Here is a 144,179-nt window from a genome sequence, read left to right on the forward strand (position 1 = left end):
GTGATCAATGCGAACGCTTCTAATAATTTCTCAGTTTTATCATATCATGTGTTCAAGTAGACGTCAGAACACTGTGCAGTATGGCACGCAGAGCACATAGTGCTGCAACTATCAATTACCACAATGATCAACGCGGACGCTTCTATTAATTTGCCAGTTTTATCGGAACATGTGTTCAAGTAGACGTCAGAACACTGTGCAGTACGGCACGCAAAGCGCTTCAACTTCAATTTAGTGCTTCAATCCAGTACTTCAAATTCAATCTAGTGCTTCAACTGTCAATTCGTTTATTACAGCGAAAGCTGCTTATGACTAACATACCATAGTTTTTCGGCGTCCGGCAACAGAAAATATCGTCATGTGGGACGATCCTGGTGATAGTGCAGAAAGGGTCCAAGCTCAATGACACAAACGCTTGTGGGCTCCCGAAGCTGTAACACGCCCTTGAACTATTCTTGCCACACGTGTGACCCAAAGAGGTCCCCGGCACACGGGCAAGAACAGAAGTTTTTGAAAAAGCACTGCTCCAGAAACCGCCTACGTTTGCAGTTGCGGCGTTGAAAGATCTCAATCACGATATAAACCTCAACGAGATACCAGTCCTGTGTCTTTCGGAAACGTTGTGAGACTCGTTCGTTCAGCTAAACGGCTGCACTGTAGTCTTGTGGAATTGCCGGACGGAGTCGCGCGCGGCTGGTGTAGCTGCATACGTAAAAAATGGCATTCAAGTGTAACCGTTCGGTCTTGGGATGAACAGGATTGTCGCCGACTGTGCGGATGTTTGTCCTATGCAAATGGAAGAAAGAATCGTGATCTCGACTGTGCACATCTCGCCCGCTACTTGCACGTCCGAAATCAAGGAGTTTGTGGCCACATATTTCCAGTGGTTTGAAAAGGATGATACCACACCTATGATTATCAACGGAGACTTCAACGAGGACATTTCTAAGCCAGAGAAGAAAGGATTCATGGAATACATGTTGGGAAAGTATGACCTGCAATGTTACTCTAACCCCATGGTACCACCAGATCAGCATGGATTTGATTCTATCCAAAAACCTAGCTAGGGTGGCAGTCGCAGTGATCATAAAGCAATCGTGACTACCCTGACAAAATAGAAATGCTCTATCGAACATCAACCATTGTCTTCACTAAATGATCCATTCAAACACATAAACTTACATCATCAGAAACTTCAAATGACAACCATTCCGCGCTGTAAAGATGGAATGACAGCAAAAGCTGGCGACAGTTAACGCTGTCAAAAAAAAAAAAATATGGGGTTTTACGTGCCAAAACCACTTTCTGATTATGAGGCACGCCGTAGTGGAGGACTCCGGAAATTTCGAGCACCTGGGGTTCTTTAACGTGCACCTAAATCTAAGTACACGGGTTTTTTCGCATTTCGCCCCCATCAAAACGCGGCCACCATGGCCAGGATTCGATCCCGCGACCTTGTGCTCAGCAGCCCAACACCATAGCCACTGAGCAACCACGGCGGGTATCGCTCTCAAACGAAAAGCAAAGTGCTTTTGCTGCCATTTCATCTTCAGAGAGTGGAATGGTTGTCATTTTTTATTGATCTATTTGTTATTTCGATTTTTTTAAAAATGTTTAGTTCCAAGTTCAGTGCCATGATTTGTGGTCGTTCTTCTCTGTGTGCGTGTGTTGTTTGCACTGCCATTCATATATGCATATTAACCAACTTGTCCAAGTGTCAGTCTTAGGACAGTAAAGCGGCGTAAAAATGCCGGGCGGATTCTTATGTTGTAAAATATGTGAAGAGGATGGGAACAATGAAACAGAGTAAAAGTGTGTATGACGACTGGCGGATACTTCTGCTGTGTAAAACATAAACATCGCAGTTCCAATTCCATATTTACTGCGGAACGCTACGAGCATCACGGCTTGGGTGTGATGTTTATTACGTCCTTCATTACAAGTCATACGACATCTAGTGGCAAATGGTCGTTGCACAATGTTGCACAAATGATCACTGCTTTCTCCAGACGCACCGAATTAAATGATGTCTTAATAATAGGAGGAAAAGCTTCAGGAAATATCACTTGAAGTTGTGTTTGCCCCGGTCTAATGCTAGTGTGAGGTTTTCAGTAAGCATTTCGAGCCAAAGATAAGGCAGCTGGGCCTGTCGTGTGCTCTCGCTTTTCTTCAGTAATCTGTTCTCCCTGTCGCCTGCTACCTCCTTTGCACCAGGGTCATGGGCAAAAAAAAGTTTGTAGCCGTCTGAGGAGCATGGCGAAGACATAATTCGAAATGCACCGTTAACTCTGTGGACGGCGCATTGTTCAACCACTGTTTCCAGATATATGCGTCACCATATATATTATAAGACCGAGACCGACCAAGCTATCAAGCGCTTTTTATTTTAAAAAAGGGAAAGACCCAGCTCATGCGCGAAGAAGTAGAAGAACAGGAAAGATGATTATGGCCATGTACAAATGAAAACCACGTAGTTCGTTAATAGTGCTTACAGTGTATATGAATGAGCCGAATGGGACCCAAGTGAACCTTTTTGTTAGTCACTTTCATATGACTCCAAAAGCTAAGGAAGGCAAGGAATTCCTATCAGAGATTTGTTGTAGCTTTATTTGAAGCGTGAAAATGATACATCAAACGGGTATACACGTGAACCAATATTTCGCGTTGGTCGGAGCCAAATGGAGGATGTTCGTTCTGCTGCCTCCAGTGGCGGGCTGTGTGTGCGTGCATTTGTGGGTGTGCCTATGTGTGCCCTACTCGTAAATTTACCGTTCTCTCCGGACCGATCATTAATTGAACCGACGCAACCTAAGCGTCACAAAAGGTACGTACGTAACTTATCTATACATTATTATTTACCGTAAGCGAGCATTTTCATTGCATTACTAAAGAAATACCGGTTTCGAAAAGGGGAATAATAAAGGTCCTCGCACAGACGCCAAACTGCCGTGTTATTAGGTAATATACTATTTGGTGTAGTTACGTTTACACTTAACAGTGCGCTAGCAGTTTGAAGCAATGAAAGGCTGGAGTCATATCACGTTCTATATATTTGATCACAGGGTGCTTTTTCCCGTCAGCCTGCTGATCTAATACACGGCGCTTCATGGAGATTTGCATGTTTGGATTTCATTTAAATAGATTGACGCAGAACAAACGGACAGGTTATGCTTCTCAAAAGTCGTTATCCACACAGCAGATTATTCGCACTCTCTCCTGTAACTAGAGTGGGCTGAAGAGAACAAATGCGGCGACGAATCTTTCTGTCCTTGATGTGTATTTTATTTCGCAGCATTGCACTTGATCGAGCAGCCACGTAAATTGCGGTACGTGATTTGGTTTACTATCTACGATTAAAATCTGTGCCCCTTAGTGTGCGGCCAACCGAGGGGACAATTCTAAAGCATTAGAAGGCACCGGCGCCCCACGCTTCTCGTCTCGGAGGCCACGCAAGGAGTTCTCGGCAGTCACTAGACGGCGCAGCGAGTTCACAAAGAAATGCGATGCAGGAGTCCGGTTGCCATACGAGGCTTTTGCAGTGTTCGCCTGCACCGGCACCCAATGAGTTCGGTAGCCACACGCAGGCTTCGTGGTGGTGGTGGTAGATGGCGCCGATTGTTCTTAGAGACGCGCAAAATAGGAGTGCCGCTGCAGTACACGCCTCGCAAACAACTCGCTTCGAGCGTCTAAATGTGTTGTTTTGCTATATTGATTCAAAGTTAACGTATCATCATCAATAATCATCGTGAGATGGGTTATGCTGATTCTTTACGTCGGTGCAGAGCAGCTTATTTCCAGTGGCACATATATGGTTGGCGAAGTTGGTGACAAAGACTTTCATTGAAGAGCAGCACACACCTTCTCGCATATGCCTAGTAATCCAAGGTGGGATGAAATAGGTTTATTCAAGACATGCGCAGGCCGAGTGGTACTTACGCAGGGCTCCAAGTCGGCGACAAAGGGTTTCTTCGAGCAGTTGTAGCTACCGAGTCCCGCATCCAAGTTACTTATGTAGGCGTGAAACAGGTTCGTTGAGGAGCAGCACGTATATACACACATCGACACATACTCAGTGACCCAAGTTGGTCCGGCGGTTGGTTTCGAAGCTTCTTTCTTCAGCGCAGTAGCCCGATGCGATAGCCATTCACCTATGGGCCTTCCAGTGATCCAGGTACGTGGGAACAATGTAAAATACAAACATACGTACAAGCACACGTGGACACAATATGCATAGCTAGCCAGCGAAAAATGCGTGGAGTACACAAAGTAGGGTAACGCATTAAAGCTTATTTGTATTAAGCTAATTAGAGTCAGTCTACTAAGTGTCGAAATATATGACCTCGCCCTACAATGTAATGGTAAGCTAAAGTAGTAGAGCAGGTGGCAGAAGAAGATGCTGTTCCTGTGCTTTATCCCTGAACGAGGAGAATATTTATGATTCAACTTCCAAGATTGTTTTATGAGATGCGCGTATTGCTTTCCTTTGTAACGTTCTTTAACAGGAGAAAGAATAATGCTTTATTTCTTCCAAAACGTCTTTCTCCTTCGTCAGCTGTATTTCCCCAGGTTTCAATTGTCACAATAGTCACCTTTTAGTAAGGTTTCTTTTTTTCTTTAGTTTACTTCATGGACATGTCATCTAGGCCGGTGCCATTCATCGATATATCAGCGCATGTATTTTTGACACTTCCATGCTTCGAAAGGCCTTTTATAATATCGCAAGCTGTAGGACATGCCTTTTTGCTATTTCATGTTAAGATCAAGTTTAAACCCTAGAATCCCGGTGGTATTTTCCTTCTTTTCACAAGGAGACTTCATATGTACTCATGCTACACTCAAGATGTCCTATAAAACACACGTCAATATTCCGCAGCATGCATTTGCCTGCCTAAAGTCATCATGATAGAAAGTGCACTCTGTGGCCTTGTCGTCATCTTTGCGGTTGTTCACGCAAAAACAGGTAACCAGCACGTTAAAACTGCATCCACTTTTTATTTGTAGACATATTTCCATTTCTTTCTAGGCTACATCAGCTGTGTTTTTTTGCAATATTTGGCAATGAAACAATTAGATAATCAGTGCAAAGTAGTTAATGTTTGTGTCAAATTTCAGATGTTTAGGTCCTGCCTTGTGACTCTATGAAGCAGTGAAACGCTTGGCTTTGGTTAAGCGCTTCTGAAACTAATGAGTACCAGTGAAAACGGGGCTTCACGGACGGTTGCGATGTGTTACGTGCGTCATTGAACTTCAGCGGTCTATTGCGCTAGCGTCACATAAGCGGGGAATTATTGTGCGCTGGCACCTACGTATGAATGAGCAGTGATACGAAACACGTGATCATGGCTCACCTCCATGACCGCCTAGTTGTTTTCGGCGCTAGCTACATGTGCGTCCAATTATGTCTAACTTTGTTTTTGCCGCTATTATTCGTGCTACAGCATGAGGTTGTTTTGCTCTTTGCAGAAAATATTTTGTTCAAAGTACACAGATATTGACGGAGCACCTAGACGTACGAACGGCAATGGCGCCGTATGAGAGCTTTGTTAAGGGGCACAGCGCTTTCACACCCTGTCGATTGCTTGGCCGGATGGGTTTTTCACTATGACACAGTACCGCTGAGATACTTGCGAAATTAATATAGGTTAAGGTGAAGGTTTTTTGCGGTGATATACAACAACAAACGCTATCGCGTCAGCAGTTTCAGATCAAGCAGTTGCAACTGTGATTTCTCACGTTCCCCAGCTTATATTTCCTCCATATCTTAAGCGTAAACCTCATTGAAGCAATGTGCACGTGACGGCGACAAGCGACGCGATAGGAGTTCATGTCGCGCAACTCTGACGCTCGTCCGTGAAACCACATATGAGAGACAGCTGCTGGAGACGCGGCTGGGTGGCAGCGTGAAACACTTCATCGTCTACGTCGGCCAGTGAGAGCCGTAGTTATGGCTGACTCGCATTTTTCACTGCGATTTCCACGTGAGCGTGTTAACTACTGCTGACACTTGTGCCCCAGTGGACATAGCGCTACTTTGGGGATTGGGGGGGGCCGCGTACATGTTGCCAGAACACCACGCCTTGCGCAACTAAGCACACGGATTCTTGACATATTCCCGCTTCCGGGGGATACTGAATTCCGAACATCTTGGGGAGTTACATAGTGCAACCAACACAATCAAAGATCGTGTCTTTTTTTTGCGTGTAATCTCGTAATATGAAAGTTAAAAATTGTCATCCACCCAAAATATAATCCACCCTACGGCCCCAAAAGGCCTTGGCCCTGTATTGGATTACCCTACCAAAAATCAAATTTTCCTCAGTTGGTAAGGTCCCTTTTAAAAATAATAAATAAATAAACCGTTCGGGTTTCTTTCGTACCTTCGTACTGCAAATATGTGCATGGCAACTTTTCTTTATTATAAATATTTCGCAACCTTGCGGGATTTGGTAGAACAGATTTGCCAAATACAGAGTCCAAGTGCTTTGAGTTCCGATTATTTCGCTCTCGATATGCAATGTGCTAACATCCTGGATAGCACAGTGGGAGAGAAACGCCACAGCAATGCGTTGGGAAGAGTTTGATCTATGGACAAAATGAAACAAGCTGAAAAGGAACTGTCAAATTTTTCTTCAACTGCGATGCCTTCTTTTTGAGAAACAGACATGCGTTCCCTATATGCAACTTTCTACAACGCGTGGTCGGATGACATTTTTTTCTTTCTATAACTCTTCTGGAACCTTGCACTATTCCGCACACTGACGTTACATATTTGCCTCGATATACAATGGCATTGGGCATGCAAAATAACACAAGCGGCGCCTGCTGAGGAAGTGGTGCTGGAGAGCGTGATATGCTGAGTAGTGCGCTTTGGTGCTGTTGTGAAGACTTTCTTGGTAAGTTAGCCCGGCTTTTCCGTGTTGGGTGGTGCTAGCTGAACAAGTAAATTTGCGCAGTATGTTGCTAGCCTCTTTCGTAGGCTGATCCCACAGACCGTGTAGTCCGAAAATCTGCACCAATGTCAATAGATCTGGTACTGGTAGTATCGGTGCTCCCAGTGCTATCAGTACTGGTGGTATCGGTGGTATTGTTGGTTAGGCGACCACTGGCACATTTTTCTCTCGCACCAGCGACCGTATTAAGACACTGTCGTTGGTACGCTGCGCCTGTGGACAAAGACGCTGACGCTATCGCTTGAGACGCTGCGGGTCTCCAAGTATTAACTGTACAGTTCATGCGCCTATTCTGACGGTGAACTCACTCTAGAAGATGTTCGCTTTCATCGCTTTCAAATGGATATTGAACTGCCTTCAACCTTTTTATGTCCTAACAGCGAGCACGTATTTCACACAATTTGCCTATGAGTGAGGAAACTATTACCCACTGTTGTACTACGATTCGTTTTGCGTCCACTGCTCAAACGGCATGATTTGGGGAAGGATCGACATATGGGCGAGTTGGTACTGGTTGAACATCTTGAAGGGGCAGCGCAATAAGACAAAGACAGAAGGCAGGAACACACAGGACAGCTGTCCTGTATGTTCCTGCCTTCTGTCTTCGTCTTATTGCGCTGCCCCTTCAATATGATTTGGGGAATCAAGCGCCCCTGCATTGCATCTAAAATATCCCACCTTGCACAGCCACATGCGATCCTGTGAAATTGGCACTTCCATGCTGCGCTGCATGGGAAAATTACTGGCAGAATTTCAAACCGTGCATATAACCCATGATTCCAGTGACATTACATTTTCCTATTTTGTTGCAAAACAGTAGCGGAAATGGGCATGCAAGACCATGACCACATGATAAAAAGCTACACCCTCATGGCAAGACACACTAAGCTAGGCCCGACGAAGGAGAATAACAGAGAAACCATATTAACGTCACGCAGAGAGAGCGCATAGTTGGCCAGACGCTGTCTCATTGGCTGTTCGCTGAAGCGCTTCCATGCGACAAGAAAATAGTTCTATTAACTGGCTCGTGTATTCACCCTCCTGTGAATAATTCTAGATTTCCAGAATAGAACGAATGAGCAATAGGAATTATCGTGATGATGTCATCAAGCAACACCTGTGAACCTGTATCTTCTGCCGGTTGTCAGAGTCAAAACAATATCTCACAAATAAAACCCAACCCTAATACCGTATCTTGTTTACGAGTTCAAAGGCGAGGAGCGCAACTGACCACGGGATCACCTGTTTTAACGCCAATGTCTTATCATGAATGTCAGCATATTCTCGCCTTGTTTTTAATGGAATGTTCTTGTAAGGATGTGGCCTGTTTTGACGCCATTGCCGTATCATGAATGTCAGCATATTCTCGCCTTTTTTAAATGTAAAACGCTGGAAAGGAGGGAGGGCACACTGCTCCCGTAAATACTACTCGCTTGATTCTTTGACACTTTCTTTTCAACAATTACTAGCAAAGGCATTTAGATTGAAGAACTGTTGCATGCGAACACCACTTCAGCGCATTAAATGCGCATCCAACTGTTTAATAAATCATAAGGAAATTTTCTCCCACAATTAGCGAAAGTAAGCAAAGCATTGCTTTCGTGCTCAATGCGGCAAAACTTCACGGCACCACCGACGGTGGTGGCTGAAATGCACGTGGAGTGTGCTTTTAAATGCTGTCGCAATAAAACAAGATTGGCCATGGACAACTCTTGGCCGCTATATTATGCGGCTCCAACTTGCCATTACCTTAAAACATCCCTAGTGAATCTGAATGCAATATATTTGATGATTGGGGAGCCACTTCTGGCAGTGCCCCATAACTGTTTCCAATATATGGCGCCTTATGAAGGCATCCGTTGAGTTGATAAGTTGATCAAGTTGATAAGTTGATCAACTGAGGAAGCAAGTCGGACGAGTCCCTCGTTCGGAACTATGTATTTTCTTCGGCAGCTTTACAGCTGCAGCGACCGCCACGCGTTCCGATATAATGTTGAATCAATATTACGGCTATGTGTACTGTTTCGTACCATGGCAATGATAAGGTGTGCTGTAGGCATTTTTCACTGACGCTACAATAGTTAACTTAATGTAGCGTGAGCAGTCAATTAGGAATATCATGAACAATTAGGCTAGCTGAGATAGCGGGCATGTGAATGGTATTATATCAGCGCTGCAGAAGCCACTGAAAGAGCTCGACAACATAATAATTATCGCGATACATGAGGCACGCTTATCAATGCTCTGACCCAATGGTAAGCTGGTATATGGAACATTTAGCATAATCCACATCATAGTCTAGTCGTAGTTCTATAATTTTCGGTAGTGATGTATCTGTTGGTATGGGAGGGTTGTAATTGCAAATTATTTAAGCTTTATTTCAAAGGGAAATTCTTTATCGTCGATGTGGAGGCCTAGGTTTGTCATCAAAAGCAGATTCATTCATTCATTCACAAAACTTTATTAGTGTCCTGAAGCCCGGTCTTTTCAGACCGAGGCGGGCCGCGTCCACGTCGGCACCACCAGGCCGAGCCTTATGGCGTCATCATGGACCCTCTGGACAGCCCGTAGCTGATCTTTATATGAAGAGCTTGTTAACAACTTCTGCCAGTAAAGCCATTTTTCTTCGGGGTCGGCGAGAGTCGCGGGACAGCCCGCCAGCATGTGTCTGATGTCAATGATGCCATCGCAAACGTTACATTCTTTCCTAATTTCTCTTTCGGGGTGAATTTTATTTATGAAATACGGAGTGGGGTACGTCCCGGTTTGCAGTAAACGTAGCGTGACTGCCTGAGCCCTGTTCAATTTTACGTGTGGCAGAGGGAATTGCCTACGGCCCAAGTAGTAATATTTAGTAATGTCGTTGTAAGTTAGTAAGTGATCTTTATGCTCCCCGGAATGGTAGTGGGCGTCGGTTCGGCTCTGACCGGCACGGCAAGCAAGTCCTCGTGCCAGGTCGTTCGTCACCTCGTTGAGGTTGGGCCGAGTCTCGTCCACTTGTCCCATATGTGCAGGAAACCATCGGATTTCAGTTTTGATAATTTCGACCTTGTCGATAATTTTAGCCGCAGTCCCAGCTGCATATCCTTTGTCAAAGCTCTTAATTGCTGCTTTGGAATCGCTATAGATGAAAGACCATTTGCGGTTCCTGATGGCTAGAGCAATTGCGGCTTGCTCCGCCACCGTGGAATCCTTAGTGAAGATGGTGACGGCGTCCCGTACCTCGCCCCGGCTGTCGACCACCACAGCGGTGTAGGCCTCTTTGCCTTTGACCCAAGCAGCGTCTACAAGGGCCGCCTGTTGTCCTAGCTGTTCAATTTCTTTCAACAAAGCTTTCGCTCTCGCTTTTCTCCTGCTAACATTGTGTTCCGGGTGCATATTTCTCGGAAGAGGGGTGGTTCTGATCGCGTCTCTAAGTTTCGCGCTCAATTCTACCTCGGATTCCTTCGGGTTCATCGAGCTATTTGGGTCTGTCCCTATCGCTTTGAGTATAAGCCTGCCCGCTCGCGTTTTCGTCAGTCTTTCCTGCTGCGCCATCTGTTGCGCTTCCGCCATCTCTTCTATCGTATTGTGCACGCCTAGGTTCATGAGCTTCACGTTCGAGGTGCTGATGGGTATACCTAGGGTAGCCTTCACTAACTTTCTGATCATAGTGTTTAGCTTGTTCAGCTCGGCCTGCGACCATTTAAATAGACCTGCCACGTAGGTGAAGTGACAGAGAGCGAAGGCGTGCACTAGCCTTAGAGCGCTGTCCTCACCCAGGCCTCTGTGTCTGTTGCTGATTCTCCTTAGTAACCTGATGACTTGGTCCGTTTTGTTTGAAATGTGTTGAATCAAAAGCAGATGTGTCATTATAAATTGACTTTAGTTATAGAATAAGGCCCATACTGATCTCACAATGTGCTTTCAAGAGCTCGTTGTCTTTATCGTGTTCTCTCAATTAACTTGCACTACCATTACATTACCCCGTAGCGGACGAACCCAGTAGGAAGGGCCAATATAAATTAAAAGGGAAGAGGCGTTTCAAGCAGGCAACATTGAAATCACCCAAGTAATACTGAACCGCCGACCATTCACACAATTCCGCGAGCTCATTAAAATAGTGGAGGTCGTTGAATGGGCCTGTATATTATGACATGAAGTTTTGGTAAAATGTGCTCTAGTGCTGTGGGGTCCAAAGAACCACCAAGTCGCCTTTGACGAACGAGAGAAGTTCGACACGTTGGTCTTATTGCTCTTTCTAACAACGTTGCGAGACCAGATTACGAAGACGGGCAACTGAGCTGGATTCTTGAACTAGACACGGAGACTTAGAGAATCGTCATTGTACAGGGGTGATGGAAAGAATGTTTTCAGAGAATTTTACCTTGATCTGGCGCACAGAAGGTAGAAGTGGCTATAATCTGTCACTTCATGTTTCGGTGTGTTGTACGCGCTGTGTGAGAAGGTCATTCCACACGTCCTCCCAGTGCGTGTGATTAGAGCTAACATACGTGGCAAGCATCTTGGTCGGGGTTCGGCTTGTCCTTTCAACGAGGCCTTCCGTATGTGGATGATACGCTTTTGAGTAACGTTTTGGGATAACGTTGAATGACGCAGTGTCGATGTTCTCTGCATCATGATTTCTAGTCGTACGAGAAACTTTAGAAGAAAGTATATGACACCTTAACGACGGCCACTCATTTATTACGTCGCAAAGTTGCATTCTTGAAGGCGCAGCGTCGTGCGTCCGATGTACAAGGAAAGCAGAAGGATCCCGCCGATTAACCAGACACCATGAAGAATTGTGGCCGGTTACCGTTGTGGAGGCCTTTCCGGGAAGGTAACAGAAAAATTTCTGAACGGCGAAAGCAGCTCCTATGCGTTCCTGCTTAGTTAGAATATAATTGCCCTAAGACTTGCTCAGACAGCGACGCGCTTATGTTACGACATGTTCTGCGTTAAAGTAACGTTGTAGTTGTAGAAGCACCAGTCCCATCCAGATTCTGATATCAGTTTTAATATCAGTTGCGCAAGATGAATATCGCAAGAGGAGTTCTGATGCCAGGCAAAACTTCAGTTGAGAGAACGATGCGTCGCACGACGTCGACCGTTTGAAGGCATGATCTTTTCGCCGAATTTATGTCAATGTGGAAATGATGTGACAAATCTGAGGCACAACTATCGTAAAAGTGATCGCAAATGACACAGAAAAAGTTCAGTGGTCTGATGGATCTCACGGTCATGCCTAAGGCCACCCTGGTCTTCTAAGTGGCCTAAAAAAATGTTAACGAATGGTAAACAGTTTTTTTAACTTGAATTCAGGCTATAGCCTACTTTTCGAAGCAGTCGAGAGCAAGGTTGAGTCAGCTTTTATTTTCTTCAAAAGTGTGACCAAATGCGCCAGCAACACAAGGATAACACATACATATCTCCTACTTCAAGACACATTATGTTGGGCCTATATACCCTTCAAAGGTAGCAGGACCATTGTAAAGGCTGTAGGGCATCACATTTAGTTCAAATAGGCCACTAGTCGTCAGAAATATGGATTGTCTTCAGGTTGTTTATGTATTTAACATTAGCCTGATCGTATTTTTTTCATTCTACTACCGTTTCATTCGAGACCTTGCATTGTGCGTAAAGAAATTGCTTATGTAAGTAGTGAATAAAACTTAACACATATGAAACTGTATGCGTGTGCAAGCAAACAAAAGCATGTTAAATATTGTGTAGGTCATAAAAACAATAGTACACGTAAAAAAGCGCATATTCAAGCGTACACTTGTCCGAGTGAACTCGCTCTGACGAAGCAAACTGGCCCCTGTTCAAAACGGTTATACTCCAGCTGTCAGACAAATATATTCCTAAGCTCGTCGTCACCTCTAACCCTCAAGCACTCTGGTAAAACTCATACCATCAGGCGACAATCTAACAAAAAGAAACGTTTATACCGTGTTGCCAACCCTTCACCTTCTATTGAGCAATGGTCGACATACAAGACTGCTTCCGATACATACGTGAAGACCTTGAAGCTTACTAGAACAACTGTTTGTCTTCTACTTTATCATATATTTTGAAAACAAACGTTAAAAACTTCTGGCGCGTTATACACCACGCACGCGACCCTTTAATTACATTGCAAGATACCTCCAGCAACATAAACCCAAATAATATTTGTGCTTCCGTACTGAATAGAACATTCACTGAATGCTTTTCCTCGAGCACGACTGTTCATCTTCCCAATATGCCGCACCACGAATTTTCCATTAGGTCACCAATAACTATTGATGCTGCTGGCGTTGCTAAATTACCCGAGTCTTTAAAACACGATCCATGCACTGGGTATAAGGCAATTAGTTCTAGATTCTTTAAAGTACTTGCGCTTATAGCTCAATTACACTAGGAAAAATTTTCAGCAGTCGCTCGATTCATCAAGCTTCCCTAACGACTGGAAAGTTGCGAAGGTGATCCCACTTTACAAATCCGGTAATAATCATTCCCCTCAAACTTATCGCCCCATTTCACTGACCAGCATATGCAGCAAATTACTAGAACATAACTTTTAAAAACATCACCACCTTTCTTAATGACAACTATTTTTTCCTTCTGCACAACATGGTTTTCGTCCCCCACATTCCTGCGAAACACAGTTACTGTCATTCACCAATAAATTACATTGCGCTCTTGACAAGTAATCTTGCACCGATTATATCTTTTTAGACTTCTCGAAAGCATTTGATAAATTGTGCCATCAATTGTTGCTTTATAAATTAAGTCATCTTAATCTTGATGCACATGTCTTTAGATGGAGTCAATCTTTCCTTCTTAACCGCTGGAAGTTTGTTTTTACTAGCGGCACAACCTCACTGCTTACTAACGTGCTATCTGGTGTACCACAAGGATCCGTCCTATTACCAGACCTATTTTAATTTGTATTATTGATCTGTCGTCCACCGTATATTCTGCCATCCACCTTTTCGCTGATGACTGTGAAATTTTTCGAGAAATGAGCAACCTTCACGAGATTGTTACTCTACCGACCGATCTAAATGGCACTGGGCACGTTTAATGGAGCAGTTGAGATAAATATCTTGTGGCATCAGTTCAAACGTATTTTCAATTAATCTATACATAACTATGTTCCAATAAAGATAACAAACGAGAAATAGCGAAATCCTTGGGTGAACCGAGAAATCATTCACTTAAAGTGGAAATAAAAATGTAGAAGGAAAATTAGGAACAAAGATCATCATGAGATTCAAGATCTTTTCATAATACTAAAGGAAAAATCATCTACTGCGAAAGAATATTAGAATTCCCACACTTTATCGCGGTTTATGAAAGATTCGCCACAGTGCTTGTGGCGTCACCTTGCTCCATCTCGTAAAAATGTGAAGTATGCTACCTGCACTGAATGTATAATTACAAGCTTTGCACAAATTGCTGATAGATACAACGAATTTTTCCCTACCGTGTTTTTTCATCCACTTTATTTTCTATTATTTGTCGTTTCCTTATTTCATTTATTAAGCACAAGTAATTTCCCCTATGTTGTCCTTGGTGTCAGTGTTTGTTGGCTTCTTATGATATGACTTATAAAGATTGGGCCCCTCGGTTAACCCCCTTTCTTCTCGTTTATTACATAACGAGGGTCTCGAATCCGGCTACATTGATGCCTTCAGGTAGCATATGTGGGTTTATTGACGAGTTGCCTTCACCCATAAAGATCACGTTCTCGTGACGCCTGCGGCAAAAAGGACGTTCCACGTCCGCCGCCAAGGTCTGTGAGTGGTGGCGCTGGCTAACACTCCCAGGGTTCTACTAGGACACATAAATACCCAAGAAGTGGGTGGGAAAACAGCGCCACGGTAGCTCAATTGGTAGAGCATCGCACGCGAAATGCGAATGTTGTGGGTTCGCTTACCACCTGCGGCTAGTTGTTTTTTCATCCACTTTAATTTCGAGTAATTTATCATTTCTTTATTTCATTTATTATGCACAAGTAAGTTCCCCTATGTTGTCCTTGATGTCACTGTTTGTTGGCTTCTTATGATAAACCGTACCGCAAGTATCACAGCAATGAAAACTAACCTTTCCCTCCCACCTTTAAAATCTCGCCGCAAAATCAGTCGCCTAACTCTATTCCACAAAGTATATCACCACGTCACGCTACACGACGATTTTGTTTCACCACCGGAACACATCTCCCGTCGCATTGATCATCGGCACAAGGTTGGCATCAAAAAACGCAATAATAAAGCTTTTTTTCAGTCTTACCTTCACCGGACATCTGTTGAAGGCAGCCGCCTTCCTCCCAATACCGCTGCCATTGAAGATAATCAATCATTTTGCGATGCACTAACAACCTTTGTTTATATTGGAGAATGTTGAATTTGTGTTTTAACAAAATTCATTGTATTATATTTATTGCCTTTGTATCCACTACCCTCTGTAATGCCTTTCACCATGAGGGTATAAGAAATAAATAAATAATTAAATAAATAAATTAATAAATAAATAACTAAAGTATGGATTAACCAAGGAGGTCTTAGAAGTAATGACATATAAAACGAGGAATTTTTTTTTTTCGCATAGTGAGCTGGGGGTATTGTCAAAATTAGCCCTCAAGGCTATTCGAGAGTTCGACTGCTGATAGAAAGAAATTAAAATATACACCTGCGCAACCGTGGTTGGAGTGCGGCAAGTTTATGTTGGTTAGTGCTTGAAGTTGCACAGACAGGGCACTTCACAGATGAAAGCGTCGGCGCAATAACCGATGGCCCGTGCGTTGCCTTATGCAAGGTAACAAGGCGTTCGCACGTGCATCTGTGTGCAACTGTGTCAAATGAGAACCCATGGGCATGAAATGAAGGTGAAAAGTGATGGTAATAGCTGTTACGAATACTACCGCTTCCACTTCCAGAGATTCCAATTCGGCATCACAAGAAGGATATGGAAATCAGAAAACTGGCGCATATTTCAAAACTTGCCTGATTGATGTTTTGTGTGCAGTTAGTTTGCAATGTTTAGTAGTGTCCTTTAACCTTTATCTCAGATGTGACAGTTCAAGAAATTTCCTCCCGTAGCTGCGGTCTATGTGTTTCAGCCACTTCATGTCACGGGGAAATGTTACCGACAGGTACTTCAGCTTATCTACATGTGCGACGTTACTCGGCCTACAACCTAATCGAAAAATTCGAACGTGTTGATCATGAAAGTCATCGACAGTGCCTTCGTTCAGTTAGCAGTTAGTTGCCAGGAAACACTCAACAAGAACACTCAGCAGACATGATCAGCAATCCAAATGATTCATCATCATCATAATCATTATCATCATCTTTTATGCCCGCTGCAGGACGAAGGCCTCTCCCTGCTATCTCCAATTACCCCTGTACTGTGCCAACCGATTCTAACTATCATACACAAATTTGCAAATTTCTTTGCAACACCTAATCCTCTGCCATCCTCTACTGCGATTTTTAAGAACGTCGAGAAACTTAACAAGTTTTCTATGACAGACCAAGTCGAACGCTATGGCCTAGTCTATAAATATGGCGTACAGTCGGCCAATACTATTTAGCAGCGTAGAAATATCATGTGAAAGCTTAGTGACTTGTGGGACTGTCGGGAAACAGGGCCGTAAACCATGCTAGTATGATGAGGTAACGTCATTGCTTGTTAAGTTATTAGCAATATGTGTGTGATAAAATGTGCTCATGTAACTCGCAAGTAGTAAACAACAAATAATCGGCCTGTAATTAGAAATAATTGTTCTTTTTACCAGATTTCAGGCGTGGGAAGACGTTTGCACTCTACTAAGCGCACGGAACGGTAGATACAGAAAGTGACTTTCTGAATGTAATTGTTAGGTAACAAGTGTTCCACTGAAGGTATCGCTTTAGGAAAATGTTAGGAATATTGTCTGGACCACGGGGTTCGGTTGTTATTGTTGAGTTAAGGATTATGGACATCTTCTTAGTAAGGGTAATGTCGGGAAGCACTGGAAGAGCGACACTGTTAGGATGTGTATTAAAGGTCGCGTTGCCGTAGAACATTATTTATTGATACAGTGATTTCGTGAATATGATTGTTATTTTATTTTTTCGTTGAAGTTTTACTAGTATCCCTAAAATTCCGCATTTTCCTGTCACCAAAATTATTAGCCCTATTTTTACTGCTCACTTACAACAGACAAACAGGCGTTGGTTTTCGAAATTTAAGTGCACTGGAATGCCAATTATATTTTTTTTATTTCAGCAACTACAATTGTTTACCCGAGAATGTTGGAAAGCCGATCTGAAGATGATGTTAAAATTGTTAGAATATCCGATGATATAACGCTTACACTGCGGAAGAGTTCTGTCTTTGCAGAAGAACTTCTGATTCACAGTACTCGGGACGGGGTACCCATTGCATACCACGTGAGCATGCTTCGACTCAATTTTGTTAAATTTTTGTTTTGTTTTGTTTTATTGTTCTGCCTTATCGCCTGCCACCTTAGACCGACACTTGCACTCCCTTTCATAGGGTGTTCCCAGGCACTAGACTGAGGCCATGTGGAGTGAAATATGTTTTTCCAAGCATTAGAGAAAACCACTAAAGCGTGCTAAGAGCTCTGAGTGGCCTGTCGCGTGGCACGTTTTAGCGTATTCGCGGGCTTGTCTATATATAGCACGTATTGAGCAAGAAGAAGCTGTGTCGGGAGTTTTTCATGTTGCTCTGAAAGTTTCTTATTGACACTTTCTATGTTTATATATTATTTGAGAAGTTCAATAATTAATTAAAACTAATTAGGTAATTAGGCGGAATACAAGAAATATTCAGAATATCTCCAAGTGAAGGCAAACAACAATACATCGGTTCTCTCCACCTACGTTGCATTTACATGTCCTAAATGTTTTGCTCAATCTACGTGGGACACCCGGTAAATTCGTGCAATCTCAGCACGAGCCCATCGCGTCTGCACCGCTAGATGTCGCAGCATGACCAGAAAAAACTAAAAAAATGGTGCCTAGCTGCTGCAGACGCGTCATACTTTATTTGTTTCGGCAATGCCCATTCGCTGTGTCGCTAGCTTGCCTCACTTCTTCTCGCATTACCGTCGACAGAAATATTCAGCTCCTTTCAAACTATTTTTTGAGACTAGGTGATTCTATCTCCTTGAAAATGTAACGATCTCTTTCCTGTAACTGGGTTATATAAGCTTTTTGTACGCTTTTCACTAAACATTTTGATAAGTAAAAATATGAAGACGCCTCTCCATTGAAACAACTGCGAAAAAATTCACCGGCAAATAAGATACTCCCTAATGCGAAATTGCAGCGCAGCCCGATACGTGTTTTAGTTTCGCGGTATAATGGCTGGCGCGGACAATCTGTCTCGTGCGGCATGATTAAAACGCGACGAAGTGTGGAGTGACTGCCTCGCTAATCGGGAGATCGCGCAAGGCAGCGCGTGGTTGACGCGTGGCCGCGGTTCACGTCAGCCGTCGCGGACAGACCTCCAGCAATGCTGCGCTTTGCTTCCATATATCGCATCGGTGGACGCGCTCGTGCCATCTCGTATCGATGGCGTAGTCGGTTAACAGACGACGCGCGCTACTCTTGCACCATATTGTTGCGATCGTCACCGTAGAACACTTCTTCCACGACACTACGTTTTGCTTGTGAAGCTTTCGCAACACCCTTTTACGCTTTCAGTCTCAAGGTTCCACTGCACCCTGCTCCACTTTCCTCCTCATGCTCTCATCCCTATCGGCCTTTGTCATCTCTCGCTGCGCTTCCCGTTCGCCCTTTCATCCTTAATTCGTGGTGCTCATTCTCTCATTTACGCTGAGGGACGCCGAGGTACGCCGACGGACACCGAACTTCAAAGCACGAATGGAGGCCTAACCCACTATTCAGGAATGCATCTTAAGTTGAAGCCCACACTTGACTTGTATTACATGACGCCTGTCGTGAACGCACCAAAGGAAACAAAACAAGCGTCTTGAGCGCGTGCGCGCCAGGCATTATTTATATTAAGTCAAGCATGGGCTTCAAGTAAGATGCATTTCCGAATACGGGAGTCAGAGGAGGTGCGCTCTGAAATAGGTTCTAATGAAAGGCATGACATCTGTAGGGCCCTCATATTTCGATTAATGGTCGATTAATGAAGCTAACAACCCCAACTTATACCTAGCTGGTGAGCCTTTCCGGTACAAGAACAACAGTGTACAATACCAGCCCCGATAAAGCTGGCACCTGCTCAATCTCTAAAGTGCATGTATTCTCAGCCAAATATATGAACTGTTCTGGAGGTGGTTACACCTATAGCAAAAGTCTGGTTCAACAAACCTTGCAAAATAAAGCTTTGGGCAGGCTGTGGGTATGCTTCTTCGCGACGTGCAAAAGGCTTCAGCTTAGGTCTGATTAAATTTTCAGCACTTTTGGTGATTTTTTTTATAAGTAGCTAGATTCCGAGATTCTGAATAATGGTAGAAAGAGCATTTTTGATAATAATAGTGAAATCCAATGTTGTAGAGAATATTTTGCAACGAGTCGTTTTTAGCACCAAGTTAACTTTTTTGATACTGCTCTCCTATCTCTGGTATGAAGACCGCACACTGCACGAGACAATAATTTTTAACTGTTAGGGCTCACCAAATCATAAGCACAAAGATAGCGAAAAATTGAAGACGTGCTGAAATTGAAGATAGAACACTATAAACAACATTGCCGTTCACTGCTGCGTAGAGCGCACGAGCGGCCGGATGGATAGATGGATGGATGGATGGATGGATGGATGGATGAATGGAAGGATGTTATGAGCGTCCCCTTTGGAAAGGGGCGGTGGGTTGCGCCACCGAGCTCTTGCTATTATACTGCCTTATGTCCTACCTAGTTTAAAAAAGAAACAAAAACATGTCCAGAAGTCCCATGATACGGCGGTAAGGTTAAACCTTACTGTCCCGACGTGGGAGCCGCCTGCGTCAACCTAAGGGTTGATCTTCAGGACATTAAATAAAGTTCATCATACCATACCATACCATACGATCAATTCCCATGACAAAATTTCCTGACCCCTTTCTTTTTGTGCGTTTCTGTTGTCTGTCGTTTCCCAACTTCTCTTTCACGAATCTTCGAATTGCCTCTTACTATTCTCTATTGTGGACATGTTTACTTTCCTCCTGCTCTCGCTTAACCCAAGGGCTTGAAGGAGGCCATTGGCGCCTAAATCAACCGCTGGGCAGGTATCTTCACGTTATAATAAAACATGCCCCACCCTTTTCCTAGCTTTACTGCCAGAATCACATGCTTCTTCTTCCTCATATCTCGCTTTATAGGCGCATGTTCTAAGGCATGCTGATCTCGCATCGAAAAGTAATCAGCTTCCCTTTGAGTAAACGTAAATTGTTTCTTTCCTGATTTCGTTTTTTCCTCTTAAGCAGTTACTCATGGCAGGCTTCTTTTCCATTGCCGCCACCCATGAGATTATTTCAGTCTCTCTGACTTTCCGCTTGGCGTTCTTTGTTCCTGTGTTGCTCACCCTACAAGCCGCATACATGCTGGTAAGCTTCCTAGTTCTTTTACTCCAATGTAAATCAATGTTTTTCCTGTAAAAGTACCTCGACACTTTCCCAGCCAATTTACTTTCTTCGATATTCCTCAGTCGTTCTTCATAATCAATTTTACTGTGAGCTTCCTGCAATTCAAGACTTGTCCAGCTGATAACACCCTGCACAGCTTCATTTGTAGTCTTCCCGTGAGCGCCCAATGCGAGGCGTCCCAGTTACTTCTGGTTGCCATCGAGTCCTGATTATACCCCTGATTTCAAGCAAACAATCGCATTTCTAAATGTAAGTGCTGGGGCATTTACAGATTTCCACATACCCCGGAGCACCTCGAACCTATTGTATCCCCCCTGCTTCATTATGGCTGCATTTCTCTTCCCGTTTGCTGTTATAGTGTTTTCCTGTATTTCCATATATCTATTGCCTTGTTTATCCATATACCAAGGTATTTATATTCATTTACCCGATGTATTTCTGGGCCCTTTATTGCCCCTGTTTGTTCACTGTTTTCATTGAATACCATAACACCTGATTTTCTAACGCTCAATTTCAAACGTAAATTACCGCCGTCCTGTCCACAGACATTAGCCAGACGTTCCAAATCGATTTGCTTGTTAGCAACACAATGTGTTCCGCATAAAATAAACCTGAAAGCTGCTGCTCTACAACTGCACCCGCCTGTCTGTATGGGCGACTACACCCGATAATACTTCCTTCAAGCGCCCTCCCAATCCTCACCATGTACATCATAAACAGCAGTGGGGATAAGGGGCACCCCAGCCTCAGTCCCTTCTTCATATAAACTTTCTCCCCGCTCCTCATCTCTTCCCATTAAGCGCATACGGTATTTTCTAGGTACATCCCTCACAAAAGCTGTAGGCAATCATCGCCTAAGTCTTGCGCATCCAGAAGATCCCACAATATTTTACGGTCTACGTTGTCATACGCTCCTGCGATATCTAAAAAGGCCACACATAACGGCCTGCTTTCTACTCTTGATATTTCAATAAACTGAGTAAGAACAAATAAGTTGTCATCGAAACGCCTACCTATTCTGAAACCATTCTGAAGTTCTCCCAAAGTGTCTTTATTCGATGCCCATGCTTGCAGCTTTAATTTGACTCGCTGAATTGCTAGCCTGTATATTACCGATGTAAAGTCAACGGTCTATACGAGCGAATTATATCTTTCTCCCCTTACCTTTATAACTAAAGTTCATTCTACTTTGTCGCCAACTTTGTGGTATTCGTAAGCCTTAAATTTTTTTTTTACACTGCTTTCACCAGCGCTTCCTTATTTTTAGTCCTGGTTCATTAGTCAGCCCAACGGGAACCTCTTCTAGCCATGTGGCTGTGCGCTTAGGAATTTTCTGTTCGGTTTTCTCCCAGTTGAAATTAGTCAGCACCAGCTCCCTTTCCATCTGGTTCTCTTTCATGCAGTTTTTTTTTTGGTGTTGTTCAAATACAGCCTCGTCATTGCCTTGGATAGATTCGGTGTTATTTTTCGGATGTAGTTTAATGCTGATTCCCCTTCCAACTTGTTTGCATCTTCGTCTAAGATAGGTTGTTGTATTGTTGTTGACTTTACGCCTAATAATTTTCCACAATCCAGAATATTCTAGGAGCGGCCTTTCTTTTTCTCACGGATTTCTGACAACTAACGTTCACTTTCACCTTTGCTTGCACAAGAATTTGAACCATAGACTTTTTCTCACCGTGTATTTCCGATATACTGGCTACTCTATCCTGCAGCAACAGCTCCTTGTTTGCCTGCCTGCGCTCTCAGGATGCTTTCTGTCATGCAGTGATCGCTTCTCGTATCCCCCTGTTCCACCAGCTTTTCGGTTTCTTCTATTTTTTTTTACTTTCCAACGAATATGTTGTTTCTCTTTTGGTACTTCTGTCGTTACTACACTGTTAAGCTGCCTATATTCCCACTCTTTGCTGGGCCATATGCCATGTTGTTCCTCGACTGTTATAACTATATCTGTTATTTCTTCAGCATTCATATTATGACCGGCCATTTTGCACTTCTTGCTCTGTTTCCGAGCTACATATCCTATTTGCAAAATGATGCGCTTATAGTCACTCCCTATGCTACTATACCTTCTCTCGCCAATGATCATTTCTCTCAACTTATCGTGAATTCCTTCTGTCATCAGATAGTAGTCAATGGTCGATTGCCGGTTTCCCACTTCCCACGTGATTTGCCCTTCACACTTAGGCACCTGTACTCATAATAACGAGGTTACGTTGCGCACAAAGATCTAGCATTGACTTCCGGTTGTTGTCGGTATCACCATCAAGATCCCGTATGTGGGCATTCATGTCACCTAAGAGGATAATTTTGCAATCATGACCGAAAGCCTTTATATCAGCCCTTACGCAATCCACAAACTCTTGATTATTCTCTCTGCAATTACTTTCGGTTCAAAAATATTTTACACTCAACAAAGTTTTTTTTCCACACATTGTACCTGGTAACCAAAGACGTTCTTGAGATATTGAATTTACTCTTTTCCACTTGGCTCCCTGATAGATGAGCATTCCGGCGCCCCCTCCTTTTCTTTCCGACTAAGTTCTGTTGCACCCTTCCAAAACATAATTCTCAATCACTGGCGGCTCTTCCGAGTCTCTAAGGTGCGTCTCTGTAAGCGTATGCACCCCTGTTTGTTCGCTAGTTCACTACTTCTCACTCCATGCCAACTTTTGCTTTCTTCTGTCGCACTGCATGCTGATGTAGGCTAGTGCGTGGGGAGCTCTCTTTCTTGTTTTCCTTCTTTTTGTGTTATAGATGGCGATGCTATTCTAAGGTTCCGCTAGGCGACCTTCTTCATTACTACCTACTATGGCCTCTTGAGCACCCGTGGGCCCCCTATAAAAGCAACAGCGCGAGAAGCAAGTCGCCAGCCAAGTTCACGTACGAGCGTGTAATTGAAGTGAATCCCGCCTCGTTAAAACCACCACACCTTCTCACTTCCCTGTTTACTTCGACAACCTCGAAACCATTCCATTAGCCTCATTAGCTGCTACTACGGCTCTTTGTACGTGACTGTCACGTACAGGCACCTCTGGCTCCGTGCACACCACGATCTGCGCCAGAGGGGACAGCTCGCGTAAGTCGTTTACCCCCTTCGCCAAGCGCTGGGCTAGTCTTGGCCCTTTCCTTTTTAGGACTACATTTAGCCCACCTGCTACTATGACAAGGTTGCGCACGTGGGCATTCTTCCGCGAGCTTTGCTTTTGCGCGCTCCATGACAGAAGCCAGTGTCCGCCCTGGAAATGTGCCTACCGCCACTCTTTCATCGCCTTTCACCCTCTCAACAATTGGTTCCGAGCACCTAGACAGGTTGAGTCACCGGCGATGATCACCATTTCACTCTCTGCTACCTCTCTCTGCTTCCATGTGTCCTTTTTCGCGTGATTCGGAATTGACAAGGGGTATTGACCCCTGCGCTACTTTCTTTTTGTGTTTGGCGGCCTCAACGTAGGTGCCGTTCTTTTCAGCTATCCCCTCCTCATGTTGCATGCATTCCACGTGCTTTGCTGACACTCCCTCTCCTGTAACGTCGGGGGACTGCGTGCTATTGTCACCACGATTCTCGATCGCAACGGTGGTCCTGTTCAACTTTCCCTCGGCTGCTTGAAGTCTTTTTTCCCTACTTTCCATGCCTCACGCTCTAAATTTAGATATTCTTTAGCTCTTCGACCTGTTTGACAAGCTCATCCTGGAAAGCCTTCATTTTTTTCAGACTAGCATCGACATCAGAGAGTGTGCCAAGTGAGTCGATTCTCTCTCCATTCTCATCCGTCGCGCGTCTGCCTTGATGGAGTCCCCGTAGACAGCACACTTTCTCGGCTTTCTTGCCATGTATTGCACGGCTTTTCCTAATGCAAATACTAAATACTATAATGCTAATATAATGCCGAGCCCATGTCTTCTAGCAAACGCCGATACGCACAGAATCTAAATCCTTAAAATGCCTCGAAGTAATCCTCATCAATGTTTTAAAAGCAGTCAATGCCGCACGGACCTAAGGTATCACACGTTTTCGCACGTGCTCAAACACGCGGCCATGATCTCACTTTCCTAGCAAGGCAATATTCCCGATACTAAAGCACACCCAGTAAAACCACTAATAGCTCATAGTCCTGCCCCTTCCAAGCTACTATTTAAAAGCGATAAAGACTTAACGTCCCATCCGGTTGCACTTCTTGAAGCACGTGGCGTGAAAGGATGCTCTGACTACCTTTCAAAACCAAATATGCACGAAACACACTCGCGCACACGACCGACAAAGAGAGAAAGAGGAAAAAGAAAGCTAACCAATTATTGTGTAAAGGCTAAAAGATTAGCAAACCAAAACAGAGGCAAGCTCAAAGCCTGCACAAAAACATCATTTCGTCACCGCCACGGAGCCCTGAAAAAAAAAAAAAAAATCCCGCAAGCGGTTATCTCCGAGTGCCGGCATTGCTTTGGAGGGCGACACTTGGCGACAGTTGCTGCGCCCGAGATAGTGTGCCCAGGACCATGCACAGCTTAACAGACATGCAGAACTTCATTTGACGAGCGGCGACGTTGAAAAGCGCCTTTGCTTACCCTATTCTGTACTTCGTCCGAGGACGCTTGCAGCACGCGAGATGTCATACAATTAAGCAAACGGGCTGATAAAGCGCCGGTTCTTTCGAAAACAAATGAAGCGTGCTTCCGGACGGCTCGAGTTAACAAATGCACTTAGGAACATCATAATCATCACCATCAGCCTATTTTTGTCCACTGCCGGACGAAGGCATCTCCCTGGGATCTCCAATTACGCATTTCCTGCGCCAACTCATTCCAACTTGTGGCTGCGAATTTCCTAAGTTCTTTACCTCACCTACTTTTGTGCTGCCCTCGACTGCGCTTGCCTTCTCATGGTACCCACTCTGCAACTCTAGTGGTGCAGCGGCTATCCATCGTTCGCAATACATGGACCGCCAAGCTCCATTTTTATCTCCTAATGTAAATTAGAATCTCGGCTGTCCCCATTTGCTCACTAATTGGAACCGTTCTCTTCCTGTCTCTTAGCGTTATGCTTAGCATTGTTCATTCCATCGCTCTTGGCGCAGTCTTTACTTGTTCCCAAGCTTGTTTATCATTATTCAAGTTTCTGCCCCATAAGTCAGCGCCGGTAAAAGGCATTGATTGCACACCTTACTTTAATTATAATGGTAAGCTTCCACTCAGAAGCTGCAAATGTCAGCCGCATGCGCTCCAACCCATTTTTATTCATCTTTATATTTCTGTCTTATGATCATGGCTCCCTAAGAGTAATTGACCTACGTAAACGTACTTCGTGACATACTCTAGAGGCTGACTGGCGATCCTAAACTCTTGTTTACTTGCCCGGCTGTTCATTATTATCTTTGTCTTCTGCATAATAATATTATGCCCCACTCTTACACTCTCTCTGTTTAGGTCCTCAATCACTTCTTGTAACTCGTGTCCAGTTTTGCTGAACAGGACAATGTCATCTGCAAACAGAAGGTTGCTGAGATATTCGACCTTGATCCTTACTCCAAGGCATCCGCACCTTAATAGCTTGATTACTTCTTCCAAACATGCAGTGAATAGCTTTGGAGAGATTGCGTCTCCTTGCCTGAGGCCTTTCTTTGTAGGTATCTTTCTATTTTTCTTGCGGAGAGCCAAGGCAGCTGTGGCGATATTGCAAAGATTTCGCAAGATATTTACGTATGCCGCCTGTATTCTTTGATTGTACTCTGCAGATTTCTCGATGACCTGATTGATGACGTGGATGTGTTCCGTTGTAGAGAATCCCTTCCTGAAGCCAGCCTGTTCTCGTTGTTGACTGAAGTCCAGAGTTCTGTTAATTTACTGGAAATTGTCTTGGTGAATACAGTACACAATACCGAAAGTAAGCTAATCGGCCTATAATTTTTCAGCTCTTTAACGTCTCCCTTTTTCTAGATTAGTTATATTATAATAGAATAACATTGTTAGTATAAATAAGTCATGAGACAGCTTTATATAGAGGGCCGTCAGCTTCTCAAGCACGATGTCTCCTCCATTTTTGATTAAATCGACTGTTATTTCATCTTCACCTGCCGCTTTTCACCGGGTCCTGTCCTGCAAAGCCTAAGTTCGTCGTTTGCTTTAGAAGGACCCGCTGCATCCTGTCCATTACTACTTCGAATAGATGTAGTGTGGCTGCTCTGGGGACAGTACACGTCAGCATAGAATGATTTCGCTGCTTTTACTAAATCTTCGAAATTGCGTTTGATATTACCCTGCTTATCTTTCACTGCATACATATCGGCTTGTCCTATACCAAGATATTTTCTCACTGATTTCATGCTGCGTACATTTTTTCACTGCTTCCCTAGCCTTCCTGACGTTATAATTTCGAATATCCCTTTCTTTCACCTTGTTGATCAATTTTGTCAGTGCCGCAAATTGTATCTGTTCTCATAAGTTGGACACATTCATGCTTTGTCATTTTCTTATTAGGTCCGTAGTTTTTCTGGAGAGTTTACCTGCGAGTTGCCTTAGTGCATTACCTCCCACTGCTATTGCTACTTCCAAAACCAGCCTCGTTACGGTTTCATTCATTACCTCTATGTAAGCTTCATCTCTCTGTTCTCAAGCTGCATATTTGTTTGCGAGCACCAGCCTGAACTTGTCGGCTTTTACCCTTACTCCATGTGGGTTGGCCTGTTTTTTCTTGAATAATTTTCCTCTTTCCCTTTTCATGTTGTGGGAAATCCTAGCCCTGACTAACCTATGATCACTGCGCATTATCATAGCTAAAACTTTTACATCCTGCGCTAAGCTGGGATAGGCAGAGAGTATGACATCTACTTGTGTTCTTGTTTCTCCATTGGAGCTTTTCCAGGTCCACATCCTGTTGCAACGCATCTTGAAGAAGGTATTCATTACTCGGAGCTTATTTTTTTCCGCAACTTCCACAAACATCACTCCTCTAGTGTTCCTAGAGTCACTGCCGTAGTTGCCGATTCCTTATTCGCCAGCCTGCTTTTTCCCCACTTTATCGTTGAAGCGCGCCATGACTATTCATCGCTAATTCAAGATCTTCATAAAAGTGTTCTTTTCATTATCGTGACTAGAGGTCGTAGAGTATGCTTGTGCTACCTTTATTCTATACCTCCTATTCAACTTTATTACGACTACTGCAACCCTCTCACTAATGGTGTAGAACTCGTCAATGTGTCAAGCTATGTCCTCATAGATTGGCAATTTTACCCCGCATTGTTTCTTATCTGGAAGCTCTCTGTAGCGAAGGACGCGGCAGTTGGTAAGCACTGCGTAAGCCTTGCCAGTTCTTCCAACTTTACTAAGGCTAGTAATACCCCACGCAATGCCTGACAGTTATTTAAATAGTACTGTTTATCTAGCTTCACTCGAGAGGGTTCGTGTGTTGAACGTTGCCAGGTTCAGATTCCAGTGGCGGCCTGTCCGTGTCCTGAGATTCTTAAGAAACCGTCTGCCACGTCACAGATTTGACCGCCACCTGGGTCAAGTGCTACGCAGCTGCAGGGAACTGAGGGCCATGGGGTAATTCTATGAGTCATGACGAGATGTAGTGGGCAAATATTGCCCCAGGGAGGCCAATTCATTTTCTAGTGAGGGTGTACCTTTTGTAGAACCTCAGGGGGCCTTCCTAATTTGGTAGCACCTGGACTCGTACAGCGCCACAGGCACTCGGCATTTTGTTTTCGTTTTTGCTGGTGTCAGCGCCACTGTAGGATCACATCTGGGTAAATACAAAATGGTCAAGATTGCACGTTCATTAGACCGCACATGCTCCTGGGCATGCTATCTCGGACCCAGCAACCGTCTCCAGCTGTCTTCCCGCAGAACGAAGATGGCCGTTCGCGTGCCCTACACAGCAGTAGACGGCACTGTACGCACATTTCATTCGGTCAGCATTATAATTGCCGAAAACTAATCTGACACACAGCTCTCCTAAAAGTCCTCTCGCGAAGGCACATGACATATTTTGGTTATATGCTGAAAGTTGTTTCTTGCCCTCTAAGGATTGTTCTACCACAACATCTTTTTTTCAAGATAGTTAATTAATATCACAAATACAAATATCTCAAGTGCCACAAACCCATGTTTGCAGGAGGCGAGCGTCGCCGCCAACACAAATACTCTCTCCTCCTGCCCTTGTAATCTCGGCAAGCGCAATTCCTTCCCTACGTTCTCCCATACCAGAGCCGGAGGATCACGTGAGGAATACGTCATGGGCCTCGCCATCTCTTTAAGGCAAAGGCCTTAAGTGACTCGTTGCAATGGCTCCTACATAAAAAATGCGGCGTCTAGTCCAGTGTTGCCAAATTATGATACAAAAAATCTCTTCGTCCGGAATGCCTCATACCCCCTTAAGCAAGCCATGACGTAATTGCTGAATGTGAATGAACAAACTAAAGAAAGAAGCAACAAAAGAAGAAAAAAAGAACAAACAAAGAATCAACAAAAGGGAAAACGAAAAACACTTTAGGTGCTCGCATGTGCCGTTAAAAAAATCGACCTACAACGCGATACGTTTACTTCTCTCTGCAGCTCGTAATGTCTTGCAAGAAATCTGACCTGTCCGATCGTATACCTTAATGCATTACCACGTGTACGTGCAACAGGCTTTCACCTTCATGTGTTACAGGAGAGTAACATGCTGCCGAATTTCCTATTTTCTCGCGCTCTCTCCCTCCCGGTTTCGCTCAATGGCGCACAACCGTTGACGGTCTCGCGAATGAGCAGTTGCGGTTGTTTCGTTTCTAGCAGCGGACCATTTTGCGCGCTCTGTACAAGAACAGCTGATTAGCGGTACAAGTCAGAGTCACAACCACGAGCACTGAAGCATGCGCGAGAGGATGAAAGAACACGATGGCGGCGCTGGAACGCTGCAGAAAATGACGTAGTCTCGTTCTCTGCGCGCGCTACTGCACGACGTGTGAACAAGCTGATGAAATGGAAGAGCAACTTTCTTGGTATGGTACGAAGTAAAACAAAAACACGCAGACACACGGTGTGTATGTTTTGTTGATTCTCGAAACTTTATTTGTATATTGGAGCCAGATGTAAGCAAATGACTAGTGTGGACTTCAATAATTATCGAAGTCACGTGTCACTATGAGTCGTGCCACAAAACTAGGATGTACGTTGGCGCACTTGTGCGATTGACGTTGACACTCCAGCCCGCGAGGAAAAGGAGAAACGGCGTTTGGTTTGAAATTTAAGCTTTTAGCGCAGCGATTCGGGATGTAATACGAAGCATACGCAATCGTTAGCGCGCATTGTATGCACCGCGCATGTCAACTCAAAATGACCAAACGCGGTTATCGGCCTTGGAAAGCATATTTTACGAACTACACAGGAAGTTTGCCGAATGTTTTAAGAAAACTCAAAATTTGAAGGAAACTCATGTTTTGAAGGGACAGCAGCATTACGCGTGGCGAAAACTCAAATGTGTCAGCCCATGAGAGGTTTTGCAAAAATCTTTATTCAGGTGTTCGAAAACGTTATGTGGACATCAGCAGCGATGTGGCAGAGAGCACTGTGCTTTACAGCAATATTACAATTCATCACGATGGGGAACGTATTAGATGTAATGTGGCGAAAAACTTTAATGTTTTCGTCTTAATTTTGTGCATTGCAAATAATTGCACAACATAAGTTTTCCGTCTATTTTCGTATCTCCTTCAAGGCATCTAGCTTCAAGTTTCGCCAACGTGTTCATTCATGTGCTTCGTGTTTGCGAGAATGAAAGAACATATGGGCAATGTGGAGGCGAAATTGAAAGTGTGTGGATCACAAGCGGTCTTAGCAAAAATTACATAAGTGAACACTTAGCAGCGGTACTAATGTCTTATTACCGGTGCAACATAAGGCCTTCCATCCAGGTAGAAATGAATCTGTATACAAGGTAAAGTTTGTATAACTTAAAAGGGACCATTATAAGGAATGCACAAGGGAAGATCAATGGGTGTTTGTAAATAAAAGACTTTAAAAAATAACGAAGAATTGGATGTGTTGTGCACGAATACCTCGGATGGTGTTCTAGCTATATGAGGGTTCGACATTATGTGACGCAGTACGCAAGGCAATTGGGTAGAAGCAGCTGGGTAGAAGGAGCAGCACCGTGGCAGATACCGGCAATAATGCAATGCTGGATTCATAACGAGCGTATTAGTTGGAGCAGAAGGGTCGCACCTTGTTGGTGCGCAAAATGAGACAGGTATGAAACGTCGGGTTCACTGGCAACGGTACTTTCGTCATAAACAAACCCTAAATATCCTGAGGACAGCGAAAGGCTTGGCATAGCATTTATTAGATAAGCGTCTTTGACGTGCATAATTTTGGGAGTACTCTGTTTCTGTCATGTCATTTGTGAGCCCACGTTGTGCTCACTAATATTTATTTCTGCCTAGTCGTGTCATGGCTGTGCCAATTCTTGAGGCAGAGTTTACAAAGCTTTTAAAGAGCAGGAAAATGAAAGTTTATATTTTCCCGCCCATGGCCTATTTCAACAAGTATCACTGCTAACAACTCGATATAAGATGCGTTTGCTATATCAGAAGCGCAATGTACGCTGTCTTTACTTCAGTTTGGAGGTACGTTTGTCAATTTCCGATTATAAATGTACAGAACACTTTTATACTTAATGAGCAATATACAATAACTCATTAAATAAGAGTATTCACATTGGAGTGTCATGAACTCTACTCGGAGACCTTCGCTTGTGTGTGCGTTATTTATTTGACCTCTTGCTCTTGGAAGAATGGATGTCTGCATAAAGAAGCTGTATTTGTTGTTTATCTTTATACGATGGTTTTACTATGGTCTATGCTTCTTCACTATTACTCATACTTGACTATATTATACGTCTAGAATTATAGAAAGAGTTGAAACTAAAAAAAATATGTCATTTACTGTTCATAAGTCAATGCGTTCTAATGCAATGCACTACATGGTGGCCTGTCCGCAGCTCCAAATAATTGCACCTTTTTTCTATTACTTGTGACGCCATTTTGGTGCACATCTTTCTTGGTGTATTTATTATTTATTGAATGATCACTTTTTTTGACGATATGCGAATTCATAGACTCATTAGTTCATTGCCATTCTGATGACTCACATGTGTCCCATTGAAACAGTTTTTTTTTGTAACTTTCTCTTACAGATGAGGGGGGCTGAATTGGAGAAATATCTTTACCATGATGCCGACCAGATGGCGTCTGTAGATTTGTCTGAAGAGGCTGGATTAAGTATTGTATGTATATTATGGACGTTATTCTAGATTTGCTATAGAGTACACACAAAACCTGCAGACTGGCACTGACCCGATATGGTTTGACAGCAGTTATACTACTGCCTCGTTAACCACGTCTCGTGCTTTTACAATGAAGCTGTGCATGGCTAGCCAATTCGTCCATCCGCCCGTCTTTAACCTCTACACCGAAAACTTGTCCGGCACCCCCGCAATGCGCTAAATAAAAGAGAGAAAGAGAGATGCGCGATTGGCTGCGCCAGTTGTGGCGCCGTTGCTCTCCGTTGCTGCAGAGCTCGCGCGCAGCAATTTGCTATCCGGCTCTTAAATGGGTAGGCCACGCGTCACACTTACTCCTGAGGAGCAGACAGCGTTCGATCACCAAAGCCGCGAGCAGAACCAGGAACAAGCTGGTCTACGCCACTCTGAAGTTGCAGCCCGGGCACAAGAACAGGCTCGTGCAGCCGAGCACAAGCAGCAATGGCGTACCAACGATTTGACAGCCTACCAAGTGGTCATTTACTGAACCGTTGGCATTAACCCAAGGATAAGCACTGTGACTGTGAGTTTCCGCTTCGCTGGTTAATCATCGGTACGGACTGCTTGGGCGGTGATTTTTTGGAAGTATCCTGTAATATTGTAAGAACAGTGCCAATTGTATCTAATTACGAAGCCATGAGGACAACAGCGGGGGCACGATGCTAAATTTTCGTTGTTTCAAATCTGAAACAATGGTAGCGTGTCGTTGTGAGAGTACAATTGTGAGAGTACAAAGCGGCTGCTGGTGCATTAGCCACTACCTATATTACGCGAGGTTATTGCCGGGTGTCGCCAATAAAATGCATGTGGTAACGGAACCGTTCGAAGTGAACTGCATTAAAGGCAGGTAAAATATGTGAGATGTTATTTGCAAGGTTTAATTTAAATGTACAAAAATATGGTGAACGAGAATGAAAGTGGACAAAAAGATAACTTGCCGCAGGTGGGGAATTGAACCCACATCACCCTCATGGGGTGCTTCACCAATTAGGCTGCCCGAGTGCTATCATCGCAGCGGCTGTCTTGGATATTTATGTTTGTGAGCAAAATTAGCGAAGTCACTGTTAGCTAACAGCGCTCATGGCTAGAGCGGGTGGCGTGGGACAACCTCTTAGGCTGAGGTAAGCGATCATTTCATCGGCTTGATCTTCCATCAGAATAATAGTTCTACATTTCTTTCAAGCACGGAAAATAACTGCTTCTAAGCTTTATTTCCCTCACTTTTCTTTCTTATTATTGTTGAGATATATTCTGGTTAGTACATGTCATTTTTGCATTTGTTATTTTATGCTGTCACATATGGATGACGTTGCGAAAATTGTGTAATTGGTTTAAGCTTTCCGCATGTCTTGTACTGCAGCTTTAAGTGCCTGATTGTTGAGGGTGGTAGGCCTTCAATTCATAAAAATAAAATATATTTCATCCAACTTTCTACCGCATTGGTATATTCTGTGGAGCAAAAAAATATTAAAATTGTTATTTACCACTCCCCTACAACACCGAATTTATAAAGTGGAGGAAGCACGGAACTATGATAATGGCTGTAGCAGAATGACAGCTTTGCGAAAGCGAATGGACATAAATGTCGAGAAAACAATGTTTCTAAATGCTAACTGTAGTCAGGAGAATCACCGTAGCTTAAAACTTAGCAGAGTACAGCTAAGCGGGATCACAGCCACATGGCTTGAAGAGGAGTGATAGAGCAAACAGTTAGCTAACCAATTTTAGCATAATCCTCAGCTTACAATACTAGTGCGCAAGAACACGAGCAGCTACAGTAAAGGCAATATTTACAATTGTACTTTCGGCAGCTTTATGAAATATTAAATGTTGCAATTTGTAGAGTTCAATTTGCGAATTCTTTTTTACGTTAATTCAGGAGGGTGTCCTCGGAAGCAAGTTAAGGATAAAACCCGTGGAAGGAATGGAGAGGTCCGACGGGGGTCAACTTGCTCACCAGCTGTACGAGGTGGCTTCCACAGATGGAACAGATTCCCCACCCATTGACTATGGTAATGACGTCATGTGTGCATAGAGATCGCCATTTCTTTATCATGCAGACGACTTACGCTTGGAATCAGAAAAGCGCGGCAAGCAATGCACGTTTAAATAAATACGCGTTATGTGCAAAACAGTAGCCAGAAGTTAGAGTTTCCCCAAGTAACTAATATTTTAGGCTCAATTGTGCATTCTTGGAAATATTTTATCACAGGAACGCCTCTATAATAAAACAAGTCGGTGCACTTCTAAACGTAGTGATTGATAAACGAATATGTTTACCTGGGAATTGTTAATGCTTGTTTGCGCTGACATGAACAGTTATTACAACTGCTATTATTGAAGAAATAGTGCTTTATAGATTCTTTCTGAGTTGAAGGTGCGTTGTAATATATCTAAAATTTACAAACAAAACTGTCCTACTTGAATGGAATGTGGACGCATTCCATCTTGCAAGTTAAGCCAGTCAACAAATACGTGGTATTAACCAGCCTATATGACACTTCTTTTTGCAATCACAGCGGTTCCCAATGTCAGCGCAAGAGCAGTGCCTGAATCAAGATTGATTTTCAATACCGGTGAGCAGTTTTGCCGCAAACTAGTTGATAAGTGCATTTGAGTTAATTGTCATATTGCATGGTCAGTTCTTCTTAAGTACATGCATTTGCAGTGAACATCTGGAATTTCCTTCAGCGAAACACTCAGAGACTTCTCTGCATACTTCTAGAACCGTGCATTCTCAGTGGTTTTTTACCGTGCTTTCTAGGAAGCGAACTTTCCTTACCTATGAAGAAATATAGCTTCTTCTTTTTACCCACTTTGCCGAATATACCTAAATACTGTCAATTCCGTTTGATTGAATTGATATCCAAAAACCTTTAAGAACCCTAAATTAAATAGTACTATTCAACGAAAAAAAGTGTGATTGGGTTCGAAAAGCAGGTCTTACAAGGCAGCGTAATTGCAGAAGCAAAAACACATATCCAGTCTACGCTCACATTTGGTTTGCTGTTTCATTAGTCGCCTTTAATTTTAAGACCATAGAATGTCTACAGCCTCTTTTCGGGGGTTATCTTTCTGATGCGGTGACGACTGATCAAGATTAAATCGCCATTTAAAAGGCTAACAGGGGCACAGATCGGACGACAAATATTTACATTCTGTGCTACGCTCAGGCTTCTTGAACATGGAAAATGGAGCAGGTAAGGCATATCATTGTTCTTTTATGGCTTTCTCCTATGGCATATTGCAAACGAATTGCATTTGATGATGTGACGGAATGTTGTGTTCATCATTCGCTTCCCTACAACAAGTGTCTGGACTAATGATATTTATCTTCTTGCAGGACTTCGTATACCTGTGCTCATACGTCCAGAAGTACATGTTGTGGTCGACTACGAAATCTGCTCGGTTTTGAAGTTTCGCGAGAGCAAAATTGCCCGGTACCTCGCCGTTATGGCTAACTCGGTACGTAAATATATAGGTACTCGATGAATTAGATTAGTAGGTTGTAATAGTATGTTGGAGATTGAAGCAAGTACTGATGCAAAGGCAATTCAGGCACGCACTCAGGGGAAGGGGGCATTGCCCACTCCCAAATTAGGCGGCATATCCCCCTCCCCGCCCACGCCACAACTTCTCACACAACTTACTAATGCGCCACCAAATTAGTCTTGAGACTTTACAGCTATTCGGCGGTCAACATTTTGTTTACTTTCTCTCCTTTTAGATGGCGTTAGTTATCGGCAGCTACTTGGGTGTGCCGGCCAGTTTTCTCATCGATTCGGTGCCCGAGCAATTAACTCAAGCTGCATTGAGTTATCACTATATCTTGCAATGGTTACGGGCGTCGCTGTTCCTTCGTTAGTGCAACCTTTTTAATTCATGCTGATCCCGGGATCAGGAAAGGGATTAAGTTCGCAGTAAGCTGGTCTGTGTGCTCGTGAAACGAGGTGCGGCCGAAGAAAATGCCCCTTGCGTTTAACTTTTCATTTTGCTTCAATATTACTTCGAGTAACGGCGCACCGCAACGCTGGCAGTTCCTCGGAACCATACAGCAGTGATATGGGTTAGATAAGATGGAAAATAAAATCATGCGCCACAGCGTCCCTCATGAAACTGTAATAACCATTAAATCCATAGCCAATATGAGTGCCACTAATTAACTGTCTGGTTATCCCCTAATTGCTTACAACTTCCCGTGAAAGCTTGGCAACTGGAATCAAGACTCACAAGGAGTTGAGAAATTGTACAATCTACTAAGGGAGACAGCCGAAGCAACTACAAACAGGAAAGAAAAGCGTAAATTAACAAATTTAACCGTTCTTTGTGAAAATATTTATGGATCAACATCTTTTCATTTTTTTTTCATCATCATCATTTTATTATATGAAAGCAATACAACAAAACATGATTGGACCCATAGCCAGCTCGGCTAGTGAAAGGTCCAAATACAAGATATTCAGTAAAGAAATGGCAGACATTCAAACGACATGTACAAAAAGATGTGAGATACTACAATAGCGGTATTGCAAATATGTAAAGCGCATACACATTCTGAAAAACAACAAAAAATAGGTTTATGAATATACAAAACCAAACACAAAGGTATTTAGTCCCACAGTTCTGGACAGACGAGAAAAATGTTTTTCAATAAGGCCGAAAAATTATGTTTGAGTTTGATGTCATCAGGAATCTCATTCCATATCTGAGCACCATTGTAATCTAATAACCTTTCACCGTAAGTGTTATGACAAGGCGGTAGGTTAAATCTATTATTAGCGGTGGCTCTTGTTTCTCTCAGCAGCGATCTAAACAGTGTAGGAGGAAATGGATCATTAGTTCTTATTACTGTATTTATTATTTGAGCTATCTTTAGTTTGTATGCAACTGATACCGGTAATATTCGCAGTTCTTGAAAGAGTGGTTGACTAGGGTCGGTTTGTCTTTGCAAAGGTTGTGGTACGAGCAGCACGTTTCTGCAAGCGTAAAACTGATTCTAAATACGTTTTATAGTTACCGCCCCATGTTTCTAGGCAGTAACATAAATGTCTATGGACAAACGCGAAGTACAATATGCGTAAAATCGGTGCATGAAAACATTCCCTCGCCCTTAATAAAATATGACAGCCATAAGCTATTTTAGGGCAAACATTTTTAATCTGTTGCTTCCAATGCATGTCCGATTCAAAGACTACACCCAAGTACTTGGTGTGAGGGGCATTAAGCAAGTACGTACCGTTTAAAGTCAAAAATAAATTATCAGAGCTAATATTCTTTCTTCTTGAGTGAAATAAAGTATACTTTGTTTTCTCAGTGTTAAGTGTGAGCCGATAGTTTACGAACCACTGCGAAATTTTACTAAGTTCCTCGTTAACTTTGCCCTCCAGATCCTCTAATGTATCTCCTGTAAAAAATAGCGCAGTGTCATCAGCGTATATAACAGCTTCAGAATAGTTCAGAAACAATGGAAAGTCATTGATGTACAGAGAAAAAAGGAGGGGCCCGAGTACAGAGCCCTGTGGCACGCCAAGTGTGATTTTGTGAGGAGCGGAGATACAGTCTCTGGTAACAATGCATTGCTCTCGACCAGAAAAGTAACTCTTAATTAAATCATAAATTTTCCCCCTTAAACCATAGGTCTCTATTTTCTGCAGTAATATCGAGTGGTCAACCGTATCAAAGGCTTTTAATATGTCTAAGTAAACAACTACGGCCAGTTTGTTGCTATGTAATGGTGTGTTTATCAGCTGTGTAAGGACCAAAACTGCCGAGGAAGTGGATCTTTGGGGTCGGAAACCGTGCTGATTTGGACAGAGGACATTGTACTTCGTTAAAAAGCTCTGTATTCGCTTGCAGAGCACCTTTTCGAATGCTGTATTAATTACACTTAATACCGAAATTGGCCTATAGTTTGATAAAATGAACCACTCACCACATTTAAAGACAGGCGTGACCTTAGAGGCTTTGAGCTCGTGAGGATACACTTCATTTCTCAGGGAATTGTTCAAAAGATAGAACAAATGGGTACCTAGAATATCAATATTGTTTTTATAAGTCTCACAGGTATTGCGTCTAGGCATGCTGCTTTGCCTATTGAGAGACTGCTGACTGCCGCTGTTATTTCCTCTTTTGATAAGTCAGGCAATGCGAAAGTATTGTCAACACGCTCAGGCATTCTTAACGAGGCTACATCAATATTAATCCGTGAAGCCAGCGAAGGTCCTATGGAGGCAAAATGTGCAATAAATAATTCAGCCGTGTCTTCGTTAGCTGATTCAGGCAAAGCATTCACTCTTGAACGAAGGTCAGTTGCAACATTAACTATGTTCCACATATTTTTTCGTATTACCCCGAGTCTCCTCTACAAGTCACGAAAAGTATTCTTTTTTCCTCTTCCTCATGAGAGACACAGATAGGTTGCGGTAACGTTTAAACTTGCTTAGATAATAGTCATTCGTTTTTAGTTGCTTCCATTTATGGTCACATTGGTCCTTTTCCTTCAGTATGTTTCAGATCTCAGTTGTCATCCAGGGACATGTTGGCTGGCTGTATTTTTTAGTGGCCACTGTAGAGCTCCGGGTAATCGCGGTTTTCAGAAGAGCTAGGAATTGTGCGTACTCAACATTAACATCCTTGTCATAGGCAGAAGTAAAAGTGGTTTGTTTAAGCATTTCGCCTAGTAAAACGTAATTGATTTTAGTACGCATTTTGCTGAGTGATGTCTGTTTTTGTTTACGTAGCTCTGTTTCGACTAAGACAATAATCGGCAGGTGGTCAGCAATCATATCAGCACAAGTACCAGCTTTCACACCTCTGTTAATGTTGCATATGGCATGATCTATTAAAGTGCATGAGGTACTCGTTATGTAGGTTGGTTCTGAGATGAGATTACGCAATGCGAATGATTCGAGGAGAAGGGTGTAGTTATTCTGTGTGCCAGATGATAGATCAATATTAACATCTTTCACAATGATTACATTGCACTTCCCGCTAAATATTCCTGCAAGGATAGTTTCAAATTTTTCAAGAAAGACCGTTATCGATTAGTTAAGTTGCCGGTATAATACCCCAACTATAAGTCCACTAGAAAGCTTTATAAAAAGTGTTTCAATACAATTATCACAAAGAGATGCCACGGTGAACACTTGGTAGACAAGGTTATCTTTCACAAAGTGTCCAACCCCGCCTCCTCTCGTATGTGATTCACGAGGTGGACACAAGAATTTATAACCCGGAAGACAGACTGATTTATCATCCTTGAGCCACGTTTCACTCAATGCAATGACATCAAAAGAGGATTCGTACCTTGACAAATGCGCAACCAAATCATTTAGGTTGTTTCTAACACTGCGTACGTTGCAATGAAAAACTGAAAATAACTTTTTATCGCACCTCAATTCTTTAACATCAGAAAATGAAAAAGCCATGGTGAAGGACATGCAAATTCCACATCACCAAAAATAGGGAAAAGCTGACTCACACAATATTCATCAGATCATCTTCACATGTGATGTGCAATGTAGTAGAAGTTTCTGTTCTGCGCATCAAAACCTTCCCCTGCGTCACCCAAACAAAATTCCATCCTTTCTCCCGCTTTGCTTGCTTCGCTTTAGTGAGGAGTACCTTAGTTGCAACGCAAAGATGCTCATTGACATACAGTGGCTGCTCCCCGTCGAAACCAAGGAGGCCCACGTTCAGTTGAGTCTTTTTAGCGGCATTCAGCACCTTGTCCCGGGCTGACCTGGTTGCAAACTTGACCACAACATTCGGCTTCCTTTTATCTTTAGAGCGAACTCTATGCACAATGTCAATATCAGATTCAGCAATCTCAACGCCTAGGGATGTAGCCACTTTCTGTACACATTTAAAAGGTTCTCACCCTGAACAACTAGGAGCCCCTTGATCTCGAGGTTTGAGTTCCGACTGAACTGTTTTAAGTCCAGGATTTCTTAGCTTCCTGCAGTTCTGTGCGGAGCAGTTCATTTGTGTTTTGACATCGAACATTTTGCGCTTTCACCTCAGCAAGCTCACGACGACAGGTTTCAACATCACCCTTGAAACACTCGAACCCTTCATTCATGAAATTAATCGACTGCCTTATGCACGTGAGTTCAGCGCAAATTTCTGTATTGGAGCTCCCCATTTTTTCTACGTTAGTCATCATACCAGAGGCAACCGCATCCAGCTTAGCTACTAGCTCATTTAGTACTTTCCCAACTTCTTTGATGCTACTCGGGAGTTTCTCTGTAAGAGCCTTAGTGACCTCATTTAGTGGTCCCGTGTTACGGTCCCCCATTTTAGCGCTTACTAACTCGGCCAGGACAATGGAACGACAGCACAATTTCAACTACAACCAGCAAACCACAACACACTCGGCAGCAACAGCGACAGCAATGCGATGACGCAGTTTACAAAAAGACAAAGAAATGACCATCAACCTGCAAAAATAAATGCGCTTGAGTATTCAGCGTCCGCACGCCATCGCCGTCACTGCCAAAGTGATGCTCGCCGCACGAGAACAACGCCCACTCGTCGCGGCAATTCCAAGTTTCTTAAATGTTGTATCAGATGGTGTCACTGACGATGCTGGAAGCGGTGCGAATGCAGTGTCGCCTCACAGGCCAGGAAATCCAGGGTGCGTCGCAGGCGTGAAAGAAGGCCTCTTCCAGCACTCCAGAAAGAAGAAGCCAGGCCGCCAACTGCAAAAATAAATGCGCTTGAGTATTCAGCGTCCGCATGCCATCGCCGTCACTGCGTCACCATCAAAGAGGAAGTAGAGAAAATACCGCCGCAAGTGGAAAACGATTCCGTGGGCTTTGAATGAAGCGTCTACAGTCATCAGTCGAGCCGCCTAACGTAGCCACTTCTCTCCTGTACTTATGTGCGCGCGGTAATTCTAGAATCACAGCGTCCTGCAGTCTATGCGGTTTTACGGGACTGGCGGCCACGTATTGTTACGTAACTTCCCAAATACGAGTCGGTTTTGGCTCTGAACTTGGTAAAGCAGTAAACGAGGGATCCAAAAGACCTGTGACTGTTCCTCAAATATATATTTCTCTATAATTATTCCAGAGCTGAAATAAAAAAACGCTACTAGAATGATCTATTTTGCACTTTCACTTGTTTACTTGTTCTGGGCAGTGTTCTTGCGCTTCTTTATTTTCCGAGTCCATTTGGTGTGGTTCCTTGTTGATCAAGTAAAGGAGAGGTCTATCTCGCAGGCATACTAGTGAGGTACACCTCCTTTCATTTCTCTTTTGCGGGTTTACGCGCCTTTATGGTGAATGGTGAGCATTATTCACATTTGTGTTAGTAAAGGTACGCCACCCCTCTTTTGTACAGAAAAGTCACTTTCGGTTAACCCCGACGCCTCCCCTCCCCCCGCCCCCAAAAGAAGCCTTGGCACATGCCTCAGACGATTATTTTCGTGCACTCGAATCTACTTTATTGTGTACTGAATACAAACGTAATAATATTTAAGTAAGTGATGGTTCCTTCACCAGAAGAATGCGGCAAAGCCAGGGCGTTTGTCTTCATCTTCTGGACTGGCTTCGCTGCGTTTATAACCAAGCGCGTGCGTGTAATATACGCGACGTAGTCCGCTATGAGATTGTTTTCGTGCTGATTCCTGTGGTAAAGTTTTTACCTCTCCACAGACTCGTACGAACTTGATTCAACTTGCGGTTATTACAATTGCAAAATTTGTTCATGCCTTTTAGACGATGGTTTCTCTCGAGCTGACAAGTGCCATGTGCACACGTATGTTTCGCGATTTACAACAGTAAGAACATTGGCTTGTTCTTGACCTTGCATATCGATAGCACCAAATAACAACCTTTGTCGCTCCACTTATGATGCCTACGAATGATGCGTGTTCTGTCTGCAATTGTCCTGCCATGTGCACATCGCGTAGTAGGCTTAACATTGGGTGCGCCATTCATTCTTGTTGAGGTCTGCCTTCGTCGCTGTGACGTCCGATACCGAATCACCGCACTAGCATTTCCCACCAACTAAAAAACTTCGTATCTCATCCTCGTCGCAAGTTGAAGCGACCGTGTTTTCGCTGGAAAATCATCTAACGACCAGTGGAGCCCCTGCCAACTTTGTAGCTCAAAAGTTTTTCACCAACATTGCCTAAGATCGTCTTGCTTTCAAATCTGTTGTGAATGGTCTCATGAGTGTTGCAACGAAGCTCTCAGCTCTGGCACTTGTTGCTAGAACATTTTGCGGTAAGAAATATTGTATGAATGTATTCCTTTGGTTGCACTAACGATTTTCCCTGAAGGTGCACTGACTACCATTGTCGTTTCCACTTGTGTTAAACAGCAGCCATTAAATGTGGTGTTTCCACTTGGTCTTTGCTTTCCGCCACACTACGCGTGTTCTATTCAATCATGGTGCATATTGCCTGTCTTTTAGTGTTTTTCTAACATGTTGCTCTAGTGAGTCACCTTTGAGAAAACAGCCAGTTCTAGATCGACAAGACAACCTAGTAGATTGCCATATGACGCAGCTGTTTACTATATAGTCACGCTAGCTGTATATTTTATGCTATAAATAAACCTATTTAGTCAGCATTTCAATTCGGCCTGATACAATTCACTTGACACGCCTCAAACTTGAAAGATACACTTTAGCAGTTATGAATTAACTCTAAATCAAGTTCGTAATGTCATCCGCATCGGTTTTATGCAAGAATAATACAGAAATTCGTGGCAAATGTTTTACAATGTCTCTAAATATGGCTCTAGTTACAAACGTTGTTGTAGACTAGCGCAGCAGTAGTGTGCGACACCAGTTTAAAAGCCAATTGCAAACGTCTGTCTGAACGTTTTTCTGAGTTATTCTTGTTTCAATATTCTCTTGATTACGTTTTTTTTTTTGTTGTTCGTAGGCAGCCGGTTTTTGGTGCTTGCGAATGGCCAAATACGTCTAAGGAAAACTGAACTGAAGCGATGAAGTTTCAGCGTATGCTGATAGCTTTCCAAATTGTTTAATAAAATGACAGTTTGCGCTTCGCCAAGTTAAACTGCCGAAACCCAAATTCACCTACACACTGGGGTAAATTTCGAAAATGGATTTGTGTAGAATGCATCCAAATTTCCAATCATTTTACAAGAAACACAAAAATCCAAAGAGAGCGACGGCTGTTTACTAACTCAACGACAACTTTTTTTACACAGTGCGACTCTTTACAAATCGTTCCGCAATAGTAAAGTAACGCTATATTTATTCCAAAATGTAGGGAAATAATATACACTCATTCATTTCGAAAGATGGCCTGAATGACCTCGGCGATATTATAGAAGACGAGTCCATACTAGACTATATTGTATCCATTCAGGCATGAGTACATTCTGGAAGCTTTTATCAACGTAGTTAATGGTGTTCATTTTATTTTATTTAAAAATAATGCTATAATACGTGACGCTACTGAATTATGCAAGACGTTTCATGAGTTTGTGTCTGTGGAAATGTATTCAGCGTTTTTCAGGACATTTGTTTTAACCAATATACAAGGTGGAATTAAAACGATGTGTCTCATATAATTCATTAACGAAACTGAGGTAGTGCTGTGGTGCAGAATAATCACGTGCGCATTGCTGAAATAATGAACTCTTTGTATTCAACACTCTTTACCCTAAATAAGGCTCGTCAAGCAAAAGACCTTCGAGACATTGTCAAGACATTGATTGAAATTTATTAACTTTATAGTGTGTGGCATATCACAAAGGGTGTTTTATTTTTATTACGCGGTAAGTGTGCACGAAGGCTTTAAATTATAGAACTTTCAGGTCTTCGAACGACATGTTTAGCTTATGACTAAATTTATGTTTGTGTATTGTATTCGAGAACGATCTTGCACCTCAATAATATCCAACCAATTCCTTTGCTGAAGAGCTCACATCGCCCATAATGTCTCTGCTTCGTCACTAGCAGGGAAGCCAGACGATGTGATAATTCCTACTTCCCCGTCCTCAGCTTTCTTTGTTTTCACTTTCGCGTTAGTGTCCCGAGCACCAAACCACTACTTTGTTATTTTCTTTTTCGGTAATGCTGCATCCAAATGCAACGATTTTCTTTATTTTCCTTACTGTTTGATTGTACGGAGACCTGGGATTTGGTTGTGATAAATTCTAATTTTTCTGACCACTAGCTTTTTACTGATTCTGCAGAATGAGTCTGCGTAGACCACAGTTCCATTAGGCGTCACACTACAGGAGCAGATTTTCTCCTAATACCAAGGTTTGTGTGATTATTTTATTTTCATGAAATAAAAATAAACTGTCTTACCAATATATTTTAAACGCATTTTTTTATACCTTTCACATTTCACTAACAATCATATGAACTGTCATAAAGCAACTAAAACTAAAACATATAAGGCTTATCAAACAACTGTTCAGCGGATGTACAGAACTTAGTGGTAGCCTAACATTCTTGCGGCCACACTTGGTATGTTAGTGCTATTAGACAGCCATCACGATTATATTATTTTCCATAATCAAATTAGCTCACAAAGGATCTGTGGAATTTATACAATACTTAAATTGAGCATTACTTGATTGTGGCTTGCGTGGGACGTCTTGCTGAAGTATTAAAAACTACGAAGTTCGGTCTTCTCCATATGCAAAACATATATCATGGTCACCTTATTTCCAGTATCCAAGATTTATTACGTATTCTTACAAGATTTACAACCATTTTGTAAATTAAGGTCACTTTGCAATAATAAATGTCAGGCTCGTCGTGTTCGCTCAAGTAAGTTTGATGAAACCCACTGCACTGCACCAAGCCACTTGCACTTTAATTACCTTCCAAACAATATACGCAATACAGCTGGTATTGCTATTTTCGGGAAATATCGCACCAGCATACTTTATTTTATCACCGTTAAAAAGAGGTTATCCTACAAATATGCTCCTCTTTCTTGCGTACGTATGACATTGTACACTTTTATATCTCATTTCACAGTAATCTTGTATCTCGCCTTTGGTTTTTTTTTAACTACCAAATGATATATATATATATATATGTGTGCATGTGATTTTTACATGGCTGAGTTTGTCTGATTACACTATCTTATATTTATACCAATGTTCTGTTTATGCTGTCTTCCTTTCTTTACGACAACATCGTAAAGTAATCTACAGAAGGACATTAGGGCTGCAGGGTGGTTGGCGATACGGAAAAGAACGAAGGGCGCACCGTAATGAAAACAAGTTGGCAGTGTGTAAAATTCAATAAAGCCTATGCCACTGATTTGGTATCGGTGATTAGGAAGACCGGAAATGGGGCACGTCTTGCAATGCTTGCAGCAGATAACTGAGGTGTACTGCACCAAGATAATTCTTGCTTACGTGGGCATAAGCAATAGCTTATGCCCACGTAAGGCAGAGGCTACAATCGCTGAGTAAAAATGAAGCGAACAGTGCATGCCTTGATTGAAATCACCCCTACAACAAACATAACTGAGGCGCTACAACGTAAAGCGATTCCAAATTTTTCTATTCCAATCACGCAATCAGCCCTCCGCGATTGGTCAAACATTTTTTTGGACCACCCCCGCTTCGCCTGTCAATCACGTGACGTCACGGAAACTGTGATAGCTCCCCATCTGATATGAGGCGTACACACTGAATATGCATCATTGGACCGAACAAAAGAAAAATAGTTAGTTCGGACTCAACGCCTTTTAGCCATTAACCCTCGGCTATTGGTCAAAAGCTTTCGGGCTGCACGCACTTCACCTACCTGTCACGCGACGTCACAAGGACGCGAAAATCCGCCGCGTCAAAGTGACACACACGCTTTAAAGATTCAGTAATATCTCAAACAAAACTTATTTCTTTTTCTGAATAGTCGCAGGCTGTCCTGTTCGCAAAGGATTAAAAGATTGCTGCCGCCGATCGCCCACGCACTGGGGCACTATAACGCAAAACTATTCCAAACTTTTCTATTCCAGTTTAGCAATCAGCCCTGCGCGATTGGTGAAAAACTTTTTGGACCACCCCCACTTCTCCTGGCTCTCACGGGACATCACGAAGACCGCGATAGCTCCCCATCTGATATGACGTTGCACACTGATTATGCGTGATTTGAGCGAACACAAGCAAAATAGCTATTTCTTATTCGACGCCTTTTCGCCATTAGCCCTTGGCTATTGGTCAAAGGCTTTCGCGCTGCACCTACTTCACCTGCCTGTCACGCGACATCACAAAACCACAACAACTCACTGCGTGAAAGTGACGCGTACGCATTAAAGATGCACTAATATGCCGAAAAAAACTGAGTTTTCTTCTGAATAGCCGCAGGCTGCCCCGTTCCGAAAGGAATAAAAGATGGCTGCCACCGATCGCTCAGACACTGGCTACTCGCACTATACAGGAAAGCTTGGGTTTATTTGCGTAAAATAAACCTTTTGGCGTGGCCGTGTAACGTTTTCGAGCACTTTCGGCATGTTTACCACCTCGTTCTGCCAACTCTTCTTTGCTGAGGATCCATTTTAGCAGCATTCTTAACCTTCCGTTGCATGCCGCCACGATTTTCGACCAGCCACCGCAAGTTAAATGAAGGAAAGCAGACCAATCGCAGACGCCGGCACCACCCTCTTCATCCGGTTATCAATTTTCAGTGCAGTGGCTCGGCCCCATCGAACCCCTCTCTACTTGAGCATGCTCCTCGCCTCTTGTGAGCCAATTAGATAAGACAAACCGCTCAGCGTAGGCAATGTTATTCGTTTTTGAAGCTAACAACAGTGATCTCCTATGAACGAGGAGAGCGTTTAATTGGTATGTTTACAACCCTGCGGGTGACCACCCGATGCTTGCGTCGGCAGTTACGCAAGTTTGACGTCAGGAGATTGGAATAAAACATTTTGGAATAGTTTTACGTTATAGGGCCCCTGGTTACTTTCCACAAGGCGGAGAGCATGGGTTTATTTGCGTACGAAAAAAAGAAATTGCCTTGCCGTGCAAAGTTTTCAAGCACTTTCGGCGCGTTTAAGGCCTTGCTCTGCCAGCTCTTCCTTGCTAAGGATCCGTTTTAGCGACATATTTAACGTTCCGTTGCACGCCTCCGCGATTTTTGACAAGCCACCTCAAGCTAAGTAAGAAAAAGGTTGCTAATAGCAGACGCCAGCACTACACTCTTCATCCTGTTATCGATTTTCAGTGCACTGGCTCGGCGCCATCGAATCCCTCTTCACTTGAGACCGAACCTCGCCTCTTGTCACCCATTTAGTTAAGACAAGCCGCTCACTGTAGGCAATGTTATTCGCTTTTAAAACAAACAAAATTGGCCTCCTATAAACGAGAAGAGCGTGTGATTGGTCTCTTCAGACAACCCTGCGGGTCACTGCCTTTCGCTCGCGTCGGTGGTTGCGCAAATTTGACGCCAGGAGGTTTGCAAAAAAAAACATATTGGAATAGTTTTACGTTTCAGGGATCTGGTTTTACGTTATAGGGCCCCTGCATACGTTTCACTTTCCTGCTCAGAGAACGCAACGTGAAGTCGAAGAGGGACGTTGTGGGCGCGCGTCTGACCCCTCTATTCGACCACGCGAAGCCGCAGCTACGCGAGAAAAACGACCCGAAGAATCCGAACTGCGAAGGCAGAAACGCGAAGATGCGAGACGGCGCTTTACCACGTGTGCACCAGATTTTCATCTTCCCGTGCTGCAGGACTATAACATGCTGCCGATTTTTCTATTAAAGCGTTTTTTTTGTAGTTGTCACCTTAACATCAATAGATTCATTTTGGTAATACTGCCCCGGTGAATTCAATAGCTGAATAAAAACTGATCTGTTCCGTGTTTACGTGAATTCGGCTACCAATGTGTGTGTATATATATATATGTATATATATATATATATATATATATATATATATATATATATATATATATATGTATATATGCATATTTGTTGTTGCATCCGACATTATTATTTTCTTATAGGCCAATCTACGCTACCGAAGTATGGTCCAGCCAAGGGTGCAACTAACCATTGTTGGTATCACTGTGACCACAAAGGTAATGTTATGTGTCGTTCTTGCACGTTCACTTCACTGATGCATTTGTTAATGGCTGCCATAGGGCTATCAAATAATATTTATTCCATAAATCCCCATCATTGACATCGTTAGCTTTCTTCGTGAGGGGTAGCACAACACAAATGCTAGATGGTTGGAGGCAATTTCGCGCTGTGCACTTCGCCTAGGTTTGCATAATGTACTTATGACTGAGAAATTTATTTAAATGTACGATTTATATTTTTAGGTGAGGTTATTATTTTTTTCAAGGTATGAGTTTAACATGCAATATATTATATCACCCACGTCGCATTAATTCACCAAAAGATTGTTCCTGCGAATAAAGCGGCGTTCAAATTTCGCCTTCGTAATTGAGCGTTCTATCTTTGCAAAGCATACGTGATTTTGTGAGGTGTTCTGTGAGGCTAGAGCAGGTTAAGCTGATATCGAAAAGATCTCTGCACAGCCGAATATGTACCGCTTATTAAGGACGTCACAAACTCGTATTCCACTGCTTCCACAAACTCTTATTCCACTGCGTATTCCACAGCGCGATTTAGGCTAGATGGCTCACACATGAAAAGGTTGCAGGACTGCTGTCGAGACACAAAGAATATTGGCACCTGTACTTGTTCATCTTTTTCGTGTTACCGTCTTTCACCGCCTAACAAATGTTAGCGCTCAGCGCGGGGCCCGGCCGCAAGTATCGGAAGTTTCTCGAATGTTATCAATGGTTCTATCTTCTGACTGCTGTCACCGAAGCTTGTGTAATCTGGAACTGAGGTTAAACAGCGCGAATAAAGCAAGGACACAAGGAAACAAATACCAGAGACAAGCGCTGTGGTGTTCGTTTGTTTTTGTCGTTGTTTTATTCGCGCTTTTTAACCTCAGTTCTAAATATTAACCAACTAGCCCTCATCAAGATCTTACTATTGTGTAATCTGATTGCATGTGCGACGCCAATTGCATAGAACTTTCTGAAAGAACCACTGACACGAGCGATTACTCTGGAACCTTCGATGACTCACGTATGAAAGCCGACGCGCTTGACAGGCAGATCAGATGTTTGATGATCGCCAACCCTGTTCGCCGCTATTGCAGTGGTTTGAGTGTAACTTGCCTTTGTGGACACAAGTTCGTTCAATAAAAAGCTAGTTTCTTCATTCAAAGATTTCCTGCTGCATCATTCACTGTCACTATTATGGGAAATGTGAATCAGCGAACAAAGCTATTACCGAAGTTACGTGTCTGTTTGTCATGTTAGTTCGCAACGTATTTGTAGCCTCAGTCGAACAAGTGAAGCTAACCCTACAAATATTTTTTTACAGACAAAACGCTGTATAAATATTTCATTTCCTCTCCCTTAAACAATCTTGGTACACGTGGGAGAGATGTAATGGCGACTGGAGAAGAGCAGAAAACGTACAGACAGAATAACAAATCGTGGTAACGTAGGACTGAAAAAACGTTTCCGATAACTAGAACATACACTCATTGCACTTTTATTTTTGCAGAGTGAAATTATTATACAACCGGAAATTTTCTTTGAAACATCCATAGGACGAACAAATATAAAAGCTTGGAAATACTTAGGGCAAAAATGTTTAGGGCATTGCCCACTATTAGGCAAATCAGTAGAACAAACACGCCCCGGCCAAAACGACTGCGTAGGTTTAAGTAGATTAATCTGGAACTTCCAGAATGAAACATCGCTTCCATACGCGTGACCATTCCATAGTTGACGGCATGCTGCGCGCTTCGGACAGCTGCCTTATTGCTTATTTGTAGAGCGCATCTGTAAGGCGCCCGTTCCTACGTTAAGCATCGGCGTCCCTCGGCGTAACCAAGCGAAACGAGCACAGCGAACGACGAAAGAGCGAAGACGAAGCAACAGCGAGGGAAGAAAGGGCGTGATTGCGAAGAGAGCACGAGGAGGAAAGCGGAGGGGTAGTGCGCAGCGCAACCATCAGGGACGAAACGGAGGAAGAGGGTATGGCGAAGTCGTTAAAAGAAAACCATAGTGCCGGGCAAGACGGTCTGTGCAGCTACAACCGCTACGACATTACGCCAGTGTAGCATGTCGTCGTCTGTTCACCGATGGCACGCGGTGACCGCGTCCACCGATGCCATATATTGAAAGACAGCGCAGATCACGCGCTGCCTATCGTGATCTCCAGATTAGCGAAGCAATCGTGATTGCAGTGTTCGCCACGATAAAGATTGTTCGCGACCGCCAATATATCGAGAAATGAAGACTAGTACAGAGCTACGGTCATATTTTGCTTTAGGGAGTATTGTAATTGTCGATGATTTTTTTTAATCACACTAGCATTCTTTTATGAAAAAATTACACTACCATTTGCTTTTAACTAGAGCGCAGGTAAGTCTTACGGTTTACGTAGCGAACAGGTATTCGTTTTGTCCATGGAAGTTGCGCGTGGCCCAACTTACATAAAATGCTGCCTGACTTGTGAAGTTGTGATTGTTAGTCCCAACATGCAATTGCACGAACAAACTAATGGTTTCCGTCTTAACTGTCGTACCTGGCTCGTTCACTGTAGTGGCTTCTCACAGCGGTTTCAATTTCGAACTTGTACGGGGCCATGGATGAAACCAGCAAAACTTACATGCTTGCTACTTCCTTCAACAAAGCGAGCAAAGAACGAGCAATAAGCAGAAGTGCTGAGCTTCTCCACCTGCTGTCTTTCAAAATTTTGAGATTTTGACTACGCTTCACACTCCGAGCCCTTCTCGATATCAGAAGAGGACACGGCTAAAATATCCTTCGTTTCTGAGCCTGGGCAGGTGTCTGTTACAATGAGATGGCAAGGTTTAGTGGTCAAGTTTATGAAGCGTCAGAGGAAAGTGCCGCACCCAATACGCTTCGTTTGTTGCGACGAAATCCGCAGCAACAACTCTTCACATCTAGGCGCACAATTCTAGGAGCGGAGCTGCGAAATCTTCACAGTCGGCCAATAACATTGGGTAAATGACTGGTTTCTAAAATAAATATTTTATAAGGTAGCGCAAAGTTTTGTCTAATAAATTGGTCCACTTGTGTTTTATTCTGTAAATGTAAATATTCTGTAAATCTTTGACAAAGCATTAGTCTGTCTCTGAGCCACAATGCGGTCTAGTCTAGCTAGTTAGGTATACTTGTTTATTTAGACGATGCCTGGTCCCATGAAAAACTACCCTTCTTAACGAATATATTGTCTTTCTAAGAGAACGAGAATAGAGAATGCCCACCTCAAAGACGTCCATAAATTGAGCCACACTACTACAATCGCAAGAACGCAAGAGCTGCCCGTATTCCCTTATTTACGGGAATATTCAGAGCATTTGTCCAATTGGCAGACTATAAATTGTATTGAATTTAATTATGAGACCAGGTACTAATCTTTTAGGCGCCAAATATGGATATTCATACGTAGTTTCTCATGTACTCCGAGTGTCAGAAAATTCCTAACCTCAGACCATTCATGGATTCTTTTATATCAGTACTCAGTAATATTTCGCACGGTCCTCGTGCATCAATATGGCGCTGAACTGGCGGTATATTGAACTCGTGTATCTTTCTTTTTTTTCAGCGTTCAGACGAGTCTTCTTACATGGTGGAAATTCCTGGTTATAAAGCAACAAAGAATATTAATTATGGACAAACGATTGAAAAATTCAAAACCTACGTTGCACAGCAAAGTTATTTTCAGAGATCTGACATTATATTTCTGCTTACAGGGTATGTATCACATGACTACATACTACGTATATTCTATTCGGAGAGTTCTCAATGGCGTTTTAAATCCTCTTTTTTACTCTAACCAAGCAGTATTCGTGCTCAAAAGACAAGGCTGACAAAATATACGTACCTGAAGCACACGTTCACGCCTGCATTCATGTTCCACTTGAGCAACTATAATGCAATATCGGTAGACATTTTATAGCGAAACGTCTGCGCACTGCGCACCAAAAGTGGCCACAGAGCCGCCGCCATTGAAGAGCTTGGTTAATCGAGATCAAACAGGCAATAAACACCTTCTGCGACTTGATTAATATTCCACAGAGAAGCTGAAAATGACTTAGCACTATATAATTTTGAAAAAGCACAGGAAAGACTTGCTATGTCTTAAAAAAAAAAACTACTGCGACAGCGCCTTCAGTGTGTATGCGGAGGCTGTGTGCCAGCTTCGTCAAATGAGTTGTGAAAGAAGTTCGAGTGTTTATAATCGCTCATCATGAAGACCTTTTCGCACATGGAGCACAACAATTTCAACCGGTAGTGCTGCATAGTTAATTGCCTGTAGTGACTGCCAGAGTTACAGTAATAGCACTGCGTTACCGCCATCGCTTGCAGAAATACGACATTTTGAACTTCGATAAGCACGCAAGTCAGCCTTATGTCATCCCAACGCGAACGTGAGAGACAGATTCGAACAACTTTGTTTTGTATAGCAGTGAAATGAAAAGTCAAACAATCGGCGGGGACCGCGAGTTTTGACGCAATAGCATTAAGGAGCCCGTGTTGCGGAAAATTTGGCGTTGGCGTCCGGAGTTGGACGTCGCTCCGGCACAAAGATTTTCGAACCACCCATAACCAATTCCTTCAAGTGACGCAAGAAATTTACTAAACCAATTGAATTTCTCAAGCTAAAATACGTGGAAAAATTGTAGACTGTGACTTACACGCAACCGAAAGACATCATAGGTCTCGGCTTGTAATTTTAATAAACGAGAAAACGTCATTCTCTTACGCGAAAACTCAAAGAAACCCCCTTTTCCAATGCTTCTACCATTCGCAGACCAGCCGCGGCGTACGCCATTTGCGTGCGCCTGCGCGCGGGTGTCTTGGGGGCCACGGAGTGGTGCGCCCGGTTCCTTGCAATACCTCAAGCTGGCGTTCGCCTGCGTCGCATCGCGGCCCACGAAGACCACAAAGCCCGCCTTCGTGCATAGTGTGCGCGTTTACCAGCGTTTCGCGTTAAACATTACGGTTACATATGCTCCAGTTGCCGGGAAGCGTGAGAAGCAGTCAGGGATCTTAGAATGCAATCGAGTTCCACTCTTAGAGGTGAAGATTAAGCGTCCGGCAAAGTTTCCTTTTTGCACTGTCAATCAAAGTGCAGGCAAGTGGCAGCTCAGTCAGGTGGAAGTTTTTGTTCACGCGCATGGAAACATATTTTAATTTGAAGCTGTAAGTAATCGCCAAACTATTCCCGAAGTGGTAATATTTGGTGGCGTGAAGAACAGCGTGCTAGGCGTCAATCAGTGGGCTCGGAGTATGGTAGCAAACAAGAATATTTCACGCGAGCATACACGCCTTTTTACAATCGAAGTTGTTGTAAATGCGGTTAATGAGGAGAAGAAGTAAGCTGCCGTAACAGCCCTACGAATATACCGTTTTAATGAATAGGATATATAAAGGGTAAAGGAAAACGTGAGGTTGCTACATTCATCGCCTTTAGCCGGTAGGACTGCCCACCTATAGAGAGGAAGCTTGGAATATGAACCTGGCAACGTTTAACGCTAGAACGTTATCTAGTGAGGCGAGTCTAGGAGTGCTATTGGAGGAATTAGAGGGCAGTAGGTGGGATATAATAGGGCTCAGTGAAGTTAGGAGGCCAAAAGAAGCATACACAGTGCTAAAAAGCGGTCACGTCTTGTGCTACCTAGGCTTAGCGGAGAGACGAGAGCTAGGAGTCGGATTCCTGATTAATAAGAATATAGCTGCTAACATACAGGAATTCTATAGCATTAACGAGAGGGTGGCAGGTCTTGTTGTGAAACTTAATAAGAGGTACAAAATGAAGGTTGTACAGGTCTACGCCCCTACATCCAGTCATGATGACCAGGAAGTCGAAAGCTTACATCAAGACGTGGAATCAGGGATGGGTAGAGTGAAACCAAAATACACTATACTGATGGGAGACTTCAATGCCAAGGTAGGCAAGGAGCAGGCTGGAGACAAGGCAGTGGGGCAATATGGCATAGCCACTAGGAATAGCAGGGGAGAGTTATTAGTAGAGCTTGCGGAACAGAATAATATGCGGATAATGAATACCTCCTTCCGCAAGCGGGAGAGACGAAAGTGGACGTGGAGGAGCCCGAACGGTGAGACTAGAAATGAAATAGACTTCATACTCTGCGCTAACCCTGGCATCATACAAGATGTGGACGTGCTGAGCAATGTGCGCTGCAGTCACCATAGGATGGTAAGAACTCGAATCAGCCTAGACCTGAGGTGGGAATGGAAGAAACTGGTACATAAGAAGCCGATCAATGAGTTAGCGGTAAGAGGGAAACATAGTGGAATTCCAGATCACGCTACAGAACAGGTATTCGGCTTTAACTCAGGAAGAGTACCTTAGTGTTGAAGCAATGAACGACAATCTTGTCGGCATCATTAAGGAGTGTACAGTAGAAGTCGGTGGTAACTCCGTTAGACAGGATACCAGCAAGCTATCGCAGAAGACGAAAGATCTCATCAAGAGACGCCAATGTATGAAAGCCTCTATCCCTACAGCTAGAAAAGAACTGGCAGAACTTTCGAAGTAAATCATCAAGCGTAAGACAGCTGACATAAGGAAGTGTAATATGGATAGAATTGAACATGCTCTCAGGAACGGAGGAAGCGTAAAAGCAGTGAAGAAGAAACTAGGAATTGGCAAGAATCAGTTGTATGCCTTAAGAGACAAAGCCGGCAATTTCATTACTAATATGGATGAGATAGTTCAAGTGGCTGAGGAGTTCTATAGAGATTTAAACAGTACCAGTGGCACCCACGACGATCATGGAAGAGAGAATAGTCTAGAGGAATTCGAAATCTCACAGGTAACGCAGGAAGAAGCAAAGAAAGCCTTGGGAGCTGTGCAAAGGGGGAAGGCAGCTGGGGAGGATCAGGTAACAGCAGATTTGTTGAAGGATGGTGGGCAGATTGTTCTAGAGAAACTGGCCACCCTGTATACGCAATGCCTCATGACCTCGAGCGTACCGGAATCTTGGAAGAACGCTAACATAATCCTAATCCATAAGAAAGGGGACGCCAAAGACTTGAAAAATTATAGACCGATCAGCTTACTGTCAGTTGCCTACAAATTATTTACTAAGGTAATCCAAATAAAATTAGGAACACCTTAGACTTCTGTCAAGCAAAGGACCAGGCAGGATTCCCTAAAGGCTACTCAACAATAGACCATATTCACACTATCAATCAGGTGATAGAGAAATGTGCGGGATATAACCAACCCTTATATATAGCTTTCATTGATTACGAGAAAGCATTTGATTCTGTCGAAACATCAGCAGTCATGGAGGCATTACGGAATCACGGTGTAGACGAGCCGTATGTAAAAATATTGAAATATATCTATAGCGGCTCCACAGTCACCGTAGTCCTCCATAGAGACAGCAACAAAATCCCTATAAAGAAAGGCGTCAGGCAGGGAGATACGATCTCCCCAATGCTATTCACAGCGTGTTTACAGGAGGTATTCAGAGACCTGGATTGGGAAGAATTGGGGATAAAATTTAATGGAGAATACCTTAGTAACCTGCGATTCGCTGATGAGCAGCTCAGGTGTTCCTATCTAAATACATGTGAAAGGAGAAATCGTTTTTCTCGGAAGCCGCTGCACCACATATTGCGAGGTTTGTTGAATAAAAAAAAAAAAAAAAAACTTAGAATCTAGTGACTGCTGGTTTCAAATTGATTATTTGTGTCACCAATTTTTTATCAAAATTTTTAATCACAACTTTCCAGAAAACGCAACTGTCATGTTTAAAACTCGGTAACTCGGCAACGAAAAATGATGCCACAATTCTGTGAATTGTATCTAATAGTACATCTGAAGCGGACAAAATAGATAAGTTACACATGAATCTCAAAATATTGGATAATGTGGAAACATTGCTTTTGCAGAATGCTTGTAAACAACGTAATGATTTCACGAAGATATAAAAGGACAAATCGAATTTGTACGCTGTCAATGATCTAGTGTGTGCCGCCTACAGAACAACGATATCTGTTTGTGATGCAAAGCTATTAATTTGTAAACTCCGTGCTTCTATTTTGCTCAAACTGCCGAATTCTTGAATATCTCTTTCAGAAAATTCAGGCCCTAAATTGAAATTCCGCTTCCTACAGTAAATAGACCTTAACTTTTTCTTTCAAATACAACAAATTTCATTATTATTGGTCCAGGGGTTATCTCAGAAAAATGATTTTGCGTGTTACATGTATTTGAATAGGCTACGTCTGAGTGGGACCCGAGCTAAAGCTACCTCTTAAGAGGAAGCTACTGCGGCTACATTACACTAGCACATCTTCCGCGTGTTGTACCTGAAACGCCTCCCATTCAGCATTTTCCGTGTGCTCGTGTGCACTGATAGGCTGTCACTAGATGACTTCTGCGAACTCCTTCATGAAAGCTGCCATGGTTCGCCTTCTAAACACATTCCCGCTGCAAAAATGGCTGCTGATCGTTACGCTAGCAGTCTATATGAGTATGTGTGGGTTATCGCAATAGCTCATTTGAGCTGGTGATACCAAGCGCACTACACAGCCGCATGTTGCGTGCTTCTACATACGAGTACCTTATAAGAGGTTAGCGTAAACTAAGTAATGGTCATTGTGAGCCCTAATTCATTATCCCCTAGCTAATGAATAAAACTACTTTTATGGCTTCTGGCGAGTTCTCATTACGTCATTATTTCACCTGTTATGTTTCAGAATGAACATGTCCTACTGGGAAAAAAATACGTTGAAGCACAGTATTGGAGGCAAGTTGTTGCATTTTCATCAAACAATATTTGTTGTAGTTATTTTTCCCAGCGAAACAGAGTCTTCGCTCCTATTTTTTATTAGCCAAAATAAGGCACCTACAGGTAATTACATATATACCTACTTTTCTACCTACTTTACATTATTTTCCATATAGTCCCCACAACGGTTAAGAGATTCGTCCCATTGGACCACTAAATTTGATATGCCTCTGTGCCATGTTGTCGTCAGTGAGCGACGCACATGGCATCCCCAAGCGTTCATTGTCATGCAAATATTCACGGCCTTTTGAGAATTCACAACACTCACACCTCACACTTCGCAGAGCGAGACACCTTTTCCCATACGAGGGCTACATTTCCTCGAGAATTTTGATCGGCATTCGACCCGTACTTCATAGAAAACGAATCACACTTGGTTACTCGTACGCCGTAGACGTGTGAAGCACAACCGTCATCTTCAACAACTGACCGCAGCGCCGTGCCGCCTAGCTACTGGCAGATAAGGCTGAGCCAGTCCAAGAAAAGTCCAAAGTTTGGCTGAAAACAAACGAAGGAAAGACGTTCTGATTCACCCGACATAACTCTTACCATGGAGAGAGGCTCTTAAAAACGAGTGTAACGTTTTTGAAACGCAAAAAGTAAGGCGAAAGCCTTAATTGACTCATGCGTCGAGTAGTACGTTGTTCGGTGTTATGAAAAAATTGACTGTCTGGTGTTAGGGCGTCAAAATTCATCGGGCCACCAACGGCCATTGGTGGAGTCTAACCTACGATGTTTGGTCGATGAGCAAAACGTGAACAAGGTGAATGCAGGAGCCAACGTTTCGACAAGTGGACTTGTCTTCTTCAAGACGACGTACGCTTTCCTCTCCACAGTGTTTGGTGTTAGTTAAGGCGAAGTTAATTCAGGCACACTTAAGTAAGATAATTTAAGTCACTCGAACCAACCACCTTTGGCGGGAGAAAACAACTAATAGAAAGTAACAACGCAGTTCAACGAGAATGTCAAGTAATTTAATGAATGTCGCGTGAGCACGCGTGCTTTAGCATTCATCCTCTTTAGCATATGCGACAGTGATGGTCAGCATTTTAATTACTGGCATTATGCATCCTATGGGTCTAGGGCCAAGAAATAATGAACGTATCTTTTCCGATATGCGTCCGGCATGCCAAACTAGTAAGAGCTTGATATACATGTATTACAGCAAACATGTCAGTAATATCAGGACAGTTATATATATATATATATATATATATATATATAGTGAAGCGGTCCGCGCTGTGCGCATGAAAGAAGGCGAAGAAATGGGCTAGGGGAGAAGTGAGGAGGCAGAAGTTGGAATAAAATGGCGGACTACACCCGTCTCACTTAGATTATGTAATTTCTGCTGCCGTTATATATATATATATATATATATATATGCATGTTTGTGTGTGTGTGTCTTCGCTAAATTATTGGGTAAAAGGAGGCCGAGAGACGTTGTAGCATAAAAGAGTCATTTTACTAAGATGATTTATCGCCTTTTTTTCTTAGGAGCATGTGGGGTTTCCGTGTCATTCTGGGCATACTCCTAAACTTTCACAGCCCTCCTGCACTGTAAACAGGTTTGACCCTTTTAGGGAGTTTTGGCCTCGTTGCATAACTCAAGCCCTTAAGGGAGGACAATATCCTCCATTCGAACGGAGTTTTTTTTCACACCCTTGTGTTTGGTGGTTTTATGGGGAATTATGGGAGTTTTTTAATTCTCCTTTGAACACCAACCCCTGAGCGGTTGCAGGGGTCTTTATGGGGAACGTTGGGAGTTTTTTATTCCTCTTTTGAACACCAACACTATGGAAGTTTTTATGAGGAGCTTTGGGAGTTTTTACAAGTTGACATGGGTATTTTAATTTGCTGCTTATGGGAATTTATAGGAGAAGCGATGGGAGTTCTTAGGTACATTTTCGGAAAAGTTTGGCTTCTTAAGGGAGTGTTGAAGGAGACCTTTGGGAAATTATTTTGCCTCCTTATAGGAGTGCTTAGGTGTAAACATGGGAGCAACTGTTCCCATATTTTGGGAGCTTTGCGTAAGGGAGCAATTATGGTTAATTTTGAGAGTTGAATTTTTGCTTTTTATGGGAATGTATAAGAGAATGTTTGGGAGTTAATTTTTACAGCTTTAGGGAGGCGTTTTATTAAGGGAGTTTTAAACAGATGTTTTGGGAGTGCATTTTAGCTCTTTATTGGAGCTTTTACAGGTAGGTCTGGGAGTTTATTATGCGCCTTTTGGGAATTTTACGAGGTTGAAGGGAGTTTTTTTTGTGTGTGTGTTTAGTAGATTGTGTCTAACGAGGTGCAAAAATTATGACAAAGCAATAAAATGTCTGAAAATTTATTGCAGTTCCAGAATCAAAAGTGCCAGCATGACAGTACAATCAATGACTATTAGCATAATGAAGGTGGAATAATTCAAGTTGGATAGAAACAAGCAAACCAGTTTGACAGGAAATTCAAGCATTTTGCAAGCTTCAGTACAGTTGAAAATCCACAAGTGCAGCCAAGACTGAAATTGAGTGGCTCAAAACATCATGAGCTATTGGGCAGTCCTTGCATGCATTAGAACAGGCCACATTTCTTTTAGCACGTAAACGAGCATGCTACAAGGAATGATGCAAGGCCGGACAGCACCAATAACCTAGAACATTATAAAAGTACCTTTGAATACCTATGCTATTTCTAATCGGCATCTACGTACAACTTATTTTCTCATGCAACATGCAGCTACAAAGAAAAAGCCGGGTAGTACCACCCACTCTGAATCAATTTCCTTAGCACTGTGCAGTACCTGAAATTCAAGCTTGCCAGCTAGGGAACATGACAAGTTCACAGCAAAATGGGCATAATGTGATAACAGTAGTCAAACAGGTGATATCTCAGGCTGAAGTAAATTCAACAAGGGGACTTGTCGTCATCAGGGAAAGAAAATCCAAGCAGACAATTTCAGCTCACACTTACATGCATACACAGATGTCACTACGTAGGTTCTTGTTGTGATGCCCCATGACTTAAGTCAGCATCGAAGAGGTTCATTAAAGAGTGGCACATATGCAGTGGAACACACCCAGTGTACATACACAAGTTTGTGTCAAAAAAGTTCATTGAAGAGCTGCATCTACCCAGTGTCCCCAAGTGCTTATAACCAATGGCCACAGTGACACATAACTATGGTAGCCCCAGGGGCACGTACTGAATTTCCACAACTATAAGGAGTTTTTTAAAAATTTCTGGCCTCAGAAGACGCCTCGCATTATATAAGCGACATAGACACAAAAAACAAGATCACTAATAGAAATCGGTGTCAGCAACCTGCCAAACTCCCCTACTTCTACACACCTTGCTATCCCAACTAAATCCCCATGTTGAGCATTTAAACTTGCCTAACCCTCCCTATGCACTCAGTCATTTTGCTGGATATCCATGAAGTGGAGAAAAGTGAACTATATAAATACTGCCAAGAAAACAGTTGTTACCCTAACGAAGAAATCCCCTTCTCAAAAAAATTTCTCCACCTGATATAATACTTGTTCGACCTCTGCTGATTACCTTCAGCTGAATATTGCATATCACACAAAGTAGCAATTCAACTATAATTTTTAGTTTTATAATGAAACAAAAATTTCTAATACAGGAATCCTTAACAGGAACCTGTAAGTAATAACAATAATACAGGAACCCTTAACAGCATCCATAAGTGTGAAATTTTACACAGGCAAAGAGGCCAACATTTAGCCACCAGGGCACACACAAGGCATTATTACAAACATTTTCTCTGCAAAAAGCCCTAACACCTCGACGGCAGGTGGTTTTTTGCGTGGAGCTATGCACGCATTTCAAAAAATAGGCATTTTGTATTTTCTTCCGCAAGATCAAGGCAGGCAGGCTGTGATGCTGTGCAAGCAGTGGTGGCCTTCAAACGGGAAGGAATCCACACAAAAAGCCATGGTACTGTTGAGATGGCAGTGCATGATAGGGAGCATCCTGAAAAACCAAACGTAAATAGATTATGTACTATTGTATTGCAAACTGACACCACATGAATATTTAAACATAGCATCACAAATTATTCAATAGTGCTGGGCCATTCAATGCTACCATGCCAAGTGTATCTTGGCCACCTCAGATTTCAGGAAAAATTACAACCCGTTGTACATTATAACGACAGAAAGCTGAGCTAGTTGCTAAGGATTCATTATGCAAAAAAGGTGAAGCGTGCAGACAGGACACAAGAGTAGAGAAGTGGACAACACGAATGCACTGTACAGTTGCAGACTGGATGAAGTCGAGAGTATGGCAAAAGCCCATCTGGTCGGGATGATGCATACTAAAAGGAAGAGGCCCAGACACTGACCAAAATGGCCTAAAATAGTTATTTACGTTTTGGCTCCCCCACGGGAGCCTTGTGAACAAGACTGCCAGGGGGAGCCAAAATGCAAATAACTATTTTAAACCATTTTGGCCAGTGTTTGCACCTCTTCCTTTTAAGTTGCAGAACGCACACACAGAATACTTCGTTAAAATTTCACATCATGTGAGCATCGTTATCTTGTAGGCTAAGGCTGAAACATCACGGCACTGACAAAGCTACAAACAAGTGTTTCTATGAATGACCACAAGGCTTTCCAGAATGTTTTATTAATTAAAATGGACCATTAATGTTTTGTATCCGCAAAGAGTATCTTCTTATTCTGACTTGATTAAATATAATAGACCTTCGAGCAATTTCTGAAAAGTACTTTCATCCAGCTAGGGTGGTTTATAGGTATGAATAACCAATTTAGGAAGCCCTATTTTGTGTTGAAGAAAGAACCTATCATTAAAAGAACCTATAGCTGCATGATTAAAAGTTTCTGAAATTTTGAATCAACTCTATATCTGCAGAAGCTCTTTAATTAAGTATTAGGATGCCTAGCAGCACTGACAATGAGAGGAAATCATGACAACACATTACAAAAACTAATAGAATGAATGTGTTCTTGATAATATAATCCATTGTTTTATTATATACAGATTATAAAAAACACCAGCAGTAATGCGCATATCTTCAGAGTGCACACACAGTTCACCAATGTAATAATAAATACAGGTCAACATCATAAAGCAACACAGGCACTGGGGTTTTTCTTTCACATTGGCCTAAAAAACCAATCACATAAGTATTCAGCCATCTTATAAACAGCACATGCTTGCATGAATTCAAGGAACTTTCAGATGTGCAAAATTGTTTAGGAGCTTTTAAGCAATGGGCATGACACTACTATTATGGTTAATTTGTAATAATAATAATAATAATATATGGGGTTTTACGTGCCAAAACCACTTTCTGATTATGAGGCACGCCGTAGTGGGGGACTCCGGAAATTTTGACCACCTGGGGTTCTTTAACGTGCACCTAAATCTAAGTACACGGGTGTTTTCGCATTTCGCCCCCATCGAAATGCGGCCGCCGTGGTGGTTAATTTGTTGCCTGTAAAAGGGGTAAATCAGGTGAACTGCTAGTTGTCCTTCTGGTGAAGGATATTGCAGAAAATGTGAGGACAAAAACATTACAGGAGCAATTTGGAACCTATGAATGTTAAGAAAGAAGAAAATATGCAATGTTACCATGCTGACAGTCAGATAAAAGATACAAAGAAAAAGTTATATTTAGATTACACAGATGCAAGCATTCTGCTTCTTTATTGCTGCAAAACTCTGCAGTTACAGAAGTGCTTCATCCCCTGAAAAATATTTTTAGCAATACGTTCACTATGGAGTTCTATTGAGGATGCATCAGATTTGCATGCTTCAAGTGGTTTGGGGTGCTCAGAGACAGACATCTGGCTTGTAAACGCAAGAGCATGACGAAATACTGCAAGTGCTCGAGAAAAATGCTTACATGGTAAGGGAAATGACAAAAACAGGAATGTGGATGAAAAACCTAACTGCTCCAAAGTCTAATTTTAGCAATGTAAGGTGTTATGAAACATAATTACAGTTCTAAGACAAAACAAAATACCAACATGATATGCAGAGAATGGGTGCTGGAAATGAAATGACCTCACTAAACAATGACTACATATATAAAAATGACACATTCGCAGGAAATTTCACAATACACGACATATAAACTATGTGATTCATGATGCACCCATGTCATACATCATATTGTTCAAGTAACAAACTTCTTTATTCAAGACCGCTGTAGAAGGTTTGTTAATGCAGTTATTGGTTTCTTGGATGGAAAAGGCCTAGTAAGCAAATCTGCACTTCCCTGCCTTATATTTGCAAAGTGCATGTGTACAGTCAAATTTTGGCATAGGTTGGCATCTTTTACAATGTTTTGTGAGATATCCAGATGCTGTTACCACCTACATCTGTGCACGATGCTCCTGCAGCCTGCCATTACCACAAATCCTGGTCTATCCTACGTAACACTTGCTGCTTAAGGCATTAAAGGCACTCAAAGGTGCCTAAAAGACAGGCTGAGCATTCTGCGCAGGTTAGCGTGTTAGCAAGGCCTGAAAAACTTGCAAGACATTGTAAAAGATGTCAATACATGGCAAAATAAAACAGCACAAAATACTCAGAAAATGTAAAGCTAAAAGTGCACACTAATATATAAGGACCTTCCCAGACAAACCGATAAATGCAATAGCACACCTTCTATAGAAATCTCGAATAGAAAAATTGGTTACTTGAAAAAGATGTATGGTACACTCAAAATAGAATGAGTGATGTATCTTATACGTCACGTATAGTCAAATTTTGCTGCAAATGTGAGCCTTTCATGCATGCATATAATCGCACTCATGTGCTAAAACAAGTTCATGTGCAGTGCTCATCCTGTGCATTTCATGTGTTTCATCTTATAGTGTAGTAACTGTTTCCTAATGCCAGTAACCAACTCTCCCAGCTTTCAGCAATAGTATGCAAGATTATTTATTCTTAGAAGTATGATAGCATGAAAAAACAAGGATAAAGACCTATCAACAGGACTAGCATCAACTACAAGCTGATTTTGCTCCTCGATGGAAACTAGTATTAGTAATTGTAATCATTATCAATGTTTCAATGAGGGAGTGAGTGAACCCAGAACTTGCATGAAGAATAACTACAGTAGCCATCTGGCTGCACATATGAGCCATGGGTGTTTCCCTATCTTTCAGCACGAGGTTAGTTGCAAAGAGCCCTGACAGAGCTGAGAAGGACGTGATTGAGGTTTTCCACATTAGCAGACAAAGATCGACATGTGTCAAAAAATAATCACCATCTCTCGTCAAAAATGTAATTTTTATAGAGCATTTATTCTCGATTCATTACACACACATTGCGTTAGGTGACTACCATATTTCCTCAAATTGAGGCCGACCCCAATTCTAGCCGACCCCCTAAAGTCTGAAGCCAACAAAAAAAAGATATATTACGTCGAATGTAGGCCGAACAAAAAAAGCGAGGACAGCATTCACAAAACGCAAACAGAATTTATTGAATCTGAACGTGCAGAGCTCATTCAATGTCGTCGTCACTGCTAGACTCATTGCTGTGTTCCTTGTCCCTGTCACCTTCAAACAGTGCACTATCTTCAGTACCGTCAAGCGCATTAGATATGCTGCACTTTTTAAAGGCGTGCACGATCAATGTACCTGGGATGTCGTCCCAGGCTGAGCTACCCAGCCCGCCAGCTGCGATAGCGATGCACGTTTGATGCGGCCGTTGCCATTAGCATGTGGTCTTTGTCAGTCAACCAGTCCGCGTAATATTTCCGCAGACCATCCTTGAAAGGTTTGTTGATGCAGACATCAAGTGGCTGCAACTAGCCCGTCATGCCGCCCAGTATGACAGCGATGTCCGTGTTCGCTTGTGCGAGTGCAGCCTTCACGTTGTCGGTCAAGTGCCCACGGTAAGAGTCGACAAGGAGCGAGTTCTTTGTCAAAAGGGCTCCTGGACACCATCGCCACACAATCTTAACCCACTCTTCCACAATCGCACCCATCATCCATCCGTTCTCATTTACCTGCACAATGACATTTCTTGGGAAAGTTTCTCGAGCAGGCACGGTCTTCCTTTTAAATATCATATAAGGAGGGAGTATATGTCCATCAGCTGTGCAGCACAGCATCACAGTTGCGCATTGCTTGTTGTAGCCCGCAGAGTGCACCTTCACCTCATTGGCAACCTTTTCATTCATGGTGTACGCCACTGGCATATCAAAATACACAGCCGTCTGTTCAACGTTGCCGATTTACCCAAGGTTGTAGCCTGCCGCTACTCTCTTTCGCAGCACATAGTGCTGAAAATCAGCTTTTCTTCGAAATCGCTTGGCAGCTTCTGGGTGATTGAAGTGCGACGTCGGAGGCTGAAGCCAAAGTGCTTCATGAATTTCTGAAGCCAGTTCCAGCTGGCTTTGAAATCCTTTGGCATTAGGCCTCACTCCCTCGAAAGCTCCCTAGCTTTCGCATGGAGCACTTCTGTTGTCCCTGGAAGGGCAGCTGCTCTCTGTGTCCCAACAAAGTTGGCCAAAACTGTCTCCATTTCATGGTAATGGCCTTTCTTTGGTCCACTAAATGCCATCCTCGTTGCGGCGCACACAAAGAGCTGCTGTCGTTGTCCCCTCCAACGACGGACGTTTTACTCGTCGACGCCGAAGTCCCACCTGGCTTGAAGGTTCGACGATGCCTCTGCGGCTATCACAACTTCTCGCTTGAAAGCAGCACTGTAGTGCCATAGCAATAACACCACGCCACACACCGAATACGGCCAACACAACACAGGTCAAAATGGCGACCTCGCTTGTGTACGGTTGGCTACTGGCATGGCAAGTAGCGGCTACGATACTGACTTTTCTAGATGGCGCTAGCTATGTACCATTTTAGCAGTTTCAATGAAAAACTGGCGCGTTTGTTTTTTTACATCTTCGAATCTAAGCCGACCCTAGAGTTAGGAATATGATTATTTGAAAAAAAAAAAAAAGATATCAGCCTAGATTCGAATAAATACGGTAATTTGTTTCGCTACTTTTCTTAGTGCCCCATACAAGATTAACCTTTTCCATGCCAATTTTATTTTCAGAAAACCACCGAAATTTCCAAACAATATTTATGAGCTATTCTTTGTGAAGAGTTTTCATTACTGCAATATCCGCAGTTCGTTTACTACTTTCTGCTGTCTTTTACTAGCTGATTTTCATGTTTTTAGGTTGCAAACAGACAAGGACGCAGAAACAGTCTACATGAAGTTGTTTTTTCATCCACTTTCATTTCCATTAATTTATCCTTTCCTTGTTTCCTTTATTAAGCTCAATTTCTCCTGTGTTGTCCTTGGTGTCAGTGTTTGTTGGCTTCTTATGATATGACTAATAAAAATTGGGCCCCTCGGTTAACCCTCTTTCTTCTAATTTATTACATAATGAGGGTCTCAAATCCAGCAACATTGATGCCATCAGGTAGCATGTGTGGGTTTCTTGACCGGCTGCCTTCACCCAAGAAAGATCATGTTCTCGTGACGCCTGCGGCTGAAAGGCTGTTTCACGTCCGCCGCCAAGGTCTGTGAGTGGTGGCGCTGGATAACACTCCCAGGGTTCTACAAGGAAACATAACTACCCAAAGAAAGTGGACGGGAAACGGCGCCGCAGTAGCTATATTGGTAGAGAATCGCATGCGAAATGCGAAGGTTGTTGGATCGTTCCCCACCTGCAGCAAGTTGGTTTTTCATCCACTTTCATTTCCATTAATTTATCGTTTTGTTATTTCATTTAACCTGAAGTAAGTTCCCCTATGTTGTTCTTGGTGCAAGTGTTCGTTGGCTTCTTATATGTTATTGCAGGTGCAGCACGATAAGTAAACTGCAGAGTAGTAAGCAAAAAAAGTGTTTTTTTCTAAACAGGTCGCCAGGGGTCCAAATATTCCTCTTAATCATTAGTATTAAGTTGAAGCTCCAAACATGAGTTGTTAGCTTTCCAGCTTCAATTCTTTACTTCAGATGAACAAATACATGACATATTTTGATATGATATGGGATTCTTGCACTGGACAGGCAACCTTTGTCACTGCAGCCACCTCACTTCGCATGGTCATTTTTAAAACCCAGGGAAACTAACTTCTGCACAATTTCTGCTCACTGCACCCTCAGATATCATTTTGCTCAGAAACTGACATCACTCACACCAAACTGATGAAAACATTGCCGCTTGTATATGGCACTGAGTAGGTAAAGTGAAATCACTGGACCAGTCAGGCTCATCACTATCCCAAAAAGAGTGAATGTGGTTATAATTGCACTCCCTCCAAGAATAAAATCGGGTGGTACTTGGTGCGAGCACTTTCAATGTGTTTCTTTGTGCCCACTTCTTCGTGCTATATGTTTACTAGTATGTCTGACTTAATAGCTGGCAAGTGGAGAACTGGCAAGTGACCAGCCATAACATACCCGCTGTGGGGACATAGTGGCTATGGTGCGGCGCTACTAAGCCCAAGGGCTTGAATCCCAGCCACAGCCGCCACATTTTAATGGGGGTGAAATGCAAAAATACCTGTGTACTGTGCATTGGGTACATGTTAAGGAACCCCAGATGGTCAAAATTAATCTGAAGTCCCTCACTACAGCATGTCTTAAGATCAAATTGTAGTTATGGCATACAAAACCCTTGAATTTAATTTTTATTTCTAAGCCATGACGTGAGTAGCTAGAGATTTGCATTCTTTGTTTTGTGAGGTTGACTCCGGGAGTTCTCAATCAGAGCTTCTACAAGATGATGACATTGTTTTGAAAAGTTGGCTGCCAGTACAGAAACATACTGCCCTGTGGTATCATCTATCATGCATTAAAAAGAAGTGTGTAGTGGAGCCAAACCTATGGACAGCGAAGCAGAACTTTGTGGTTTTACTTCTGATGGACCCAGTGCAGCCTCAGTTGTACAGGCACAAATTTCTGTGACAAGCCTTGCTCATCCTCAGTAGGGAAATGGTTAAGTGCATTTCGCTTCCTAGTTTCAAGTTCTGCAACTACAATGTACAATTATGTTCACTTTCCTTTTTTGGGGCGGGGGCAAAAACTGAGCACAATTAACTAATCACTTACTATCATGCAAGTGATGTTTGCCTTTCTCAGTAGTCAATCTAAAGACAGAAAACTAGGCTCAGGTGTTTTTATCTCTAAAAGAAAGGACAAGCTTTTATATGGCAACCTATCAACTTGAAGCCCACAGTAGTAGTTCAGCTTCTATGCCATCTAGCTGTTGAGCACGAGTCAAATAAAAATTAATGCAAAAGTATTAGTGTTCCATGCTTTTAATGCACGGTAAAGGGACACTAAAGGAAAATAATGAGTTAAGTTAGATTGAAGGTTAGCCTTTCGTAATAACAAATTCATCATTTGTAGCAAGAACAGAGCTTTTCTAAGCAAGAAAATTAGAGAACTGGAAAATCAAAGAGCACCAACTAAGAAATTGAACCAAATTCTGTAGTTTTATGTGCCGAAACCACAACATGATTATGAGGCATGAAGTACGAGGGAATCTGGATTAATTTTGACCCCCTTGGTTACTCTACTGTGCATACAATGCACAGCACACATGCATTTTTGCATTTAACACCTATCAAAATGCAGCTGCCACACCTACAATTTGATCATCCACCTTTGGACTTGGCAGCGCAACATCAAACAGCCCAACTCAGAGCCCATGCTTGTCAGCAACCTTCTGCAGTGAGTGCGTCACTTGGTGCTCATGAGGCAGTACTTCCAGCTGCTTCAGCTGCTTGTAAGTGTGTGCACTGCTGCCTTTTGCTGTCTTACAGCCCTTAAAGCCCAACTACAACAAAAGTTAGGGCTGCGTAAAAAAATGATTCAAACAGCGTAAATACAGAACAGCCTTCTAGCATTCTTGATACCGAAACTGAAATGAATGCCACAATTACCAGTAACTGGCAGTGAGGCATGACTCAGATTGCAGGCCTCCTTAGTGTGGCCTACGAGATAAGGGACCACCTGCAGCTGCCTGCAGTGTGATAAAAAACCTGGAGATGTGGACTCTCGTCATAGCCACTAACCACCAGGTTCATGTGTCATCTGCTAATACACTATTAAAAGAATACCAAAAAGAAAATTAGACAGTTACCAGCCCCGCAGCTTTGCCAAGATCACTACAGTAGTATTTACTACTCATTTATTACCAATTTAGCAAAAGTGAAATTTCATTGCATTTGGCATTTAAGCTTTTGCAGTAGGGGTATTGAGATGTGATAATCACAATGCTCCTGTGCTTTGTGACATTACATCACTACATATTTGCAAAGCCGTGGTTCTAAGTGTATTTAGATACATCGATATCTTAATTCTTTTACAACCCAACTCTAATATGACACATGAGAATACAGTAGATTACATTTGAAATCTTTTTAACGGGCATGAAAAAGGACTAACCTTTACGCATGAGACACGCATGGCGAAAGCATTGTTAGCAAGGCTCCCACGTGTTTTTAAATAATTTTTCACCTTGGTCAGTGTCAGTTCTGTTTTTTCCCTTGACTCTTCCTAACAAGACAAGACTTCATCAGACTCAACTTCATTAACCCATTGACAATGCGCTGCATATCTTAGGTAAACATTTGATGGTCACTCTAAAGCATGTTTCCCGAAGTTACCAACCAAGAGCAAAGAATGGTTAGCTACTGTATGAACCAGCCTACACCCATGTTAAACCCGCTATTGCCCCAATGTGCCTTGAATAGGCTCTAAAAATGTGTATTCACGCAATGCACAATAGCTTTTGTGCTCAGGTTGGCAGGTTCATAGCAGCTGGCCTCCCTCACTCTCATCATCGGAATCTCAGAATCCCTACTCCAAAAACTTCAGGAGCTGAAAGCAGCAAGTTAAAAGCGTGCAGTTTGAAGCAGCCAGAGGCACTGCCTCATGAGCACAGCAGCTGCACTCACTGAAGAAGTTTGATGACAAATATGGGGCCCCATTTGTGCCGCTGGTTCTGAAGAAGCCATCTAAGCTTTGTTCCCATGCTTGAGTGTAAAAATACAGCTGCTTTTAACAAAAGGCATGCAACACCGTTCGTGAATTGTGCCATTGGAATGGTTTACCAAATAACCTGTTACTTGTGTTAAGCTCTACACAAGCCAAATTGGACGCTGTACTGATAAAAGGGGAAGAGAACATTTGCAGAATATAAAAACAAAGGAAGACCAATGTAGGTGAGCATTGTAACACATGCACTTGTCATCCCTAACTTGAAATATATTCTTGGGAGGAGTAGAAACACGAATGCACAACTGATATCATAAGCTTTTTTAATATCAGAGTGGTAGTGACTGTGTAATTATTCATTTTCTTATTTTTTTTTCTATTTCTCACAAGTATGTGTATGAATGTTTTTTGCTTTCGGTTTACACAGGTTGCTACACCTCAATTTGTTTGACCCTGTTCCCTTCTTTGCAATCCTTCATCCCTCCCCCTTTTTTATGAACTTCCAGAGAGATTATATGAGTAAATAGGTCCTGCTTTCTTAGGAAACATGGCACACTGGATTGGCAGTGCCTACCACTGCATGTAAATTATTTTGTTTCTGGTTTTTATCTCAACTCCTGAAAGAACCCAACATGAGTAGCCCCTTTCCTCTCACCTTCTACCACAACTCAAAACCTCGCTTTGTCAATCCCTTCCATTTACAGTCTGTCTTTTTTTTTCCTTATTTGACATCTACTACTCTACACAACAAACTGGCTTATACGGATTTTTGCTCATTTTATGTCGTATCGATTTTTAGAAAAAAAAATTTCTGCTCATATGTATTGCAGGATGAGGTGGCACAAGCATGTCCAGAAATTTTGGACATTGCACCTTCCGCTATTTGTCTATCTTCACTGCTATGTGTCGTGATCAAGTGACGAGCATACAACACTTTTTTAACTGACAACTGTATAATAGGTTACATATGCGACAAATGCAAGGCTACATGCCAGCTTTGCTCACATGGTCTGGGCTGCTCTCCCAGAGGCATCGTTCCACATCTCACATGATGGTGTACGTAGCGCCATCTCGTTGCAGTGGCGCACACACCTCCCTTTCTTTAAAGTGGTCCCAGTCATAAGTTGAGCCGACTTGGAGCTCTTACTTCTCACGTCCTCTTCGAACTCTTACGTCCACTTCTTGTGAATGCTCCAGATTGCAACAGCTGTAAATGCTTACTTGTGCATCGAGTGAGACCACTAGCTGTGCTCACCACATATGAACGTTAAGTGTGAGCTGGCCCAACTACTGTCCCTGTTGCAGCACTGGACAGGATACGAACGGCAGTCTGTGATTGAATAGGGTCTTTTTCCAAAGTCCTGTGTTGCCAGTCATATTACTTGCGCTGCTTGACCGTATATGCTTCATTTCTTTTCTTGAATGTCCCGGTGTTCCCCAGTGGCTTCAGCATTCTTGGTGCCACCGTCACATCGGCTCTGAGGCATCTTCCTATGAGTTCAGCAAGTGTGAGCCCTTCTTTGCCTGGAGGTCATGATGAGCAAGCAGAGCCTTGTGAATGTTGGATGACTTCTTGAGCAACTGCTTAGCCATCTGTACAGTTTTCTTCAGCGCCGTTGCTCTGGTGTAAGTAGGTGCTACTGGTTACATCACGATTCCCATTGCTTGACAAACATGGTGAATTGTGCCAAAGCGAACTGAGGACCGTTGTCCTGTCATATAATAGCTGGTGTCTCAAAGTGAGCGAAGATCTGGCTCAGTGCTTGAGTTATGTTCTTTGTGGTAGTACGCCTCGACTTCATGTGTTCAAAGAAGCTTGAGTAATAGTCCACCACTATGAGGTAATTCTCTCCATTCTCACAGAAGAGATCAATTCCAATCACTTCCCATGGGTGTTCTGAAAGTGGGGTGTGTACCACGGGCTGTGTCTGGTTTACAGTGCTATTGACAGACAGGACATTTTGACACATAACTCTGGATGTGTTGGTTAATATCTGGCCACCAGACTGACTGAGTGGCTGAAGCCTTACATCTTCCAACACCCTGATGACCAGTATGCAAGCGCTCAAGCACATCACTTTGCATATTCAGTGGGATGATAACGTTACTGCCTTTGAGCAAAATGCCCTCCACCAGTGTCAGTTCGTGGGCAAATTCTGCATACCTCTGCACTTCTGGGGGAAGCAACTTGTTTGGGCCACGATGTACAGTAGTCCCTGACCCTTGCTAAAACGGGATCATTCATTTGTGCAGCCTTTATCCTCTCTAGCAAGTCTTGGGAGGCAGGCGGCAGTTCCATCGTAAGAATTTCGTGTTCTATGATGGCCTTGCTGAGGGTCCCTGGGCTGCTATTGTCTGTTTCTTTCTGCAGTTTCCTTGAGAGCACATCAGCGGGGCATATTTCCTTGCCAAAGATGTGGGAAATGGGGTAATCAAACTCCAGCAGTCTCATACGGACCCGTTGCAGATGTGGACTCAGTTCACCCAGGCAGTTTGATGACAGCAGCAGCACTAGCGGCTTATGATCTCTTTCTACATGAAAGTGCAGACCTACCAAGTAGCAGCGGAAATGCTTGCAGGCCCATGTAGCTGCCAGTGCTTCTTTCTCTATGCAAGCATATTATGTCTCTATGTCAGAGAGGGACCTTGAGGCACAGTCAACTACAAGCCTACGACCTTCTGTCTTTTGTAGGACTGCCCCAAGATTGTAGGATGATGCATATGCAGACACAGTGAGAAGAGTGACAGTTGTACTGGGTGAGCACCGGTATCGTCGTCAATGGTTTTTTGATGGATTCAGCATCACTGTGAAGCAGATCATGTAATGGTTTTGTGAGCTGCGAGAGCCTTGGAAAAAATAGACCGGGTGGCAGGCCATCCCAAGAGGGACCTCACTTCTACATCCTTCGTCTGTTGGCTCTGCTACCTGACACAGCACATTGACCTTTTCAGGGTCAGCATGATACCGTTTGCCAATACAATGTGTCCAAGGAATTCCACCGACTGCTGGTGAATGAGAAGGGGGTTAACCAAGGGGCCCGATTTTTAGTAATCATAAGAAGCCAACGAAGACACCAAGAACAACACAGGGATAATCACTTATACTTACTAAATGAAATAAATTATAAATTAATGGAACTGAAAGTGGATGAAAAAACAGCTTGCCGCAGGTGGGGAACAATCTCGTGTCTATGCATTACGCATGCGATGCTCTACCAATTGAGCTACAGCAGCGCCGTCTTCTCATCCACTTTCTGGGGTATTTGTGTTACTACTACAACTAACCCTAGGAGTGTTAGCCAGCACCACTACTCACAAACCTTGGCGATGGATGTGGAACATCCTTTCTGCTGCAGGCGTCACAAGTACGTGATCTTTTTGGGTGAAGGCAACTGGTCAGTAAAGCCCCACATGCCAACTGAAGGTATCAATGTTGCCAGATTCAAGACCCTTGTTATGTAATGAACGAGAGGAAAGCAAGTTAACCGAGGGGCCCGATTTTTATTAATCATATCATAAGACGCCAACAAACAAGGACACCAAGGACAACAGAGGGGAAATTACTTGTATTTACTAATTGAAATACAGAAATTATAACAACTTCCCGCAGTTCGGGAACGATTCCACATCTTCATATTACGCGTGTGATGCTCTACCGATTGAGCTACCATGGCACCGTCTTCCCATCAATTTTCTCGGGTATTTATGTTACTACTAGAACTAACCCTGGAATTGTTAACCAGTGCCACCACTCACAAACCTTGGTGGGGGATGTAGAGCATCCTTTCTGCCGCAGGCATCACGAGTGTGTGATCTTTTTGGGTGAAGTCAACTGGTCAATAAACCCACACATGCTACCTGAAGGCACCAATGTTGCCAGATTCGAGACCCTCATTATGTAATGAACAAGGGGGTTAACGAAGGGGCCCGATTTTTTTACTGCTGGTGTAGTACACACTCTCCTGCGTTTAGGGTGATGCCAGCTTCTTGCAGGTGCTTAAGTACTTTGTGCAGTCATGCATCATGTTCTGCCTTCGTGCGGTCAAACACTATTATGTAGTCTTGCAGACATGCTTGGCCGTCCAGGCCTTTTAGCGGTCGTAGCATTTCCCTGTGGAAAAATTCAGTTGCTGTGGAAATTCCAAAGGGCAATCAGAGGAACTTAAATGGCCAATTGGTGTCAGGGAAGTGTACCTCTAGGACACAGGTAACCAGTAACCAATAACCGGCCCTTGCATCAAGTTTGCTAAATCAGGCATCTCCGGTGAGTTTGGCCAGGCAATCATCGACGGTGGACTTGTTCTCACAGAATGTTCTATTTCAACCTTCCAAAGTCACTGCAGATTTGAAGCTCGCCTCCTTTATTTTTCGCAACTACCATAGGTGCACGCCCCTCTGTGGTCTCTTCGACCTTTGTAATGACACCCAGGCTCTCCATTCTCTCCAACTCACATTGGACACTCGGCAACATGGGCAGAGGTACTCGCCTCGAGTGCATAATAGCACACTGCTTGGCATCAAGGAGTAGCGAAATTTTGTAATCGGTCTTGAGAAAGCCCAGGTCTGTAGCCAGGATGAGGTAGCGGCATAAAATGTTGGCTGGGTCACTGACCTTGCCTGCTGACTCTGCTACTTCTAGGAGACTTGGAGGACATTGAAGGATTTGATTGCGGGACGTCAAAAAGTGCGTCATGCAGCTAGTCTATAACATAAATTTCTTCTTGACACAACCAGCCATTTCAGCACAGGGTCGCAGTGAAGAGTCTAACCGTTGCTATTTTCGTCCTGCCGGGTCCGAGCAACTGTTCATTTGCTTGCTTCAGGTTGTCCATGACTTGTTCGTCGTAGAGGCTTGTTGCGTGGCAGTTACATTTGCACCAGTGTCTACCTTGAACTTCATTGACAAGCCATTGACCATCACATTGATTTTCCATGGCCCTACAGCTTCAAGTTACTGTAGCTGTGGCCGTAGGTCCTTTTGCTGCTGTTTGATTGTCACCATGTTGTGAGCAGCGTTGACAGCGGCTTCCAGAGTAAGCTCGGCGTTAAGTTGCAGCTTCTCACTTACCTGCGTGTCCGTGGGACCGACCACGAGGCTATCACAGATCAGTTCCTCTTTCAGGGCACTGTACTCAGAGGCTTCAGCTAGTCTGAAGAGTTCAGTGATGAACATATCGGCTGTCTCGTGTGCGTCTTGCTTCCGGCTGTTGAACTTTGCACAGTCGTATAAAACGTTCATCCGTGGCAGGAAATTTTTTATGAACACATGCATTACTGTGTTGTAGTCGAGTTTCTCAGCATCACAGAACCTTAGCAAGGCTAGGACGTCTTCGGCTTCACGACCCGTGGCATAAATGAGTGTGTTCACCTGCGTCTCGTCATATTGCTTCTTTAGTCTGGAGATGGCTCTATAGCACTCCCATCTCGTGAACCACTGTTTCCACTCCTCGGGTCGCCAAAAATCAAGTTTTTCCGGCAGTTCGACGACGAACGAGTTGAGCGGAGCTGCATGCTGGGCTGTGGAAACTGTAGGCGAAGCCATGGGTAGCAAAGTTTCATATTCACCGCACTGCACTGCATGTGTAGACTTCTACTTGCGTGGTGCATTTCACACAGCGTTGTCGAGTATCCCACCGCTGCCTCCATGTCGTGGCCGGATGACGGGCATACGTGATTGACAAAACATAAGTGTTAACTGGGGACTGTTTACTAGGTTGCATATGCAAAACACGCACGGCTACATGCTGGCTCGGCTTACACGGTCTGGTCCACTCTCCCCGAGGCATTGTTTTGCATCTTACATGACCGTGTACAAAGCGCTATCTCATCGCAGTAGCTCACACGACACAGTGCACCAGTGTAACTCAATGGGCAGCAACTTCAAGAGAAGTATACTTCGGAAGGCTGCTCAAGTTTAAACAACTCTCAGTTAAAAATGACAAGACGATTTGCCCTCTCATTAACATGCACATTTATGCCACTAGACCGTAACCTCTTTGCTACATTATAGCACAGTTTTGGTCCGAATTAAAACACTGATACAACACAGCAGAAAAGTTACGAATAAGAGCCATAAATACGCGGAATATTAGAAAGGCGTGCACTCTCATTCTTGCTAACTGATCATTTGTTGAAATTCCGGCAGTCTTCTGAATTATAATTTTTAAACGTGCTGCCCATTGAGTTACGATAATGCATTGCGGTGAAATTTGGTAGATGGCCGCAGAGCCAATTCAACATTTCAGTTTCAACGACAGCTAGTTACCCCTATGCTTTTCTTGGCTTCAGTGCCTTTATTCTTTATTCAGAGATACCCCGCACTGCCCGGGGGCGTGCAAGCAGGGGGGTTACAACTTTGAAAAAAAAAAAACATCTTCATTCGCACAGCACACTTGGTCACAAGATAATCGATTCCACTCTGTTACTGTTTGGGCAAAAAATGATAGCATAAAAGTTCGTTCTAGTTCGGTATTCTCGAATTTTAAAGTCATGATCTGTTCTCTTAGATACATGGTGCGGTGGTTTAAAATAAGAGTCTCTGTTACTTCCGGTTTTGTTATTATATATGCTAAATAGCAATTTTAGTCGCAGTTTCCTTCGGCGAGACGAGAGCACTTCCCATCCGAGCTCACTTTTCATTGCAGTGCATCTCTCCTCTCGCTTGTATCGCCCATGAACTAACCTTCCCGCTCTGTTTTGTATTCTCTCGATTTGGTCGATCAAGGTTTTCTGACTAGGGTCCCAAACACAACACGCATACTCCAAGATCAGACGAACGAGTGAAATATAAGCAGTATTTTTAGGGCCAAAGGTGAAGATTTCAAATTTTGCTGAATAAAATTTAGCGCTCTGGCGGCATTTGCAACTACATTACTCACATGTGCGTTCCAAGAACAATCACTTGAAAACATCACACACAAATATTTATACATATATTGCTGGTCAATAATATCAGTGTTCAAAAACTAGCGGGTATCTATAATTTTTTTTCGTGAAAAACAGATAAACACATTTTTTTTTATTTAGTTGGATTTTCCGCTTCTCACACCATGAGACAATGTTAGTAAGATCAACCTGCTCATCGATGGAGTCCTGTTCATTTTTTTATTTTTCTATACACTACGCAGTCATCGGCAAACAAGCGTAAATGCAAAGATATCCCGGCAGGAATATCGTTAATATAAACTAAGAACAATAGCGGCCCTAAAACAGACCCTTGAGGAACTCCCGATGTGACCTCGACCCAAGAAGTAGCACCATTCAGTATTACACATTGCCGATGCTGCGACAATTGGCAATCCAGTTACACACTTAACATTTGCCTCACGAAGTTTTTGAAGGAGCAATGAGTGACAAACCACGTCAATCGCCTTTCGAAAATCTAAGAAGACACAATCTGTTTGCCTGTTCGCATCCACCTGAGCCACTGAGTCGTGATAGAATTCAATTAGCTGTGTTGTACAGGACAGTCCCTTGCGAAAACCATGTTGATTATCAATTAATAATCTGTGTTGTAATAAATGTTTCATTATTTCTTTGTACAAGATATGCTCTAATATTTTAGAGGAAATGAATGTTAAAGAGATAGGCCTATAATTGTTTACGTATTTTTTTGGACCACCCTTATGAACTGTAACTACATGTGCTATTTTCCAATCATCCGGCAGCACTCCAGTAGAAAGAGATTTAGTGTAGATTAGGTAGAGGCAGGATGCGATTGGCCAGGCACAGCACTTCAATATGCGGGGAAAAATACCATCTGGGCCGGGGGCATTAGTTTCATCAATACTTTGTAACAATGATTCGATACCACCAACACTGAATTCGACAGGTTGCATTAATGGCTCAGCTCTCACATGAAATTTTCCAAAGGTTGTTTTGGGCAAGAATGCAGAATGAAAAAATCATTAAAGCAAGCTGCCTTAGCTGTATCATCGGATAGGACCTTATTATGGTGAACAATTTCGTTTACTCCCGTTGAGTCAGATCCGCATCCTTTTACGTATTTCCAAAAAAGCTTTGGATTTGTTTTCATATTATCATTAAGTCGATTGAATACTGACCTTTTCCAATGTGAACTTTAGTTTTACATTCATTAGTTACTTCGACCTGCTTCTTAAACTGATAACTGCTTTGTGTTCTTTTGAATGCGTTATATACTCTTCTTTTCCTTATTAACCTCAGAATACTAGGCTTCACCCATGGTTTCTTAGTTCTTCAGCCCAACTGAATGGACACTCGGTACATACTTTTCCGTCAGTTCTGTAACTTTTGTTTTAAAAAGAGACCACATTTGTACAACATCAGAATTCTCACAAAGATAATCAAAAACAGACAAATGAGCAAATAATTCCTGTGAAATGGCAGAATAATCACCTTTATCAAAGAAAAGCCTGCTGGCTTTATATGGTCGTGATTTAAAAAAAAAATGAAACCCGTTTTCCTTCTCATTCATTCTTGCAAGGGTCTGAAACCTCATAGCCTTGATGCCTTAAGGTAGCACGCATGGGTTTATTAGCCACATGCCTGCTCTCTTCAGTTCAGGTGTTACACGACACCATCATGCAAAAAAAGGATGTTCCACATCTGCCCACCACGGCTCTAAATGGCGCTGGCTAACACTTCCAGGGCCACGTATACCGCACATAAATACCGAAGTTAGCACAATTGGTAGCGCATCGCGTGTGAACTGCAAAGGTTCTGGGTTCAGTCACCACCAGAGACAAGGTCTTTTTGTCTGCTTTCATTACTTCTTTTCAATATTTTCTACATTTCAATTTCAACCACAGCTAATTACACCAATGCTTTTCTTGGTTTAATTGCCTGCGACCTTTATATAACCAGCAAAAATAAGGTAACAATAAAATGAAAAGAAATAAGTGGAGGACAGGGTCATCGTTGTTCAAAGGAGCACCTTCCTTTTTGTATCTTTAACAAACACATGCACCCAATGAGTAACTCCTCTGTCTGCACATCAAATGACAATGCAAGAGATGCAGCTGGAACCCACAGTCAAATATATGTACAGCATACCAATGCATCTCCTCCGAAGGTAGTGAAGAGCACAGGTGCCTGTAGAGCTGCGTGCCACGGTTCCTCTTGCCAACCCATGGAAAGGAGCATAAGTGATGCTATAGAGCTTGCCGCTTCAAGCAGCGTTCAGGTAGCCATTCATTATCCTGCACGTAGTATCCAATGTATTGTAGATATCAAGGCAGCTTCAGTCCTGCAGCAAATAAAGTGATCAGTTCTAACCAAAATGTTGAGATGCAGGCACTTTGGCAGACGGATGCTAACATGTTGAAGTTTCTGGGATGCCAGTCATAATTTCGTTAAACATTATATGGGTCACTCATACAGGGATGGAAGCAGTCAAAGAAGTTTTGGAGCAGCTCTGGGAGCAGCAAATTTGACACACTGGAGCATGAATTTCCCGTTTTGGAGCAGTAAATACATGTTTACATGAGTAGCTTGGTAAAGGTCAATGAGTGAAATACAGGCATATGAAGAAAAGGTGTTCCTTATTTTACTTTACAGAGCACTATTTGATTATGGCAGATCAGTTCTGCGGAAGCCTGCAAGGCAAGTAAAATTCATGACAGGAAAAATTTTCACCCACCCTACTTTAGCATGAAGCTACGAATAAACCTGTACAGGTTTCTCGGAAACCACCATTAAATTACATACTGGATGTGACAACTAACTGTGGGCAAGAAAAAAATAAAGGAGTGCTTTCCGTGAACATCGCCCACTCTATGTTGATAGGCTTATGTTAGTGCTACTCTTTTTTTTTTTCATTGTGAACAAGCAGTTAATATGTAATTGTAATGAATGTTTATTTCCTTACTTATCCAACATGGTGTCAATGCAAAGGTTGTGGAATACGGCGAGAAATGACCGATAACAGCGTTACGACCTAGGTCAAGTGTGGTCTTTTTTTTCTGACAAAAAAAAATACAAAACATGCAAATTTTTATTTAAGAATTCACATGACAATGCACCCTGCATCAGTAATATAAGTGGTCTCAGACGAAAACATTTTCATCAGCGCACTGCATATATTACGAATGTGCAAACCTGGGGCACAGTCTTGTAAAGGTTCGCAAAGTGAACGGTTACCAAGATCGCGCTACTTCGCGTTTGGTAGGGACTGTACTTGCACGCCAAAAACTGCTGACATGTCGAGAAAAAACTGCAGCTGCTAATTCCCAGTGCCCCTATTTGGCAAAGTTTGCATAAACATTAATGCAATATTTGGTGCGCTAAAGCGTTGTCATGGTCAGGACAGTTTATTTTCACCTTTTAGTTATTTCACGGGCTTTTTCTCGTTAAAGGAAGTCTTCGCAAATCCTAGGCTGTTTTAAATGCTGTTACCGGCCATTTGTAACCATCATACAAAACTTTTTCGCTGACATCTCATAGATTAGATAAATTTAAAAATTTTGCTAATGAAACATATTCGTGCACAATGAATGAGAAATATTTGCAGTGGCTGCCATGAACAACACTCATCAAGGTACAGTGAACACCATTCGAGTTGTACCCCCTGGTAATTTTTAATTCTTGGCAACCTGCAGTTGAGATAGCAGAGTATTGCAGAATAAATGTGAAGTGACGTACTGGTCATTGCATGTTTGCCAGTATTTTACACAAGTTTTGACACACTGGTTGGAAAAGAGTCAGAACGGGCATGTTGATTGCACTTGAGCTGTGGTATACAAGTTTCCCTTGTCGTGCAAGGCATCTACATTAGACAGACAGGAAGGGGTATCAATGATTGCTTGGGCAAGCATAGTTACAACCTTCATAAAAGTTAACAAAGTAGGTCCCTTGCCATGCATCGCAAGACTTGTGGATGCAAACTAGTTTTTCTAAAGAATGAGTCATCATAGGATGCAGTCGCACTCAACTGATGCGCGAGATTACTGAGGCTAATGCCATTACCAAATACGTTAGGATGTGCATGAGTACACCCTCCTATCTTTATCAGACAAGGAACTTTACTTTCTAAGTTGGTCGGCACATTTTCAGTGAACTGCAGCCGTATGCTTCTTGTAAGGTTGTTGTTTCAATTGTTTTTCTCATGTGTGCTATGAGTGGCGCATATAATGTGCAGTAGGGTCATGGAATAAAACCAGTTGGAAGTTAGCGCTCATCCTCCTGTCACCTGTACATTTTCTTTCATGCTCAAACTGAGTTATGCTAAAGCAAGACAAGAATCCATTCAGTCAGTTTGTGCCTTCGAACCAGTTCAGTGTCCACAGTGCAAGATGATGCTATTATAAAGGGACATGAAAATATTGTTTATTTTCTTTGAGTAAATAAAGTTTAGTATTAAGTTTCACACTGCATTTTGCAAGTTTTAATTACCCTAGTATAAATTTGTATTCTAGAATGTTAAGGAAGAAAACAAGCATTTCCAACCTTACACATTTCCAATGACATGCAATTACTACAACTGAGAGGAAAGGCGCTATGACTCAAACAGTCGCAGCTTCTATCCACGGTTGTTGTATATAAATGCATTACGCACCGAGAGGATATGATCAAATCTTAAAGCTAAAACTAAGGTAAAGGCTTGTACCAACACACTTAAACAAGGGAGAACATATCAAGACACATAGTGCAGATGTAAAAAATAAATCATGGAGTTTTACCTTTTAAAACCACGATCTGATTATGAGGCACGCCATAGTGGGGGGACTCCGAAATAATTTTGACCACCTGGGGTTCTTTAACGTGCACCTAAATCAAAGTACACGGGTGTTTCCGCATTCCGCCTCCATCAAAATGCGGCCGCCGTGGCCGGGATTCGATCTTACGACCTCGCGCTTAGCAGCCCAACACCATAGCCACTATAAGCAACCACTGTGGGTATAGTGAAGAGCTGTGAAAATTTTTCCTATACCAGAAATAAGTTTTTGGCCAGGGGCTCAATAACCGGGGGAATCGCGCCCTGTCTGGCGCTGCTCACAGTGCCCCCTCAGCAAACCGGGACATTTCCACGCGAGAACGAGAGCACTAAGTCCGGCCATGGGTGGTAAACCATATGACAATACATTAACAAGAGAAAAGACGGGGAATGCGGGAGATGGAAATTCAAGACGATGAGCAAAACGTGAACAAGGTGAATTCAGGAGCCAAGTCCACTTGTCGAAACGTTGGCTCCTGCATTCACCTTGTTCACGTTTTGCTCAATACATTAACAAAACATACAGTAACTAAAACAAAAGGACGAGTAAAAACGAGACGTGTCGTTTTTATTTAACTGACATATCTTCGCGTCTTCCCCCTGTGCGATATAGAGGTTACACAGTTCTGCTTATTCCATATCAGTAGTATCGTCTTACATCATGCATGCGCACTGAGCACATCAATACGGTCTGGATATCGCAGAAGCCGTTGTTCACGACGTGAGACTCACGATAGCGAAGTCAAATGCGATCCTTTTAGAAATAAAGAAAAAAATTGTTTGCCTACGACAAACTTTGCAAACAAGAAATAAAATATAAGCTTACCAAAATGCTTCGTCCAGCAGGTTGGTGGTGGAGTTCGTTGGCGTTCAGCGTTGCGCATTACGCTGTGTTGTTAATCACGCCGTCCTCGCTTGTAGGCGTGAGAAGAGCATCGAAGTATTATTATTTTTTTGTCAAATACTGCTGCCTCGTAAGTACAAACAGAAAATTTTGAGCAGTCCAGCCTACCCTGGCGTACCGGCACACAGCAACTTCCCGCGCTCGAATCTCGCCGCGGATTCGAATTTCGATGAGCTGTTGTGGCGCCACCTAGAAGACTTTAAATATGGACGGAACGAAACAAAGTTCTAACATATGTCCGTCTAGATTTCTTTATATTTATTTATTTAATATATAAGGCACATGCTGTTTAGAAAATACTCACGGAGTCTAGTTTCTTTGGCCCCTCCGATTTATGTCCATTGTCAACTGGCCTGCGGCCTTTAAACGATATTCCTTACATATTGTGGCTCAATATTGAGGACACTGAACCTGGTTGAATGGGGTTTAAATAGAGGGACAATATTTTGGAGCGAGTATTAGGCTGTTTCTCGTCGGCAAAAGGAGCCGGACGAGCAAATCACGAAATGCAAGAAAACGAACGGCTTGCATGATTACTAGTACAGTCTCGCTTGGTTGACCAGTGAGAAACAGCATAATTAACAACCTAACAAATACAATGGACAGCCGCCAAATCGTTGGTCAATTAGACATGTTAATGATGAGTCAGATTGGACGTGATTCTTTCGTGTTTGTCTGTTTGTAAACGTGTTGTGCAAAGCTTCGTTTATTCGATGTTGTGCCCCATGTTCACCAGAAAAAGAAAAGCGGCGTGTTTCTGTTGACGCGGCACGCGCACGGATTTACGGGCAAGCCGCGCGTGTCGCGTTCACACATATCGGTCGATAAAGCTCTCCAGCGGTATCGACATACCAGCCGCACCACTGGTGGTAACGGCTAGTGGTACCGGTGGTAAGGGGAGCCGAAAGGACCTAGAACCTCAGGGCACTACAAGAATATATTTCATGGTTTCACACCTGCTTACTGCATAAGTGTACAAAGTACATGCATGGTATAGCGCTGTACTCGTAATGCAAAAATAAACGAATTAAAATTAATTTGTAAACTAAGAAACCAAGGTGAACCTTCAATAATTCACGAACAGGTAGGTTCACACTCAACTGACTCATGAAACAGTATGCTAGCTGTGTCAAGAATCTTAATTAGTCGAGCAATTAAGGGTGGTGACTGTCATGTGCAATGCCTTGGGGAAATGCATGCAGAAGTAGGACAATATAGGTGTTGCCCTGTCTTTGCTCATTCCCTATCAGCTGATTAATCACTTATTCATTTATTTTATTTTTTTCATCTACTGCAGCCCAATTGGGCTATCACAGGAGTGGGTTTGTACACTGCATATAACAAATATTCTTCTGCACAAATCAACTTCAACACCTTAAGAAACATGATAACTTCAAAATAAAAGATATTATTATTATTTGTTTTGAACACATATACACATATACACAGGTATCAGGAAAGGGAAAGCGAGGAGCAGGCTGGCAACTGCCACCGGAAGGGGCACAACGCCTGCCTACTCTTCTGAAGGGAGGTGACAGCAACACAGGAATGGAAGATAGGGAGGAGGGGAGGAAAAAAGGAAAGAGGAAACGAGAGCAACAGGACAAATCTAAACACCAAAGTAGAACACTGCAACAGGACAAATCTGAAGACTAAAGTAGAACTCTGCAGCCGGAATTAAACTGATGCCACGTCAAAAAGCCTCAACAATTATCAACCACATCCATGGCTAGTTCGCTATACAGCTAAATGTGTTCTCCACGATGAGACACCAAAACTACCGTTTCACCGGTAGTCGGTTCACAATATACACTACAAGGTGTTTGAACCCGCCACCTCCCATCTTCGAAGGAAGAAGCGTTAGGGTACAGTACTGATCACACACAGTAGGGGCGGTCACTGAAGGTCACGCTACTACAGAATGTTCAATGTTCATGCTACAAACGTGAACCTAAGTTAGTTAGTTCTATAAATGTTAGTAGGGCACGATGGGCCTGATCACGTTTAGATGCACAGCCACTGGGGTATAAACATTCCTCGAGTGTCGCACACCGCAGGCCAAGGAGATGATAATTTCTCACTAGCGACATGCGCTGCGCACTGAAAGCGGGACACTCAAATATCAGGTGATGAAGTGTTTTGTAGCAGCCACAAGTCATGCACAATGGACTTTCCACACGCCCTTGTCGGTATAAACGTTCGCGCACGTTCACGCAACCAACCCTCAGCTTGAGCAGTTGTGCTCTAGCGTGACGAGGCAAGCCTCGACCACGAACACGGGGCGGGAACCTTCCATTTGCGACGCGCTGATCTGGATGCTGCTTGAGTAGGTGGCGACGAATCAGCAGACGAGCGTCATCAAGCTTGCACAAAATTTCTGGGCAGTCACAGTTGTTATGAACGCAACTTGAAGCGAGCCGATCAGCCTCTTCATTTCCGGCAATTCCTACGTGTGAAGGTATTCATTGAGTAACGAGAGATACCCCACGTGATGTAATTTTGCTCGCAGAGTCATTAATGCTGCGCACAAGTGGACAATCAAGCTCACTGTGTTGTAACCTGCTAAGGGCAGCACGGGAGTCCGTAAAGATGACAACCTTCGATGTAAATAACTCCTCTTGCACGTATTTCAGTGCAACATTAATCGCTGCTAGTTCCGCAGTTGTTGACGAAGTTGGATGAGGTATCTGAAAGATAAGTCGTACTTGAGTTGAAGGGCAGTAAAAAGCTGCAGAGGCGCCTTGACCGTCGTTGTGTACAGATGCATCTGTGAAAACCTGAAGATAATCTGGAAACTTTTCGAACAAGTGAGACTGAGCCAATTAGAATATTGCCGAAACAGCCATATCAGACTTTTTGTGCATGTCAGGGATTCTGAGGTATATGGGGAATACGTGTTTCGTGATACCTTTTGGAGGCGGAGACGTATCTGAGACAGCATGTTCAGAAATGGTAGTGATATCCATAAATAATACCGCCATTTTTCCCATGCGAGATAAAAGATACAATCAGTATAAAAAACACAGCATGAATCAAGTTAATTTATACAAAAATTTCTCTAAAGGCAGTGACCTAGTTTCACCTGGGAGTAATTAAGTTCCATTTTTCAATTGTATGAGGAAAGAAGCTACACTTAAATAGGTTAGTATGTGGTTGAAATGCTGCAAGGTTAAGTTTGTGGCTATTCCTAGTAGGTTTCAATTTATCAGGAGGCAGATAGTTGTTCTTTAATGAGTAGCGTGGGGTGTTAATTAGATTATGCAACAATTTAAGGCATTCACGATCACGCTGCTCAGACAGAGATTGTAAACCGAGTTCTTATTTATTTAAGTCATTATTCCAAAAATTGTAGAGTTGGAATTTCCCCTCACAAGGCACTACTGGCAATAAAATCACATTCAGTGCTTGTCGAATGGGTGCCGCAGTGTTACAGTTGACCTGCAAAGGCGGGGCCGAGCCCTTGCTCAAAAAATGGAAGAGAGGCCGGACTCTCTCGAGCCCCGGCTAACTTTGAGCACTGACTGTGTTGATCGGTATACTATATATTGTACTACCACACAGTACAACGACGTATATTAATAGTTAATACAGTAATAATATGTATATATAATAATGATAATGATTCAGATCTGCATCTCCTTCCTTCATGCCACAGAAAATGTCTATGGAATTATTGCTGTCAAATCAATAAATATACTTCAGAGCATTGTCGCGTTGTCATGACAGTATAGAATAACACACTGGCAACATCACTTCAAAGCGTTAACTGTTTATTGGTCAAACCTGTTCCCAAAAAAACATGTGGCACTCAAAGCACAACAACCTAGCGGCGAGCATGGTCTGCCAAGCGCGTCACATGACTTGTCAAAGGTCGTAACGTAATCACTGGTGCTATATATATATATATATATATACATATATACCTTCCGCAAAGTACAACACTATTTTCATCTTGCTTTGACTGATATCTTTCAGTTGTTAGTAGGTGAAATGCAATCCACAGAAAAAGGATAAACAATTGTATGCATATGTGTCAGTATATAATCACGCAATATCAGGCTGGGCATCAACCAAACTAATTCTTTATATCTGTAACTGTGGCGAGGAAAGCATATGTCGCCTTGAAGAAGACAAGCCCACTTGTTGAAACGTTGGCTCCTGCTTTCACCTTGTTCTCGTTTTGCTCATTGTCTTGAATTTCCATCTCCCGCCTTCCCCATGGCATGTGCTGCTTCATTCTCCTCCAGCCCGTCATGCCCAGGAACCCAGGTCACGCAGGTGTAGGGGATCGGAGTGCTGTCGTGCTTCAATATCTTTAGTGCTTCTGTCGACATGTGACCCTTAGCGTGGTTCCTGACAGCTGCTTCAGAATGAGAAAAAACGACAGCTGCATCCTTGCACGTGGTAGTTGCTAGGGTGATTGCAGTCTCTTCTGCAGTCTCAGGTTTGTGTGCATGGACTGTGGCAGACGCTAGCTCTCTGCCCTGAGAATCTACGATGTTCAGGGCGTAAGCATTTCTTTGCGGGTATTTGGCTGCGTCGATGTATCTGGCGTCCGGATCTTGCCTGTGTCTTTGCCGTAGGGCATCCACTCGGGTTTGTCTGCTTTTCTTGTGATCTCCCGGTGGGTGTGAGGTTAAGTCATTCTAACTGACTGGCTTTATGAGCTTGCTAATTCTTGCCGGGGGTTGTGTACACCCATCTTGAGAAGTCTCGTAGTCGAAGCAGTAGATGGTAGGCCCAGGGCGATTTTGATGGCTTTGCATATTTGAATGTTAATTTTTCTACCTCTGATGACATCTAGAATATTGGCCAATGTACATGATGAACAGGTTGGAAGAGTAATGAGTTGAGGTAACGAGAAGTGTAGACAGGAATGAAGGAGAACATGCTATTGAGCGTGAGCAGCTGTGACAGATTCTGTTGTCCAGTTAATAACGGAGAAATTAAAATTGCCATAAATGATCAGAGTAGAATGCCAAAATAGCATATGCACTTTATTTAGAACGTTTTGAAACTCGCTTGAAAATGCCTAATTTACATCCGGAGGGCAGCAGTATGCGCTTATGATAACATTCTGCTTGAGCATTGAAGTGAAATGAAAATGTGCTCTAGGAATGAACGAATGCCAGTTGGAACTGCAAGAAATTATTTTTTTAAAGCTATGAGCATGCCACCTTCTATGCAGTTGTATCATTCACAAAAAAAAGTGTTGTATGCAGATGTGGAAAGAAAAATTTTACTGGAGATGGTATCGTTTAGCCACGTCTTGGTTAGTACAAGAGATGTCGCGCATGAATCAATGAGTGATGAAAGTGACATATATTTTGACATCACACTTCAACAGTGTGTGTATAAGAATGACAGGTTTGTAGAAGTGTTATGGGTGTGTGGTTGCATAAACTGTCAGTTTCCACACTTGCAGAAGATGAAGGTTTGGCTTGTCATTCCAAAGAATGCTGAGACAGATGCACTGCACAGTTTACTTCCGAGTCCCAAACATACGTGTCGTCGTTGACCAAGAGCTTGTTAAAAAGCAAGCAAGCTAAGCCGTCTCATACTGAATACAAATTTTAAAAATAATAAGAAAATTAATATATCTGTCATCCTGATTGCTGATTTGCTGTTCCTAAGTGGAGTAGTGCAAAAGTGACATAAATATTTCATTTGTATATATCGTACTCAACCCACCACAACAGTAAAAAAAAGGAAGGAAAGAAAGGAAGGAAAATGTAATTATGTGAAATTATACAGATGGAGCATCCTTTTTTTTCATGCTGAAGTAAACAATCAATATAGGCACATGTGAATACGATATATGTGCATGCATTAGAATAACTTTCACCAGTCATATTATGTCAGCAAGACTGCAAGGTGGGCGAATTGGTTAGGATTTATCTTAGTTTTGGTAACAGCTAGCGCAAAGGTACGATGAGTAGAATATGTTATTAAATACACGAGCAGGGCTGCTAATGCTTTGTGAACACTTTTCTGTAACGCTATGTGTCATATCCGCGACCACAGCGACTAGGCCGGTATGGACAAGCGTAGGTTATGATCGAGCTATTCCTTGTCATTTCACGCGCTGATAACCACGACTTATTACAATACGGCAGCTTCTTGCCGTTTGCTAATCCGGCTTGGGCAAAGCTTCCGTCGTTGTGTGCCGCCTCACGTCCGCCGTACGCGATGCCGGCCGGGCAATAATAGATTGACTTTTGGATGGTATGCTCGCTGCGTGAGGGAACCCCGCAGGTGAAGGGCATGGGAAAATAGCCCATTCTTACGACGCGGGGTTCGATATATGACCTGTGATTAGCCCGAGGGTTCTTAGATTAACTGCGTAGCAGTTGCGCGGCCCAATGCTTCGCGCTGCCCGATTGTAGACGGTGGATATTGTAAATTTGTAGTCGAAATGAACATATTTGAATTTCGCTTGCGTTTCGCTCGCGCAAGAACTTTCAGCGACTCGCTGACTTCCCGGCTGTCGCCAGTGAATGTTCCCCGGCCAGACCCAAGCCCAGCCCGGGCCCGAGTCAGCAATTGCTTGGCCGTCCCGAGCGTCCTCGGACCGAGTTTGGCATATGCGGCCGACAACGCTTTCTGTGTGGCCAGCGCTAGTCGTAAAATCATGTTTTGTCAACAATTAAGTCAGCGTGTTGACGGTACGTGAAACGATCGGCCGCTTCCGTATATCGCAGCTCTGTTAATTGGCATTCGCTTTGTTTTTCTTATTGTGTAGTAGGTGCGATTGCGATCACTTTATTCCGACGGTTATGCTTAAAGCCAATATATATTTTTTTTCCTGCGACGTCGTCGGCGATAGAGCAGGCAGGCCGGATCGAGGTGCCGTACTCGCTAGGGCTTTTCCTTGCGGTACTGCGCGTACTATCACCGATAGGTTGTTTATATGGACGGTAGGTAATAATAATAACGGTAACCCCGAGAAAGGAATCCATGTGATATACTGGCCCTGAAGATAGGTTCGTGTTTGCCGAGTCGCACCGTATGTATGTATGACTCGGTCGATTGGCACGTACAGTTGAGAGGCTCTCATGAGATATATATTGCTCGCCGACGACATGCCGATGAAATGATGTTTAGTATTTTTCTCGCACACAACTATATATTAACGAACTTCTTATTAGCGTGTAGACGAATGATGAGCGCGGCATATATGTACAGTACCGTACATATTGCATATGTGCAAAACATATGTGCATAAGGGGCAGGAGTTGGCTCTGTCTGAAACCCGTGCACTGATGTCTCCGTTATAAACGTAAGCAGCAGTGCTTGTGTCATGCCCTGCTGCTTAATTTCAGAGAGGCTAAGAGATGAATGAAAGGCATAAATAGAAACATTGAGATGAGCATTATTTATGTTCTTTTGCAATATCATGCTGCACTTACCACAAATTATAAACACTGCATTAAACACTGCAATAGTTGTCTCTAGCTTGCTCATTTTAATAACAGTTCCATTCACAGTCTCAAGTGAACAGCATTACACAACATATTCACTTATTGTGCTAAAGTCTGAGAGTGTCTTGGTTAGGCATGCATTTACGTATACTGGATGAGTGAGAGGCATATGAACACACTCAGTGCTGCTTTCCAACTGAGATTATTCAATCCACTGAGCAACCTGACTTTAAGCCTTCGCAGGTGACTGTTCAAGTCAATTAATGCACATACATTTGCCCACATATACTGTTTGTTCTATATTGATTTCTCTCTTACGAGTAATCACGGTGGATTATATGGGATATTACAATTTTAAACATTGAAGGCCATAATAATGAAAATAATATAGCCTTTGAAAACAAAAAGCATAGACAGGCCATCAAAATGACAGCAAAAATGAAGAATAAATTAATTGTTTGTTTAAAAAGAAAGCCTAATAAACTTGTAACCCAGCATGGAGGAGATACTACCTGTGGTGTCCACAATTTAGCTAGTGGGGAGGCCTGAATGGTCAGCTCAACAAAGAACGCCACTGGTCAGGCATTTTGGAGGCTATACTACACAAAACTACCACCTTTTCACAGCTGTACTGATGATGAAATGCTGTACACGGTTTAGTGTGACAATTCCATCTGTCCGAGAAAATCCATGATTTAATCACCCATGACATGCCTCTTGGCTCTTGAAAGTTGAGCTCCAAGACTGGTATGCTGTGTATATCACCGACCGTAAGCACCAGACTAGCAATACCAGAGTAACAGGGGAATCACCCATTGCAATCACCTCTGAAAATTTAGTCAATGGAGTTAGAAAGCTCTTCTGAATCACCTTTCTAACAGTGGAGTAACACTGTACCATTTTGGAACAATACATTTGTGTTTCTCTGACATGACCCAAAATCCTCAAATGGATCCCAGCACATATGGGAGAAGTAACCATGAATGGCCCTCCCAACCTCACGAGAAGGCCCATCGAGCCGAGCGAGAACTAACCCACTGTGGCTCGGACAGCGACGGCCCGACACCCCGCAAACCCCGGGGAAAGAGGAAGGACTGCGGGGAGGCAACGACAACAAAGTAGCAATACGAGACAACAGGGACAGACTGGTCAGGTACCACGACATACTGACACACTATACGAAACAAAGAGAAACATACCCATAACCCCGCAAACAACTCGACAGGTCTCAAGAAACAGATTGGAGAAGGTTGCAAACCAGAACATCCCGAAACCCAGTACATTTAAACAGAGTAAATTCAACACAATACTCAGACACGAGCTGCAAGCTCTGCAAGCACGAACACGCAGACATGGCACACATCTTATGGAAGTTCACACAGATCAGTATATGTAGAGGACAAGATAGAACCGGGCCTTCTCGATGAGCGATGGCTAAGCACTCTGACTAGCTCGGAACTACACGACCAACTATGGGCTATCCAGTGGGCCCGGGCAGCGGTGGAAAGGCTATGCCTCACCGCACATAATGTCTGGGTGGCCCGAGTCCAGGCTGGCAACCTTGCAGATCTTTTTCTCACTAAAGTTTTTTCCGTATGTCCCTCCCTGGTTAAAAAAAATTTACCTTCCTAAACACCATGTGCATCTTTAGAGGCATGACTTATAGAGATACATTGGTAATTTAATCTCTCCACCATGGATGCTAAAAAGTCTCAAAAGGCAAAATTCTACTTCCTAATAGATGCTCCATTTCAAAGAACATTTGCCCTTTTTACACACAATGCTTTGTTTAAGGTCACATTCAGAGCAAGTGAAAAGCACAATTAGGCCTATAATTCCCTGCCTGTAATGATACTTTGTACAAACTTGCTGTGAAACAGTATTGCATGAAGCTACACTGACTCTCTACAACTGCAGAAGATTACTCTCTTCATTCAGGCAGCAGTGACATTTCTTTCCATTCATAATAAGTGAGTCAAAATGCCTGCACTCACATTATTAAAATTATGTATTCCCTGATGATAAATTGCAGTTAAGAATACTGTGTCCTTGACAGTGCTGGCAAAATTGATGCAGCAAAGGCTGTTTAATTTGAGCGTAAAAGCATGTGTTGCATCAGAGCAAACTTTCCGGGGTAGAAAGACGGTAAGTGAACCTGGCACAAGAGGTGCGGGTAGATACATGTCATTAATGTTGTTGTGTGCTTTGTTATCTGCCATGGCATTGAAAAGGCCAGGGATATGTCCCTGTACCTAGTGTAAGCAAGCATTAAAAGTGAGTAGTTGTGAAGCTTGTGTATCTTCTGACAAAGCTATGTGGCTTTACTGTCTTGCTTCAGCTGGTAAATGGCGCACTCAAGGAATTGGTGTGTGTCTGTATTTGGGCGATGTTTGATAAAAATGAGGCTGCCTCATCGGTGTCATGTATGACTTTACCGTGTACCAGCCCTGTTCTGCAGACTCTTGTCATGTATGGTATAAAGCTCAAGTAGAGTTGCAGACATCCATTGTATATTCCTTATTTTTATAAAGAGGGAAGTACTTCAGGCTGACTCATACTATGCTTCCATCTCCTGTAATAGCAGCGTCTGTACAAAATACATTGGCCCAAAGGAACATCAGTGTACACCAGTGCCACAGCCTTAAGTCTGTTCTTGCACCCAAGCAATCAGAAGTGATTGCAACATGCAACCTCTTTAATTCACATGCTCATTCCCATTGAATTAGCAACGCTGCCATGTTGTTCACCTGGGCGTGTTCTTGAACAAACAGAGGGAGAGCAGCTATTGCCCTCATCATATTCTGAATAATGATCTCAATCTGGTCCTTCTGCTTCGGTGAGAGCCAGTAAAACTGAGCCTGATAAATAATACGTGGCTGGAGTACAGACCAAACAACATTACTGGCTACTTCGGTACATGCCCCTCCATATTTTGAAGCAATCCTTCATATCAGCTGGAAGGTTGACATTGGTGTCTTCTTTACTTTGCCTAGCCAATTTCATCGAGTTCCAGATTGGCGAACATCGAGACCAAGGATCTGTACTTCTATTTCTTGTAACAAGGACCAGTGCCGTAGCCAGGAATATTTTTGTACGTGTGTTGGGGGGGGCGAGGAGGGGGGGGGGCAGGTGAGCATTGTCTGCACATCGTCTTATGCCAGGTAAACAGAAATTTTGGGTTTGGGGGCAAGAAGTTACGTTCCCGGTGTCGAGCATGCTGCAAGGCAATGCCGGTCTAGTCTGGTGTGGTTGGAAACGCCTCTCTCAAACTTATTGCCAAGAATTGTTAGAAAGCTATATTGTGGCTCCTTTTCCTTGCAGCAAGGTGTGTATTGTCCAAAATGAGTGATGCACGAATGATGTATGTCGCTGCACCTATTGCTGCCTGCAAATGTGAGCCACCATTCAGGAGCACAGCAGTACTGGGCGGTAATGCTAGTAAATTGACATAAGTAGCAAGGCTTCATTACGCGTGCACTGGAGTTAAATGTCATTTTTGATTAAAATGGCTGTGACATATGAGTAGGCTTTGTTTTTTGTGGCTATTATCTGGCTTTCGTGCACCCCCTGCATGGGCTGTATTATTCTTGCAATGCTCTGACAATAAACATTTGCTTGTGAGTACTTCTTGCTACCTTCATTATCGATTTTTTTTCTTGATACTCAGATCCCCATCTTTGCAAGGTGGCCTCTGGCTGTTTAAGTTTTTAGGAATGCAGACTTGTATGATGTTAACATACCTGAAAAGAAGCAGTATACACACTGAATACTAGGATTATAGAAAGCCACTGCTGTAAAATTAATGGTTAGTCTTGAAAAGGGTCAGCTGAATTGGCCACAATGAATAATTTACTGAAGCTATAAAAGCTGCTTGCCTGAATAAGTTTTCCAAGACAAATACAGCAATATGTGTGTCATGTTTGACTAGGATTCACAATTATCTGAAACATATTTGCTTTGAGAATTTGTCCCAGCTGCCAGAAGCACACTTATTGCAGAAGCTTAAAAGCAATACAATGACAGCCACACACCTCTACCACATGGAATAATAAAAAAAAAAACCCAGACGGTAACACATACTCAGCCAGATAAAAAAACAAACACATGTTGTCATTTATTGAAATTGCTCTTTATTTTTAAAAGTTCAATTCAGAACAAGCTGCTGCAGAGTGTATTAATGTTTACGTCGGTTTCCATATTACATGCCCCTCTGTGGCAACAAAATGTTGCACGTACACAATCAATCGTGCATGCCCTCCAACAAAGAGTGCATTTTCTGGATGGAAACTGAGTGAATCAAGTGACATGTGGCTCATTTGTAATTGCACGTAAACTTGATGGCTGATAGCACTAAGGGCAAGTAATAGTAGCATAAACTTTATTTCTCTTAGTGGTTTGGGCGGTCGGTGCGTCCCTCAGTTTAGGGCTCCACTGGTCTCTGCGGTTTGTTGGGCTTTATCGAGAAGAGCTCTCTGCCTCTCTGCATCTTCACTAGCAAGCCAAGCATCCCAGTGTCTGTTACTTGGCACTTGCGCCGTAAGGGGCGAATTGGAATTTGGAGGCTGTAGTTTATACATTCATGTTACGTGGGCAAGAGTAGGCAGCTCCTCGCACCAAGAACACGTACTTTCATAGAATGCAGGGTGTCTCTTACTGAGTATTTGTAGGTGTAGATATGTGTTAGTCTGTACACAGCGCTAATCCCTGGCCTGTTCTCCCATAAGGTTGGGGTGTGGGCAGCTGTATTTCTGTCTCTCTTTTTCCTGGTTTTCGAAGGTGTGGTGTGGGTCAATGGGAGGTTCCTTGAAAGAACCAACTAGTGCTCGGATGCTTATTGCCCGAGCAGTTCGGTCTGCCCTCTCATTTCCCTCCAGTCCAGAATGCGCCGGGCACCAAATTACCACCTGCTGCAATTCTGTGAATTTTGTGCGGGACGGTACCCATCATTAAGGAAAAGCATGCTGCCTTAGAGTACATCATGGACAATGCAGATTGTTTCTTTTGCTTCTGCATCTCGAAAGGCTGCATCCACGGTACAGGTTGAAGGGTTCCGAATGGAGGTTATCATCACTGTGAACCGATTGAAGGCCACTATTGTGAATTTGTCTGTTGCCACTCTACACACATCTGTGTACTATATGTCTGGATTTCTTTCATATTTCCTTTGTAAAGCCTTTGATTGCGCTTTTCTGCTTTGTTGGTGTTTCGTGCTCATATTCTTTGGGATTGGTGAAACTAGAATTTTCCCTCTTGTTTGTCTGGGTAGAGAAACTGTTTTTTCAATGCCATACTGTGCTCTCAGGGGATATCCCACCTTTTGCAATAGGGCCTTTCCTTTTTTTGTCGAATTCAGACGTTCTGTCTGAGGCGTGACCGCTGCTGTGGCATGTTTTTCATATGTGTTGTGAATACCAAGAGCCTCCAGATTTTTGGCACTTGTGTTTTTGGGAGCCCTAACTGCCCTGATGATGGAGCTCACTTTAGACATTTCAGCCTTATTTAGTTTTTGAAAGGGGAGGCTATAGGTCACACTGCTAATAATGAATGCTTGCACAAGTCTGACTGCTTCCGCTTCTTTGAAGCCTCTTTGTTGTTTTGTGACTCTGTGGATCATTTGTGCCACATTCCTTGTTCTTTGTTTTAATGTTTCTAGCATGTGTGATGCCCTGCCGTTGTCTTGGTACAAAAACTCAGAATAGATTCAGGTATGTGGACACCAAGGGCAAGAAACAAGAAAAAGAATTGAGATTGGCTAGGTGCTTTCTTTTAATGCAGTGAAACGTAACTAAAGTCCAAGTATGCATTCACACGACATCTGTACATGAACATATGTTACTAAAATACATCAAAGCCTGACCAAGCAGGCAAATTCGCAGGCTTCTTTGAATTTATTCCATTTATCCTTTTCAGCACTGGTCAAACATGCAATACATGACTATGAAAACGCAGTTGGTGTCTGCATACAGAAAAAGAAATTGTATGCTGTAACTGCCTGGAATTTATTTCTAATAGGCATAAACTTTTGTGCATAGACAATTTGGTACAAGAAAGTGCTGGTACGGATTTCCCAGTGAAAATGCATGCAGTTTGAAGCTTATTTCACAAAACTGATAAAATGAACATAATTGTGTGCACACACTGCGTGCCTCCATTTAACACAGAAACAGGCTGGCTGTTTGCATTGTTCATGCTGCATAACAGTAATTTGCCGCCTTAAAAATAATGTTGCTGTGACACAAATCGCTGTCACAATCTATATCATCTATATCGACACTTAGGGAATGATTATCAAACACACCTCATGACGAAAATACAACACTCTTTGACTCGCCGTGGTTGATATAGGTGTCCTTGGCGTTGTGCTTAGTATTAAGCACGAGGTCGCAGGATCAAATCCTAGCCACGGCGGCCGCACTTCGATGCGGTGGCGTGCAAGAACGCCCGCGTGCCGTGCATTAAAGAACTGTGCACGGCAAAGAACCCCAGGAGGTCAATAATCCAAAGTCCCCAACTGCATGCGGCGTGCCTCGTAATCAGATCGTGGTTCCGGCACGTAAAACGCGAGAAATTAAAAAAAAAAAAACAATGTCTCCTTTTTGTACGGCACTAGCTCCTTGAGTTTTCTTGAGTGGACCGACGGGTCTCAACACCGTAACATAAAAGGTGTGAGCATTATGTGCATTACGCGATGGGTCCGCGCCGCACTCATCACCGCAGAAGGCCGCGTGAAACCTGAGGCAACTGGGCAAGCGGTAATCTGAAACGCGCCGTTTCCAAAGCAGTCGACACCGTACGCGCTCCGATTTTGTGAGGACTGTGGGTGAGGTTTCACTAGCCGCTTTCATATCGTGGCGCAGTAGGGAATGCCCGAGCACGGCCGCGCGAACCACAGAAGTGTATTGTAGTACACAGATCACAAGGCGATGGCTACTCGGTGGGCGATCAACGCAGTGCTGCGCAGTGGGGCAGGTAGCTTTTTTGTGAGGTTCCACATTACACGAAACACTCTCCGACGGCCGGCGTAATTCTCTCGTAAGAACGCACATAGACACACACGCAGAAATACGATGAGCAAAACAGGTGCCGTCACCGGCGCCGACGACACTGGCGCTTCGCGGGCTTTGCCTTCAGTTTCACTTTTAGTTGATGGGAAAACGAACAGAAGCGAGGACATTCTGCGGCCGAAGCCGTCGAAGTTTTGCATGGTCCCGCTTCCGAAGTCAGGTCGTCAGGTGCCGACCGGGGGTTCTGGCCGCGCGACAGGACATTGTGGTCGACGAGACGAACAAATCTTCTATTATATCGCCCTAAATAAGCTGGCTTGCACTCTGGAAATGTATAAATTTGCAGAAATAAAAAGGAAGAAAAAGAACCACTTGGACAATATATCTCTCCTTTCTCGTCTCCTTCTCACAGATGTGTATAATAAATTAAAATAACGCATAAAATAAGAAACAGAGAACTCCGTTTAGGCTAAAGGGAGGCCTCTATCTTCTAAACTCCCTCTTAAAAAGGATGTAGAATTGAGGTTCTTTCTCCTTCCTTCATCCCCATTTTGCGAGGGAGCGAAATGGAGGACGCTGAACATTTCTGCACCACTGTAAGGGAGCACGGTTTTCAGGCACGTAGTCTCAAGGGAGGTCACATCCCTTAACATGCCCTTTTCGGCTCATTTCCGTTTACAGTGTGTAGTATCTCGCCTAATTGCACAACTTAGGCCCTTAGGTTGATATCAGGGATAAGGTTGCGGCGATCGAACAAAGACGTTGTCGCCACTTATTATAGGGCTTGGTGCCTTGTGTGCAACGAGTTCATAATTGTATTATTGCGCCGGCCTGTCAAGAAATTTGATTCTGTCACACTTTTTCCTGTATTTCTGAAATACAGTTCAGATCATAGGAATGTAAATGTCATAGCCTCGTCGCGCAGCCTACCACACTGTGAAGCTTGTGTATGCTCCGAAGTGCCGATACTCCTGAATATCTGAATATGGCTCCATTTTGTCTTACTGCTACAGTTTCACGATTCTTTCTCTTTTTCTCTCTCATATATAATGGTTGAGCATTATGTTTCTTCTACGTAATAATTAAAAAAACGTAATACGTAATAATTCCCCATCCCGCTCTGATGTGTAGGGTAGCAAACCGGTTAAGCTAAGTTGGTTAACCTCCCTGCCTTTCCTTCTCCACTTTGTACTTACTTCCTACGCAATAATTCACCCAGCATATCGCTCTTCTTCGCATTCAGGCTTTGCATACCTCGCTGGTGCTTGTACCCAGTGGAGAGTGGGGATAACCGAAGAAAGAGTCGGAAGTTATTACGGCGTATTCGTCTTCGCACACGAGCTCGCGCACAGGTGAGAAAGAACGTTGCAACTTAATCTTCTATTAACCATGGACCTATAAAACTAAGCAGCATCCTTCCTGCAAGCTTTGAGAACACACATTATACTCAAATTTAGTGGATTTGCTGAAGTTGAATTATTGTTTTGCGCCTAAACAGAACGGGTTTCATACATAAGTTTCGCGTGAAACCCAACAAATTTGTTTTACTCACGAACACTTCGCAGCTCGTGAAAACGGATGTTTCATTGCTTCTACAATTCTAGATTTTTAGAAGGCATTTGTTTTTGCCTCTCACGCACTGCTAAATTCATAGCCACGAAAATACCCAATAGGTAATTATTCAATTGAAAGCTTCTTTTAAACATTACACAATTTGTGGCAGATAATAATTTCGATTATCCATTATCTCCAGCTATGTTGGAGGAACCACAGGTTATTGTATTCGGTCCTCTTCTATTTTTAATTTTCACTAACGAGCCGATGAATTTAGTTCAATCATCTATTAGGCGATATGCCGACGAGTGCGTCATTTATCACGCAATATCTCCTCGCATCGATTTTACATTACTTATGTCGGACTTTAACGCTATTACAACGCATGCAAAATGCATTTGAATGCTAAAATGTCTAAAGTAATGATAATAACCAGCTAACGGGCCCTTGTAACCCTCCTTCTTATAACATAATATGTTCCATGTTACATAAAGTTTTTTCTTATAAGTATCTGGAAGTTCACACAACTGTGCACCATTCTTGGCAAAACTATGTTAACATGCGTTATTAATATTCCTAATCGCGCGATAAGTTTCTTCCGCCATATCTCTTTAAGGACGCCATCGTCTCTTCAATTACCATTAAAGAAGCACTTTTAAGGTCCAAGCCTGAATATGAACGTGCTCTGTGGGATCCTAGTCAAGAATTTCTTATAAATGAACTGGAATTGGCGCAAAGCGGTAATGCGCGTTTAAATTCATCACATTATTTCCGTTTTTCCAATATATCACTAATGAAACACACCTTAACCTTCCCCACCTCTAATTGCTGAGGAAATTGACCCGTTTTTAAATCTTCCCCAATATTTTTCAATGTGCGTGCTTTAAAAATGTACTTCTTAGCGAGACAACTCATCGGTCATGTTAGACTAACCATCGCCATAAAGTTGACGCCCCCATTTTTTCCCCATTCACAGCGTTTCGGTATTTAAGCATGCCAATCAAGATTAGTGTATGTATCAATAGTTTATGATGTGCACTTATTTTTTTCACCACTCCATTCTGTAACTCGCTTTGACTTTGAAGTATGAAAATAAGTAAGTCAGTAAATAAATAAATAAATAAATAAAATAATTAATACATAAATAAGCTGCTCTTGGGGTTGCCGGAGGGAGAAATAAGTTTCTTGCAAACGTGTTTCACAAGCAAATGCAGAGATTTAATTCAGCTAAAATCAGAAGCGAGAGCACTTATTTTAAGCTGTTGTCATGATTGCCAGCATAGTAGCAGTTATTTTTTGGAAGTATCGCGGGCATATATAGTGATTATAAAAATACTGTTCTCCATGTTTTCATACCAAAGATTCGGTCCATCCTGAAGTAAATTTAATCAATGTATTGCGTCATAATGATGCACGCAAGAAGACGACCTAGAATGTGGAATAAACTAACACGAATCTGAAGGAAAAAAAATAATAATGCTTATATTCAGGTGGTTAAGTAATATTCACTGACCGAGCTGTTGCTCTTGCAAAGCTATAAAAGAATAATGTCATTTTACTTATGAAACCTTGCGCAAGTATATCTTTTACCGCTTGGAGACGCTGCACACCTTTTGCAAGTGCATTTGATAGTGCCAACGGAATAGGATGTGTGAGAAAAATTTTAGTGGTGAATGGAAAAGAGTTGCAGTAAGCTTCTATCATAAATATAAGGGTTCAACCATGTGCCCTCACTAGCGACCTAAGTGCGTGTTATTTATCTACAGTTGCCTTCAGACGAGTGCAGTAGCACTGCATCTATTATGTGGATCGAATTTATGGATCGTCGCTGAGCACCAGGCATTTTGGCTTCTCCAGAGCACTTACATAGGCGCTCAGTTTTCGGCCCTTTAATATAAATTTAGGTTTTACGTTTCCATTTCAAACCACTGGCTATAGCGGGCATTTTAGGACAGGCCCTCGAATAATTTCAACCAGTTGGAGTTGTGAAATAGATAACCAAAGCATGTCACGAGAGTTGTCACGAGCATGTCACGAGCATGTCACGAGCTGTTGCACTCCCCTCAGTATCCGGATGCCCGCATGTGTCAATAGAGCCCGCTACCCCGTTCCTCTCTTTTTAAACCCGTAATGAACCACAGCTTTAAAATATGCAAGAAAAATAAATGAACAAAATTTACTAAGCCGACAATTCGGAGGAAGCATCGACAACTTCAAGCTAAGGGTGAATGCTTCAAATGTAGGAAAAGCGAAGACAAAGTACACATATTTTAGGGACCCGTACCTGGGGCCTCACAATGTGGCTGACAATCAACGAAACGAAATCAAGTGACACTTAGTAAAGCAATGAAGGAGGCTATATAGTTGGTGAACATTCATGGTTATATTGCGCTCAGTTTTACAAACAGGATATTAAGGAAGGACAGGACGTGGACGGACGTAGCGCTACGTCCGTCCACGTCCTGTCCTTCCTTAATATCGTGTTTGTAAAACTGAGCGCAATATAACCATCCAGTGACACATTCAGATCGGGCACTTCAACACTGCAGACACGCCAATATGTAGTATAGGCAAATTACTGATGTTGAAGGTCTTAAATATATGCTGAGCTGTTTTATTAAATTCCCACACCATCTCCAGTTTTGGGCACTACACCTACAGTCATTTACAAAGTCACACAGCTAAACTCAACAGAAAGTGGTGGGGCAATACCAAATACAACTAAGCTGAGACAGTGATGGCAAAGTAAATGATAGGTGTACAAAGACACTTCGATGTCTGATATAAAAGATAGCGAACAAAAGTGTGTGGCAACAGCAACTTTTTTTAGTGCTGCATAACCTTTCTAATATGCTTTCAAGTGCACCCACCGTCCTACCAAAGAGAGTCTCTTGTTTGGAATGCAGGTTCCATCGTATTCGCTCGCCTCGGGTTTGCCTGTTTTGGCCTAGAACAGATGAACTAAAAAGAAGTGCATAAACACGCCGCAGAAGCGCAGGCAACACCTCTCTAAAAATTACGTCACGCATAAAGGCGCACAGGTATTGGCAGCATAACAATTTTGCATTTGCTCAGGCACCAGCCACGCGTCCTATGTCTACAGATCCAAAGAAATACGTGGGTCCATCCACAGTAGTGGCAGAGATGGGAAAAATTGCTTTAGTGTAGGGCAGCAGTTAGACATATATATGCGCCGCACTTGCGTTGTGAAGTTCTTGATGTACGTCCGTTTTAATGAACAGCGAAAGAGGGCGTTGCTTTCCACAGCACATTTCGACTGGAGTTGAAAAGGAGCTCTTGCAATTTTTGAGCTTTCAGAGTGCCAGTGTTCCAGTGTGAGTATTCCAGAGGTGTCTCCCTAGAGCCGCATGGCGTCACTGCTTTCCATTTGCAGCATTTTTTTGCAATCCATCTTTAACCGCGGTTCTTCCTACCAGATGGAAGGTACACCAAAATTTCGATAATTCCCTAGACCCTGAAACATACGTGTTCTTAGGGCCTAGATATCATAGGAAAATATTCTAAATATATAACAATACCCGTCACATAGGGTGCAATAATGAGGAATATGTAAAACACTAAAACAATGTAATAAAAAAAATGAATTAAGACGGGAAGCATACACAACTTTAACGACAAAAGCACCAGTTCTGCAATCCTACACTAGAGGCATGGAATAGGATTTCAGAAAATGGAAATGAATGTGCAAATGCAAAGCACATACGCAAGCGATTGGGCTTGAGTTCGCCATTAAAATGTTGTCTGAAAACAATTGACATCCCCCAATGAATGTTTTAATTTGGGATCTCTTCAAATTGTAGTGCTCATAAGACATTGCTTCATGAAATAACGTGCTTTTTTTATTCACCTTTCTGTTTGCAGTCTTGGGTGCGCACACGACGGAGATGTTGCCAGTTCTTGGCCTAATGGACACATTGGGTCGGCAGACTGCTCATATGACAATGGCTACATGATGACTTATAAGTTCCTGAACCCTAATATGTACAAATTTTCGTCATGCTGTCAGCGAGAAGTGATGAATATTTACAAGTATGGATTTTTAAAACACCACATGATTGACAGATTAGTGAGGTCAACTTGTTTGTTTTTTCAGCCGCCCCGCATATGAATGTTTAAGTGTGAAAAACGCCTTAAAAACAGGACTCCATTCAAGCAAGCTTCCTGGGGAGGTTTCAAGTCGTGAAACATACTGTAAATTGGTTTACAGAAGTTACAGCTATGTGAAAGCAGATAAGGTGAGTCACTATCATTGACAAATAACAGCAAATTAAAAAGTTGCAGTGCAGTATTAGCCTTAAATTCTAAAAAAAAGAAAGATTATGTGAGGGGTACCGCTATTTTTAAGCTTATAGGGACGCGCTGCTGGCCAGAGTCACAGTCTGTGCGCTGTTAATACAATGGCAATGGACTGATTACACAAAACGATTTATAAACTTTATTATGCTTCAAGTTCACTCTTTCTAATGGCTACCTTGAAAACTATATACCACAGTTAACAATATAGGAAAAATAAAGGATAACCTAAAATGATACGTACTGACGAGTGCCATTGGCAGATTTCAGACACGTTCCCCAAACAATATATTCGCAGAAGAAGCGTTGTTCAGAATTTGTGCGCATTTAAACTACCTAAATAAGTGGCCATTTTTCATTAAAACGCGCTAAAGACGAGGACGAAAGGAACATACACGATGGGTCTGGCGCTACTTCCAATAGGCGTTTATTTCAAACGATCTTCAATTTAGGCACTGTTCATCAGGTACCTCATGCACTCGCCATCATATAAACAAAATATTGCATATGTCGGTCAGTTCATGTACCTGGATACCTCAAAAGAAGCGTCACTTATTCCTGCAAAGGCAAAGATGGACAGGTGGTGAAGGTGTCACCTGTTTTCTTTAGAAAACACGCTTCAGCTATTTCGCGTTCTGTTTTGGGGTGAAGCTGTATATGGCTAGCCAATTCGTCTCTCCATCCGTCTGTCGCCTGTATGCCGAAAACCGCTCCGGCACAACCCCATGCACATGTGCGAAAAAGAAAAAAAAAACTGGCCCTGGCTTAACTCAGTTATGCCTGGGTGTGCGTAGTGAGAGGTACGGTTAATCTTATTGTTTAGCTTGGTTCTCTCTACGGTTACATCTATATCGTTTAGCTTCGTACGCCTGAGAGTTTAGGTTCGGTTGTTACCTCTGGTTAAGTGATGGTTATATTAAAGATGAGACATTTTTAAAGTGTAACGCATTTATTTTCAAAGTCTTCATCTTGTTGTTTCTTGATTGCCACAAAGATGGCCCAATTGTCGGCGAAGTAGCAAGTGGCCCTCTCAATGGCTCCGACACAGTACTTTAAGGCCAAGGTTTGTGTCTGGTAAACCAGGTCTATCGGGGTTCCCCAATGTGTAGTCTGCATGTTAGGGTCACTGGCCAGATCCAGGTTGAACTTATCTGTAAGTGGAACGTTAAGCGACTCGGGGGTCCGGTTAAAGTCTACCGCCACGACACACAGTTCCTCGGCTATTCCATACTTTGGGATACAGGTGGCCACTACATCAGTGGTTTCCTGGGTGGAGTTGCTTGGAGACACGTACAGTGCTTCAACGACCAGACCGGTTTCTACCAGCTGGACGGCACATGCTTCAGCGTTGGCAACTGCTACGGTAGGCAACGGAGTGGCGGCGATTCCTTCCTTAACGTAGACGCAGACTCCGGCGTTCTTGTTAGGTTCAAGACGAGTGGCATGAGCCGCCATGTTAAAGCCAGGGAGTGTGACGGTTTGAGATGCCAATGTATGGCCAATCTCTCTAAAGACGAGTACATCAGCTTTGATTAGCAGGGGGTCTCGACAAACGTCCGCTATTTGGCAAACGGGTGACCTGACGTTTAGCAGGGCTACGGAGTAAAGCGGGAGACACACGGTCCGATTCGGCGTCCGATCCGGCGTCCGACGCGCCGGAACGGCAGCCGGAATCGAGGTGTTTTGCCGTGCCGAAGCGCCGGATCGGACGTCCGGCGTGCGACAAGCCGGGCAGATTTTCATCGTCCGACGCGTCCGACAATCGCACCGTCGTCTGGCCGCAGCCAATGACAGCGCGGCTGGCATGTGACGTTCTCTGACGTTCCCTCCACGGAGGCGGCGCTGGCTGGCCGGTTTCTCGCAGCGTTTTTTTTTTGTTGTTGTTGTTTTGTTTTCCTTGCCTGCTGCAGTTTGTTTCCGACACGAAATAGTTACCAGTTCAGTAAAATTATCTCGAACGTGTGCCTGTTATGCAAAGCAGCGCCTAGTACACTAGCACTAGGCTACTGGCGAGATCGGGAGCCGCGACGCGAGGGCATTTCGTGGGCAGACATCACACACCGGCCGTCTGAGCGAGGCTGCTCGCTTCGCTTGCACGTTTGCCCTTCGCAACGACTGCGTCGAGTAAACCAATTGTATTTAATTACTGGCTACCTAAGTGTACAGTGTTAATTGTTTTGGCAAACATAAGCGCTCTTCGACGAGCTCGGGTTGGATCGTAAGCGCCGTCGACCGCGGCGTCTGCCTAGCTAGGCCTAGCGGCCCTATCTCTGGCTGTTAGCGGAGTCGTCAGTGGATAACGCGCCGTCGTGAAGTGTTCTGCCACTCGCAGGGGCATAATTTTATTGACAGTGTTCGCGTAAAGCGAAGCAATGTTGTGCAGAGTTGTTTATATTGCGTTTCTCGACGTGGCTATGAAGTCAAGCTGGGGGGGCTGGATCTGGGTGGAGCTTACGCGCCGCTCAATCTTTCGGATGCACGCACCGTGTGTCCCGAATCGTCGTATGCCGCATGCCGGAGCATGCGGCGCCGCACGTCGGATCGGACGCCGAATCGTACCGTGTGTCTCCTGCTTAAGCCGTGGCGGGGTTCGTGAGTAGCGCTTCACAGCGAGCGTATGCTGTATCCAGGTCGTGCTTGTCGACTGGCTGAAACTCTGACATCAAGGCCCTATTCAGACTGTCAACGCGGTGGTACAACCGATGGTCTTGTTCGGCGTTAGTCAGATAGGGTCTCTTGATGCTGGTCACACGGCTCAGTGCCACATAGACCAACTTCTGAGGGTGTGTTTTGGCGTAATGATAAACGACTGCGTCAAACGTCTCGCCTTGAGATTTGTGGATGGTCATGGCACTGGCCGGTACTAGCGGAAACTGCGTGCGTTTGACCTACACGTGTCTGAGTGCCTTGCCTTCCATGACGAAGGACACGGTTATAGGGTCTATGGGAACCCACGAGGCGTACCATCTGACTCCCGACCGGTAACTGACTTAGGCTTTAGTCAGCGTTCCCACCCCGCTAGGGCACTCTAGCCAAACCCTCGGGTTTGGGGTCAGTGTCGAGCTGTACTTCCATTAACGTGCCGACCATTCTCTTGACCAGGCTATCTGTGACGTCAATGTTATTTCCCAGCATGTACGGCCAGTGCAGGCCGAACGTCACCACCGACGGCAAGTTACCGCTCTCTACGCGGCTAAGCTCATCGATCCATCCAAGCGCCTCGCGCTCTTCCTGCCTGCTTCGATGACCGGTGACCACGTGTTCGGCTGGATTGTCACATTTAAGCTGGCAAGACTCAGCGATCAACCTGTTGTAAGGGTCGACGTCTTTGTTGCGAAAGAAGAGGCGGATGGCCGTGGGGCACTTGGTGGGCGCCACTACGCGCGTGACAAACCGTTCAAACAGCGGGAGAATTTCGGTAGCGTCCAACTGTTTACCGTCACCGATCTTAGTGAGAAGAGACGAGAAGACGGCGTCGCTTTGCCTAACCACCTCTGTTAGGGGGTAGTAGTATAGATGGTGCCATAGGAGCACGGACGTGTTGTACACGCTACCTCCGCTTCACGGTCTCTTGTAAACCTCACTGGCTCGCACCGGGGGTAGCTGCCTCAAATCCCCGCAGAAGGTTATGTCAAACCCTCCGAACGGTTCTGTCATCCGCGAAGGCCTGATTTCTCCCAGTCGAATGTGCATTTTTCTCAGCAGATCAGACGACAGCATGCTCACCACATCCGGAATGATACATCTCGCATTGCCAAACAGCACCCGAAACATGTTCAAGTCACTGGACGTCAGCCCTTTAGCGTCTCGCATGTTTGTCATGACTATTTTAAAGGCCGACTGCACGGTCACTCCGTTCAGGGTGGCGGCCAACATTCCGGTTGTTGCACAGGCCACGTACGCGTTCATTGCACTGCTTTCCTGACCGTCTCCTACGAGATGGTCAGATTGCGACAGTACTGGTTGTAAGTATCCATGATTAGCTTCAGTGTAAACGTCTTGCGACAGCCAGCCGGTCCGGTAAAAAGATCTGTAGGGGTTTGGCAGTCTTGTCTCTCGCGCGGTGTATCACTTCTCGCATCAACGCCGCCTGTTTCTCATTTAGCATCCTCATTCTCTCGTAGAAATCAGCCAGCGGCATGACGTCATCTCTTTCCTTGACACCGGGAAAATTGGCTGAAACCACTTTCCTGGCATGTTCCGCAGTGGTGGGAATCAAGTTGGAGTCGTCATTGGTTTCCACCAACGTAGGCATGGCGCCAGTTTCTTGTTGTCATCGTGGTTCTGACGTCACGCCTTCTCGTCGTTCCTCACGGTCAACCGCCTCAGAGGCAGCAATCAGTTCGGCAATGGTGACGCCAGCGGAATGATGGATTCGTTATTGTTCCCAAACATTCTTTCGAACGCATTGCCCTCCAGAATGTCAGCCTCGTCGCGAAAGGGCAAGTATAGCATGATGTGTTCTTGCTCATAGTTTACGGGATCGTAGGCGCTTCAGTTTTAGCATTAGAGAATCGCCAGTTTCTGCCGCTTCTTCAGTCTCACTGGATTGTACTACACCACGAGTTTGGCGTAGGTGAGTGCCTCCAGTTTAGGCGGCCGTTCTCGGTATCGTTCGACGTGATTCTCGTGCCAAATATCAGAACTGGTAGGCGGCAGCCTCTCTTCCTCCATGCCAGCCTTTGTCTTACGGCTCCGATGGCGTTACTCCGACCAGTGAGTGTTTACGTAATTGACGTCACGACTCGTTAGAGACATGTCAAACCGGAGAAGAAGCCAAGCCGCTTCCATCGCCGACATTTCGATAGCGTTCTGCATGTTTACTCCGAGCTGTGGAATTGCGGTTTCAAACGACAGTTGAGCCTCCTGATATTCGTTGATCAAGGCCTTGATGGCTGGGTCCAAATTGGAAACACCGTGGTTAGCCTTGTTGACGTGCTGCACAACATATGACGCACAGGCGTAAACATCAAGTATGACCTGCATATCCATGTTGTAGTTGAGCGCAGAAGCTATCCAGGGGTTGAACGGCTTCACCTTAGTCTGGTCTAACCCCCTCTTGAGCAGCAGCGTAGGCCTGGCCAACCCACTGCGGATCACCTCCTCGTACTCGTCATACCCACGTATCCCGTAGTGTTCTTACATCATGTCAAACTACAGATACTCCGTAGCGTCCAAAGCCTCGTGTAACGTTTCGAGTTTCTTCTTGAGAAAGCGATATCCCTTCAACCCGGCCTCGTCATCGTCGGCGGCGGGCCTCTGCAGTGGAGTGAGTACCTTTGTCCTCAGCATCGGCCAGAATGAAGCGTGAAGCCGACACTTTGTCAGTCCGCCCTTGCAACACGTGTGTGTATCTTGGTGTACCTGGCATCTCGGCCGTTCCGAAACGTCATAGTCGTCATAGTCATGACGACTATGCTTCCTATAGCGCCTACGCGCTGCATCTTGCTTTCTCGCAAGGAGCTACAGCATCGCTCAGTACCTTAATTTGAACTTTTCGCAGACGCTTCGGGCAACAAGCACGCACAAATAAATGTAAATAAACGCGACATTTCTTTCTTTACACACGTGCGTTACTTCGCAATTACTCATCCAGTGCTCCTATAGCAACTTTATTTCTCACATTCGAAAAACGCATTCGAGCAGGCTCAGCACATTGCGAAGCGTGCTTGTCGTATCGGCGCAGGACATACAAAATACCGAAAGTAGAAATGGGCTCGCGATACAAGATGCTCTAGAACAGGATCTTGAATTCATAAACGAACCAAAATGTTTGGTTAAGCTGCCCTGCCAAATCTATCCGTTCCACTTGTTGAGTCAAGCGGAGGCGGACGTCTGTTAAAAGGTGGAGATATCGATGGCACATAAGCGGGATTGTTCGCAATGTTGTTTTTTTTCTGTTACCAACGAAGTGGTGGCTGCAGATACTTGAGTTTTCGCTTGGCTAGCATGGTCCTCCGTCACGGCTACGCTACACAATTACAGAAAAACAAAATTGTCGCACTTTCTCATGCGAGCCGCTGTGTTGTGGAGAATTCAAGTAATCCGATTACCCAACAGGTTTAACGGCCCGTATCCAGCATTTTCGCCTTTCCCGTTCATACAATAGCGATGGCAATTGGTAAAACTTAGCGTTGTTAATCCATCCTTCACGTTCATGGCAATCTACAACAAAATCTAGTTAAATCGTTGTTTCGCAGTCGCTAGCTGCATAGGCAACTTAGCAAGGCAGTCGGGCTTTGCACTACTCAATTACTACCTCTTCGCGCCGGCAGATGGCGCTACGCGTCTTGCAAAACTCCAGAGTCTGACGTCCATATCTGCTGACGAATCCCACCGAGCCGCCCCTTCTATATATACGATGCAACGCCGGCTCCTCCTCTGTTGTTGCTAAGCGGTTTCGCCGGCTGCTCCTCTGACATCATACCTACCAGATGGCGCGGCGAGCGCCGCTGCCAGCTGCGGCGGTTTCTAGGCAACAGCTAAGCTCGCGGTGTGGCCACCGGCCACAGCGAAACACCGATAATACGGCCAATCTAGCTCTCGCTACAAAACTAGAACGAGAAAGGCGCGCCATTGGCTGCGCCAGTAGTGACGTCTTTGCTCTCCGTCGCAGCCGAGCGCGCGCACAGCAGTTTCTCTCAGGCTCCGAAATGGGTAGTTCACGCGTCATACGTAACCCTGAGGAGTAGGCAGCTTTCGATCAGCAAAGATACGGGCAGAACCGGAAATGGGATCGTCTTCGCCGTGGCGATGCTGCAGCTCGGGCACAAGAAAAGGCTATCGCAGCCGAGCGCAATCAGCAACTGCGTACTGATGATCCGACAGCACACAAAATCCGTCCTGAATGAACTTTCGGGGCCGCGCGTTTGAGCTTCGCTGATTAGCCATCTGTACGGGATGCTTGCGAGGTGATTTTTCCCTGTGTTTCCTTTCTTCAAGAAAGTTGTGCCTGCAAACATGGGTGTGTATGCGTGCTATTAGCAGTGACTACCAAGTGACTACCGTATCGTTTTCTAAAGTCGCTATTGTGTGGTCTACCCCTATCGTTGAAGCACTGGGCAGTTTTTTTCTATATAAATGCATCCACAATATGAGGGTTTCTTAGTCTAAACCTCTGACGTAGATTCGTTGTAATTGATACGGTGATCCGAATGGCGTAGCATACGTTACTGGTGCTTTCTTGTTTTGAATGTTACACATTGCTGACAATACAAGGCGCTGAAAGACCTAGATTGACGTTGTGTAGTTTCGCGACCTCGTTTCAAATTATGTGAATCTTTATCGTGGTATGGAATTGCACGTACACGTCCTTTGTCATATATTTGGTTTGGCACTTCCTTCCCAGTTTTAATTCTTGAAGTAATGTCTCACATACAGATTAAATGAACGGGAAATCTTGATTAGCCGAGTTTCCTGCTGCCACATCTGTGTTGCTTGCGTTTTCTCGCGCACATTTGAGAGGGTGGTTGTTCTCTTCTCAGTGTTGTTTTCTGCTTATTCTATTTTTCTTTGGGGGGGGAATAAACTGTTAGTTGCGAGTATCATTCATGTCTGCCGTCTCTCTTTCTTGTCTACGTCTCTTTCGCGAACTTTTTCGCTAATGATGGCGTGGACTGCAGGCGAAGTACATCGTGGGATGTTACGTCATCCTTCAGACGCCGATCGCTAGTACTCACATCTAGGTTGAAATGGCTGAGGAAGTGCACTACCCGTATGGGAAAGCTCATGTCGGCAATCGCAAACGCCCATCTGTGAAAGCGCCGGAGCCCATACGACGCGATGGCAAAGCTCACTGCAGGCGCGGGTGAGGACTGGCCGCGTTGGCGATCTTCGACCGTGATGGGAACGATGGACAGCACGGCACCGGTACCAAAGTGGAGGCGGGTGGATATGATGTGGTCGACAACGAAGAATAGGCGGCTTGTTCGAGAGTCGATGTCGCATGCTGCCGTTAGCGACTGGCCGGTGCGTTTCCTTTTCAAGAACAGGGCGAAAGCGACGATGCGAAAGTGACGAAAATACCAGCACAACTGCCGCGGCGAATCTGAAGGTGCACTGCGAGAGTGTGAAGCTGAATAGTAGCGCCGAACGTTTCAGTGTTGCCGCCAATCGTCAGCTTCTAGTTCCCTGGTAAGGTGGTTGCCTGTTTCGTCCAGGCATGTGGGTCGGTCTCCTGTCTCTGAGACTTTCGCAGTGGCAAATTGTAGCTTTGCCGAAGGGGGATCGCATATGCGGTGGACGAGTGTAGCTAGCCGATCGTGACTCATCTCATTGGAAACAGCCAGTAGCATGCGCGCGGACTGTGGCAGGCGTTGCACTAACAGCTCGCGCAAAATTGGAAGCTGGCTTTGCAGATTGATCAGCCAGTAACTGACGTAACCGGTGAAGCAGTTGTGGCTGCCAATTTTGTCGGAGAGGAGCTGTTGGAGCCTACACTGTTGGGATGGCTCGAGGCGCGGCAGGGCCATGAGTTTCAGGTCATCGTATGCGGTGGCTGAAGGTGCACACGCTAGCAAGTCATCTACGGCATCGGCGATGCCGGAGGACAGCACGGCGACGACGTGCAGGTATTTTGCTGTCTGTGAAGCGATGGGCCGGAGTGGAAAACGGGTCACTACTTGCATAAACGAAGCTTGTAATTCTCGGACCAAAAGCCGGGAAGCTAAATGTCTGCGGCGATGACAGGAAAGATAATCGTAGCACCGTCTCTGTTAGCACGAGCAGGAGCAGCGTTGTTTATGCCTATCATTCGGAAAAAAACGTAAATATCCTGGGTCACGTCTTGTTGAGAGCTCGGCTAGGGAGGGAGGGGGGGGGGGCAAGGAATACGCATTTTAACAGGTTGAGAACGGAGAGTCGACTGGCTTTATTCAAAAGTAAAATCAGGCGCCCCAGTCGAGCAGCCGCCTCGGTTCTAAGAAAGAGCAGGGGCCAGTGTTTTGTTTACTTGCACGGTGAGGCACAACAAACTAAACTGGCTTTGCGAAGCAAGGGGAAGTGAACTCTGCGGCTACGCGAACTGCAGTTCTGAGGAGCGGGGACAATGACTTGATGGACAGTTGCTACACTACGAACAGACCGCCTGCCGGTGGCCGCGTGCAACTAGCAATAGAACAAAAATGTGCGCTGGTTTGTGATCACCGTCATATTTTTGTATGACTATGGGGACACTTGTGAAGTCCACCACAGATGGCTCTCTAGTGTCATGCCCATAGGAAGAAGTACCATTCCATTGTCAATAATTAGGTCCAACTGAGCGGGGCATCGACGGCTGAATTCTTTGCCCTCTCGAGCTCACAACCTTTAAGAGAGTCCACCGCTGTCCCAAAAAGGTGCAGGTCAGTTAACTTTCGCACCCCTATAGGTGCCAGCAGACACATATGTCGCTGCTTTCCCAAATATACAAAATAACCTCGGCCGCCGAAGCTACGTGTCATAAACGCGGCGGTATTCCAACAAAGGCACGACGAATAAGTGGCGCCACTCGTCGGTCTCACCATGGCAGCTGCTCTACTAAATCGTCATATCGAAATCGTAAGGGCTATCGCTTTATTGTGTAGTCAGTTGGCGATGGCTGATAGTAGTACAGTAAAAGGAGGAATGAAAACATGTAACAAAATATGGCGATCCGCGTACAGTGTTGCCATTTCTTTCTCTGGCGTGTCACTAAACTTTTAATAAGAAGTCAATAAGTTTCCAATATATTTCGCCGTAATGTCGCTGTGATTGTCGCTAATACTTCTTTTTATTTAGCATAATTTTGGCATAATTTAGCATAATTTTCAAATGTATAATAGAAGTTCTCATGGCGTACATTATTAATTAAAGCGTTTACCGCTTGCGAAATCTCTCAATTTCCCCATAATTAGGAAAATTATAGCACCAAACACTATGGTCCTGTTGCCAGGTTCTTTCGGTATGGATGTCACAGCTTAGTCCAAGCATGAGTGTGATGTGACATATATGAAACCGCCTTAACTCAAAGAAAGAAAAAAAGTTATTATACGAGCAAGCACAGAATCAATCGGCACAAGAAAACCAATACAAGCCCACGGTAATAGCTCAAAACAAGAAAGTGATTACGAGTTCATGCTATGTCAAAATAAAACATGACCTGAAGAGGAGCGGTAAAGGCGTTACAAACATTGGTCACCAGTGTCGCAAGCGTAGACAACTGGACAAGGAATGAATTCCAGGGAGTTCGACAGACAATGCACAGCAGCGTTGGTGACGAAACCTGTGGTGCTTCCTGGTTGCCGCCACGTGAATGCCAGGTAGCACCGTAATGTGTGCCGCTTCTAGAGGAGGGCAGCAAAGAGGAAGTTGCCTTTCTCACAGGGGAAATGGCCTTGGACTGGTAGTAGTCGGGAAGCTCGGGTCCGTAGCCGGACAGCTGTAGTAGTATCAGCAGCTTTGAACTAGTTGTGAGGACCGAGTTGGCCACCTCTAGTGTAATCTTCTCCGGTAGCTTTGCTTTTACCAGGTCGAGCTCGCTAAATTATTGTTTTACTTCGGCACTTCAGCAGGGCATCACTACGACCTTCAATGGGAAAATTGGCCAGAGCACTGATTGGGTTCTGTCAAGACGGTATTTTTTAACAGCATCACTTCTAACCAAAGTGTTTCGTCTATGTGTGTTTCTCCATTTGACGCAAGGATCACCTTTTATTGATAAACTATTTAGTTGACGTCTGAACAGCCCACTTCCATAGCTTCGAGTAGAGGAATGAATGCTGCCTTTTCCATGGACAGCCCTTTCGAAAACAATTGAGAGCAGTGACACTCTCCTCAAAATTTCAGTACTCTTAGGCAACCTTAGGCGTACTTGTTGCACTAGGAACGCTAGAAACTTCACACACTGTTTTCTAAGTGTGCCACCATCCTCAACGGCAAACACCCTCCAGAACATCTTGAAGGGGCAGCGCAATATGACGAAGACAGAAGGCAGGAACAAACAGAACAGGCGCTGAACTCACAACTAACTTTATTCAAAGGCACACACAAACATATGTGCTGCAACCCGTAGCCACGTGCTCTTCCATCGATGGCGTCATTTTCAGTGCGCAGGCAAAAGCGCAAAATCCCGTAATCTTATGCTACCATATGAGGGAGCTTAAAACTTCAAATTCACTGTTATACAAATTTAACCATGGCATGCTTACACAAGGCGACCCTTTTTTCCTGATATAGTAGGCTTCAATAATCTCCCTCGTAGTCTGATTTCTATTCGCGGAAAGTATTCTGGCGTTTTCATAGATTGGAGTGGGCCCATTTTCAGGCCAATGCCACACGACATGTGAGTAGGCATTACCCGTTAGCGAGCGCCTATGCTCAGACAAAGTGATGTTCAGGCAACGACTTGTTCGGCCGATATTTTCGTGTGCCACATTTCATAGTCCTTTCCTGTAGGACTGTTACAATAGCATCGCTTTATCAGATGCGATGGATGACCAACGCAGAAGTGCTGAAGCGTTCAACTATGAAGAGCACTACTCTACCTTCAGCTGCTCCAGATGATGTGCCTTAGCCTCTTGGAAACAAGGTGCGCGACTGCTTCAACGAGCCAGGTGGTTTGCTGCACCTCGGTGCTTCTTGCGTGTTTTCACAGTTCGTAATGCTGGGATACAAACTCACACCGACAATTTTTACTTTCTGCAAGTTTCGTTTCCCTTCATTGACTTGCACAAGACGCAGTTACATAAATGTACGACCTTCGGACACAGTCTCTGAATTGCTGGGTGCATTTCATTTTCGGCATTCTGTCCAGCGCGCAATCATGTGCACGAAAACTGAACTGTAGCTTTCGCCGAAAAGTGGGATTACAAAATTCAAACTATATTGTGCTTCAGCGAAATCTTGGAAACGTGGTGACGTCTGGTGGATGAAGTTGAATAATTAGACTAGAGCGCACGCCATCCATTAGTGGAGCCGGCCCGGCGTTGAATCATGGTGTTGAGGCAGCATATGCGTCGTAATCCTACTGGTAGCCAGCCGAAGCTGTAGATGTTTAACTAAGAAGTCCGTGAAATTGCATTTAAAAGGAGCGTTCTGAACTTTGAAATCAATAAAATGTCGCCATATTGTGCGGCCATGTCACTAGAAGATGTCGCTAGTCACTAAACATTAAAATTTCTCGCTTCCAGACCAAAGAAGTCGCACAATATACCTAGAAAACTATTAAAGTGACAACGTTAGCTGAACCACGGAAGTATCTGAAGTGGGGCAAGTGAAACGTCTTTTGTGTTCTGCAGAGGCTGTATGGGCACTAGGGTACTAAAATTGCGCAACCAAATACACATGTTGGCCGATCGCCACTCATTGGAGGCGCACTGCGCTAGTTTCTGCAAGCGAGGAATGAGGAAAGGCTTGGAGCACGCTGGTTGCCAGTACATTCCTCTTTGGTCGATGAAAACGGTGTACACAGGAGCGCTAGATGGCTTTTGGTTTGGCCTAGCTATCAGAAAAATTTCAGCTCGCAGGTCATTGTGGTCACTAATGCTTGATTCGATACAGTGGTGTTTTTGGTTGATAGTGCGTACGAACACCAACTGAAATAATTTGTTTTTTTGTGGGCATCACTCAAATAAAAAAAGTATTTTTGTCGTTGTTTCTATGCTCCCGATATTTGGAATTGTTTGCAGAGCACACTGACCTGCGTCAATCACGTGAAATGTTTGTAGAACAATATTTACTGGGGGGTGACACTGGTGGTAATCCCACGTCGGCTTAGTCAATCCTTGCAGTTACATGGAAGTATTTTCGCTTACTTCTTGCAGAAATGTTTTCAATGTTCAGATAACGCTCTATTCAAAGCAATAAAAAGTTATAGATTGTAGCATGTTCGACTCCGACAACTGATTCTCGTCAAAGTTCTGAGGAATCCTACAAATGCAGTGGGAGCACTTTTCAAATAAACGCAATGAGTGAGCGCTACAAAGGAGCAGATAACGATTCCTGAAATTGAGTAAGCATTGAATTGAGGCCACATAAGTGTACAAATAGTGTTTGGGTAATGAACACGTCTATTCTATATGGGCCATTTTTTTCAGATTCTTTTATAATTTTGCCTATTTCGTTAGCCAAGCTGTTTAAAAAAACATCTCACTGCATGGTTGTACTATTCTATGCACGATGTTTGCTCGTCAGAGCCCACGCGATTGAGAACCGTAGGGTGCAAAATTGTTTACTGGGATGCTATAACGTAAAACTATCCCCAACTTTTACATTCCAGTTCTGTAATCGGCCCTTCGCGATTGATCAAACATTTTTTGGACCCCCCCCCCCCCCTTCACCTGTCTGTCACGCGACGTCACGAAAGCCGTAAAAGCTCCCCATCCGATATGACGTGTACAGACTGATTATGTATGATTTGACTGAACAAAAAAAATAGTTATTTCTAATTTGACGCCTTTTCGCTGTTAAGAACGGCCCGCTGACGTGCAAGTTTTGCCAGCCAGTTGCGATAGCGGGCGTGAACTTTTCCTCGAACGCCACCGCAAACCTCTAGCCACGGCGTCACTAAGTCGACTGTGTGTGGAGAACAATACGCGCGTCCTCGACTCTCCGTCGCTGGAGCCAAGATGAGTGTGACGAAGCAGGCTTTGTGCCTGAACCCGCCACCGCCAACCTGGTCTGCTGTGAACGAGGGAGTCCCCGAGGGAACTTAGTTCGAGGCCCCTTCCCACGCGCCGTTCAAGACGCTAAACAATGCGCAACCGGCCGCGCTGCGGAGGTCAGCTCGGCGAATAAAAGGCACCTTTCCTGACGTAAGCCCCGAGTTCGGCGAAGACCGCTTGACCTCGGTTGAGGACCGTGAACCTGTGCGGAAGTGTGTGTGTGTAATCGCTCGTGCAGAGAGGCGACTCGCTTGCGATGACTGTTCGAACGTTTCCGTCACCTTGGCATCGAGGGAGGACCAAGTGTTTATAAACCGCTTTTGTGTGGCTGCTCGAGGGTACTTTTCTCTCACAGTCATGCTAGACTGATGAACTGCAACGTCCTAATGTAGATACTGTAAATAAATCCATATTCCTCGTTCTAGATGAGAAACAGTCTTTCCCTTGAACAACGTCCTCAGCGTGGATAAGTCGGACGACGGCATGGGCCAGCTACCATCTAATTCATGCCCGACTCCAATCTTGAGAACCGATTACGAGCGATGGGATTGACCCCCCAATGCTCACATCGCCATCAGCCCCCGCATATTGGTGAAAAGATTTCGGGCTGCGCCCACTTCTCCTGCCGGTCACGCCACGTCTCAAAACCGCAAGAATTCACCGCGTCAAAGTGACGTGTAGGCATTAAAGATGCATTAATATGCCGAACAAAACTTAATTTTCTTCTGAATAGCCGCAGGCTGCCCCGCTACGAAGGGAATAAAATATGGCGGCCGCCGATCATTCATGCGCTTGCTTCTCGCACCTTACGGAGAGCATGGGTTTATTTGCGTATAATAAAGCTTTTTGCGTGGGCGTGTAAAGTTTTTGAGCACTTTCGGCGCGCTTGCGACATTGTTCTGCCAACTCTTCTTTGCTGAGGATCCGTTTTAGCGTCGTTCTTAAGCTTCCGTTGCATGCCACCGCTATTTTAGACCAGCCACTGCAAGCTAAGTAAGGGAAAACGGACCAATCGCAGACGCCGGCACCACCCTCTTAATCCGGTTATCGACTGCAGTGCAGTGCAGTCGATCGAGTGCAGTGGCTCGGCCCCTTCAAATCCCTCTCCACTTGAGCGTGCTGATAGCCTCCTGTCAACCAATTAGATAAGACGACCAGCTCAGTGCAGGCAATGTTATTTGTTTTCAAGCAAACAAAAGTGACCTCTTATGAACGAGGAGAGCGTCTGATTGGTCTGTTCAGACTACCCTGCCGGTGACCGCCCGGTGCTTGCGTCAGCGGTTACGCAAATTTAACGTCAGCAGATTGGAATAAAAACATATTGGAATAGTTTTACGTTATAGGGCCCCTGTTCTGTATTCTATTTATTCTTTTCCTTTCTGTAATGAGCTTGGCTAGCAGCCTTAGCGGGGCCACACTATAGATTATGTTTCTGAAAAATCGTCCTTCTTAAATAACTGTCGCGTGTTCTCATTTATTTGTTTAGACGTACAACATGAGTCGGTGCATAGTGAGGTGCTTCATTAACCGTAATGGAGATAACATGCTCATCGGTGCCGTCGATGGCGTGCATTGCGGCCCCAGAAAGGTGAGTCAACGTTTACGATATTACGAGGGTCGCCATTACTACATAAAAAATTTCGCATTTACGTTTGTCTCCCATTCAACACACACTCGTACAGGTAATTTTACAGACTGCACAGACGAAACAAGCCACATACATTTCGCACATATTGCGGAAGTGTTTATAAATGCTAATGTACAAAATAATTGTGCTCAAAACAGGTAATCGCGCTCTGTGTGCACGATCTCAAGGGAGTACCACAAACGAACTAGACACATTGGCTCTATCATAAGAAGCTAACACTGACACCAAGGACAACACCTAAACATTGTGTAAGCTCAGCATTGTGCACAACATTACGCCGAGTGCTGCTACTTGCAAATCTGCCTAATTTGCGTTTTTGTCTTACAAAACCGCGCCTTTCATCCAAACCCCGCGATATGAACGACCAAATGCGAAAAATGGTCGTCTTTGTTATCAGATTTGAGAGGATGCTCCTTAAGTCGTTATAAACGCTGTCATTCGGCCTGGCAGATATGAACGTTCCCATACCTTATGGGATTTGATTATACATTCCTCAGCAAGCATTTAACGAAGGGGGATTAGAATGGCACAAAGCTGAGCTAGTTGGTAATGATTCATTATGCAAAAAGGTGAGGCGTGCAGACAAGACACATGAGAAGAGAAGCGGACAACACTAATGCCGACTATGAACTGAAGGGAGCACTGAGGCGAAAAGAAGAAGACACAACACTCATCTGCGCAAAATCTGGATTGGTATCACCAGGTGTCAGTCGGGTACATGTGTCGGTCTACGCGAGAGATAGCTCTTCCCATAGTGTAAAGTAATCGAAGGCTGACTCACGCAGGCCCTTCCACCATTATAGATATGCCATGCCTCTACCATAAGACGCGTATCTTCGTTCTTGTGCGCGTACAATATCGCGCATTCATCTAACTCTGGCGTGCAGTTACAATCTTGGCAATCTAGTGAAAGACGGCAATGTAGGGAAAGACCGGTACATCGCCTTCTAAGCTTTCACTACTAAAAAAGCATGTCAGTATCTCCATAGCCCAGGCATCAATTGTTTCACAGAGACGGAGCTTTCTGCAGGATTGCACCTGATACGCGCGAGAGTTCTAACTGATACGGCTTCGCACTTTTGCTTGAAGAAGTGCCTCTCGAGAGAGCCTATGAATCGACAGTGCATTGGCAGTAATAAAAGGTTGGTTGTATCTAGTCCTCGTGTGTTGAGCATGTCTTAGATGTGCGGTTAATTTTACAGACAACATTACATGCAATGTTTTATAGCATGTTATTCGTCTTTCTGTCATGAATATTGAAGACAATAGGGCAAGCTATTTTGAAATATTTATCAAGTGCTTTTTTTATTTTCAGGTTTGTGTGCTTGGCAATTGCACCTCAAAGCCAACTATTGACAAAGCGGAATGATACATTAGCAAAACCCTCTACGTAAACCTCATTTATCAGTAATTGCAGAAACTAACATGTCTTTGAGACAACACCAAACCTTCGTGCACTTCTTGAACTCGCCAGCATGCGCCAAATGAAAGATATGTATCGGGGAAATATTCTGCAAGCTACATTATATAAGAAGCCAATTTTACTGCGTTTCCATGAAGGGCTTTATTCGCTCAGTAAATTTTTTTTTTTATTCTCTAAACTTGCGTTTTGTCTACTTTTTGCATCTGGGTAGAACGTATCTTAAATCAGAAGCGAGTCAACCGAATGCCACTACAATAGCAGCCGAAAAGAATATTGGCACCCCTTGGGGTTAGAGATCATCATCATCATAAGCTCATTTTTATATCCGCTGCAGGAGGAAGTCCTCTTCCAGCGATCTTCATTTTCCTCTGTCTTGGGCTAAGGCGTTCCAATTAGCACCCTAAAATTTCCGAATTTATTCACTCCGTCTAAATTTCTGCCGTCCTCGACGGCGCTTCCTTTCGCTTGGCTCCCATTATGTGACGTCAATGGTCCAACCTTTATCTTTTCTACATATTACTGGCCTACCAAGCTCCATTTGCCCCCTTGATGTCTAATTAAATCTCGCCTGTCACCCTTTGCTCCATGTCACGCCGCTCTCTTCCTATCTCTTAACGTAGCGCCTTAGATTTTTCATTCCATCACTCATCGCACGGTCCCTAATTGTTTTACCGCTACTTTGTTAACCTCCCACTTTCTGCCCCATACATTAGCGCCGGCAAAATCCAATAATTGTACAGTTTTCAAATACAGCGCTAAACTTCCAGTCAGCGAAATGCCTGCCGCGTGCACTCCAATGCATTTGTATTCTTGTGTAAGTTTTCTATACATATCAGGGTTAAGAATAGCGTTATGCTTTGTTTTTAATATATGATTAATGTGGCACATAATGTTCTGAGGCGTACTCGCAGAAAAACATATAGCGATGCACTTTGGCGTCTATAGGGGATTGGTTATACACCCTACCAGATTATTAAAGACGCGATTTTACAATAGCCAAGAAATAGCAAGACACAAAGCAGCTAAGGCACGCTTTGAAATTATTTGCATCACTCAACTTTTAAGGCAGGATAACACCAATGCAATGGGGACTCCCTTCGGTGCAAATCACTATTGTGATCATTGTATCAAATCTAGCCTAGGCAACTTCTGCAGTGAACATTACAAGAGAAAATAGGAGACACCGGCTTATTACATATCTAGAGAAACGGCCACATTTATTTTGAGCAGAGTGATGAGCAGTCGCACAATTTCCACAAATTATATGACAAAGTACATGCAAATATAGAGTTATTCACGTATGGCTGTACTTGAGTTGGATGTCGTAGCCGCAATGAACTAAATGGTGGCCTAAATACGCAGTTTCCGAGTTTAAAAAGTGGATTTGAAAATGATCATAAGGAGATGCCAATTGCATGCCGGCAGTTAGGGCAAGGACTCATTTCAAGAAGGCAACGGGGTTCAAAAAAGTTTATTTCTGTTATTTCACCTAAATAGAGGAACGTTTCTTTGAAAAGCGTATTGTAGCGAAAATTATATTTCTACGCCGGCTCTGAAAAGATGAAGCGAACTTTGCAACCACAATCAGTGCGTGTCAAACTGACGCTGAATGCAGAGCTCCCATCTTTACCTGAAAAATGCTCCAATTATTTAGCACTTTCCTTTTTTTTCACGTTGGTATTAGGTTCAAAGAAGTAATGAGGCGTTAAAGAACTTTTCAGAGTACTTTCCTTTGCGACAAGCATAAGGTTTAGCATATGGGAGAAGCACTACGTTTGAAACATGGTCTTTAGACTCTCAGGGCTATTTGCTCATTGAATAAATACAAAAGTACCTTTAGTTGCGGTGTTTAAGTGCTGTAGGTTTCTCATTATACTAGAAGCTACAATATGTTACAGTTATAATGCAAGGACGATGGTAATAACAGTTTAAACTGTTTTTTTAATATCACGATATATTTTTAACCTTGGTAATTATTTGGAGCGAAGCAGGGGTAACGTCTACAGAGTGAATAAATCTACTTTGTTCCTTTTATTTATACTGAAGAACGTGCAAACAAAGCCTTTTATACTTGAAAAATAGTTTCCATCATTTTCCACGATCCTTGTCGTACTCACAAGTCGTGGCGTCAACACCCATACTAGCTCCTTCACGCATGCACCCTCAACCACTGTGCAAAATTCTTCACTGCTATTTCTGTATATAACACACCGAATAAAAGGAAATATTCTCTGCAATCAGCAAGGTTGTCTGATACCTCAGCATTCTAAAGACTTCCCAGCGTATCCTTGCCTTGGAGAACACAGGTACTGTATACCACCTCTACAATCCATATTTGCGCCAGATCAATGCAGGCCGGTTGCAGCCCTTGTATGAGTATATATATATATATATATATATTTCATCCTACAGTCAGGACATTTTGTCATGAGTATCTGCGGCTAGCCACGAAGCATAGCTCGAATACATTTTACCTTCCACGCTTACCTTCCATTGGTTGCTGATGGAGCGGTGTCCAATCACTTTTTAATGGCGGGATGAAATTGTAGCGTCACTTTTTACGGTGAAGCGGTTAAGGGAGTTTAGCAGCGAGGCATTGAACGTGAAGTAGACAACAGCCAGGAACTCAATCTGCATCAGACCTCTGAAGTGGCTCCAGGAGAAAAGTGTCGGTTACAACGAGGAGCTGGATGAAAGCAGGCGTTGCCCTCACTGGGAGCCGCCAAAGCCGCCGTGCTAGGCCATCGGTAGGTGAAGCGCGTACACCACTGTCGACAGAACCTGGCTGCGTATAAACACCCGCCCAACATACGGAGGGTATAGTGGCACATAGTGAATGATATTAAATGGCTCGTGTAAAGCGAACTAATTGAATCATGCATATTCAAACGCCTGCAGAGACTTCGGAAAATTTCAGATTGTGGGAAACCATACGCCTAGGACTGGTGAAGAGTGTGAAAACTCGATGAAGCCGCTTCGCGCTCTTTTATTTGTTGGGTTCTTTGGCTTAAGTCTCTCAAGGCGTTTGGATCTGTAAACTATAGCGCACGACGATGTTTTCTCATGTATGCGTTGGGAAGTTCAAGCGTGAAGTCGAATGCCTCCCGCCTTACTTTACAAAGTAGTGAACCTCCTCCGTGATTGCTTAGTGGCTTTGGTGTTGCATTTCTAAGCCCGAGGCCGGGGGATCCATTCGCGGCCATTAGAGCCGCATTTTGATGTGGGCGAAATGCAAAAACACCCGTGTGATTAGGTTTAGGTGCGCGTTAAAGAACTGGATGTGGTCAAAATTAATCCGTTGTTCCCCATTGCGGCATGCCTCATAATCAGATCGTGGTTTCGGCACGTAATACCCCATAGTTAAATGAAAAAATGTTGTGAAAATTCTTGCATTGCAACGCTTGGGGCACTTCACCTTCTTTCTAATTCGTAGTGGGGTATTTAGACTTGTAGGTGTTCGAGGAATAAAGTAACCGATTACGCTTCCATTTAGTTTTAAAAATGGAATAATTACACTTACCAGTTACTACCCAACGAAAGTATTTGAACAATTAGTAAAACGTAATCAACTATTTTAACGCTAATTTCTAGCCTTGGACAACCAACCAATAAGACGAGCTGATCTGGATGTTTCAATGCGCCCTCTGCAGTCCTTAATCCGTCCTTTATCTTCACTAAAAATTGTTTTCAAAGTTTCTTTCAGTAAGCTTCCTTGGTTTGTTGAAAACATCTGGCAGTGAAACTGACAATTCACGTTATGTGCACGGTGGAGGGGAGGGCTGTGTTGTATTGTACCCCACATTGCACACAAGATTGCGGTTACATAATGCCACAATGGCGAGGTCTGAGTCCTTTATGAAGTGCAGCACTTCATTGTTGCTGCCACAAAAGCACTCTCGAAAGCGTCAGTGAAAAATTGAAAACTCTTCCACATGGGATTCTCCGGCATCAACATCCGATGCCTCCATCGCTATTCAGAAATCAAATCGCTGTTTAAAATTACCTGCCTATATCTGGCAGACCTCCTACCGGCGCCCTTCACTCGTTAGACACTAAGCGCCGCATTCAGAAATGCGACTTAACTTGAAGGCTACATTTCGCTTTATTTACATGACACCTCGCGTGAAAGTGCCCCAAGGCGCTCACAGCGATTCCTTCGGCGCGTTCGTGACAGGGGCCAGTTAGATCAAGTCAATCATGAATTTCAGCTCAAGACGCACTTCTAAATTCGGGAGTAAGGCTTAAAGCGCGAAATTGGAGTCCCGTTGCACTACACCGCCTCAACATAACTTGTTTCCACAGTGACGATACGTTGTGTCGCCAAAATAATTAAATGAATTCAATAAGACGCTCATAAACGGATACGGGAACCTTATAAACCATGCAGGTAAAATTTTCAAGGGATTTTTCACTTAGGAGCGACGTAATCCTCGGTTGAAATTGCGCTGTCGCTCCGCCCCCTCGGAGTGCCGCGCGCTGCTGCTGACGCTGGCGATGTGAGCTGAGAACGGAAACCGCAGCGTAATGACGTCAGCACTGATGTTCCGTTTCTTCGCAGTCTCTCGCGACCGGGCCTGACCGTGCTTGTTTCTGCGTGCTTGCCGTCATAATGTGCTTCGCTCGACCCCGCATCATTTTGTTTGTGTGTATGTAGAGTGGTAGTTGACGTGTGGAGCATCAATTGAAGTGGTGGGCCGATCATGCCGGCGTTCTGTGCAGCCCATATATATATACATGTATATATACATGTATATATGTGTATATATATATATATATATATATATATATATATATATATATATATATATATATACACCCTATTGCAAAACCCAGTGCCACTGGGACCCAGTGCCCCATATTATGGGCCCAGTGCAGCGCGCTGGATGCTGGGGCGCTGGGAAGGCGCAGCGTGCTGGGAGGCACTGGCTACTAGCGCGAAAAACAGCTCTAGCGCGTTAAATATGCGGTGTCTGGACGCCGTATATATTTTTTTTGAATACAGAAAGCAACAAAGAGCGTGTAAGTGCAATGAAAAAAGGAAAAGAACGTAAAATAATACTGCTCCGAACAGGATTCGATCGTCCGTCCGACAGCTCCTAAGCCCGGCACTCTACCGCTACGCCACGGCAGCAGACGGGAATAGACGGATAATTTCCCATGTCAAAGCCGAGAAGCAGTTTGTTTCGCGAAGCTACGTCTCGTACAGGCTTGGCTGATGCGCCATCGCCCAGCAACTAAAACTCACGTCTGTACCAGAAAGAAAAAGTTGCTGTCCGTATTCAGCAGTATGCTTGGAAGTGCCACAACATCGATTTTCACTTGCGATTGCTATTTTAACTTCGAAAAAACGTCCTAAATGAACCGCCAACCCGGGACGGTGTATGGGCTGTTACTGCCGATTTCGATAGCCGTTTCTTGTTCTTCACGCAAAGGATATGCAACGTTTCCTTAGTTCAGTGATGCCTTTCAGTCAACACGCCTGTCTAGTCATATATCTTCGTCAGAGAAGCTCAGGCTAGTGCTGGCAGCCTTCGGCGATAGCACATATACCTGTGTTTATGACGGGTCACATCGGCGGCCATCGCTTCTTGTGCTGGCACTGTAGACATGAAAAAATTGTTTATTTAAGAACACCGATGCGAAAGCTGAAATATAGAGTGATTCATACTTGTTAGAGTTCTTGATTCCTGAGCCTAGACGCGCCGATAGCGTGAGGACGGACTCATCGGATACGCTAGGCCTAAGCTTCGGTGGGGACCGATCTCGGCGCGGGTATATAGCTGACGAAATCTAAAATGTGTGTATTTGAGCCTCAGAACTTTTTTTAGTACAATAGGGAAAGTGGAAGCACACGAATCACCTCAGTTTTGTTATCGGTGTGATCATATCAGTCAGCGATAGGCTTCGAACTCGGGGTCCGTTCGGGCGCGTCTGAACGACTTCTGCATTTCATGTCCACTCCACAACACTGCGACAACGGCAACAACTACCAGTCATACGTTACGCGCGAACTACTAAAAAACGCGGCGTCCTCTGCGTTTACGTGGTTTTGTTCAAGAATTTAGCGATCCGCCCAGACAAAAGGGAAAATGAAAAAAATATACGAAAGTGATTTTCAGTTTCAAATGTGCATGAATAAACAGGGCAGCTCACGCACCTTTATTCCGAGCTGTGACACGAAAGGGGGTTTTATAACCCCAAGATATAGCGTTATTCAGACAAGAGACTAGTATAAAGCTATGAAATTGTATAAAGCATTTATTATTCAGCAGCGCTCGTCCTTGCGTACTGGAACCAGCGCGGCACAAACACAACCAGCGCAGTTTCCAGTGCGAAACAGAGAACTGCAGCGAGAACCAGCGCCTGTACAGCACAAACCAGTGCGCCCCAGCATCATCGAAGTGGAACCAGCGTCTCTTCCCGTGTGACCCAGCTCTTATCCAGCGTTCTCACTGGTGTCACAGTGAGTCCCAGCGAGTGCCAGCGTACCCAGTGCGACCTAGCGCCAAAAAGCGCGCCGGTTTCACACTGGAAGACGCTGGTTTTTGCAATAGGGTATATATATATATATATATATATATATATATATATATATATATCTATCTATCTATCTATATATATATATATATATATATATATATATATATATATGTCAATCATAGGTTTCTATGGCAGTCTTTTGTAGACTTCGTGGATACAAAATGCCCATAATTGTAGTACAACACGCCATTTGCTACTGCATTGCGGCCAGCACGGTTATAAAGATTCCATATTAATACTGTACAAATAAAGTAGGGTGCGTTATTAGCAATTTTGAAGACAAAATTTATTAGTGCCAAACGGCAAGCATATTGAATACAGTAAATTTTTGCAAGGGATTGCCATTAAGATGGAGCCTTGTCACCATTATACCCTACAATTTCTCATGCTGATATTCACAGCACTAGAACATGCCATTACGCTGCACATTAAAGGGAGGCTGAAGGGCTTTCCAGAAAAAATGACTGAAGAGCGGATCGTAATGGCTATATATATATATATATATATATATATATATATATATATATATATATATATATATATATATATGCATATACATATATATATATATATGCATATATATAATATTTACGAAACAAAACTGAACACAATTAGAAAGGCCTTAGTGCAGACCCTTCATGAGATTCTACCCTCTGGTGTACTTCCACATAGAGTGAAAGAACGCTACACCGGCGTCTTTGCTTTCTCGTATTGCTGTTTATCTGACGGTGTATTCTAGCCACGCAACAGCTTAGCAGCAAAATGCTTAGCTAGTGTTCATATTGAAAAAGATATAGGAGACACAATTCATTTTGACTATCGAAATAGTACGCGGGTATCGCACTTTTCTTCGCATTTAATGTATTCGATTAGACTTTTTTCGAATTAGATATTTTGAATAATACCTTACACACTGGCACTTGATCACTGAATAAAATGCGATTTCTTCGGAAAGTGCACAATCATGCTTTGCCTCTTCTCTGCGCAATGTATTGCTAAAGCTACTAGCACACAAGATGTCTGAATGCATGTTCGTTATGCTTCATTTCGCATGGATTGGTTTTCATCCGTGAGTGAAATTATATAAAATTTTCAGTTACTATTTCAATACCCATTGCAGCGATTCCTAACCGTAGCGTTTGTTCTTACTCATTTGTGTGAAGCATTCTTCTGAGAAAAGCATGGTCTAACCAAAACTTACAAACGTACTCCTCGTGAAGAAGAATAACGAAACGCATTTACCAAATAAAACAAAAGGGAATTTTTTTTGAACGTGCTTACTATGGAGCCCTGAAAATACCATGGTTCCAACAAATAATTCAACGATCTCAAGTAAACTCTTGCTACCCATAGCATAAAAAAGTTGCAGAAGTTATGAAAAATGTTTGTCAGTGTAAGCGAAAAGGTTATACGGGCTGAAGAAATTAAATGCAGAAAATAACCATTCTTCAAAAATGGTTTGCTGCACTTCATAAGGATGTTTGATAAAGACGGCATACATCGGCGTCGCCATATTTTAGTAGATGTTAGGACTACGTGTGGACGATGATGTGACGAGAGTGAAATTGCGATGAAGGATGTGCTAACTGCGGGACAACAACCGTACTTGACCAATTCCAGGTCTCCATGACCACAACGTATTCATGATGGTGCGACGACGACTGTAAAACGACGGGTGCCCGATTGCAACAGAACGATGACAGCGTGAAGACAATGGCATGACAACAGCAGTCGAGTGCCAATTTACTCCACGCAGGAGAAGCTGAGCAGCTTTAAGATCGTGCAAATATCATGCATTCTGAGAGTCAGCCCATGCACAACTGCGGAGAGCAGTCAAGAGGAAATGACGAAGCTAAAGTATAGGCGCACCAGACTTCAGCGAAGAATGCACGCCACAATTGCATTGCCTGAGAGGACACATCGTTTCCATCAGGACCTTTGTATCAGCGTATAAAGAACGGCCGCCGGCCACCACAAGAACAGAAATAAAAGCCATAAAAACAGATTTGCATTAGAGAAACGTTCCCATACACATTCTTTTACTATTTTGCTTACAGCGCTGCGCTTACTTAGTGAGACAATGTCAGTGAATGTCACTAGGTGCTCTTTGTACATTAGAGTGTCATGATGCTTGAAAATGTCGCTGACACACGCCGAAAACAACGCTTTGTTATTTCAAAATTTGTACCACTCAAGCGTGGGCTTAACATTCAAGTGCAGCCTAAAATGTCAATCGTACAGCAAATACAAGTGGCCAAAATGTTAGCTGGGAGAAGGATGACTCAACATAGAACGGTGAAAATTGTAAACCAGTATGGTAGCATGTGATTAAAATCGTCTCACACAGGTTCAACCATGGCTGTCTGCACTATTTCGTATAAGAATAAAATGGATACGCCGACAAAGAGGCCGCGTTGCGCAATATGTACAGCATTGTCTGGTACGACGTGGAAAAGTGCACATGAGGTATTCACTACAACACTACAGCAGACAGGGAGATGCAAAATTTTAGAGGTGCTCAGTTAAGGTTGATGAGCAGCCACCTTCAGTTTTTACCTCTTTTTCAGTCGGCTTGATATTACTTGTAGTTTACGTTGCAAGGTCGTCTTTCTAATAAAATGATGTGTGTGCTGTCAGCCTCACAGTTTTCTACCTTAGGCACATTATATAAAAAGTCAGGGGCGTAGCCGGGGGAGGGGGGGTGGTGGCTATGGGGCTTAAGCTCTCCCCAGAAATTTTTTCGTAGCTGTCATGCACCGCTGACCAAAACAACCCCGGTGCCGCAAATCATTATGGATTTTCCCTAGAATGGCTTTTTCACACTCGGAAAGATATTTCAGTGCGAACTTTGCAAACTCGAGCTGGATTTCGCGGCAACGCCCATGCACCGGGGGTCGCGTAACGTAAGGAGCCCCATCCGAGCACAAAGTTTCAAGGGCGTTTGGATGGCAAGCGGGCTCGTCATGGCACCTCGCGGAGGCCACATAATCTACCGAGCGCATGGGTTTCAATTCCAAAATTATATCGGTATAAAGCTGTAATAAACAATTGATGTGAAAGGTGTATTGACATTTCCAAAGTCGTGCTTTAGATTTTCAACTCCGGAACTTTGTCGGCTTAATGTTGTTATAAAGACATGACGCCAAAGATACATTAACTTAAGTCGTACATCAGACCATACAACGTGACAAGCCAAATCAACACACTATCAGACAAGTAGACAAAGCACGCAGCGAGGTCCGATGATACGAAGCATTGTGGTGGTTCATTTGTGCCGTCATGACACAGAAAACAATATCAGATTTTCTTTTTTACCTGCGTGAAAGCATCCATGTCAAGACACTAAAGCCACCAAAGATAACTACATCCTTATTCATTTTTCTACTTTGACTCTAATTCGCGCGGACACTTTGAGCCTCTTCAATATTCTTGTTCTCGCTACCCGCGGGTTGCCAGAGCTAGCCAGAGCGCATGCGTTTTTCTCGTGCTGCTCCGACCACTACGCGGCGCACTTCGGTGCGCGTTAATTTTTCTATTACCGAGCGAATTTTCGCCTGGCAGAGTTTTGGACACCTTCTGGCTAGCAGACGAGAAAAAGAAACAATGGTTGCTCACCGCCATCACTGTGGGGACTGGACGTATTGCAGCGCGTTCACTTGAGCGCATCCTCGCAGGAAAGTCTTGTCTCGCCAGTGTAGGATACCGAGCAGTACGCGTATGGTTCTCTGTAGACCAAGCGTCTCAAGGTTTCTTCGACATTCCTTCGGTAGCCACATAAGATCCTCAAAGTTGGCATTCGAATGTCGCCAACATGCTTTCCTCAGCGTTTTTTCTTTCAATTCTGTGCCTCCACCCCACAAAAAAAAAAAAAAGACGTTGTTGTGACGCAGCGAATTGCCGCATTGTGAAAGCTCGATTTGTAACTTTTTTTGCAGAAAGTAGTGGGTCATGTGACACTTCAGTTGTCGGATACTCTTATTATGGTATTCCGATAGCAATTATATGGACACTCCAGGCACATTCCAGCCGTCGCCGTCGCCCTCATGCTCTGTATAAAGTTCAAAGGCGGTAACATCATGACCGTGCGCCGCATGCTGCATGCGCGGGGGAATGCGTAGTGGGTGGAGAGGAATGAGGGGGGGGGGGGGGGGCATTGGTGAGCTGACGATGGTGGCTCCGTCTTGTGTGCATATGGAAGAAAAGCGGGGAGAAAGAGCGCCACCTTCCGCCGCGCGCGATACATCGAAGGAGTGCAGGGTGGGGCGGGGGGCCTCAGGATTCTTTGATTTGTGAATCTGTGATTGCCCAAGCTATTTATTTCCCTTGTTTGCCGCATTATATACAGGGACTTTTTCTTAGCTACGTAGATTTTTTGGAGACTTATACGTATATTTAAATATCTTGTTGCGAGGTTTTGTGTATACGTGCAGTAACCTTAGTTTCTAGTGACACTTCTTTCCCCTTTATGAAGCTTTCTCTTCGCATTTGTGTATTACATTGTATCTTCAAATTTCTAATGTACGAGGGCGAGTCAAATGAAAGTAAGTCAAACCACCCCGCGAAATAATGGCTTGGTTCATTATGTAAGAGGCATGCGCCTAGCACACAGGCATATCTCATTTTCAAAAGTGACACGCAGGTGTGAAGATAAAAGTTCTTTAATGCTCTCATACATTGAGTTGAACATGGTTTCGTGGCATAATGGACGCTCCAAAAGTTGAACAGCGTAGCGTCGTGAGGTTTTTGATAGCTGAATGTGTTTCCGGAAAAGAAGTTAGTCGCCGTACGGCTGCCGTGTACGTTGAACATTGCATTACATTGGCCATTGTGAAGCGTTGGAGCTAACAGTCCAAAGAACGTGAAAGTTACAAAGACGATACAAAAGCGGGCGAAACCCACTCTGCAATCACATCCAACGCAATTTCAAAGGTTGATGTGCTGATTAGACAAGAACCGATGATAAGTATCGATCAACTGACAGAGCGTGCGAACATCAGTCACGGTTCGGTTCACACCATAATTCATGAGCGTCTCGGTCATCGGCTCTTGTGTGCGCAATGGTTGGCCAAGGTTTTGAACCACCGCCTTAAGACGGAGAGGTTTGGTGCTGCCTTGACTCATATGATCCGGTATCAAAATGAAGGTTACGAGTTTTTGTCTGCAGTTTTCATCGGGGACGACATGGTGCCACCATTACAAGCCTGAAACACGACCGCGGTGCTAGAGAGTTGAAACATTCGAATTCACGACCCCCAGAGAAAGCAAAGGCCATCATTTCCGCCGGAAAGGTGCTGTTGACTTTTTTTTTTTCAATCGTCAGGGTAGGGGACGTTTCCGATCTCACTGATCGAATTTGCTAAAGCTGGAGGAACTATCAATCGTTTGCGAGATTGTAAAACGCCGGATCGGCTGCGTATCGCAATCAAGAACAAACGGCGTGAAGAATTCTTGAATGTGGTCATGTTGCTCTACTACAATGCCCGTCCCCACGTCGTTGATGTGGTTAACACCAAACTGGGAAAGTTCAAGTGGGAAACGCCGCAACATCCGCCGTACAGCCCAGACCTGTCGCCTGGCGACTTCCACAATAATGGGCAACTGAAGAAGAAAACACAGCTCAAGGTAACCAGATTTATGTCGGACGATGACGTAAAAGATTCAGTTGAAGAATTTTTGAAGCAGCAACCCAAGGAGCTTTATGAGACGGGGATCACGCGACTCGTTAGTCAGAGGTACAAATATTTAAATTCTCATGGAGACTCCTTTTCAATAAAGTGCCCCATTTCTCATATATTCGCATTTGGCTCACTTTCATTTGACTCGCCCTCATATATTTTGCAGAACTCCTGCTTTTTATATGTGCTCTCTGTTGCGACCATAATTTCGGTCCGACTTGCTCATAATACACGACCGGTGACAGCTCCTCCTGCGCAATACATTTGAATGAAAGACAGCGTCATTGAGATCTTTCCCTGGCCATTGCATATGCACAAAAATGTTACAAGGTTCTTAATTACCAAAGCTTCACTGAAATATTTTTCGTCAACTTCTTCATTTCACGGCCTTTAAATTTTTCATATCGGCTACATGCACTACTTTGCTGGTTTCGAACTGATATACTTCTAAAGTTCGCGTGATATTTTCTTTACTTATGAAATAGGCAAAACACAGGGAAGCATTGATATAAGTTATTTTGGGAACAATTTTTGGGACATACGAATTAATTGTGCCATGAAAAAACACATATTGTAGTTGTCCGGACATTGCGTAGCGTTCAAAAATTAGTTTCCAGAATTTTTGCAAATTGCAATGCAGTTATTATTCATGTCTTTGATCCCTCCACAAATACTATAAGGAGGAGGCCGAGCTGGAACGTGAGCCCCCACCCCCCACCCCGCCCGAAATTTCTGGCCACTACAATGTCAAATGTGTAAGGTAACGCCTCCACTGCGTGTTTGCAACATCGAGGGTTAGTAACCTACGCGACAATAAGAAAGAAAATATCCTATTAGTAATAAGGTAATAATATTACAGAATATGCATTACATTCAACTATAGCGCAGTAAGCTAAAGTTGAGGTTAAGCTGCATGATTACGTTGCAATGAGCTGTAGGTAGAAAGAAGAAAGAGTAGGTAGAGTGAAGTGGAGGTGACAGAAACGCCATCTCCGGTCGCCACATGAAAGGGGAAATGCCCAGAAACGCTCATTGCTCGCATTGCCTATTAAGAAAGTGCGCCTCTTCTTGTTACTTTTCTTGTTCTCGTGATGTCATGTTCGTGAAATAAGTCGTATTTGTTGTTTCTATTCTGACAATAAAACTTTCTAGGTGTCGCGTTTAGTTAAAAAATAAACATAAGTGAGGCTCCATCACCAAAACTGCGCTGTACCATATGGAAGCCACCATAGTGCGCTGTTTTCGTGAAAGATCGACCCCTTGGGACCCTTTAAAGAGCCTGTGAACCTTACTACACGTGAGTTTGCAAATACCGCCTACAACAAAATATGGGCGACGCCCAGTATTCAAACCCGCTACCTCCCGCTTAACGGAAGGAAGTCATGGCCACTGAACAACGTTATTATACATATGTTTACAAATATATATCGCAAAGAACGATCAGTTTCAGCAATGTAAGCAGATGTGCACTGTTTTTTTAGTATTAACTTACGCTATACAGCGTTTATTCTACAAATTACGGCACAGGTGTTAGCAGATGTCGGCTCGGCATACGATATGACATGGTATTCAAGCATATCCACTAAAGTGACTCCTCATTTTTTTCACATAATATTGTAAAATTATTGCAATACGTAAACACAGTATTGCTTGTCCGCGTCACACATGCGCAAGGAGAAAGATCTCTCGAACTCCACATGGTTACAACGCGCTCCCATCGAAGAACTCACGGTACTACAAAAGTTACCGGTCTTATTGTGCAGCTATCTCTACACACGCGACATTGTGACGTTTATGCAAGTACGATTCTTTCTTTTAGTGGTATTTTAATACATGTGCGCCGGCCAGACAACTTTTATGCTTTTGAGGCATGGCGTTGTGTTTACGCGCAGGATGGCTTTATAGCATTGCGTTTCTCGGTTGCTCCTGTGAACCAGAAACAAAGAGGACATCTTGAACTCTGTTGCCCCAGCCAACAGGAACCATGCTGCACTCGTGAGGCTAAAGTTACTGTAGAACTGCATGTATCCTACGTCTACAGCTAATAGCAACCCACTAAGCCCTTGCGTTCACATTACAAGTAAACTGCTCATTAGTGATGTTGGTGTATTTCTGTGGTCATCAACCATCTGCGAATGGATGCTGTAAAAAAAAACAAAAATAGGAGGGCACATCGTCATACTGTGGGGGGGGGGGGGGGGGGGGGGCACTAAAACTGCGATTTAGAAGAAATGAAGCTTAGCAGGATGCGTTGTTGGGCAAGTTGGTTCATTGTATTAGGAAACATTGGTTGCGCTTTCTAGACAATCACATGTAAGAAGACAGGACAGGCGCAAACGGCAGGAAGTGCTGATGATACCCGACATGACCGCTGATACTTGGCATGATGAAGGGAGAACACAAAAGGAAGAGCCCGATGTAGAAGAAATGAAATTTCATTACAATGAACCAACTTGCCCAACACCGCATCCTGCTAAACTTCATTTCTTCAACATCGGGCTCTTCCTTTTGTGTTCTCCTTCATCATGCCAAGTATCAGCGGTCATGTCGGGTATCATCAGCACTTCCTGCCGTTTGCGCCTGTCCTGTCTTCTTACATGTGATTGTCTAGAAAGCGCAACCAATGTTTCCTATTACAATGAACCAACTTGCCCAACAACGCATCCTGCTAAACTGCGATTGTTGAGCGGCAGATGGAATGATGGACAAACATTTTTTGTACCTAACAGCGTCTTTCTCGCTATAAGGGACCATGTTAGACCATGTTTGTCAGCTTTCTTAGCTAGACTATTTTCCAATAATTCCAAGGAGCAATCAGAAAAAACGAGACGGTTCAAATTTAAATAAATAAGAGTATTACAAGCTACCTTACGAACACCATCAATGTTTAGTACCAAACATGTTTGTTACAGATGTGGTTATGTATTCTTATTCATAAATTTATGGAAATGCTCACAAATGGTGCAAGCAAGAACGACAACCAATACATACAAGGAAAAAACCGAACAATTATGACCGATACAACACTGAAAAATGGAAATACCTGATTCCATATGACACGTGGACTCAAACAAAGAAATGTATTTTGCAATTGTATGAGAAAATGGAGCAAACTATGGTGTTACACCACAGGGTGAGTGGGAAAGCTTGATAACTCTGATAAAGGTAGACATGAATGAGGTTACAGTTTATTTAAATTAAGGAGCTTCAAAAACTAACTCACTTTCACTCTTCTTAGCACTAAGAGTTCGACAAAAGTGAGTTTCATCTTAAGTTAGATCATTATACTTGTTAGATTTGTTGAGTATAAATCTCAGAACTGTTATCTGGATTCTTCGGACGCGGTTCATATTAAATTTCTATTGTGGAGATCAATTCACGCATGGATCTCGCATTGCGTCTCATAAATAACAAGTACGAAAATAATTTTCATTGAGCAGAGATTCTTAAGGTTTGTGCCTCAAACGAAACAATTGTGCGAAGACTAACGCACAGCTGTTGTTTATGTAGGTGTTCCATGATAGCATGCTATCTAGAGTGCATACTAGACATTTCGGGCTACAAAGTTTGTGAGCAAGTTTTGAATGGAATGGGCGGGTGTAAATTAATAAAATGTTTCTGCGTCATTATAAAAATTACGTATCTATCGCTGTTGACTGTCACTCCCCAACACCTCCAGGATACAGAAGGAATATTTGAATAACAACAAAACTTCTTTGAATCGCATGTAAACGCACTTTCTTCTAAAAAAGCGAACTGCCATCAGCCCACTACCAATTCCTATAACACACTCGAAAATTCCAAGAAGGTCAGTGATCTATAAATAAAGTTAAGAGAATGAAGGACACGGTCATGCGCCACACCAGACGAGCCTGGAAGGTCGTCGAATAGTTTTTCGCAGTTTAAATAAGCTCTTTTAGGATATCTATTAGCTATTTTCGGAGTCAGCGAATATCAAAGAAATAAATATTTAAGAAATTTCTATGGTGCAAAGTTTCAAAGTAATCAAAGGCGCGCCACGTCGTTAAATGACTTACGAAAATAAAGCGAATGAAATTTAATGGAACGTCTCCAGAATTAATCGCATAATGAAGCTCAGTGAGCGTAAAATATCAGTTTATAAGTTTGTGCTGAGAGCGAGGTTTAGTAGAATGCTGGTTTAACTTTGCTGTGTGCTAGTTGCTGTGTTCAGTGGGCTTGGGACACGAAACTTTTGGAAAAGTACTATGGTAAATTTCTTCAAACAGCTGCGCTTACTTTCTTTTATTTTCTTTGCAATACTGCCGCTCTCTCAGTCGCTCCACAATTATGATGGCAACAAAGTAACGCAGAAATAAAGAATGCATTTTCCAAGAGGTACGTAATAACTTCGAAGGAACGTGGTCCGGATATTGTACGGCACGTATGAAATGAAGAGTTTTAGTTTCGACATCCTGGAGAGCAGATCGGTTCAGAAACTGAAAATCACAGCAAATGTGTCCACATAATTTAGTTTCGTGCATGTTGACGGGAAAGCGTGAAAACCCCACGAAAGTACGCATGAAAGGGCCCTAAACAACCTATAAAAAATCAACACACATGTGCCTGCTTCACTTCGGGCTCTTCTTTATATTTTCTTCACACATCGTGGCGCCAACAGCTGCGAGCCTGTGACGTCACCAGCGCAAACGCGATCGATCGGTCAGTTTGCAAAGAACATCAAACCTGGGGCCAAATTTGCAAAGGTCTTCCGTCTGAAGCAACCTTTTGCGTTCGCCAGCCAACTTCACTAACCGACTTTTCAGCATAACGACTAGCTGCCACTTGCACTTAGGAACATTTCAACCGAAAGAACGTTTTGTAAATGCCGGGTCCTGATTCGTACTCACCTTCGTCTTGCACTCGCACACCTGGATTGCTTGTCGTGAGCCGTCAACTGATTCCACGTTGTGTAGCGTGTTTGGCACTGTGTGTTCGGCGCCAACAGTGTGTTGGAGGGTAGAACGCGAAGTCACAATAAGGACGAGTTGCTTTTTCCGCATTTGGAAAGAGCGCGACCTGGGCGTTTTGTACTGGCGTAGCGTCCAGCTAAGAGCAGAGAACGACTGTGAGGACGGTAGCGCTGGCAAGAGCGAAAGGGCTTTCTCGTCTTGGCGTCCAGAGCGGCATAGGCGCTTTTTAAAGTGTTCAGCAATAATGAACTTTTCTGTAACCAGCTGCCGTACGGAATACTTGTTTCACCTTTTCTGTAATTCGACAACTTCCCTGGTCCCCTAAATACTTACATGTGGCTTGAACAGGAGCTTTAAGAGGACTAAATAATTTTCATTTATATATTTATTTATTTAGGTGCTGTCAGATTCACTAGGGCATTACCAAGATGAGTGGTTAGCACTTCAATCACAGCGTAGATATGGCGGTCTCGACTGAACACTCGTCGGGAATGCTGGTGACAGAGGCAGGCAGGTGGTTCCAGTCAGAGGCTGTCTTCTCTATGAAGGAATTTGCGCACTCGTATGGGTGGCTGCCGGACACATCGATTTTCGAGTGTGATTAATGAGGGAGGAAGTGTATACAGGGGCAGTGACAAGTTCGTGTTTGAGCTCTGGAATATTAAAAAAATATTTTATGTAAGATGCATAGTCGAACACCTTTACGTCTAATTCCTAATTCAGGTAGGTCGAGAGAATGCTTGATTACTGACACCTCGTGTTGCGGGCGTAGTTGAGCAAAGTAAATGTGGACATCAATTTTTAATTAATTCAAGGGAAGAATTTGGGGTAGAACAGGGATCCCGAATAACTGAGCGATATCCGATGTTTCACCTGACGAGAGGTTTGCAGAGTCAATTTCAAAAAGCTTGGAACAAAGGAGAACTTACGGCGAATGAAACCGAGGCTGTGATTACAATTATGAATTGCGTAGTCAATGCTCATTTTCCACGAGGGGCTTTTGGTAATATGGGTACCAAAGTATTTATACGAGTTATATGAATCTATGGGTACACTGTGAAGCACATACGAGTAAAGAAGGGCCCGAGAGGTTACGTGAGCGCATGGACTTGCTTACGAATATTGAGCGTCATCGGCCATTTCGGCCAGCAATGCAAAGCATGGTTTTGTAGGAAGACATTATTGTGGTTGGTTATATCGCGGTAAATAACATTGTCATCAGCATATAATCTCGCAGTTGATGAGCCTGCCATAGATTATTCAATAATAAACATAAGAAATAGCAGTGGTCTCAGGACCGGGCCCTGTGATAGTCTAGACCTGAGAGAACAGACAGGTTAATTACAGTCATTAACAGAGACACACTGGGTGCGAGAGAATAGAAAATTCTCGATCCATTTTAGCACGTTTGAGCCGAAGTTATGTTGGCGGCGCGAGACAGTGTCGGAAGCTGCGGAAGTTAAAATAAATGCAGTCAATAAAAGAACCACGGTCAAGGGCAAGAAACCAGTCATTAGTAAAGAGCAGAAGTTGTATTTCACAGGATAAGTAGTTCCTCAAGTCATGCTGAGACGTGGCAAATAATTTACTGTCTTTAAGAAATTAGATACAACTGCAATAAATGATGTTTTCCATTAGCTTACTTGCAATAATAATCAAGTTAATGGGTTTGTAGCTGTCAGGGATGCTCGAAATACCTTGTCTTGGCACAGCAACCACCTCCAGCCCGGTGCAGTCACTGGGCAGGTATGCGCATTGTTAAAAATCTTGACAAGATAAGGATGAAGAGGTGTTAGTGCTTTTTTTTTTAAACTGCGCAACAATACCGTCAACGCCCGGAGAGAATACTTGTAGGTTGTCAATTAGTCTAGATACACCGATACAACCAGCAAACACCGGATCCTTCTGAGAAAACACGGGATTAGCGATTTCGAGGTGTGGACTTCCACCAAGTGTACCAACATGTAGCAGTTGCATGTTGCATGTAGCTGGAAATGGTCAAGTCAAGCAGGCTAAGCGAATATGTATTGCCGCCTTGTTTCAAAGGGTACACAAATAAATTATCATCATCATCAACAGCAACAGCATCGTATTGTAACACGGATCAAGCGAAATAGCAAGTGCGCCGCGTAGTCTCCATACCTGTGTTTATTCTTCGGTACACGTTAAGGCGCCACCTCACAAGGTCGGAGCCCTCGAGTGCGCGTTGCCGAAAACGGAGCTTCTATGGGGCGCTCCTCCAGCTTACGCTGTAACTGTGCTACGTGTGCCGCGCAGGTCTGTGACATATTTATTTGCGATGCGGAACCAGAAAGGGCACGACCATTTCACTTCTACGGCACTAGAAGGATACCGTGACTGATGTTGCCCTAGCCAACGAACGGAGGAGGCGGAGGAGGAGGAGAAGGAAAATACGCAGGTTTTATCAAGTCATATATAAACGTTCCTAAGCTATGTATGTTGCTGAACATTATAATATTGAAATATTTTTGTTTCTCCACTTGCTGCTCTGCAATTTGAAGAAGGAATCGCCAAAAAAATAAACTTCAAGCACTAAATTATCAAGAATATTATGCCCTAACTTCGTCAACACCGTCTATATTTATAACAAGCACTTTTTTTTTCAAGGTGAATATTTATTCTTATTTATTATAATTTAAACACTCCTGACAAATGACCCACCATGGACGGGTGTAAATAAGTTCATAGAAAGCCAACAAAACAATGATGGCTCATTGAACAATGAAACAGCGAAAGTCATATTCCTTATGGGAAACTAGACTCAATTAATATTTATTATTATTATTTATTTTTATTTATCTTAATACTTATCGTTTTTATTTATTTATTTACCATAGGGCCTTAGGGCGTTAGATGGAAGTGGCCACAATGTTAAAAAGTTCAATACAACAAAACACAATAAAAACAAACTTACAAGTGGTAAACTACTTCTGATGTTTTATAACCCAATACACGATAGGATTGTGACACACGCCGTAGGGGGGGACTTCTGAATAATATCGACCACTCGAGATTATTTAACGTGCATCGAATATATCACATTTTTAATCTTGAAGGGGTAGCGCAAGACGGCAGAGACGGAAGCACGAAAACACAAAAAATAGCGCTGAGCTCGCAACTTTATCAGAAGCCTTACACAAATTTCAGTACTACAACCTATACCCCAGTGCTCTCCCATCGATGGCGTAAATATTAGTCACAGGCAAACAGCAAAACCCTGTAATATTTTGCTATACTATCAAGCGCTTTAACAAAGCAAGTTCACTGCCATGCAAATTTAATGAATGCATGCTTGCACAACGCGATCTTTTTTTTTGTGTGATATGGTAGGCCTCAACAGTCTCCTTCCTAGGCCTATTGCTATAGGGGGAAATAATTGTAGTGCCTTCATAGAGTGGAGCTGACCCATGTGCAGAGCGATGTCCCGTGACATGTGAATAGGCATTCAAGATGTTCAACTAGTACCAACTTGCCCATGTGTCGATTCTCCCACATTTTTGCATTTGGCTCACATCGAAAGGCAGCAACCGCCACCGGCATCAGCGCTACGCCAAGACATCCACGGCGGGTAATACAAACAACAGAAAACAATCGACAACTAATGCTTACTGTTATACAATTTGACATAGTAAGAGAAGACTGGTGCAAAATACGGCACTAAATCCATCTGCATACAGTGGCGTATGGCTTTAATTAATAACGCTGATAAATATTTAGATGAATCGAGCAATAATTTGTTTAAATAAGGAAAGGAGATTTAAAAATTGATATTGCCTTCATTGTCCTTAGCACGAACAGTAGGATGATCATTTAAAGTGGTTGAATATATATGTAAAGACTATTGTCAAGATGCTTTCGAGGCTGTTCATGATAGAGTTACACTAACTATACAAATTTGAATCTGAATCTTGCAGTGTGCGTAGTCAATGGCAAAGAGCCAATCTTCTCTGCTTAGTAGGACAATTTTTAGGTTGTGCCACAATCAACACAATTTTGTGAAAGGCGGAGGCACAACTGTTGCTTATGTAGGTGTTTCGGGATAACATATTATCAAGATTAATAACTAGATATTTCTAGCCACTGACATTGCGAAGAATTGAAGACTGCATTATAGACGCAGTCTTCAGTGCTATTCCTAGGTATACGCTTTTATTTGCGTTGACTTGGGCTCCCCAGTGCTTTTATCATGCAAGTCTATTACTCGAGTTACTAGCAACATTATTTTGATGGTATCTAGAAGCACGTTCCTCTTTAAAAGCCCACTGTAATCCGTCCATAATCGGATTCACCTACCACGCGTAACACTACATGTCGACAATCTCAATAATAAATAAATTGAAGAAAGAGGGCGAAGGACGCTATTACGCGACTTATCATGTGAGATTGGAAGGCCATCGAAAAGTTTACCGCCAGTACAAACAATTGAATTCCAGTTGAAGAATTCGATGGATATCCCATAATCAAGTACTTAAGAATTTCCTTCTTCACATGTCAGAAATCAGGTGAGCGCATGGCACTTTCGTAAAGGACTTACGCAAATGAAACAGTTGAAATGGTGAAACCTGAAGGTGAGCGAAACAATAATTGAAACAAATTGGGTCACGGTGCATATCTTCTTCTAAATCCGTGCTTACATCTATGTAGTGCGGAATACTGGTTAAAGATATGGTATACGGTAACTATGTGAAATAGGCCTGCGGGCACGAGCATGTTGAAGAAATGAGTCGGCAAATTTCATTCCAGAGCTGTTGTTGATTTCTTTAAATGTCGTCACTATACCGCCTCTCCTCCATCTGATTGTTCATTTTGATCGCAGTAACGAAGCCCGCAAATTAATAAAACAATTTCGAAGAGTTACAGCATAGCCACGAAAGGAATCGTTGTACATATTTTGGAGAACATGTCAATTTAATAGTTTCGTGTAAACATCCTGGAGAGCAAGACAGTACAGAAAAAAAAATTGACATGCAACGTTTGTGAAATTAAGAAGACGCATGCATATTTACAAGAAAGCGGGAAAACACCATGAATAAGCGTAATAAAGGGCACCTAAAGAGTTTGTAACAACTTAAAATAACAATCGTGGTCTCCACTTCTGGCTTCTTTGGTCTTCAGATATCGTGATTTCGACAGGCTCATGCGCGTGACGTCACCAGGGTAGCAGCTGTAGATTCGTCGAGCTCCCAGAGAGGGCATCAATCTGAGGCCGAATTCACAAAGGTTTTAATTTGTAAGCGATCTTTTCCATTCGCCAGCTGACTTTCTTAATAAAATGTCCACCATCAAGATTTGTGCGAACGATTTGCTCGTACGAACAATCCTAAGAACTTCTTGTAAATAGGGGCGCTGATTCGTACTCATCTTTGTCATGCCGTAACGCTCCTACACTAACTGGCCGCCTCTCTTACTTTGCGGGCGCGATCAAATCATTCCACATTGTGTAGCGTGTATTAGTGCGACGCGCCATCGTCGCCAGTGGCGTGTAGATAAAAATATGCGAAGTGCTGATAAACGGGATTTGATGGCGCTTTTGAACTAATATATAGCGCCAACATGTGGACACTAAGTCGGCACTGAAGCAGTGAGCACGTAATTTATAGAGATATACAACACGCAGGGAACGCCAATAAGAACATTAGTGAAGGTCGGAAACAAACTACTCTCTCGTCCTCGCGATAAAGGTGGTTTAGGATCTCTATAAGGTGTTCCGCAATATTTCCGTTTTCTATGAACAGGTGAGAGTTAGGATACATATTTTGCCGTTACGGCGATTCGGAAACTCATATTGTCTCAATATTTACGTGTTGCCCTAAAAAGAGGTTGTAAGGAGGCGCCCGCTAGCATGGCGGTAATGGATCTGTTAAGTATTGAGTGCGATGTGCTCTACCAGTCGTCAATGTAAATTGGCTATTTTAGTGCCTAAAAATGGAAGCCTTTAAGTCATATAGTTAGGCAAGTGGAATATCAGGAGATATGTACATAGCTAATAAACAGAAGGTATAGCGTTAAAGAAATGCCTTATTGCACCAGCAACGCAATGTGCGCAATGTGTTAAGAACACCGGCCATTATATGACCTCTAGCAACCACCGCCGCACCCCTTCCTCTAAAAATCCTGTCATGCGGATATTATTGCAGAAGCAAGAAAAAGTTCTGAAATTTTTGTACCACTACAACAAGTTTTGGTGATTACTGTAATATGAGTGGAATATTCCAATAAAAGAATTTCTAGCTAAATCGTTTGATTTACAATACTTTCGGAAGTATTCGAAAATCAAAACAGACTCGTTTTCCAGTTCTTGCGGCGTCACACTTGCATTTTTTCCGGGTTACTGTCCACAGCTTTTACACGCTTGATATGTGATTGGTCGCAAAATGGAGAAGCCTTTGTCGACGTAGAGGCTGTCCTGTGTACGAGACACTTTATTTTCTTCAAACCTGCCTAGCTCTCACGCTTCCGTAGGGAGTTTACATTCCTTAAGAATGGAGTGAGCGTAGTCAATCTATATTAAAAAAATATCTGATGGTGCCAGTTTCTTTTTCCAATTGTGTAGTGCTTAGCAATTTCAGTAAAATTCAAAAAGTATGTAATTACCGGAAACTGGCATCCTCGTTCTGTTATACTGGTGAACGTGAACTACTAAGTAGCCTTTTACTTTTATTTGTCTATACATGTTTTTTTTTTTGCACCAAAATCTCCCTCGAACGCTGACATTTGATTCCTTTATTTTTGTGCTGAAGGTCTGCACGCTTCATAGCCTACAAAGCCATTATTATGCTTCATAAATTCTCAGGAAGAGCCTCCATATGTCCCTGTCAGAGCAAACGCGAATATTGCTTGCGTTTCGTTCAACCTTGTTGTAAGAACAGTTTCGGTGTTGACATTTGGTGCTCGCCAGGGCGGAGAGCTCTACGAAACATTGTTCGAATATGCGCGTTTTGTGTGTCTGCATGCTTCCTATCCTCCACCGTAGTCGGTCTTGACGCCTGTACTTCGCAGCCCCGAACTATGGCCTCTCTGTTTCCACCTATGTACAATTAGGTAAAGCGCACTATTGCGATATTGGACGCTACAGGTGAACGCTTCAAAGCAGTGTGCTCGACATTTGGCGACGTTCTGAGCTGTTTTATTGATGGTTTGTGCTGGCAGGGTGCATCTGGGAGCGTAATCTTTACTTTGTATTAAACTTCTACTTTGCGGTGGGTGCAGTGCACATGCAAAATTTGTCTTATATGGAACTTCCTGGTCAATTTATGCCATAGTCGCCGCCTAGGATTTCGTATAGAGACTTAGTGCGATAAGATCATCTCTTGCGCCGCGGACGGTATATAGTAATTGCGAGGGAACGCGTGCGAGGTTAAAGGAAGAAGAATTGTGGATTGGTGCGCGCCAAATATTGATTGTCGCGTGATAAAGCGCGGACAAAGCTGAGGGGAGAGGGGCGTTAGCGCGCGGTAACGTTATCGAGTGCTCGATAAGAGGGGCAGGTTAGCGTGCGTCTCATCCGCTAACCAGGCTCTGGCTGCGCATGGCTTTCCGCACGGCAGACACGCACGCCTTTAGTTCCCTATTCTTGGTGCACATGTCGGGCGCCGCAAAGCTTGGAAAAGCCGAGATGGCTGATGGCTGCCAGTGCACGTTCTCCCTGCACTTCTAGTGTTAGAGGTCACGTAATCTCAAGTTCCGGAGACGTGTTGCAGCGAAAGACTTCACAAGCGTTTGCTCCCTTCCGTTTGCACTCTTTATCACGCCAGCGTTGAGACAGCCAGTGTGGGCGGCTGTGGAGTGAGAGCATTTAGTGTTTACCTATGGGCGCGGAATACCAG

General features: G+C 43.5%; 1 protein-coding gene across 1 annotated transcript; it reads left to right on the plus strand.

Moving 5' to 3' along the window:
- Positions 1-4,853: 4,853 nt before the first annotated feature.
- Positions 4,854-119,348, plus strand: LOC126537834 (venom metalloproteinase BumaMPs1-like). Its single transcript, XM_055074471.1, has 14 exons — positions 4,854-4,960; positions 17,190-17,353; positions 31,685-31,774; positions 33,690-33,822; positions 34,330-34,386; positions 35,154-35,275; positions 47,769-47,843; positions 51,433-51,581; positions 56,568-56,617; positions 97,872-97,980; positions 102,065-102,232; positions 102,297-102,438; positions 117,602-117,703; positions 119,079-119,348. The coding sequence occupies exons 1-14, from the start codon at positions 4,900-4,902 to the stop codon at positions 119,130-119,132; spliced, it is 1,476 nt and encodes a 491-aa protein (XP_054930446.1). The 5' UTR covers positions 4,854-4,899; the 3' UTR covers positions 119,133-119,348.
- Positions 119,349-144,179: the final 24,831 nt, after the last annotated feature.

Source organism: Dermacentor andersoni, chromosome 4, assembly GCF_023375885.2.
Source record: "Dermacentor andersoni chromosome 4, qqDerAnde1_hic_scaffold, whole genome shotgun sequence".
Taxonomy (NCBI): Eukaryota; Metazoa; Arthropoda; class Arachnida; order Ixodida; family Ixodidae; genus Dermacentor; species Dermacentor andersoni.

Excerpts from the sequence above, each read along its gene's own strand:
- LOC126537834 (XM_055074471.1), top strand. The coding sequence starts at position 4,900 with ATGATAGAAAGTGCACTCTGTGGCCTTGTCGTCATCTTTGCGGTTGTT. Across the intron at positions 17,354-31,684 it reads GGGTACCCATTGCATACCAC|ATGAGGGGGGCTGAATTGGA; the intron begins GTGAGCATGCTT and ends TTTCTCTTACAG. Across the intron at positions 33,823-34,329 it reads TTCCCCACCCATTGACTATG|CGGTTCCCAATGTCAGCGCA; the intron begins GTAATGACGTCA and ends TTGCAATCACAG.